The following is a 144,179-nucleotide window of genomic DNA, read 5'->3' on the forward strand; positions in this document are numbered from 1 at the left end:
TCTATTTGGCAAAGATATCAAATTTTAGCATCCACAAAGATCAAATATAATCAAAGATATAAAGTTTTTAAATCCCTTTGATAATAATATCAAGTTAAAGCATCCATTCAAATTAAGTGTAGTCAAAGATATAAAGTTACTTAGTCTATTTGATATTGATATTAAGCTTAAATATTTATATAAATCAATTATAATCAACAATATAAGGTTGCCCAATCTATTTGGCAATAGTGTTAAGCTTGAACACTCATATAAATGAAGTGTAGTCAAAGATGTAAGGTTGCACAATCTATAAGGCAATCATGCCGAGCACGAGCACCAATATAAATAAATTATATTTAAGGATGTAAGATTTCCTAATCCATTTGGTAAAGTTGTCAATCTTAAATATCCATTTAAACTAAGTATAGTCAAAGATGTAAAGTTGCCCAATTCATTTGGCAATAACATCAAGCTTAAGCATTAATGTACATCAAGTGTAGTCAAAGATCTAAGGTTGTCTAATTTATTTAGTAATAATATTAAGTATAAGCATCCATGTAGATTAAATTCTAATAATATAGGATTAAAAAATATAAAACTAAAAGGATTTGTATAAAGAAATAATTTTTTAATTACAATATATTCAAACTTCTACATGTTATCTAAATATCTTTTTAATTAAGGATTTGTAATATTTTATCTAATAATATTTTTTATAATTTTTAAAAAGTAAAAAAATCCAATGAAAGATATTTTAACTTATGACAATGTTTTACCAATGTCATAAAAAGTGTTTAATAATTCATTAACTCCTTCTTTCTTTATCAATAAAAGTTAAGAGTTATTACATTTAAAGTGTAATATACATTGATGTAATATTTTTTGAAAATCTTACATAAAAATACATAAAAATAATTATAATAATCATATTTTATTAAAAATGAGCATTATAATTTTAATTTATATTTTATTTTATTATTAATTCTATATATGAAATTTAAATCAAAAACTTAGAAAATACCTCTTTTAAGAATTTATGACTTAATTGTGTATTTGAATTCCATATTTGTAAAATTTATATTCTCTATAAACTTTGACAATTTTTTGATCCATATCTTGTAGTTGATTATGCATTTATTTGAATTTATTTTTTTCTATTTTTACTGAGTATTTAAGAATCAAAATATCTAATATAAGATATATATTATATTTTAGATTTTTTTTTTATCTTTTGCCTACATATGTAATGTTCTTTCTTGACATACCTTATGAATATACATTATTACAAAAAGAAAAACGACATATATATAAGAACATATTTTTTTCCATCTTCCAAATTATCTAGGCTTATTTATAATGCATTCCAAATCTTATAGTCACTATTATCTTTATTTCCATTCAAATCACTTTTTTTATGTATCACCACTATTTTGAAATTTTTTAACAAAATATGCACCATCATACAAGTATTTTATATCTCCAAATATGGCTTTTGAAATTGTAGTCTTGTCTATTCTACCCATATCAACAAGCCATATTTTTTTTACTTTTTTAAAGCATAATTGACTTGTTCAAAGTAGGTAATTCTTTCTATGAAATATTTTCTCTTTGAAAATATCAACCTACATTAAAAAATCAAATTACAATATTACATAATATCATAAAGTAAAAAGGTTCTATTCTAATTTATTTTTGTGACATAATTTTAAATTCTAATATTTAACCATTATTACAAAACTAAATTGATCAATTTAAATCAAAATATAAGTAGTATGATTATCTATTAAAGCTTTATTAATGATAATTAGTTATATGTCTTTTTTAGATATGTGTCTTTATTAATGTTATTTATTGATGTATCAAAGTTGGTTAAAATTTCATCCACCAAAATCTTCTTTTTTAGTATGATGAGTATTTCACAAATGCTTGCAAAACTTAGGCATTGTGAAGAATTCAAATTTCAATATTCTTGCATAAGTCTTGTCAATTTATCACAATTTGAAGGAAAATTTGGTCTTTAATCTTTTCCTTTTCTTTCTAATATTTCTTTAGAAATTTTATTACTATAAAATGAATCTATCTTTGTAAGAATCTAAGAAAACATCATTGCAAATGAAACAAAATAAATGCTTCAAAAAAACACATTTTTGTTAATTTAGAGCCACATTTTAATTCTTTTGGTGCCATGTATATTAGATTATTATAAATAAAATTATTTTTTCTTGCTCTTGAATTTATTCTAATAATGATTTTAGATGTGCCAAAATCAATTGATTTCACTATAGCATAATGTTTTTTTCCCTATTATATTAATTAAAATATTAACTAGCTTTAGATCTTAATATGAAATTTACATATCATGCAAATAACATATTCTTTTTGCATTTTCATACATGATATTAATTATAAAATTATATGACATTGATTTCTTTTCTTCCAAAATATCATCAAAGATTTTTTTGTATCAATTTCATTTCCAATTATATATATATATATATATATATATATATATATATACTAGCCATAAGTTTTGCTGCAAAATAATATGTGATAAGGTTGGAATAGCTTAGACCTACTAAAATGCTCATTTTTTTGATAAAAAAATTATTGTAGCTAATATCCATATTTTTAGTAGCACATGAAAGTTTCCACCACTTAAATTCATAAATTTCTCCAAGACTTCTTTTGCCTTTAGATTGCATAGTTTTTACATTTTTTATATCAATTGCAAGATCTAAATAATCCAAATATCTACCTTCAATACAATACACATCTTCAAATCTTTGCAATAAATATTTTGTTAATCCTATGTGTTGAAAATTATCATTTTTACTTGCATCAATCAATTTCTTGTGTAAACTCTTATTGCCACATTCTATTTCATTAAATGATACAATATTAAAATTAATTTGTAACATATCTTTATTTTTTTTTTGAATTTTTTTAAAAGCATATTACTTACTACATCACAAAAATATTTTAATTTCTAATGTAAATCTCTAAAGTCCTTTTTATTCTTCAATTAATAAATTGTTGCTACACACCAATTTGATTTTGCACAATTCTTTACGAACACAAAGATTTTACTCACAATAAGAAAAAATTCACTAAATATGAGTCCACACTTTAAACCATCATTATTATAAGTAATTAGTTCTTGAAATACTTTTATGGAATAATCCAATTTCTTGCAAAGATTTATACATTGATTTCTATTGAACATATTCTTGTCCTTCAATAAACTCTTCAATTCTCCAACATGAACTTTACATTGTCTACAAATATTTTTATTAACATCTTATATTTTTATCAAAGTGCCATTTTCTTGAATATAAAAAATATATTATTTTGAATAATTTGGATATAATTACATCCAAAAACCAACTAAATCACTACAAATTATTGATAAATACCTTAAAAATGATCCTAAGTAAATAGCTATGATGTATAATTCAATTAAGTATATGAATTTTCTTCTTTTAAAATATAATTAACATCTATTAGCTTGATTTTTTAATTTTTTAATTTTCATTAAATACATATTGATAAATAAAAAAAATAGATTATCATAATTTCTGATAATATAAATTTTTAACGATTGATTTTTTAAATTATAAATGAAGTCTTCTATTAGATGAAACAAGTATATATAAGATTCAAATACAATCTATCTAAGATAATTACTTAATAAAAATTTTCTTATTAATTCCAACTTTAAATTACTTTATATAAATACATGTTTATATATTTGAGTTAAATTCTTTTATTAATTTTTTTATTTATTACTTTATTTGTTTTTATTTATTTATTTTATTATGATATTATATATCTTGATTTTTATTCAATTTTTCGTATCTATAGCCAAAAATCAAAAATTAAAAATCAAAAATTAAAAATCAAATTAAGATAAAAATATACAAAAAAAAAAAGCTTGAATTGAGTGTGAATAAAACAAATTTGACTTGCTAAAGATTTTAGATATATCATTAAAATTAAAAGAATTACTCAAAAAAAATATCAATTTAAAATTTTAAATATGAAAAATAAAATAAAATACCAATTGGCTCTATATTTAAAATTTTAAAAACTTATACATCATTATAAGTCCACCATTAAATTTGTAGACCTCCAAAATAGAAAGATACTTTAAATGATAATTTGAAAAATTCTATTTATTTCCAAAAAAAAAATATAAATCTCATCTTTCAAATCCTAAATTCTAAATTTAAATCTAATATTTTTAAATTATTATCATTTTTGTGATATTATTTTTTAAACACATTTTTATCTAGACTTAATTTTATATTTTTTATTAATTTATGAATGTACAATTTATTAATTTTAAACTTATTTTACAAATATTTTCTTAAATAATCATATATCATTGCTATTGATGATAATACTCAACTCCTTCTTTTACCAATAACAATAAAAAATGTGAGGCTGCTCGATTCTTTTGGCAATAATCTCAACTTCTAATACCCACTTATATTTAAGAAAGTCAAAGATGAGAGGTTGCCTAATTCAATTGGCAATGATGTCAAACTCAAGCACTTACTTATATTTAATGTACTTAAAGATATAAGGTTGCCTAATTTATTTGACAATGATATCAACCTCTAACTTCTACTTATATTTGAGTTAGTCAAAGATGTGATGCTATTTAATTCTTTTGGCAATGATGTCAAGCTTATGCAATCACTTATACTTAAAGTAGTCAAAGATGTAAGTTCACCTAGTTCATTTGGCAATAATGGTAAGTTTGAACATTCATCTATATTTAATGTGATCAAAGATATGAGGTTGTTGTTATGGACATATATATTTATTTTCATATTTACTTATATGATTAAATAGAAATAGATAAAAATAAATTTATTTCATGATATTTTCTAAAAAAGCTTTTTATAGGCTTCATAGATACTATTCTTGATTTTAAATATATTTATAGTTGATTAATAGGATAGAAACTTGATCAACATGTTAATCACGTTGTCATATTGTGATTCGGCTATCATGTGAAAATAATGTAATTATGTATTTAATGTATAATTTACTTAACAACATGATAAGAGCCATATTATTGGATTTTAGTTGGTTATAGAGTGTGTTAATTTACTACTTTAAAAGGAAGTTGTTTAAAAGGATTATTATTAGAATTTATATAACTTTATTTTCTTTTGATAGTGGCTTTTGAGATTGATTTTTTTTGGTAGTAACTTTAAATATTTAGAGTCACCTTTATTAGACATTAGAGTTTTGGAAGCTAAGACAAGATACATATTAAAGTTTAAGCTAAACTCTCTACAGCTACATACCCAATGTATTCCCAGATAGCAAATCACGTGATATGACAATGTGTTGGTAGTTTGAGGAACAAGCTAATTATGTGGCGCACATATAAAAAACTTACCTTGCAAGTCAAAATTCTTTTCTTGCAAAGTCAACATGGTTTGGAGATCTTGTAGGATAATACTATGTAACGTTTAATTAAGAATAGATATAGAGATAAGAATGAAGCTTTCTTAATTCTTGTCAACATCTTTTGAAACCTTAGTCTTATTTCAAGACTTTCTAGTCTTCTTGTGTTTGGAAGTAGCCATTTTAGTTTAATACTACATCATCTTTCAGTGACTTTTTAGTTCTTTTGAATGATACAAGAGTATATTGAGTTTTTTTTTTTTTTTTTTTTTTTCAAGCTTTATGTCCTTGACAAGTTGACAAAAGTGCTAACTCAATGTTCTTGACTTGTTTTAAGAGTGAGTAGATTATCCCACTTATTTTGTTATATCTTGAAGTTTGTGGATTATTCAACTTTAAATAAATTGTTTAGTTTTCTAATATTGATATCTTCCTTAAACAAAGCAGATTATCCTTCTTTGTGGAAATTTTCATTTGATATTAGAAGTTGTGAATTATCCTCTTTTAATTTGACTTCCAAATTTTTTAAGTTATGTGAAAGGAAAGGAAACATCATCAATGCTATATTTGGTACAAGTGAAAATAGATTTGTAATTATTCTTGATTTTTAAGAACTTTTTAATATTTTTAGGATAGAAATCTCATGCATTACAAGTACTAACTATAGAAATATTAATCCTATACCTATAGAAGAAGTTCACAATCTAGGTCAAAAAACTGCACAATTACAAGAAGAAAGTAAATTAATCTCACAACTAAATCCAATTTTTTTACTTTTAGAAGTATAACAAGGACAAGAATTAATATGTCTTAGAAGTTTAATGGAACGAGATTAAAATTTCATAAATTTTTACAATAAGTCAAGCTCTATCTAAGGTTAGATTTCTTCAAATATCCTAATGGATTTATTCAAGTTGGGTTCATAGATGCACTTCTATCTAGAAGTATTCTCTTTTGGTTTATATCTTTGATAGAAAAGGATTCACAATTTTTTTTATGATTTGAATTTATTCTTAGAAGTATTTATAGCCATATTTAGAAAAAGTGATAAAAAAAAATATAGCAAAGATGAAGTTCTTATCTTTACAAAAAAAATCACAATTAGCCACCATATATGCTCCTAAATTCCAAAACCTTGTTTATAATGTAGATTGGAATGATAAAGTACTTATTAATCAATTTTGATATGTGCTCGAGGATAATGTTTAAGATTTTTTATTTACAATATCAAAAGTAGAATATTTGAAATAATTTATTATTCAAGCCATTATATGTAACAATCAATTATTTGAAAGGAATAAAAAATAAAGGCTTGGTTGGAGAAGAACAAACCAAGTAATGATTGGAGTTTCAAAGTTTTCAAAAACTTATTTATCAAGGCCAAAATCAATGCAAATTGATATGGTATATTTTGAATTTCCCATTGAGGAAGAAAAGACTTGACATTGTTAAAAGAGTTTGTACTTATATTGTGGAGAAGCTAAGCACACTGTTCAACATTGTCCAAAAAAGAAATTCAATCACAAAATGAAAAGTATGATTTCTAAAGAAGAAAATGTGTTAAAAAACAAGTTTCTCCAGTTACAGTAAGAATTGTGTGGCTGAAATCATGTACAACACCTAGTCAAGTTCTTATTCTCTCTTCAAATCCCTCACTTTATTTTATAATAGATGTGTATTTAGGACCCAAAAATCACAAAGTCTTTGCATTATTAGATTCACGAGCCTCACCTTGTTTTATAGACAAAGACTTTGTCAAAAAAACAAAAAATATCTTAAGTCTAGAAAACTAAATCCATATACATAGAAGTCATAGATGGTCGTTTGTTGTCTTTTAAAGATGTTACTCATAAGGTTGTTCTTTTCGATGTAGTAATTAAAAATCATAATAGTCTAATAATATTTAATGTAATAAGATCTTTGGCAAATCCAATTATTTTAAAATTATTGTAATTAGAAAAATATAATCTTTAAATAGGTTAGATTTTTCATAACCTTAATTTTTCTTATAGTTTAATTCAAAATTTTGATAGTAAAGTAAAAAAAGATAAGCCTAGTGCATCCAAATTCTTACTAATAGGTGCAAGAATTTTTATGCATAAGGCAAAAGAAAAGTCATCTTTTGCTATATATGCTTCATCTATTTTTGATGTTGGAAAGATATTAAGTAATATTCCTACCTGGTATCAAGATTTCTTAAAATTTTTTGAAAAGATGAATGCAAATATTCTTTAAAGTATTGATCTTGTGATTATTCAATTGATCTACAAGAATGAGCTCAACTATCACTTGGACCAATTTACAACTTATCATAAAATGAATTGGCTGCACTAAAAGAATAAATTCACAAGAATTTCGCTAAAAACTTCATACCCCACTCAAAATCTCCAGCAGGAGTTGTAATCTTATTTGTAAAGAAAAAAAAATGGATCTCTATAGATGTGCATAGATAATCGAAGACTTAATAAGATCACCATCAAAAATAGATATTTCTTATCTTTAATTTCAAAATTTTTTAACTAATTTAATTAAGCAAAGATCTATATAAAAATAGATCTATAAAGAGCATATAATCTAATTCACATTAAAGAAAGAGATGAATAGAAGAATACTTTTTAAATTAGGTATATACATTTTGAATATAATTTCATGGCTTTTAGACTTACAAATGCATTATCTACTTTTTAACATCTCATGAATAATATCTTCTATATATTTCTTAATAATTTTATTTTTTTATTATTTAGACAACATTCTATTTTTTTCTAAAAATATAAAAAAAATACGAATTTCGTATTTATTATGTGTAACAAAAACTTAGATATATAGGATTATATGCAAAGATAGAAAAGTATGTAGTCCAGATTATTATGGATTAGAAGGTCCCAAAAATAGTCAAAGATATAGAATATTTTTTGAAATTTGCCAATTATTATGAAATCTTTATCAAGAAATTTTTTCAAGTTGTAGCTCTTCTTACACGTTTGACATATAAAGACAAACTTGAGTAGAGCAAAGAAAAAAAAAAAGAAAAAAAAGAAAAAAAAAAATTGAAGCCTTAAAGATAATATTTATTTTTATACCAATTTTGTATTGCATTATCATATTATAATTTTTTATATTATGTGAATATTAATTAAATTATATAATATATTTATAAATATTCATATGCTTTAAAGTGGTTAGTAGGTTTATTTAAAAAGAATTGATATAAGAAAATTTATTTTGAGGTTTATCTATGTTGATTATAGTATTTAAAATATATAAGATATAGATATCTAATATAAAAATTAAGGAGAAGATTGGAGTTCAAAGATGAAGATCTAAACCTCTAGAAATCTTATTTAGATAAATGAAGGTAAGGGATGGATGGATGAAGGCTAAAAAAAAAGATTTTTATCTTTGTTGGTCGAAGGCTATGTCCAATGGACATTCAACAGGCTATCTTCGACTATAACAAGGATTTTGGCAACTTTAGAAGGAAAATTTGAAAATTAAAAGTGAGGATTATAAGATTTAGAGTCTAGGTTATAATTTTTGTGTAAAATTTAAAAGATTTGGAGTTAGGATGATGAAGTTATAGCCATTTGAAGTTAAGATATCTTTTTAAGACATATTATTATTTTTTTGAGGATACAAGGAGTTTTATAATAGATTTTGGAGATTAAAAGGTGTAGTTGCAAAGATGATTTTAAGATCTATATTTTTTAAGAAATATTTTTTTCTTTTGGAATTTATATGAAGAAGTTATAGAGTATTGAAGAAAATACATGTAATTTAGAGGTAGTAAGTGAGTTGTTTTATTGATAGTAATGGTTGGAGCCATATCTTAAGTTTTTCGATGAATTTTTGGCTAAATATTTCTAAAAATATATTTTATTAAGTTAAAAAGCTATATATTAAAATTTTATGATATTTGAGTATTTGATTTATGAGATATGAAGAAATTTGCACACATGTATATGTAACTAAGGATTTGAAGCTATTGTTAGGATCTTAGCAATATCTCAAGATCCATAACAAATTTGTAGTTGAATTTTTTTTTGATAGTTTTTAAAAGTACATCAGTACTTCTTGTAAAATTTGGATTTGTTTGAATAGTCCAATTGTGAGATATGAACTGTTGAAATTCAGAAAAAATTCATCTTAAGAATATACAAGGTTTTATAATATTTTTATCATAATTTTGATGTTCTTTGATACTTAGAACTTATGTATTGATGTAATTGCTCCTATATGGACAAATTTATATACAAACTTGGTGTTTTTTTTAATCTTGAGGCTTGATTGAGGAATTAGTGACAACCAAAAGCCCAATGCTTTCTTAAGGCAAATTCTTTCTAGCCCAATAGCATCGATTTTACAAGGGCATTCTTTATGGAAACAAATATATTAGACTTTGTTGTAAGTGTTGTTTTATCACAAATAGGAGCAAATAATAAGCTCTATCTGGTTGCTTTTTATTCTTAGAAATTTTCAATAGTTGAGATTAATTACAAGATCCACAACAAAGAGCTTTTTGCAATTGTGGATTCATTTTAAAAATTACGTCATTATCTAAAAGGTGCTTCTAGTCCATTTATTATATGTATAGATTACAAAAATCTTAAGTACTTTATGTTGGCATATATTTTGAATTGTTGCTAAGCCCATTAAAATGTGTCTTTATCAAGATTTGATTTCAATTTAACTTATAGATCCAAAAAACAACAAGGTTTATCAGATGCTCTTTGTAGACATTCTTATCTTACACCAAAAGAAGGAAATACAGCTTTTTATTAACAAAAAATGATTCTCTTAAAGCCAAAGTATTTTCATCTTTAAGTAATAAAATCAACATTGATTGTTGATTCAACCTTTGTCAAACAAATTTGTTCAAGTATGTCTTCTAATTCTCTTATTCATGATATTAAGAATAATTCTTCTAAGTCTCATGATCCTTCCAAGTTTAAGTTCAAGAATAATCTACTTTATTTTGAGGAAAAATTATACATTTGAAAAGATAAAGTATAATTATGTATTCTTCTAATTCGTCATGACTTTTCAACAATCAAATATTTTGGATACAACAAGACTTTGGAATTAATATCTAAATATTTTTAGTGGCCTCAAATATGAAAGGTAATTAAAAACTTTGCATAATCATATGATATTTGTTCAAGATTCAAAACTCTTTATCATTGATCTTATAGACTTTTTCAGCCATTACCTATTCTGGAACAATCATGGTCTTTTATTTCTATAGATTTTATCATAGATCTTTTAATGTCAGATTTGTATGATTCTATATTCGTAATAGTAGATAGTTTTATCAAAATGGCATATTTTGTATTATGTATAAAATCTATAACATGTAAAGAAATGGCTAATTTTTTTTTTAATAACATCTATCACTATCAAAGATTATTAAAGTATATTATATCAATTAAGGAGATTCAATTTATATTAAGATTTTAGAGAATTTTTTTTAAGATTTTAAAGATAGATATAAAGTTTTTTTCAACATTTCATCCTCAAACTAATGGACAAACAGAATGAGTGAATTAAGTTCTAAAATAGTATTTGAGGTGTACTATCAATTATCATCAAGATGATTGGATATTTTTTTTGCCATTGGTACAGTTTGTATACAATAATTCAATACATTCTTCTATTCAATAAATACCTTTTTTTTTATCAATTATAATTATCATCTATAACTTGATACTTTTGACTTTTTCAAAGTTCATAATCTTATAGCAAAAGATTTAGTAAATTGTTAATTAGAACTATATGTAACAATGAAGACACAGTTAAAGGGGGCTCAAGAATGACAAAAGATCAATGCACATGCCTATTGCAAGGAACAACCACAATTAAACATGGATGACAAAGTATGGTTACTCCATTGTAATATTAAGACTACTCGTCCTTGAGACAAGTTAGATTGTCATAGGCTTGGACCTTTTCTTATTAGTAAATAACTCAATCTTATTGCTTATCAATTACATCTACTAGAGTCTATGAAGATTCATCATGTATTTTACATGTCTCTTTTTGAGCCATTTAAAATAATGAATATCTCAAGAAGAAGACAAATACCACCTCTTCCTACTGAAGTGGATAACAATCAAAAATTTAAAATGGAAGAAGTCTTAGATTCAAGGTGGCACCAAAATAGATTAAAATATCTTGGTCATTGGTATAGATATAATATTAATAAATACATGTGAAAGCCAACAAAAAATCTTCAAAATGTAGCAAAGAGAGTTGAGGCTTTTTATTCACAACATCCATCAAAACCAACATAAAAAATAACAAATTTTAATATAAAAGAAATAAGATCCAAAGAACTTAGCATTCTATCTTCTATTCTTGTTTATAACTTTTTGTGTATTTGTGACCTTAAAGACGTGAAAACCAACAACCAATAGATTCAACTCAAGAGCTTTTACTTGTTGACTTATCAATTGAGACATTGTGATTGTTACAATCTTAAAGATGATATAATTGAGATGAAGATCTTCAAGAATGATATGTCTTACCTCAAATAAATGGCAAGATAAAATGAGTTTGATATCACAACTTTAGAAGAGATTCTTGATGTTTGGTGATTTTATTAGACATAAGAACAATTTCTAATGGTATTTAAAATATTTTATTTGAAGGAAGTTACAAAAGCCTTAGCAATGATCAAGTAATAAGGTAGTCTTTTTGCTGTGGTATGAGACATTATCAATGGCTAAGAGGACCTATCAACCATCTTTGAAGAGAAGAAAGATTAAAGTATGTGGTAAACATAATTTGTTGCATCTTGGAGTCATAATGCCTTTTTAGTCCTTAGTCTTATTTCAAGACTTTTTAGTCTTCTTATCTTTTATAATAACCATTCTAATTTAATACTATATCATCTATAAGTGGCTTTTTAGTTCTTTTGAGTGACACAAGAATATATTAAAGATTTCTTTTTTTGAGCTTTATATCCTTGATAGTTACCTAATTTATTTGACAATGATTTCAAGCTTATGCAATTACTTATATTTAAGGTGGTCAAAGATATAAGTTTATTTAAATTATTTTAAAATAATATTAAGCTTATGCAATTATTTATATTTAAGGTAGTCAAAGATATAGGTTTGCTTAATTCATTTGATAATGATGTCAAATTTGAGTACACACTTATATTTAAGGTTGTCAAAGATAGAGGTTGTCCAATTCATTTAATAATAATGACAACCTCGAGTATCCTCATATATTTAAAGAAGTCAAAGATGAGAATTTGCTCAATTAATTTGACAATAGTATCAACCTTCAGTACTCAATTATATTACATAGTCAAAGATGAACAATCATCTAATTTATTTGACAATAATATTAAGCTTAAAGACTCATTTACTTTTAAAGAAGTCAAAGATTTGAAGTTGCCTGATTCAATTAGAAATATTATTAAGCTTAAATATGATATCATAAATAAGTACTTTACATACTTCAATACCTTACAAATCTCCAAAAAAGCTGGATAGTCCTTGGGATTAAATTTCTAATAATTTTTTATTAAAATCTTAAATAGTAGTAGATAATAATAAAGTAAAGGTGGGCACTTAATACTTTTTATCTTTTTCTTCATATTTTAAGGATTTAAATTTGAAAAAAAAACTTTTCTAGTTAATATCTTATAATACATCATACCAAAACTATATACATCATTGTTTTGTGGATATTTTTATGTATTTATACTTGTGGATACATGATTTTTACTTTCTAATTTATGGATTTTAATTATTTTTAGAGCTATATATCTAAAATTATCTATATTAAATATTTAAGTAGAATAATTTCTTAATTTTAATTTTAGATATTTTAGAATTTATCAATTTGATATGTTTATTTCTATTTTTATATTTATTATCTTTATCAAAACTTTATTTAATTTTAAATCTCTCTATATAATATTCTTTGAGTGAAGACAAAACATACCTTTTGTAAGTTAAAAATGATGTCAATTGCTATAAAATTAGAGAATGGAAATCAAGATTAAAATTTTGCAACCCATTTTGCATTAAAAATGTAAGATCTTTTTCTATCAACTCCGTAAACATAGAGCACTTTTCCTTGCTTGAAGTATAGTAAAATAAAGACATAATATTTGTATAAAGCATCATTGATATAATTAACACTTCTTGCTCAAAAAAAACCATTGTTTGATCTATGAAATATCTTCTTTGCAACTTCCATCTCCAACTAATTTATTTTAAATATAATTATAGATGTACCTTTTTTTAATTGGCAATATTCTTGTACCTTATCCAACCATCTCTAAAATAGGTTTTTTAAAGATTTATTTGATGTGCTTCTAAATCTTTCAAGCAAAATATAAGTCAATTTTTTTTCTTTCTTTTTAATAATTTCAATTCTAGATCTATTTTCTTTTACATAGTCTCTTTATCTTAAAAGACTTTCTTTTGGATAATATTAGCTTCAATGCTATTGATTTTTTCATTTTTTTCGAGTTCTATCCATATTTTTTTTTGCAGTGCTTTGAACTCATAGTCAAAAAATATAAGTTTATATAATTTCAAATTAAATCTTATTAATGAAATATACTCTAGTACTTTATTCAATATTATGGCAACTTTGACCCATGCATTTTTGCAACAACCTTAAATGAAGCTTTCAATTTTTTTTGTCTTTGCAACAAAAAGCTTGAAATTATACACACACCTTGCCATAACTTCTAGTAGAACATCTATACAAAGGCATGTCGTATGGAGAAACAAACTAGCACTTTCAATAATTAACTTGAATTTAATAGCTAAATATTTGTATTATTTTTTATTAGATTTTAGCAAATTTATTGCCTTTCTTTAAAAAGTCAAAACTTATACTTTTTCTATAGATTTAATTATAATCTTTAAATATGATTGAAACTCTAAATACTTGCTTGATATAACTCCACTAGGAATATAATTTGTACATATTTTGTTACCATAGACCAATATTAAATCATATAATTATCAAGACAATCAAAATAATATTGTAAAGACTAGCATATTATTATTTATGATTATAAAAAACCAAAAAGTTACCTATAGGATAATATGCTATCCATAATATAAAAAAAAGTATTAAAATGCAACCATGGTATTGAAAATAATTTTAAATTTAAGATATTAATTTTAAAGTGGAGAAAGCATTATCCATACCAAAAAAAATTTGGCAATGGTGATTCTAAAGCAAGAATTGTAGGATCCATTCTAGCCATAATTTAAAGAAAAATTGAAAAATAGTCCTTTAAAAAGCTCTGAATTATAAAGAAGAAATGGCATTGTCACCTGTTGTATGTCCCACCAATGCATGTTAATTGGTGGATTGATTTAAAAAATAGTTTTAAATCACTTAATTATATAAATATTAAGATTAGAGAGCCTTTTTGATTATTTAAGTATTTATTAGAATTAAGAAGTATTTAATCATTACATAAATTTTTATTAAAAGAAAAGTTATAAAAATAGAATCTTGATAAATCTTAGAGGTAATTATCTTAATTGATTTAATATTTTTACTTATTATTAAGTATTAATAATTAATTATTAAGATCAATATCTTTATTAGCCTCCTATCTGCATGTATTATTTATAAAAATCCTATCAATGACTAGTTAGTAGTTAGAAGAAGCAGAAAAAAGAACTTTGTATCTTTTTAATTAATTATATAAAAAATAAAAAAATTAGTGGATTTTAATTTATTTTATTATTATAAAAAATTATTAAGATAGGAAAATATAGTCTTAAATAGATATTAGTATTATAAAAATATTATAGGATTTTTTAAGATTTATTTAGAATTTATTTAGAAAATTTTAAAGAAGATTTCAAAACTTTGGTAAAATTAAGTTTTACTATCTTGGAAGCCATTATGAGAAAAAAGAATAAGATTTAAAGGTCATAAAATACTTTTAGGTTATTTGGATATTTTCAAACACTGTAGTAAAGTCAAAAATATAAAATTATGAATTTTACTAGTAGGAAATAGGAAGACCAATAGTTAATCTAATCTTTGTAGAAAGGGAGGTACACAAGTCCAATATGGGTTGTAGTATCTTGAGATAAATTAATTTCACTTAATTTTTTAATTATTCACTTTCTATCTTTAAACTTTCATAATTTACTCATAGTAATTTGAATTTATATATTTCTTATGTCATTAGAAAGATAATAAAATTACCTAAGTAAAAATATACTTTTTAATATTTATATTTATTTTTTATTGGATGAAAACTTAGTAAATAGACTATGGATTACTTTTGTTGTATGCAATTATTTGATTGCACTTATTATACTTGTTTTGTATTTTTTTTTTTTTCTTTTGTTCTTGTTTATTACATCTTTCACTTCCCACCACCAATTACAAGCAACTCTTAATCAAGACTATCTTGTAATTTGGGTTGAAGGAGAAATTTACCCTCACACATGTTGGCGTTGTAGGCATTATATATTAATGCTTGAATTATAAAAAACTAAACTAGATTCTTGTAAGCTCAATGATACTATCTTAATGGTAGCTTATTCAACTTCACAATAATTAACCAAATGTAAATATTCAATGAAATGCAATTATTGTCTAACTTTTTAACTCTCTCAATTTAGCCCAACTTAACTAAAATAGCCTTAATAAAAAAAATTACCTACATCATCACTCAATTTAAAAATTCTCATCCATTGACGAAAATTCATCTTTATATAATACTTCATCCATGAATGAGATATCATCTAAGGATGAGAATTCATCCATAAATAAGTATTCATTCAAGTGTTCATCCTAGTTTATTAAATTCCTAACCTAACTTTATCCAACTCAATTAGTCATCCATCCAATGCAGCAATTCATCCAATCTGGAAGTCTCACCGCAATGTGGAAGATGTGGAAAACGAGCCTGGAGTAGCTGCGATAGCAGTTGTGCTGGAAGAAATGGAATTGCTCGTCTATGCAGTGGCGGCTCAAAGTCGTTCAATCTTCAAATCCCTTCACAGGAATGAAAGTGGGTAGGCGAAGCTGCCTTCGAGAGAAACTCAGGAAATGGAGATGAGGCTGACGGATGATAATGGTATCATAATTGTAGGGAGAATATGAGTATCACAAGAAGCTATCCGAACTCCAGATGCTAGATGCTCACATGAAATTCTTCAGCAAAGCCGATGGTTTTATCGACAGCCAAGCTGCTTACATGAATTTTTCACTACACTATAAACTTCACTACCTGTCTCACGAGGAATTTCCGCTGCCAACCATACACCACAATTATGTGTTTTAATGAACAACCACCTTAGCTCATGAGCACTTACAAATCGGTACTAAATTTCGAACACCTTTACAACACTGAATTCTGAACAACGTTGCCTATCTGCAATTGTCGGTAGGAACTCTAACCATCAAGTTACTTGCTCAGTTTTTCGTCCACGTTGTCCATCCCTACATGATGTTCATGTTCTCAGTCTTCAGCAACATACAATATGAATATATGCACAACGAAGTATCAAAGAAGATGATGAAATTTGACCTCAACACCAAGACTTAGAAAAATAGTTCCTAAATTCAATACAAAGCCACATCAATTCTTTTACCCTTTCTAGACCAAGTACTCAGTTTCAAGCTGGGCTCTTTTCAGTAAGAACTTATTAAGCTTTTATTCATACCATCTTTGGATACATCTTAGGTGTATTTTTTGTTTTGTTGATTATGCCTGGTTAGGATTCTAGCTAGGTGTAAAATCCAATGTATGTTTACAGAATAGTTGGTCTTAAAACTAGCTCTGAATTTGTGTCTCCAAGACGACGAATGTGTACCTGCTTGTGTAACAAATTGATTCCTTGACCACGTCGTGGAGGAGGGACTGGCTAGCTAAAAATCATCACATTGATGATAAATTTTCCGTGTTTCTGGGACTCGTAGGGAGTGTCCATGTTACATGTACCTCAGTTTCGCACTGGAATGTTTATGGCTTTGTCATAACTGGGCAGACAGGATTGGTTAAGATAAACCTGTTCTGACCTTTATTGAACCAATTCTGAAAAAACTAGATTAGGTCCTGTAAACACGTAAGTTAAGAGATTTATGCAACAACTGAAAGGAAAGTAAAAGTTCTCTTGCCTTTGACCAAGCTCCTAACACGAGGACCTCCCTTTATTCAAACAGCCGCTCTCATCTCCTTGGTGCTCCGATTTGGACGATTCTTGGCTTGTTGCAACCAGACATCACGCGGCTTCAGCACCACCAGCAGCAATCCAATGGTTGAGAATCGAAAGTTGCTTCTGCGAAGTTGGGAGATCCAACCTGTCAACGCAGCGGACCACTCTTCACTTGAATTGTTGCCACAACTCCGTCCTGACTTCAATTCTAATAAATTATTGGTTCGTCGGATAGCTAACACTGAGAGGCTCCTACACAAACTTCACCAATCCAAGAGTCTAATTGAAGGATATCCGCGGCCCTCCAACGATAAACCAACTATCGAACAACGGTGTATTCTATCTGGATCCAGCACTAGAAACACCGGGCTAACAAGATCCAGCCAAAATTGACATTAGAATCAAAAAAAAAAAAGTAAAAATAAATAAATAAATAAATAACGATTCGCTTGGCTTCGGCGACCTACTGCAAGTGGCAAAAGGGTGAGAGAGGAAGCGTTAAACAGAGAAAAGAGAGAAACAACTAGCTGCGTTCACATCATGGACTCAGAAGGCAGTAAGCTCACTTACGTAGCATTTCACGATATTCAACTTCTGCAGTGTATGGATTCTAGGTTGAAGGATATCCTTAGTCTCACTACGTTCATAAGTGTCGGGGCTTTCAAACGACACACTAACCACTGCTACTGCTCCCAGCTAGGTCTTAAAAATACTTTCCCCGCTGCTCAGCCGTCACCTACCAACTGCTCCTCTATGTTGAGGCTTCGCTGTGGTTGTGGATGATCGGCTTCTGCTTGGACGTGATTGTGTGAAGACGCGTTCTCGTTCGCTGCGGATCACTCTCCCTCCCCTTTCTCCAAACGTTGTTCTACTTGTTTCCCATCCTTCACAGCTGTGCCCGTTGCTGCTTCACAAGTTCCTTTCCTTCTTTTCTTTTCTCTGTTTTGCTTCGAACGCCTCGTTCTCCGTGTTTTCTTTGACAGTGGGTTGCTACTCCGCAATGTTCTCATCCATTTGCGTTCTAATGATCCCAAGGTTGTGACAATTGTTTACCAGCATCTGCATATTCTTCACCTTCTCAGAAACCTTCACTTGCTTGAAGAGGCCGTGTCGAATTTGCTTCACCATGTTCACATTGCGAATGAGTCCAGCAACTGCAGAAATTATGTCCTACGTGTTAACAATGATATCTGATTACTCTCTCAAGAGTCTTCCTATCATTAGAAAATCCTATTTTTTGTTATCAAATTTTGTTAATAAACAGTTTTGTCTTTATTTCAGGATTCTGTTGACTGATTAGAGAATTGATCTTTTGAAATTTTAATACTTCGAAAAATTAGTTCACCATTTTAATGAATAAATTGAAAGAAAATTTTACAGTACCAAATAATATGCAGCTAATTAGAGATTTTATTATATACATACATATGCATATTTGTCACACATTAAATAAATCATACCAATTCATCAAACTACACAATCATATATCAATCATATACATAATCATATCACAATCATATAATTATTATCATATCACAATCATATACAATCATATATCAATGGCACATTATAACTTGATTAATTGTTCTTTAAAATAGGAAAAAACGATTTCTATCATAGACAAATCAAGATTAAATACCCTATTAATTTAAAAATTACTTTATAAAAATATTAAATACTTTGTAAAGTACTTTTATCTATAATCATCAACAGAAAAGAATTTTTATTTTGTGAACCGATTTGTGTTACACAATCTATTTTACTAATCCATTTTTTGTTTTCAATCAATTTTTATCTCTTACTACTAACTAGTGTGTATGCTTATAGTCTTCAAAGATTGTAGCTATAAACAAAACCATTATAATCATTGTCAAAATAAAGAAAATTGGATCAATTATCTTTTGAATGTTTTTATCAATCAACTAATTACAAAAATATACATAATCATGTGATGTTTTAGTGTAGATACTAATATAATATATATACTTGTTTTATCACTTCTGTCCGTAGGTGCAGGAAATGCAGACAGTATGCATGTGCATGAAAGCACACTGATTCTGCCGCTTTCAAATGGATGTTGCAATTCTCATACAAAGATTTATCCATTCAAAGCAGAAGACATACATCTTGAGGAAATTGACGACGATATTTTCTTTTCAAAAGTAAGTTCATTGTGTACGTGTGTGTGTGTATAATATACCAAATTTTAGTAAAATTTATAGAAATTGTAAAATATTTTATAATATTTTTATTGCATAGATAAAACCATTTTCTTTTATAGTTAAAATTCCAAGTAAAATAATGTTTATAAGTATTTTAAGTTGATCAAAAATTAGATTTAAAAACTGCTTGTAACACTTACGAATAGATGAAAAACAATTTTTTTTCAAAGTGTTTCAAGTTGAGGAAATAAAAAAATCAAATAGAATTTCATTCTATATATTTTATTACACTTTTTTTTTAGTTTTCTTATTGAGTAGACATTATCTTTCTAAATGAAAAAAACCACATCCCACGATTATTTCAATACATCAATTTTTAATATAGAATTTTAAAATTATATATATTTAAAAAAATTACATAGATATAAACATTTTCAATTTGTTTTAGAAAAGAAGGTAATGCTTTGTGTTCTTTTTTGAAAATTTTATTATCTATTCGTTATATGTATTTTTGATTTGACAAACAAACTTAAAGTTTTAATTCTAACAAAAACTTGTATTCATTCGGAATTACTTTCTTTGTTAAATTTTTTGTTTTTCCATTTTGATTATTTTTGCAATGGACAATAATATCAATGAATATCAAGATAATACAAAAAAGAATTTAGCTTACTTTTAAAGGTTTATATTCTACACTATAAAGATATACTTATCATATACAACAAATCTACAGATCATTGTATTTTTCAAAAAACTTCAAAGTTATTTTTATTTTTTTCCTAGTTCCTAATAATTTTATTTTAAAATGTTATTTCCTTTATTTTTCGTCAATTAATTAAAATTTTAATAAAATGATGAAAAAATTATAAAAAAACATCTTTTTGCAATACATTTCTTGTTCTATAAATCCGAATTCCATAATTATATACTTCAATTGAATAATAAAATTATTACCTAATTATTGAGATTCATCCTAGCTAGATTTTTCATATCTTTGTTACTACTTGCACAAAATTCAAAAAAATCTACTAAACTCAAAATGATGACAATGCATGAAAAAACTTAAAATACTCAAAATTATAGAAATAACAAAACAATGAAATAAAAGAAGTGAATAATATGGTTTGTCTAAAACGAAAGAAGAACATGCTTTAGAACACAAAAAAGAGTTTGATTAAGCTAGTGGAAGTAAAACGTTATACATATTCCATGATCGATTGTGATCGGTGACTTGTTCTTCAACCAAGGAAACCCTAACCAATGAAACCCTAAGATCTAAGTGCATGTCGCGGACACAACTTCCACTTCCATATCCCAGAAATGCATGGAAATGTATAGCTAAGCCTCGGACTAGTTAGTTGGATGGATGCATTCATGACCTTGCATTGCAAAGGAGGGTTCCTGATCGAGTGCCGATGATGGTTCGGTGGATGTTTTCCAGATGTGGCTTGTTCAGTTCCGAAGCTCGTGCTCTACACGTGAAGTTCAACCTCCGAGCAGAGAATCCCACGATTTGGATCAACATTAGCTTTGCTCCGTGATCATGATGCTTGGTTTAGGGGGCTGTCACTGTTAGTTCTTCTTTTCTTTTCCTTACTTGGTTGTGTGCAACGATGCCATCGCTTGAAATTCCGAGCCACGAAGCAGCAGATGCCACTCTGCCACCAGCTGCGGGAGTGCGGTGCAAAGACAATTTCTCTTCCCTTGCATGGCCGCATGAACTGAAGAAATATCTACATTTAGGAACCTCTCCATTCGAATATCCACTTGACCAAATGGCAGTCGTAGGCAGAATCATTTTTCTAACTGTTTAAAGACACGATCCTAAATTCCTACATTGATTAGATTCTCACTACATGCGCTAACGGAACTGAATGAGTGGCTAAATCGGTTTTTCCAATTCTGTAGGTGTCGAAACACTACTCGACACTTTTACGGTCATCGATCTGGGGTACGGAAGCATACCAGGCAGTTGGCACATTGTGAGCAAAAAAGAATTGAGCAATGAGGTGGAAATTAATAGTGGAGCCACATTCTCTGAATTCTCAGCCCTGTTGGAGACTTATCAAAAGTATCTGACGAAAGGTTTCTTTTGTCGCATTTGGATACTTTCCGCATCTTTTTCCACCCACGGAGCCCGTTTTCGTCCACCAACCCTCGGGATGTGACACCCGGAAGGCGGGGTATAGGAGATCGGGGGGCCGAAGACCCGGATGCGTATCCCCTGATCCGTGATACCTTCTTGGAGCGATTGTTGACTTGAGTCCTTCCTCCAGGCTTCGCGAACCTTGTTGCTGCTTCGTCTTCTTCTTCTCCGTTTTCTTCAGGAAAGGAGACGAGGTGATTATGAGATGATTTGCGAATTGCATTAGAGGGATTAAGTAGGAGGGTTGAAGATTTGAAGTAACAGCGGTCTCTCTTTACCATCACGAAGTTCGCAGCGTCAAGGCGTTGTCGTAAAGTCTCGTCACTCGCGATCGCGATCACATTAGAATCAGTGTGTTCAGCCCACTTTCGAATCATTGAGTCATGTTGTGCTTTTTCGACGTTGGCTGCGTCTGACGATTTCGTAACGCGCGCGAGATTGTCACTCTGCGGTAGCTGCTAGCATTGTGATCGTTGCATGCTTTTACTTCTCGAGCTTTAGTTTGGGGACAAGGTCGTAGTTCTGGATTCATTCTTTTTTGTACGGACGTAAGACTGTTGCATGTTTTAGCAGAGAGGCAGTGTTGGTGAGTACAGGGAAGAAAGGGTGTGGTAGAAGGCTTTCGTGAGGAGATTGATTGAGTGGTTGACAGGAGAGGTTCGGAGTTTTTGGAGTTATAGAGTTTGAAGCCATGGCTGCCTCGAATGTTGCGATGTCTAAGAGTATTCTGAGCTCGTTTTCAAGTTCAAAGAAATTGGACTCGATTCCGGGGAGCTTGCAGCAAGACATGGCGGTGGAATTGGCAGGGACAATTAAGGTGCATAGGAATCGGACGTCGCGGGGCCAGAGGATTCACGTTGCTGGTGTGCGCAATATAGCGTCTGAATTGGTCGAGATGGAGCCCGCTTCTCAAGACAGCCAGCTTTTAGGTGAGATATTACATCTTATTATTTCAATCGAACTATTTTGATTTTTGTTTTGTTTTGTTTTTTGTTTTGTTTTTTGTTTTTTTTGTCATGTTAGTTCACGAAGCCTTTCCCCTTTTCCTTCAAGTCATGACTGGAATTGGTGACCTAGCTGATAGTAATAGTGGCACGCTTTCGGGTAGGTTGTCTCTCTTCATGCTACCTTTTCGGAGTGCGTACCATCTTGGCAATTGTGCACGATCTTCCGTCACCGTATTCAATTGCATGCTGTAGATAATATTCATCTTCATTGTGTACGTCAAAATGTTCTGAATCTTCGAATAGGGAACTCGTAACGCTTAGCGATTGGAGGCGCAAAATGAGTGTTCTAACTATCAGTGTTGCTATTGTCTTGCTTAAGCAGTCTCACGGAAGAAGTATTGTGAAGCAGTTTATGCGCCCGTAAGGAGGAAGACCAGGACCGTGAACATTGGTGGTGTGACTTTGGGCAGTGAGCACCCCATTCGAGTGCAAACCATGACCACCACAGACACGAAGGACGTCAAGGGCACTGTGGACCAGGTACTCATCCAGCTACTTACCTTCTATCAGTTTAAGAATTTCCAGTGAAGTTTAGCAAGAACTTTTGTGTCGGAAAGAAGTCATAGTTTCACAATTCGTCCTAATGTCACAACCTCTTTGGTCGTGATCCTTCCAGGTCATGAGGATAGCAGACAGAGGATGTGATATTGTGCGGATTACGGTTCAAGGGAGGAGGGAGGCTGATGCATGCTATGAGATCAAGAACACGCTTGTGCAAAAAGGGTACCGCTTTGCCTCCTTCATCGAAGTGCTGATCACCAGTCTTAAACGGAACCTTCGAAGAATAACATACGTGGATGGCTTAATTAATGGGAGTGTTGTTTTACATGTTTTCTCGTTCTCCGAACAGATAAATCTGCTTTCTAACTTGCCATTATCCTTGTTGAGCTTTACAGGTACGACATACCTTTGGTCGCAGATATTCATTTTGCACCACCGATCGCAATGAAAGTTGCCGATTGCTTTGACAAGATTCGTATCAATCCTGGCAACTTTGGTGAGCAGTTCTTTTTAGTCGCTTGCCCTTGAATTGTTTGCTCATCGAGCACATTCTTTTTTTCTTTTTTTTCTTTTTTTCACAATGCCAGCTGTTAATCTTGATAAAAGAAAGGAAAAAAGTTAACGTCTGAAACAGAATGGCTAAATAGCCAAGTTATTACTAATACCTCTTCCACCCAACAATTATGAGCATCTATTTCTGAGACCTAAAAGATTTGATTAAGTTTGCAGACGTTCATTTAGTCTGATGCAGCTACTGCATGATTGTCACAAATTACGTAGCCTTTTTTTGTGCATCTGTTGCTAATCAATACTTTCGCTGCCTTGCAGCTGATCGTCGCGCTCAGTTTGAGAAATTGAGTTACACAGAAGCGGATTATCAAGAGGAATTGCGGCACATCGAAGAGGTATGTAAAAATTGCAGTGTCGTTGATGACTCCGTTTTGATATCTCTTTATTGATAGGAGAGTGTGATTTTTTAATGTATTTGATGGCAGCTAATCAATTCGTATGGAATTTGTGTACATCAGGTGTTCACACCTCTAGTAGAAAAGTGCAAGAAGCTTGGAAGGGCTATTCGCATAGGCACAAACCATGGGAGTCTGTCCGATCGCATCATGAGCTATTACGGTGACTCTCCAAGGGGCATGGTTAGTTTCGCATATATTTCTGAATGCATTCTCCGTTGATTATCGCTGTCAAGAGTCATAAGATTATTCATATGTTTTTGTTATGTCGCGAATTGAGAGAAGGCATACCATGTAATATTAAAAACGGATGAATTTCTTCAGAATACACTAGTATTTGGGGAGCTTCATCCAAGAACTCCCGAGAATTTCTCAGACGAACTTTTTGCATTTTTGAGTCTTGGGTCTTTCATGACGTCATTTACTTTTAGGTGGTACTTGAGCAACTCGCTACACGTCCACTAATTTATAACGCTGCGATCAACGGACATACAATGCCTACCTCACACTCGATGCTGTAATATAAGCTAACTCATCAAATATGGTATCCGCAGGTAGAGTCGGCCTTTGAGTTTGCTCGTATTTGCCGCAAACATGATTTCCATAATTTCTTATTTTCTATGAAAGCAAGCAATCCGGTCGTAATGGTTCAAGCATATCGGCTTCTAGTGTCTGAGATGTATGTGAACGACTGGGACTACCCATTACATCTTGGTGTTACTGAGGCTGGAGAGGGAGAAGATGGTCGCATGAAGTCAGCTATAGGCATTGGTGCTTTACTTCAGGTCGAACCTTCATCCTTTGATGACATGCCTGCATGTCTCTGTGTTTTTTTTCAAAATCAATCATATGTTGTCCTTTTTTTTTAATCTTTCTGCGAGTATACTAAACCTTATAGCTTGATCCACTTTTTCAGTGAATTTGTTGTGAGATGTTACTTTTTGCACTTTTTTTGACACAAGTTTGTTTTTCAGGATGGTCTCGGCGACACTATTCGTGTTTCTTTGACGGAAGCACCTGAAGAAGAGATCGATCCTTGCACAAAACTCGCAAATCTTGGTATGAAGATTTCTGCAGAGCAGAAAGGAGTGGTAAGTTTCCACGATATTTCCTAAACAATGTGTCCAAGCATTTGGATGCTCCTCGGTTCCCCCTGAGGCCATTCTCATATTTTCCTACTACACCCGTTTTCAAGCGTAAGTTAAATTCTTTGATCAGAACTGGATGTTCAATTCCAAGCATTTAACATTATTGTAAAATACTGTTCTGAACCTGGCGATCTTCATTGGAGGTTAGAATGTAACCGTTTTTTCCTTTTATTTGCTCACTCATTCATAGAATGTAATATACTCCACACCGCGACATTGTTCAGAAAATTTCGTTGGTTTTAAATGCTTAAATGTATCCCTTTCAGCCTGAATTTCAAGAAAAGCACCGGCGGTACTTTGACTTCCAACGGCGGACCGGTCAACTTCCACTACAGAAGGAGGTCAGTCAATACCTTGCGCATCTACTGAATGCTTAAGTTGAAAGATACACAGGCAGGAATTACTTCTTGCATGATGTTTCGTGTTATCTCTTTAAATATTTGTTTGATTGTATAACTTCCAAAGGGTGTTCTGTAAAACAAAAGCGGGTTTGTTCTTATCCTTGAAGTATTTCTAGCTAAAGAGGAAGGAAACCTATGAAATTGAAAGGTTTTCTTGCTAAATAGTTACCTTTTTAGGACTTCAACGTTAGTTCGCCAGAAATCTGATAAATTTTTATTCAACAGGAAGAGCTTGTAGATTACAGAAACGTTTTGCACCGCGATGGCTCTGTTTTGTTGTCAGTGACGTTGGACCAGTTGAAGGCAAGTTAACTTCCTTGAAATTATATTTAATGTAACGTTTTAGTATTTACTGATATTTATGGCTGGTTATTATGAAATCTAATTAACAGAGATAAGAATTCGAGAGTGAATTCTGGATGTCTATGTATAGTCTTGTTCATATGAGTGCGTTATAAGAGTTACGAGTTTTCATGTTTCTAAGTCGAGCGGTTGTTGCCTTGTGTACAGAGTCCAGAATTCTTATACAAAAATCTGGCCACAAAGTTGATAATTGGAATGCCATACAAGGTATAGGCGTTAAACAGATGTGCAACCATTGATTATTAGAGTTTTATCGTGTGTATGGTCTGTGAGTGCCATGGCGACAGGATCTCTTGTTCTATTTGAGTACTGTCAGAGCTAGCGAATGCCTGCTTGAGCCAATTTTGGTAATTTAGATCTCGCTCGGAACGTAACTTATTTTAGAGTACTTAAAAATTCACTCAAGATTTCCCCTCAATTTTCTTATCTTTTGAGAGCAGGACTTGGCTACTGTGGATACGATCCTCCTGAATAAGCTGCCAGCTGTTGAAGACATGGACTCGGTCAGTGGAGAAACTTTTCACTTAGGGCCTTTGTGTTGGATATTGAGCCTTCCTAGTGTTGGTGATGTCTTTCACCTGCAATATTCTGTTTTTATGTTTTCTTACTTGCTTGATGGTCTGCTCCGGATGCAGCGACTTGCAGTAAAGAGATTGATAGACATTGGTATAGGAGTGCTGGTTCCTCTGGTTGAGCAGCTCGCCAAACCTCTTCCACATGCGATGGTTCTTGCAACTCTTGATGAAATTTCTTCTGGATTCCATAAGGAGCTGCCCGCAGGTACGCCACCAAGGTTTACTTAGTTTTATACTTCATGGTCAAATTTAAGTTCTAATATTGAAGCCAAATTACATGAGAAATACCAGTTCGAAGCAGGAGTGGTAAGAAGTAATATTAGTGAAACTTTTGCGAATTGCATGAGTCCGAACTAACAAGTTCAAATATGTTATTAGGCACCCGTCTTGCAGTGACGCTTCGTGGAGATGAACCTGAGGAGCAGCTTGCAATTCTGAAGGATTTGGATCTCATCATGTTATTACATTATCTACCAGAAGGTGATGAGAGGTCAAGTCGTGTACATGCCTCGCGAAGGTAAGCCCCAGATTATTTTAGGAACATGTACTCCGTTTATTTTGGAAAGTAGATATATACTAGCTGGGGTTGCATTTGACTCCAAGTAGATTAAATAGAAAATTTATAAGTTTGTGGATTTGTTAATGAATTTACATGTGTACTTAGTACCAACTTTCTGCTGTCTAAATGCAGGTTGTTTGAATATCTGCAAACTAATACGCTTAACTTTCCAGTTATTCATCATATCAAATTCCCTGCAAACATTAACAGGTATTCCGCATTATATTTTTCGCTTTAAATTAATTACTGGAATGCTGATTACTTTTTTTCCCGAACCAGCTTGCTTCGACAGGACGTGCTACTATTTTCGAGGTTTCTATCCCCAAAAAGCTCCTCAAATATTTCTACATTTTGCAGGGACGAATTGGTTATCAAGGCAGGCAGTGAAGTTGGGGCCATGCTTGTGGATGGCCTAGGAGATGGGGTTTTATTGGAGGCTTCTGATTTGGACTTCGATTTCCTGAGGAAATCATCATTTGGTATGCTTCAGGGATGCCGGATGCGGAACACAAAGACAGTAAGTTCCTCAAGCTTCATGTGGTCAAAAAATCAATTGGAATTCAAAATGTTTCAAGCAGTTGTTGAGCTGATTGTATGTCAATGTAATTAGCATTAGGTGCCTGCAACTGCATTGCTCAAAAATATTTGGTCAAGCCAGGCACCCTACTAAATGCTCTTGTAACCAAGGTATAGATGCGGTTGTCTGTTAACTGAATTCAGTTAAAAGAAATGAATTAAGTTGTTCTGGAATTTGGAGGATTGTAAAACATTATTTCACTTCAAGATAGTGGATGCTGCGCTCTCAGCAATCTGAATTTCACTATAACAGTGCTCTCTCTCTCTCTCTCTCTCTCTCTCTCTCTCTCTCTCTCTCTCTCTCTCTCTCTCTCTATATATATATATATATATATATATAAAAGTTTTTTTATTTTATTTTATTTGTCGAATCCAGGAATACGTGTCCTGCCCATCATGCGGAAGGACGCTCTTCGATCTTCAGGATGTTAGCGCAGAAATTAGAGAGAAAACTGACCACCTACCTGGTGTTTCGGTACGTGATATCCGATTGCATCTTGATTTTGTACCTCGCATTCATTTAGTTTCATACAGTTATAATGGGAAGCCAAGCCTTGACCACCGGTATACGCTGTACGATAGGCTTTGTTAACATCCTATTAAAGATGTTCCCCTTTTGCAGATTGCCATCATGGGTTGCATTGTGAATGGTCCTGGAGAAATGGCAGATGCTGACTTTGGATACGTCGGTGGCGCTCCCGGAAAAATTGACCTCTATGTTGGCAAAGTATGATCCTGATTTTGATGTTTCCTTTACAATCGTGTTTCACTTTATCACTTGATTTAGCTCGAACTCATTCATGGACAAAAATTTTAATTTGCAGGAAGTGGTAAGGAGAGGGATCGCCATGGAGAAAGCTACTGATGAACTCATTCGGCTCATCAAGGAGCATGGTCGTTGGGTAGACCCGGAGCCAACAGAGGCTTGAGTTTATTCGAGGTTGATGGTGTAGCGAAGATTTTACCAGTTTTAACCTAAACGTACATTATAGACAAACACTAAGCATGTGGGTTGGTACTAAGATCAAATAGATCAAGGTCTTTGAGTGATTTGTACATTCTATTGTTGCATTATGTATAGCATGATTGGGAAGGATAGGAAACGCTCCTGTGTAGAGATGGTTGAGGGTTGGAACTAAGCTCCTAATGTACACAACAATTCATTTCATTTCCGTGTGCGAAGGTTTTGAAAACAACCCGTAATCATAAATTTGTTGCAATTGTGTTTTCTCTGTTGTACACGGCAGATTCACTTTTTCTCTAGCCTCCTGGTTTGTTGAATTTCTGTATTTTCATTATTTTGTCTGTTTAATCCGTCGTTTAGGGGAGGTAAGCGGATAGAGGGGGCGCGATCTTATTGGAAGTAGCTTCCAAGTTCCTGAGCATGTGACATTCAGTAAATATTCTAATATTAGAAAACATATTAAAATGGCGTTTCGAAATGAGTTGTATGCGAGCATTTTTTTTAATCATATTCGTGGGTAACATATATTCTTTCCTTACACGCTGGAACTGTTGACCTGTCATGTCTAGTTTTCAAAGAGATCGCGGCTTTCGCTATCACAACTGCGACCATGTTTGTTCCGGCACTGCTGATTGAGGTATGTGCGCCGATCTTGCCCCCTTTGGTTGCGGATCGCAGCGGGTCTTTGGTCAGGAGCCTGTGATGAGCCCCGGCCAGATTAGTGGTTTTTCTACTCCCGTTAACTTTCACGCAATTAGAAAGCCCCACATTTCTTGAAACATTACTTGCAGCTCAAGATCAAGTAAATCGAGGCTACTTCTAGATCAAATTTTGCAATGTATATGTAACATTGTCACCGTCGTTTCCGTTTGACATGTAAGTATTTCTTCGTACTAGGAAGCTATCATTGTCGCAATAGCTTGGGTTCTAGTCTGGACCATGGAGTTGGTCATGTTACTTTTTCGCTCAATCTTTAGACTAGCCGACACCTGATAGCTTTCAGATCGTCCTTTGTGACGTTTGATCTGGTTGCCTCAGACCGAGCAGCACAACATTTGCTTCAGACTCGACCTCCTTGCATCGAATTCCCATCACGGTCCAGGTCATACCTTGCATAGATTTTTTTTCTCACATTTTTCTGGGCCTCTTCCGCCTCTCGCATTCCCCCATTTTGAGATACATGAATTATTGTTGGTTGGGATCTGCGCATTCTCTCGTCTTGTTCCATTTTGAGAGTGCAGAGCAGAGAAACGGATTGTAACGGACGACACTGGCAAGATTATCAGCATTTGCGAAGGCACAGTGGTCTACCTTGTGATGATGATGACATTTGGATCAAATTTGCGACGAGGCAACCTGGGCTTTAGAAATATCGTTTATGCCGCTTTCCTTTTGTTCACTTGCATCATCATTTTGTTCCAAATCGAAAGGTACAGTCGCATGATCAGCCAGGTGGCCAGGAAGCAATCTTTAGTGTTTGCAAATCTTCTCTTGCAATCACAGACTGTTCACAACATATCTGAAGAACAGTACTTGTTACACAACCTTCAGAATAATGATCAGCTTCCAATGTCGACAAGCTTGCAGGATGGGACTCATCAATCCAACTCAGGTGCACTTTCCTTCAGTAATTTTATGTCGTTACAAAATTAAAATAAAAGATTAGTTACATGGCTTTTATTACTGCTGCTGGGCTCCCTTTGTTAAACTTGCTTGGGAAACTCATTCATGTACGACTCGATTTTCATGCATGCTATTGGTTCTGGAATCATTCTCTTCACCTTTGTAGTTGGTGTCCCTTTTTTCAATATGTTTCGCACGAGCTGCTTACCCGTCTTCCACTGACATGTTAATGAAGCAATGAAGCTGAGGAGAGATCACACTGCCTTGAACGATATTAAGACTCATGGAGCTCGACACTTCAGCGGCATACCGCATGGCAAAAGATCTAGAGACGCAAGAAGACATCGAAAAGCCAGGACAACGACATTTTGAACCCCTAACTGAGTCGCGTTACTTGTGATAGTTCTAATATGTTTCAGAAAGCGAATTTGAGCACACTGAATTTTAGCAGAACCTTATTGTAGAACAGGTATTTTATTTCCAGAGTGCTAGCATGACCTTGACTCTTCCCTCAGTGCATTTAGTGATCGTTCCATTGTTTATCATCTGGATTGGATTAGGAAATGTACAACCTGATTGGCCTGTTTTTCAGCGGGTTTGCAGAGGGATTGAATATGCACACAGCTCACTACTTGCCTCTGCAAACTCAGACAAACATACATCCTGAGACTCAATTGTCACCAATCAAACTACTTTATATATTGCACAGGTTTACTCTGCAATCCAATACGGCATTGTTGGGCAACGGTTTGCTATCGAATGGAGTTGCTGCGCTCTAGGAAACCTTCACTAGGCCGGTCCACGTGAAGCGAAACACCTGCAAAATAATTTATGGGTTACAGTACAGGAGAGGGGAATCCAAAGCTCAAAAACATGCTATTATTTGCAGCTTCTCAGGTAATCAACCAAAGCACTATACACGTTGCAAACTTACTTTCGTGTCCATGTCCAACACATCACACAACACATTGCAAGTTTCCCACTGAACAAGTCATTTCGAAACCATCTCACAGAGAGATGTCGTACCATTGTCAACAGAATTACTAATTCAACTGTCCTTCTGCACCCGAGTGTTATCTTCACTCACCGCTTCTCAGAACATACAACTCCAGAAAAGTGGAGAAAATTCCTCACAAGCTGCAACCATTTAAAAGGCGTCCAGCATGTCAGGAAACCTAGCCATTGAATTACTACTTACCAACACTCACGGTTAACTACTTTATAATCTCCGAAATAAAGGTCAGTCGTTAGACACCAGTGACTTACGTGATGTGCGCACAGCATGTGGGTTGCGGCAATGAACACCGAAGTTTGCTTCGGGTTTATGTTTCACGCCTCAACACCCACTCTACCTGACATCACTCAAGTCAGATGTTATCGGCAGGCCACTTTAAATTAGGGTTTTCCTTGAACACCTAATTTAACTTATTTTAGGGTCGCGGCTACTTCACTTAAAATGATGAAATTTAGTCAGATGAAGTTCATCTACTGAGCTGTCAAAAAACATCCATCCTCGACAAACTCTGTCAAACTACTTTGAGTGCAAAATACTCTCAATCAAGAAGTTGATAAGATATTGCCAATATTTGTCCTTCTCCCACCCAATCACGGAGAAGTTAGAATCAACAATGCTAGTAACAAAAAAAATGGAGGCCAACTTGCCACAAAACCTCTAAAGTTGTGAAAATTGGCCATTGCAATGAGCCTATTGGACGTGAAATTTTGTTTACAAATATGAACACTTTTCAACAATACCTTTGAAGGTAGTCTCCTTGCGATAGGCGTGCACCATGGCTTGGTGGTTGTTCTCAATATCCTCAATTAATTAAGCATCCCATCTAGTTGATTCTAATAGCATCTTGTATCAATGGATAGGAATGTACAATAGAGACATCTATAGCCCACTTAGATTATAGAATAAGGCTTTCAAAATGTTGTTGTCGTTGGCATGCTTGTTATGATTATGTTGGGTAATGATGGAAGAGATGCCTTTGACGAGACCAACAAATAAGGCTATCACCAAATAAACCACAGCCATGGCCTTGATTGCAAGCAGCGAAGTAAATGTGTTCATCACAAAGTTGCTTTGATCTTGAATGAAGGCATCCACTCTTGTAAGAACTACACATGAAGATCCATAGATGACCAAGTTTGAGGTGCCACAAATCATAGCTAGAGTCTTAATAATGTATGTACCTTGCACTTTGTATAATGAAACCAACAATTGAATCAAGCCTTTGAGTTGGGTTTTCTATTGATTCAAGAGGGTGTTGAGTCCTTGTAAGTGTATCATGACAATAGAAATAACTTCCACAAGATTCTCGAGTACAAGTAGTACTACCTTGTAAGAAAAATAAAGAATACATGTAAGCTTCTTCTACTCAAGATACTTGCAAATCATTAAGTACTTTTGCTATAAAAAAATTGAACAATTTTTTCAATAACAACCACTGCATGTCTATAAATTTTGAGTATATACAACCTATTTTCTTCATAAGATTGAATTCTTGGAAAAAGTAAGACACAAGATATGTCAAGATGTTGAAAAATTAGTTGTCATACAACTTGATATAGTTTGCTTGGACTACAAGGTCAAGTTGATGCAAAGCACACCACACTTCAACAATCCCATCAATAACCACTTTGACAATCTTTATTGTATTGCTATAAAGTTGACATGTCATTGACTGCTTCCTATCCATACTAATTCTAATAAGTTGTGTCTTTCATTTTAGACCAATAACATCTAGAAGTTTTGAATCCATAATAAAGATCACTTTGATTGTCTTGCGATTAAAAAGAGAAATAACAAGAAGGTGGAGGTTGAGCACCTTAACTTAATGCTCAAATCAAACTTGATAGTAAAATGTATGAGGTGCCTTGCTTTGAGCCAATGTCAAGAGTGAGAAAAAATATCAACTAGATGTGAAAGAACTCCATGATCTTTTGTAGGCTTATAATACAAACCACTCTTATGAACAAAGCCACATGATCTTCACTGTATCCATTAAAATAGCCCATATATGATATGATTTTGGTGACATCCAAAAGACATGTTGCCATTTGGAATAAAGTTCCATACAAGATGAAGGTAATCATGAGACAAAACAAACATGAAGATTTCATCTCTACTTTGTACATATTGTGGTTTTGATTTTACTCTCAACTAAGCTCAACTTGTTCTATATTTGCATCTTTGAACAACTTGAAAATTGACAATAACCATTCATGTGTTGGTGCAAATTTCTTATCATTGGTATTGAAGAACATGTCATCAATAATCATTTCCACAATATCCCGAATGATTGTTAATGTGACTATGTTCTTTCCATCAAACAAGTAGTTTTTCGATTACAGCTCAAATGAGCTATAAGGGTGTTGTTGATAATTACCTAATCAAAAAACTACTTGTTTGAGGCATTAAGAAGGGTGTTGTACTTTGTCTATACCTTTGTGTATTGCAACTTTATATACGTCATGATGATGTCAACATAGAATAGAATTATAAAAGTTATTACATTCATCATCTACTTCCACTTATGCCCTATCACATTGACCTTTTCGAGGCCAAACTTCTCACAAAATAAGTAGTGCACTTAAACGACTTGATTTATGTTTTTATCTTGTAAGTTCAATATGAGACTAAACTTTATCTCTATAGAGGATTTTTAGGGAGTCTATAGTTCCTTCATTATTGTGAATTTGATATGTATATCTTTTTGTGTGATTGGTATGATTGCACATTGTATCATGAGGCATTTCTTCAACCATGTGGGAGAAGACCATTGAGGCCTTATTTTAAAACATCTTCCAAACTTTATTCTAGTAAAAGTAGAGTTTTTTGCCAAAAAGCCCTAATTTAATGTGGCTTGATTATCAATGCTTTATTCTCATGCATCTATGCCTATGTTCTAATCTACCATGGTTGCTACATAAACCATGGTAGAACAATTTGCATTATATTTGCCATAAAAACTGTCGCAATATTATTAATGAAGAAGTTTTTGAACATAAATCAAAGAACTTTTTCAACTACAACTAGGGATTAAACTATATGAAAAAAAATACAAAATTCTCTTACGTACCTTGAGAATCCAAATAATTACAAATCAATTGATATTGTGTACTTTTGTCACATAATTATTAAATAAATATATATTTTTAAATTTAAATTTAAATGATAGAAAAAATAAAAGTAAAAATAAAAATTGTATATGGTTAGAAAAGTTTAATTGTTCATAATCTTCAAACTAATGTAATTAAAAATTTTGCAACATAATAATTTTTGTCGTATTTGATCTTTTTAAAACAAGAATTTTGTAAAAAAATATTAAAACTTCAGCTTACCAATTTTTTTTAATAATAAATAATATCCTTTTCTATTTAATACTAAATTAGGATGATTAAAATATGGTTTTTCTTACTACCGTCGTTCATTCTTATCATTCATTCTGATAGATCTCAAATTCATTTATTGATGCTTGAATAATGAATTGTTTAAACTCTATAAACTTCTTTTAGTGCTTTAAGTTAATATCTAATTACAAGTACAACAGTTTCACGTGTTTCTATCAATGCATACTTCTTCATTCTAAGCACAAATCTTTTAGGCATGTGTTTATCAACTGATGATGTTATTTCTTCTCTTGCTTTCTTTCTTCATTGTTTTGATTTTTACTTTGACCTTTGATGATTTTTTTTAGTTTGGGTTCCTTCAGCGATGGCTACGTACAAATTGGCTCTCGGATACTAGTATATCGCCTCGCTGAAAGAACAACACTCAGCACAGTTGAAGCACAAGCAAAGACAAACCAAGTCGACTTCCATCACGCACCACATACTGAGACTGAGGAGTCCAGTCTGAGAAACAACGCATAATCGGTCCATCTCAACTATTGATATTTATTCCAAACAAAGACGTTTTTCACAGCATTAGATGAGACAGTAACTCATGCAAAAGCAGCAAGAACCGTCGTCACCTCATTCAAACCCACTAACTATACAGGATTTCTAATGAAGCCTTTGTGTCAATATCTCCAAAATCAACCTATCTATGGCGAATACGGGGCAGTTGCATACTGTACTTGCCATTCACTGCCTTTGCGCCCTATTTTCAGTGCCCAATATTAAACCCATAAAAAAGTCATCCTGCAGAGTAAATGCTTTAAAAACACCTGAAAATTAATCTCAGAGGTGCAGCAGGGGTAGCATTATTCGTGCCAAGAACGTGTATTCCCCGAACTGCAAGCTCGATAAATTCGATGGTCTCGTATGTTCGCCTCTACCAGTGGCCTAAACCAAGAGGACATAGAGCGCATACAAAATCCCGGGGATGTATCCCAAGATTGTCAATAGTAGACAAATCCAGAACTCAGCCTGCGAAATACCGCACACACACAGTAAGAACAAACTCTCCTCACTTCCAAACCTGTACTGCAAGAACTACAAACCACCAAAACATCACGACGACGATGATGACGACGACGACAAAATCAGAGAATGCATCAAAAACATTAACACCAAGTCAAACGTGTATGGAGTACACCAAGCCGCAAACATCCAAGCCACCAACTTCCATCGAACCACCACATTACAGGCAGGACGTAGTTCAATCCATCTCACTCACTCACCCCAATGGAGTATCTGAGGAACACTCCGAGTGGAGGCAAAAAGATCGCGAGAATGATCTCAACGAAAGTAGCGGCACCCATGGCTCTCTCTGAAGCAGTGCGTTGCCCTGAAACGGAACTCTACTCTCTCTCTCGCTTCACAAAGTTCGCAAAGATATAAAAGATGGTTTCGAAGCTCCGGTAAGTGCGTGTCTTTGTGTGTGCTTGTCTATGTCAATGTCAGCGGAGGACGGCGTGCGCCTAAAACTATATGCGAAGTGAGCTGCGGGTCGGCTACCTACAACCCTGTTCTGTGACTTTGCCAGGGACCTTCGAATAAAATCCACGTGTGACTTACGCAAGCAGCTTCGAAAATCCCGCCACGTGTACCAACTGGACCTCGTTAACCCACTCTCGACGACAGTGCAAGGAACCTTCCGCGTGGGAAATTGGTCGGTAGTGCGCGTTGGTATTTTTCGACCTACCACAGAACCAGCGCATGAGTCCAAAAAAAGGATATCTACACTCGGCCTGATCTTCGGCAGCGCTGAGAGATGGACGACACGTGGTGCGTAGGTTGCGACGAACGGCTGACGTGGCTTTCCCCGAAGGAAACGTGGTGGATGGTGAGAGGTTGGGAAGAACTAGGAATTAATTAGAAATGATACTTGTTATTAAAAATATGAAGGAGTCTTCTCTTGGAGGATGCTACTATATAGTCAATTATGTTGTATCCTTGAAGTTCAAACATTCTCCCAATTATGTTGATCTTTTATTAGAAATTTTGATTTATTTTTGCAAGTAGATGGCTTATGATTGCAATGAGAACCACAATACTATTTTATAAACCCTAAAACACAACAATACACAATAAGAATTTTCTTGAATATAAGAATTTATACACTTAAACAGAAATTGGAGGCTATATTTTTTGAATTATTATGACATGTGAAAAGATCATAGATCCAATTATCTTAACATCTCAAATTATCAGAATAAAAAAGATAAAAGAATTTTAATTTAGTTTTATTTTTAATTATTAAATATAATTATTTATAATAATTCAAAAAAATATTTACACATTTATGTACATATAGTCTAAATAAAATACATATTTAATAGATACATAGAAGAATTGGCTTTTAAAGTAATATTTTCTTTTATATATATATATATATATATATATATATATATCTTTTGATAAGAAAATACAAGCTATTCGAAAATTATGTCAATATTAATTTAAGTTGTCTCATTTGAGCATATACTTGAGTGCTATTTTTTTAATGATTAGATGTAATATCTTTACAATAATTTCAAGGTACTTAACTATTAAAAGAAAATAAACAAAGATTATGAAAAATTAAACCAAAATCTATGTTAAAAATAAATAAATAAATAAATAAATAAACAAACTAAAGATATCAATCAATAAAGATGTATAATGATAAATTGGGATTGTTACTTAAACCAATTGTGTCACAAAATAAGCATCTACCAAATTCAATAGAACATGTTGAACATACTCTTAATTTTTCAATACCCTTGTTTACTTAGTATTGCATTGTACAAAAGTCAAAGTCAAGGAAATGTGGCACTGAAAAAAATGTTGAGAGTGAAGACCACCATTTGTCCAAAATTGGCAAGTTTCATCAAGGTTGTCATAGCCCTAATTTTAGTAATAGAAACCCAAAATCAATAGTTTGAAGTACTATGGTACATTTAGAAGAGCTCTTATACTAATAAAATATTGATGAACAATTGCCATAATATATATTTGATAAAAATATTTGCATTTTCTTTTCCTATGGTTGCAAATTTGAGTGTAACTTTACCTTTGAGAATCCTCTCACAAACAAAGTAGTATTGTGCCTTGATGCATTTAGTCTATGTATGAAATATTAGATTTTAGGCTAGATTTATAGAATCTTTATTATTATAATTTAAATAAAAATCCAATATTATAAAATATTATACCTTAAACTGATAAAAATATATTTCTTTACTTGTTGGTTTAACCAAAAGTCTAAATTGATAGCTTGTATTAAATTTTTAAAGTAGTTTGTATAAACAGACTATCACTTAAGTTGTTTTAGATAGAGCTTTATATTTTATCTATGTGGTGCCATAAAAAATAATTACTTGGTATTTGCTTGATCAAAATATGGATCTAAATGATAATTAAATATATATCCACTAATAAATAAAATAAGTTTTCATAGATCTTAACTTATCAATATCAATAAATTCTTTAAGTATCAATATTGAAGACTGTTGAAAGAAGATACTATAATCCATTATCTATTATGTTACACAATATGTGTTTCACTACATTTAAGTATTTTTGTTGTGGTTTCAACATAATACTTACTACAATCCCAATAACATATAATAAATAAAGTCTTGTATTGATTAGGAAATTAAAATTTTCTATTATTTAACAATATTTTGTTGAATCAACCAATAGTGTGTGTTTATAACAAAGTCCTTTTAGAAGAGAGTATGTTCAATTTTTATAATTAGACATATTAAAATATAATAATATTTTTTATGAGTAGATATGTAGTTAAAAGAATATATTTTTGGATACCAAATAAATTCTATACCTAAGAATTTTGTGATCTCATCCAAATTCTTTGTTTTGTATTTTTTTTCAAGCTATTTCTTGATTTGAGAGATATGTTCATGATTATCATCAATAATAAAATTGAGTATTGGTCAAACATCTTCTTTTGATTCATTATATTGATGCATCTTTTTTCATAATGATTGTCTTTAAAATGTAGAATTAGAAATCCTTCTCCTTATCAAATGTTTTGCTACTTCATCTTCTAGCTTTGGAGTAACTTGTAAGAAGTTGATTATTTGAAGCAAATTATCAAATACATTTATTTGGTTGAACAACAAAGTAATCTTCTTTGATGTGTCTTTGAAAAAAGTCATATTAGCACTAATAATAATCTAATACCAAAGTAAAATGAAACATTTAAATTCTTTAGTAGAGGGATTATAGCCAATAAAAACCATTTTCAATGCTTTGAGCTAAAAATTAGTGTGTATTTCCTTTAAAATGTGCACATACAATAGGCTTTCTATAACTGTAAGATTTGATAGATTATACTTCTTTTTATAAAGTTTCTTATACAATGTGACATTTCCAACAAAGACACAAGTAGAGCATTTATTAAATACATATGTGGTTTCATAAATTATTTTAAATCAAAGAAATGATAGAAATTTATCATAAAAGTAAATGAAGTGTACAACTTTTAATAGTGTTCAATTTTTATATTCAGCTATAATATTTTGATGTGGTGTATATATAGCTATAAGTTTTCGTTTAAACTTATGAATAAAATAATATAGTAAAAATTTAGTACTTAAGAGTTTGCCATTGTGGTTAGTGTGTAAGCAAAAAATATTTTAATTAGAATTTAGTTTCAATTACCTTTTAAATTTAAAAAATAACTTACATATTTGGTCTTTTTTTTTTTAGAAAATAAATCCAAATAAATTAGAATGAATTATCTATAAATGTTGAATTGTACCTATTTCAGGAAGAGAATATAAGAAACCTACATAAATTTTTGTGACTAAAGTTAAGAGGGCCTGAAGATTAGATCAATGATTGTTTAGAAATTCTTTTCTAATGAATATTTTGAAATATAAGTATTGAATTTTTTTTTTTTTTTTTTTTTTTTTGATTAGAAGTAGTTGAAGTATGCTACTAATCATCTTTCAAGTAGCTAAATAATTGGTTGATTATTGAGGTAGTTCATCCATCAATACTAAAGCTTATTAGTATTAGAAAATAAGTGATTCAATTCATGCACTTTAGGCTTTTGTTACAACAATAGATAAGTCAAATATAAAAGGTAAGAACATATAATAAGGCATTGTAGTATTGATTAATGTACCCAATTTATGTGACATTGTGAATATGTTATAACCATTCAAAGATGTAAATAGATAATAGATGCTATTACAAAAATCTCTCGATGCATAATAGTGAATATCTTGTGGATTATCTTTGTCAAGGATTAAAATTTAATGTAGAAGTAAAAAAAAAAAGTCATATAGCTAGCATCCATGAGTTTCTCAATCAATATGAGAAGTCTATGCAAATTAGGCTCATGAAAAAGATTAAAAAAAATTATATTCTTAATGGAAGCAACACATTTGATAGTGGTTAGAATTGTAGCACCACTATCAAAGGTAACATTGTGGCTATGGTCTAAAAAAGATCTCAATTCTTTGTGACGTGGCTTGTAGTAAGTGAATCTATATTCTAATCAAGAATATAAGAGGCATGTTTAATAATATTAATTTCAATGTACTACTTTGGAATTTTATTATTCTATTTATATTCTTTGTAGATCTCAATAATATTAGCATGGTTGAATATTCTAACAAAATAACTACCAAACATATTATAAATTACTTTTTTAGACATAATGTCTTTATTTTTTGTGCAAAAATTCCTCAAATGGTATTCTTTCTATGACATTAATATAAATTAGCTAAGGCAACTTAAATAGATCTAAGTCAAATTGAGAGACAAACAATTCCTATAAATGTTATAACTTAATAAGTACCATGTACATAAGTTTAACTCTATTCACTTTAGCATTGATAAATGCAAGATTTTTATTGACATTATTAAATATGTTTTAAGTCCTCTTCCAAACTTATCCCTTTAGTCATAGTAAAATTTTGAAACTAATATTTGAAAAACAATTCACAATGAAGCAAATCATCTCCAATCTTTACTTAAAGTACTATAAATAGTCCACTATTTCATTTATGTAGTAGGCAATAGTGGATATAATTTCATCTTAATTGTTGTAGAAAGAATGAAAATACTTTTAACCTTCATCTTCTTTATCTTGCAATGAATTAGCAAAGTTGGTAGTAGATCAATAATTACATAATCAAGTGTTGTTTCTACATTAAGATCTTGATTAAGTGTAACAATTAGAACAATGACATTAGGCACAAGTTCAAATTTCTATTCCTCTCATACTTTATTACACATGAGAAGAGACTTAATACAAGTCTTTTAGATGACATAGTTGCTATTTTCATCAAGCTCTTTAAAGTTTAAGAAAAGTTTGGCTACGTTAATTGTGAAAAAAAAAAGAAAAAAGAAAAAAAAAAAACAACATCAAAACAAAACAAAAACCAAAATCAAAATTAAAAAAACAAAAAATTATATATATATATATATATATATATATATATTGATAAAAGTGATGATAAATTAATTAATGACTTAGACAAACATGAAAAGTTAATAATTGAAGATCTTAGAACTTAATCTCTAGAGATATTCTTAAAAAATACTAAGAATAGAAAAAAATTATGTAACATGAATTCTTAGAAAAATTAAATACTTGAGGTAGAAAGGATCTGTAGAACTAAATTGTTTAAATACCTACAAAAGAAAACACTTGCTCTAATACCATATTCAAATAGTTTTTTTTTACTAATTTGAATTAAATAACATACAAAACAAGAAACTGGAATTGCTCCAAAAACCAATTTTGCTACATAATGAGTAAGTACTTTAAATCTAATAAAAGAACTAAATAAATATGCTAGTATTAGCAAAACTAACAATTATACCTAAATTTGATCATAATCAACCAATGTTCATCATCATAATATCTTGCTAATACTAATAGCACATATGGATTAAGCTTAGATAGCCATATTATAATTACTACCTATCATTATTATGTTGTAACATGGCTGTTAGAAGAAAGAGAGAAGTAAGTATTATATTTTAAAAGATCTTCTTTTAAAATATAGTAGGAAATTATTTTAGAATCATAGATAATAATTAAAGAGATAAACATAAAAATAGATGTAAGATTATAATAAGCAATATAAAAGAAGTAAAATCAATTTGATATATTTTATAGATAAATGAATAACATATTAACATAATTAATGATTAATGCTTACATTTTCTTTTTTAAACATAAATTTTATATTAATATTGATATTAGTTTTTATATCTGTAAAATATTTGAATCTATAAATAAAAAATCTTAAACTTATTGATGTATATTATACAATTCTTTTAAGATTTTTCAATAGTAAATAAATAAATAAAAAAAATAATTAATGTTGAATTGGCTAAATGCTAATAGCATAGAATAAAATTTGAATCTACAATGAATAACCAAGTTTTAATGTATTTTTAAAAAACATGTATATAAAGATAGGCCAATGTTAATGCAACCATAGTTTTTGCTACAGCCACCACAATTTGCCACCTATTTGACATATTTCTTTAGTTTTATTTATTACAATCAAAAAAATTGTTAATATTTCCAATATATAAATTGAGCAACAATGAAATGGCTACAGTGAAATATATATATGTATATATTGATATATATAGATATAATAGACTCAAATCTTACTATAAGTTGTGGTTACAGTAGCAAAAACTATGATAGCAATAGCATTACCTAGGAAAAGCACTCGTTGTGCAATTGATTCAAAGAAGATAGCTGCGAGAAGGCTGCAGATTGCTGGATGGTTACTGCGTCTGGCTAAATCTCTACATGTTCCCCTGTTTCTGACAACCCATTTTTGTTGCACTGCTCTAGAGTAGATGCCCAATTCCCACATTTCTACACCGTTGCTATGGTCTTCGAGGCACCGAATTAGGGTTTCAACGTTTATTGCTAGGGTTCCTGTTTCCTTCTAGACAAAGAACTTCGAAGTCTTCATGGTCTTTCAATCCATACCATTTCACTTGTCGAAGATGTTCGTATGGACACACTGGCTTTAAAATCCCAGCTCGAACTCATTTCTTGCTGAGATCTTGCCAGTTCGTAACCGAGACAGGCTAATGCACGATGAGTGTGCAAGTGCACTTGCAGATAATGTGCACGGCGAGTATTAGAAAACTCTTAGCGTGGTTTAGCAACAGGTTTAGATTGGTGTTGGCCATCACAGTACAGATTACGCTGCCTTTTTGGGGGATTCAAAATTTGCTTCTATGAGTTTGGTTGATCTTGCTACATGGAAAGTCACTAGGGCCTTCCTGGTGCTCTGGTCGGGATACAGTTGCTGTCCCCTTCTTGCCCCGAACTGCGATCATTGGGTAAAGAACGAGCTCCTCGGTGACTGCATGGCGAGAAATCTGTCTTTGACTTTGGTTGAATTACTTGCTGGCTTCGCTCTATTTACCTTGCTTGTGAAACTTCTTGCAGTTGGTTTATGCCTCTTCCGATTCTGTGTGGTCTTGCTTCACCTTGTCGATAACATTGGCGCCGGTTATGACATTGCTTGCAGCCACACATTTGAGTAAGCCCTCTTTCGACTGCCTTCAAGTTCAGAAACTGAGGTGCCAATGTCAATTTCAATTCCGTCAGTTGTCGGGAATCTGAATTGATATCTTAAGTTCCTTAGCAGTTCAACCTGAGGAAGTAATTCGTATTTCAATGAAATGACTTGTTGATCCCTTCATTGTGAGCTTGAATTTTTCACTCTAAGTTCGCTCATCAGCAATTCACATGTCCTTGCAGGGAAAACTTTTTGTGTGGTGAATATACAATTCTTCAACACATGCTAACAACACCAAAGGAACTGCCTGTACTCCTTGCAGTTCCAAGGATTGTAAAGCATGGTCGCTTCAACACTCGCTGGAAGACTTATGAATGAGTCAGATGTCGACGGCCACTTGAATGCAACACAATTACAGCTGAGTCTACAGGAAGCATTGCTGGAGCAGGTCTGAATGAGTGTCTGTACCTAAGAAACCTTCACTTCGAAAATTCTGAAGCTGGAACTGCATGCGATGAAAGCTCTTCGACTATCACATGTAATCGGACATCGCAGCCTCTCTCTGGCACGAGTTCAGCACCATGAGGCGAGGTCAGCCATCATATTGTCCACTTTCCCAAAACAAAGTCACTCTTCTACAAGTAAGTGACATGAAGCTTGACAGTTATCTGAATTTCCCTTTCATTTGTCGATGATACAGCAGCAACAATATGGTATTCGAGCGCTTCTAATTAGTCTAGCGATATGTCTCCGTTTCAAGGTCAACGCTTGCCCAGCACTGTGTGTCGGTCGAGGAATTGTCGAACAACGACAAGATTTCAGGTTCCTTCTCCAATCTGAAAGGAAGGTAAAAATCTTGTCAGTTGACAGTTGTAAGTCACTGACCAGAATAATCCTTCGCTGACCGATTGAATCAGGTATAGATCACGTAAGTTCATGTTGGAGTCGTATCAGTGCTCCAAATTACGACAATCAGGACCAAGAATATTGAGCGAAGAATGACGGTTGTAGTACTCAATGTGCGCATAGATGCTTTCGCTGTACTTATACAGCTATGTATGAGGTTTTACTCTTTAGATAATTTTTCTACCTCTCTGCCTGACAGGTCTGCCTTGTTAGCTCAGTTGGTTAGAGCGTCGTGCTAATAACGCGAAGGTCACAGGTTCGAGACCTGTACAGGGCAATGCTTATTGACCTATCTAGGTCAAAACCTTGTGATCGTGTTTTACGCGATGTCGGCTTGTCCCCAGTTCAATCATCTTCATACCTCTATTCTGATCAGACAGCTGCATCTGGTCGATATTTTTGTTCTGGGAGTGTCAGAAGTTATTTCCATGCACTTCGAACCATTTCACAGACCTCCACGTCTTTAGCTTTTCTTCCATCGTTTTTCGATTTTCTTGATGCCTTCCTTGTTTTGTTCTCCGAACTTGTGAGTGTCAGGCCTCGAATTGAGTCCAGAAGCTTCTGCGGACCTCCGGTTTTATTAGAATCTGTCCTCATTTTCAATCCATCTCTTGCCTTTGAATTTCATGTAAACATTAACGTCAGGCAGTTTTCCAGCACTCCCTGCTCTAAATTTTATTTTAACGATCTTACAAGCATGAAGTGCAAAACAAGAATCGGAGTCAACCAACCTCTCCTTTACGTTAGTTGTGGTTTTCACGGGCTTGGTGAAGGGTGGCGAAGCTCTCGCGATCAGTTTCGGTAGATTTACCATACACAGAAGTAACATTAGGATCATATTCTAAACTTGGAGATGTCTTTGTTAGGTTTCTAAATTGGGCTGTGACAAAGCGGGTTGGCCACACTTCCGAATCCCATCTTCAACTGTTCCTTTCTTTTAGCAATCATGTCATTGATTCCAAACTCGGGTGCCGGACAAATTCTAAGTGATTAAAACCGAACTCAATACTTTGAATTTCAGTGTCCGCAGTAGTGGCTATGAGCCAGCTCTTTAATTCCATCTGTGTTCGATTGTGAAGCAGACCTCAAATCAAGAAGACTTTGCAACTTTATTTTGATGCATGTCTAAAGTGAGATGCTCTAACTGGGTGAAAGCATGTATTTTGTCCTGATTCGGTAGGTGAGAAAATAAAACTGAATTCGACATTAGAAACTGCCTTCGTCCTTTGTTATTCAATGGGGTTTTTATTTCACGAGTGCTAGTTTGATTGCAGCTTCGTAATCACAACATGAGTTGGATAGCTTGCATGGCCGCAGCTTCAAAGGTACTGCATGCGGTGGTAGGATTCATAATGCTTGCTAACTTCGCATGCAAGTGCACGATGGTTACACAAACTCTGGAAACGGAAGTCACGACTTGTAACATACAAACTGTAAAGCAAGTCACGTGCTTTATATGCTTGTATCTTCACAACAAAAGCCTATGTTATACATTTAATTCATTGGTTTTAATTAATGAAGCTATATTATACATTTAATTTTTTAAAATATAATTTATGTAATAATAAACATTTTCAATAATAACATATCTAATATTTTTATGTAAAAATTCATAATTCTTTGTCAACATATGATTTTTTTCAATAGGTATAAATGATCATTTATAATAATTAAAATATATTCAAATTTCATAGAAAAAAATTATAGGTGGTAGCATGTTATGTGATTCTAACTTGGAAATATTTTTGGCAATATGGCATTACAATATTAGCATTAAAATTTATTGTGTTAAGGTATGATTTGTTGTAGTGTATGTGTCTTAAAACTTTTATTTCATATTACATATTTTACTAAAATTTATAGATTATAAAACATAATAAAAATAAATATAATAGTACTAATTTTGATTACTTAGAATACTGATGTCTTGTCACATCAAATAATACAAGAAGTGGTTGTAGAATAGTTGCAGTGGACTTAGAAGGGCCATAACTTAATAGTAAATTTATAAAAATAGATTTTATTAATATTAATCATCTATTTTAGAATAAGTAATTTTTAGCTTTATATGTCATAAAAAATAAATGTATTTGATGGGATTTGATTATAAATGTTTGTATTAAAAAGGTTATTTTCATATCTAAATTTTATAGCTAATATCTTAAAGATATAGAAATAATATGTTTATTGTAACAACTAAGTATGATAGTTCTTACCATCACGTCTATATATCAAAAAGCACTAAAAATACTCTTATTCTATTTCAATTTTAAAATTTAATTTATTCTTATATTTTAAAATATAAAAAATATTATATAATTAAATATTTATTTTTTCATTATATATATATATATATATATATATCTATTTTCTATATTTTTGATTATTACTTAATAAAAATATATTGATTAAATGGTGGTATCAAACTAAAAAATCTATCATAAGTATTAATAATTAAAAAATTGAGCTGCCAAATGTTTATACATGCAAAATAATTCCAATGAGAAAAGAAAAATGGTTAGAATAGAAGATTTTAAAAAAATGAGAAATTTTACAAATGATAAATTCTTGAATTAACATTTTATTTTTATACATTGACTTTAAATCAAGTTTGGTAAGACTTGCACTATTTTTGAATATGATATTCAACCAAACTTTAAATTTTTGTATGAATATTTATAAGTATTACTAAAAAAAAATTAAATATAAAAAATCATTAGTTAAAACCACTAAAATTATAATATATAAATAGTTTATAAGTGATTTGGTAGAAGGTTTATTAGATTGTATTACAAAAAATGATGTTTAATCTTATTGCAACTAAGAATCTATAATTAGATTGAATATTAGAAAAGATGAATATTAAATAATTAAAAGAGCTACTATCTAAGTTTAAATAGGATTCCTCTTGATAGATGAAACCACCTTTATTACATAAAAGAACCTAACTTATTGATATCATTGTTGTAAAATGTTGCAATATTTATTAAGCAACAAATTTGATCTCCTACCTTGTACTTCTAAGCTTAAACAAAATAACAAGTAGAAAATAAATATTGTTTGTTTAGGCCAATTTATTTATTGTTGATTATAATCTATTAAAAGTTTATTTTTGCATTAAATTTAGAGATGCTTTTGGAAAACTCGTGTCTAATAATTTTTACAAATCCATTTGTATAAAATTTTATAAACTTCTATTTTTAAAATCTTATATCAAATTTGTACTACCTCTTTTGAACTAACTTTATTTTTTTGTTTAAAAACACTATCTTAACCTTTTATTAAATATATATAGTATAATTCTTAAGATCATTGATAATATAAATATTTTAAAGAAATTTAAAATCTTATATACATAGTTTATTAAAATTGATATAATAATACTTAATTTTAAAATATGAATTAATAAAAAAATTTAAAAATATGATTTAATATCTATTTATATACAAAATATAAATATATGTGAAATAATTATCTTATCACATTTTACATTTTTTTTGTATTTTAATGATTGAATCTATTATAAATTCTTAATTTGTATTTTCTTGTTTAATATAATATTTATAAAATAAATTATAAAAATTTAAAATATCCTTTATATAATTTTTTTCTAATATGTAAGTATAAATATTACTTAACTTTTTATAACTATGATTTTGTATTTTTATGTTTTTAATACTTTAAAATAAATTTAAGACACAAAATATGTATCCTAAATATAAATAATTCTTAATCTTTAAAAAATAGTATTATTTTTTTTTAAAAAAAATACGTATTATTTTTTTTTTTAAAAAAAAAACAATTACATTTTAAATTTATTTACATTTCTCTACATAAATTGGCTGCTTCTAAAATTTCATTGGTTTTATAAGTTTGTTGGATTTTATAATTAGCTGGTTTTATGATTTGGCAGGTTTTTATAAATTGGCTGGTTTTATGAAATATTGGCTTCAAATTTATAAAAATTAGAAAAATATTAATTTTAATTAATACAAAATATAAATAAATTAGCTGTTTATAATTTAAAAATTTAAAAATTATTACTTCTAATTTGGTTGTGAATTTAATTAATAATTTTAATTCTAATACATTTAATTTTTTATAAATATATCATTAAAAACTTATTTACGATTATATTTTTAGTTCTGTTAATATTATTTGACTTTACGTTTCTTATGATTTAACCAATTTAAAGAAAAAAAACCCATATATATATATATATATATATATATATATAAATATATATAAATATATATATATATTATTGTGTATTTTTCCATGTTATTTTAATTTTTTTTTTAATCTATGATTTGATTAGATATAATATTTTTTAAATAATTGTGAATAAATTAAAAATATATGGTTTGTTTAAAATCATTTGTTGTAATTATAAAAATTATAATGACTTTGCATTTCGTAAATTATCAATAAAAAAGAAGATGCACTTTTATTTATTTTATTTTATTTAATTTTTTTAATTCTAATGAAAACTTAATTTTTTTGAAAATAATTCAATGACTTTTTAATAAAATAATTCATAGAAGAGAATGTTTTTAATTTAACAACACTTGAAGTTAAAGCAAAGAAAATCTAACTGAATAAGGCATTTGTGACTAAAACTTTTATAAGTATTATTAAAATAAAATTTAACTAATAAAATTATAAAACAAAATTATATATATATATATATATATATATAGCCATACCTATCAAATCTGACACTGTTATATTTAATATGCTACAATAGCCAATACAATTTTAATTCACTAACTTGGTTCTTTAATTGATAACTAATAATCTCTAATATTTAATATCCAATAAATGTATTAGAAAATATTAGGTTTTTCAGGTGCAAAATTTATTAAGTTTTTTCTTTCTTACAAAAGAAATTGCCTAAAAACCATTGAACAAAGCAACCCTATTTCTTAGCATTTGTCTTCTTGCAGATGTTGTTGTATAAAGTGAATTCTTGCTTGAAAATACATTAGGCACTTAGATATGGAAGGTAAATAAAAAATACAACAATAGGATCCTACCAAGTCTAATAGAATCTTGAATAAATTCTAATTAATCCTTAAAAAACCTAATCAAATTTTAACCAATCCAAAAACATTTAAAGAATTTACTTAAGAAATATAAAGAAGTCATAAATTAATTTCAAAGAAAAATAATAAAGGAATTTTAAAGAAATACTACAATAGAAATCTTAAAGATATAATAAGAACCTTAAAAAAAATTAAAATATAAATCTTAAAAAAATGACAAAAAACCTTAAATAAATCTTAAGTAAATTCCAACCAAACCTTAGTATAGTCCTTAATAAATCCTAATGAAATTCTAAAAACTCCCACATAAATCTTAATAAAATCCTAAAAATATTAGAATAAAATTTTAATTAAATTCTAATCAAAATTCTAATTAAAACCTAATGAAATTCTAACCAATTTCTAATCAAATTCAAAACCAATCCTAACCAAATCCTAATCAATCCTAAACAAATCCTAATCAATCCTAAACAAATCCTAACAAAATTCTAAAAAAATCCTAAATCTTAACCAAATTTTAATCAAATCTTAAATCAAATCCTAATGAAATCCTAACAAAATCCTAAATCCTAAACCAAATCCTAAAAAAATCCTTAGTAAATCTTAATTAATTCTTATATCTATTTTATAATTTTAATAAATATTAATTGAACCATTGATCTCATCTAAAATTTCACTCACACTTCAATCTACAAAAAATTGATACACTCATATAATTTTAAAAAAATTCAAACTTACCAATTGAACAAAAAAGCTCTTAAATTTCTTGGATGTTGGCTATTTTCCTTTTCCAACCTAAATGTTGAACTTTCAGCAACAAATTTTCCTTGCTGAACTGTTCCATTGCTTCAAAAATCAGCTAATGCATAGATTTTAAAGTCCAAATAGTTCTCACAAATTTTTACTTCAATCAAACTAGTAATTTTGCAAGTTCAAAAAAATCCTTACTTTCTCTAAGCTTTAAGTATCCAAGATCATAATATGATAAAACTCTCATAGCCTTCGATTTAACTATTTGATTGATATCAAATTTTTTAAATATATTAAAAAAATATATAATGACAAATTCACAAATTTTCACTTGTAAATGTGCTATGACACTCAAATAATACTCAAAATTATAAACTTCTTTTTATTTCTCAAAATTGGAAACCACTAAATACATCTCTCAATTTAAAAAGTCTTCAAAAACTCAATTTGTCTTAATATCACATGAAACCAACTTTAAAAATCCTTCTACTAGTTTTTTTTCAACTCCTACTCTCCAATCAATAAAAGAACCTTGCAATTGCCATAGGTGCACAATTTTGTGTCTTGGGGTCTGATTTTGACTATCAATTCTTGGTATATTGAGGTAATTTTTGCTAAATTCTATTCTTAAATCCCTCCTAAAGATGTCTTTATCAATTATTTATCTCATTTATGCTCCTAAAAATTAAGTAGAAGTCTCTTCTACAAGAAGGCAATATTAACACTTATTAATTTTTATTATCTCTTTGTCTAATATCTATATTTTTAAGATAATTTGCTAAAATATTTTTAATTAAGCTCTTCTATAATATAATCTTTCTTTTCTTCTTTTACCTAATGGATGTATTAGTATACAACAATGTAATTTTGTATTATTTTTAATACTTTTAGAATAAGCCCTACATCATTTTTCAAAAGTTTTGCTACAATTTTGGTTAGATATTTTAGTACCAAAGACTTAACATCCAAGCTAAGTTAGAGCCCATATGCTTCTTTTTTTTTCTCCCTCTTCAAGAAATTTTTTTTCAATTAAAATGGCTAGTTCAAAAATCTCCTTGTCTATGAATTCATGATGAATCTCTTCTTCATCTTTTAGGTTTAGCAAAGTTTTAATATACATTGGTTTCTTCAATCTAAAAATAAATATTTGAAAAGTAAGCTCTTTTTTTAATGCCAATTCTTCTTTTTGCAAGTTAAGAGCATATGATTTGTTTTTATTACAAGGCTTACCTTATAAGACATCTTCTATCAAAGGCTAGTTATCTTTATGGTAGCAAAGTAACATAATATTTTTGTATTTCCAACAATTGGAGATTGTATCAAAAGAATTATCATTCCATGCTATCTTAATCCATCTCATTGTTTAAAGCTCGTCCTTCTTATAGATGTCAATGCATGATTTATCATCTTCCTCACATTGACGATAGAAGCTCAAGTAGTACATTTCCAAGTAAATAATGATTCTAGCATCTATAGGTTGTATTTTTGACATTGTGTTTAGAGGCAAAAAGAGAGTTCTAAGGTTTGTAGGAGCAACATTCTTAACTACATAATATATATATATATATATATATATATATATATATAAATGCATTGTCTAAAATAAAAAGTATATTACAATTAATTTTTTTTGTTTTGGAATCAATATGCTTAAGCCATTCTTATAACAAAGGTCCAATCATTAGAACTTTTTTATCATTGTAATAGTAAAACCTGAGCTCAATACCAATCTTCTTATTAAAATACTTTAAGAAAGGTTCTAGCTTATCATTGCCATTAGCATTACTAGTGAAGGTTAGAATCAATTAAGTTTTGTTAGATTTACTCACTTAATCTGCCAAGAGGCGATAGCACAATTTGAAGCTATAGAGTAAAATGTTCATGTTTTGTCTATATTGTAAATGTGGTGCAAAGCATATTTATTGGTTTAGTGCTTAATTTTTGGTAAGATGTCAACTATCCCATTTACATCTGCTGAAATGGCATCTCTCTATATACAAAATTATTTGAAGATGTGACTATTTTGAAAAGATTAAAGCTAACTTCTAAAATACTTTGGTTGTTTGTTCTTGGAAATACCAAGTTGGTACACAAAATTTATGGTCTTGGCTTGAAGAAATGAACCAAATAAGCAAATTCCTTTGTGCTTGCATTGCAACACCTAGTTGGCCAAAGTGTTGTCTAGCTATGAATAGTTCATTGTGTGCCATTGCTTCATCTTCAAGTCCATTGGGATCATATTAACATAGTGATTCTATTTCTAAAGAATCTCAAAAATAATGCTTTAAGTGGGTGCTTTTGCTAGACCAAATTCATCCTTGGCCTAAGCTACCAATTGCTTTTGTATCATTGATGGTGCACTATCAAATCTTATGCATATTATCTTCTTCTATTTGTTGCAAAGATTGCCAAGAGCAAGGGCTTTTTGTAAATGAGGCATTTTGTAATGACTTGTAACAAGAAAGAGCTATAAGAATGTTTATTTGAGAATAAGAATATCTATGCAAGAATGCATGAATGTGGATGTTGTAAGATAAGATGACTGTAATAAAAAAAAAATTAAATTAAATAATTTGACATATTACTTAAATTGATCCATTATCAATAGAATATAGATCCTATTCTACTAGATCCACTCTATTCTACATTTAGGTCTATTTTTTAAATTTGATCTCAGATCCACTCTACTTTGCTCTCAAATCTACTAATCTGTTCTAATCAAAGATCAATAAAGATCATTAACACCTATCCTGGTCTAAATAAAGATTATACAAAAACAAATTAACATCTTTTTTAAAAATAAATCTAATTTACCTTCCATAATAAATAATACAAAAAATAAATTAAATCACTATACTCTATTATTAAGTATCTATTCAGTATACAATTTTAAATATTTTATAAAATTTTATGTTTATAAATAAATTATTCAAAAAATTATTAATTTTTTTAACAATAGGAATTCTTTATTAAATAAATTTGTGGTGGATTAAATTTGAAGTAACTTTAATTTGATTTTGCAATTTTTAATGATACATCTTAAAATTATGTTCCAAATATAAATGATAGAATTTAAGCTATGTACAAAAAGAAAATTCTTGTTACTTGCCATAATTAAGAATGAAATTTATTTTTATTTGTATTTTTATCAATACCACATACCTTTACTAGCTTAAATCCATTTCTACTGTATTTTTTATTTTTTATTTTATTTTTTTACTTTTGTTATTATTTCTGAAGTTTGTCTGTAATAAGTGATCTCTTAAAAATCCTGTGAATTTTTCTTGCATCTGTTGATTTTCACTGCAACCCTTCTTTTCTTTTCTACTAAGTTAATATATGTAGAATCACCTTTATTTGTAAAAGATACAAACTTTATCAAAAAGTATTTAACCAGATTTGTGATGTATTTTTAAAAAATTTAGTTTTTGTTTGTATATGTATTAACAGGATTGTTTCTACAACTTTAGGTGTTGATTGTAATAAAATTATTGAGCATATATATATATATATATATGCCCAAAGACAATAATCTGTAATGTTAACATAATTTTTGAAGTACAGATTTAAGTATAAAATCTCATTCCAATCTTGAATTCACAATTTTCATAATATTATTAAGAGATTTACTTGAAAAGTTTAATTTCTCAAAAGAATAAAAAACGAAACAAATCTTGAGACAAGTGTTCAGCTCACCACATCTCATAATTAGTGAATTAGTGGTGCATTCATATATTAGTAACACATTGTGTTTTTAGATGTGGACCATGTGATTGACATTCATTAAACTCTTCGATTCACTTTTAAAATGAGGAAAGGACCTCCAAAACGAGGTAGTCAGATATGGAAATTTGATTATAATTTTGCAAACAAATAGTTTTGAACATCCCAGCTTATCACCAAATAAGACAAGTGACTGGCAAATTGAGGAACTAAGTAAAACAATTTTCTATAGAAGTGTCACTGCATCGTTACCGCACTGATATAAAGATACCTCAATTCAAGATTCAAATCATCGCTAGCTACAAGGTTTATGCAGTGCAAGAAAACATCAAACAATATCACCAGAAGAGGGAGAGGGAAAACAAAAGGAAAAAAATAGAGTGAAAAAAACAGAAGAAACGAAGAAAAAGAAACAGAACAAGACAAAACAAAACAAAACAAAAACATAAAGAAGAGAATGTGAGGGGAAGAAGACGACGAAGGAATGAAGGAAAAAACGATGGAAATGAGAGACCTTCCGCAAGAGGAGATAAATGAAATCCACTGCGGAGAATGTTACATATAAATAGTGTAATGTGGCCATGTTCCTTGTTGACCCATTTCATTTGGCAGTAACCATTGCATATCTGGACTACCAGCGACTCAAATCAATCATGATCTCCAGATTTAGAGGAAGTTTCATTACTCTTGGTTATACTTAAACTGTAACGTAATATGCTAATCAAAAGCAGATATTAGAAGAGAACTAATCTTGAGAATTGCAGTACATATTGCCCGCATGCTGAATTCGACCAATTCATTATTGACAAGAGGCCTTGAACAAGACAGAATTCATAGTCGTTGCAAGAATAAGAGATTTCAAATAAGATTTTGGTATCCCTCTACTCAGGGAAGATATTTCGTTCTCTGCTGTTTTTCTTACGCTGGAAGATGCAGTAGCTACAACCAACGAATGCGCACATAGACATGAAGAGGAACAACAAGGATCGGTCACCTGAACCCAACAAACAAGAGCATTCTTGTTGTACTGGTAACGTAACAGCGTTCGCTTCCATGAGGCGCTTCTTCAGACTGTATACCCGATCCTCACAGCTTTCAATCTCATAGTAATAGGTCGATAAAATGGTGATGCGTTGAAGCGGCTAGTAATGATGATTGGGTTTACAGGCAGCAATCATCCACAAGTCAATCCAATTTGAATCCGAAAAAAACTCAAAATAAAACCTATTTCAATAACAACTAATAGTTGAGGATGGGAGACGTGACATGAAACTCACCATGACAAAAATGCCCTCTCGGCGGGTTGGCAGCTCCTCAAGCTTGGCAAGAACTTCGTCACCTTTCGTAACTTTCCCAAAGATAGCATACTATGCATGTACCACCGTGAACATGTTAGCAACTACACAAGACCCATGCCCTTTCAATCATTAAATCTGCTGCACTTTGGAGGTGATGATAAGCAGCATGATCGTGGAAAATCTCAAACCAACGTGAACTAGGGCGAGTGTGCAAACCTGCCCATCCAGGTGGGGTGCGTTCCCAAGGAGCATTGAGAAGGATGATCCTGCACTGTCAGGGTCGCTATACCTGCATGTCAACCAACACCGCGAAGGAGTCAACCTTATGGGTTCGGTACTCCACAGGGACTCTTCAGTATACTCGCCAGTGCAAGATATAACAGAACAGATGTGAAGATGACTGACAACATACAGAGACAAATTGTGGCTCAGTTGTTGTTTCTAAGTTTTCTGGAAGAGCCGTGAGAGCACAAAACCTTAATAATGCAGGAGCCTGCAGATCAACAAGGCTGTCGATGATTGAAAGGAAAGTGTATCGAATATACGCTCCAAGATATATTAGGGGTTTGGGAATCGTAAAAAGAGAAAGCAAAGCTATGAGATAGTGCTCACCTCCCCATGGACAAGATGCCACGAACATGCTTCACTTGAGAAAATTCACCGGGAATAGTCTTCTTGCCTTCCTGCCGTTGCTCGGCGTTCATTGGCGCTTCACGGCCCCCGATCACGTCAGCGACCTGGGCTACAAAGCCTTTATCAACCTGCCGACCCCGACCCAGTCAGCAACATCACATTGCAGGAAAATTGGTTGTAGATCGAACGTTAACAGTGTCAACATAAGATCACCCCTGTAACGACCTAAGCACCACAGATTACTACTTAAATCGTAAACCTGACAGCGCCAAACGACATAACCGGTTTAATACTGCACAGGAAAGTATGAGGTATTCCTTACTCGGAAGAAGTGATTCGTGTTGTAAGCGCCAAGACGAACAAGTTTCATAATGTGCGCCACCGTCTTGGGAGCAACATCTGGGTAGAACCCAAACTCAATATCTCCATACGTGGTCTGCCCAAGCAAGTTTTCCTTTCAGATTTTACACGACCAACATGAAAGGAAATCTTGTACAATTTGAACATATAATATTAAATGAAAGGATGTTGTAATATTCTAACATCTTACTTTGGCTTACTTCAGACGTCCAAATACTACTCTTTGGCTGTCACCCCCTCTTCTCTAAGCCTGACCTCCAAAAGACGTGTTACAGTGAAAACATCTACGCTCTAGGTTTTCGCATTTTGGAATGTGGAAGAAGAATAATTCCAACATTATAGCTCAGAATGTAGCTTATCACCATTGTCGTCAAACACCCAAGTGCACGTCACTCTAACATTAGGTTGAAAGGAAAATTGGAGGGAGCTTTGACACGAGCCAAATCCCAGGACAACCAACGAGATGTATAACCTGAAAGACGACACGGGTATTTCCTAGCTTGGGCTCCACTTGCGCATGACTACCAGCAGTGAAGAGCAGAAGTAGGAGCAATAACGAGGTGCGCGCCAGCGGAGCTCCGGTGTCCGCCATAGCCACGCCGTTCTCGACTCAAAGCTAGTTGTCTGCGAAAGAGGGGTACAGTTTGATGCGGCCAAATCACAAACCGTTCGATACAAGAATTGATTCCGTGCTTGGTTTGCGAACACAGCTACAGTGGCAGCGACTCTTCAACTATGCACTTCTGAAAAACCTCGTCTTAAGTTCCCACATACTTGGACAGTGTTGACCAAGGTTTTGTGCAATGTTGATTACCGAAATCATTGTCTGCACAATCGCTCCCTTACACGAGGGGCATTGCTTGCATAGAATTCCGAAACTCATGCAACAGATGAGATTTGGAAAAATTACTTCAAAACAGATGTATTCATTTGTTCAAGTTAGACATGGTAAAAATTGCAATTGCTTTAAAGGATATCCCCAAGAGACAGGTAAGCTTGGCCCCCCTAGTTTAGAGAATAAAAGTTACTGGTTCACTTTGTCAACAGACACAACTCCGAATACCCCAAGGATCTGTGCTAGCTCAATCTGTGAGACCGTAGGATTGCAGACGTCAAAATTCATAAAGAGGGCTGGCTAAATGAAGTGATTCTTACAGTTGGATGTTTTCACTTTCACAAACTTGTCGCATCGTGCAACGTTACCCCATGACAAATCCTTGTGATAATCCGGGTAAGAAATCGGTGTGATAATTGTAACGGTCGAAAGCTGGACTGAGAACATCAAAAGCTTAAGGATTTCCGATTGCAAGAGGTGCACTCCATATTTAATGAATGATTCGAACATCGAAAACCAAGCTGATTGTTTATAAAGGCCATTAGTTCACAAACTCAATCTATATATTAATTTCGATGAGAGTGAATCGATTTCGATTGGGTTTATGATACATTTTTTTATGGTTCCAGTTGCATTTGAAGTTGCATTGGGTTTTGATTTTCATTGAGTTCCAATTCATCGCGTAGATTTTGATTGGATTCGGTTGAAGCCGCATTGGATTTTAATTTTCATTGAGTTCCAATAGCTCATCCAGGAACGTTATCTGCGAAGGATTTTGATTAGGTTGTTTCAAGTATGGACACTTGACCTCCTTGGTCGTGTACTTGCATCTGCTATGTGGGGTATTTAGTTATCATTTTAATGATCAATATTATATTGAACTTTTGCTTCGTGATCTTAATTTCTAGATGTGTGTATACTTTCGTTGATCTTCTATTGCATTCAACATTACTTCTCCATTGTTGGTTCGCTTCTTTTGATTCTTTTCATGGATGAAGTTTCTACTACAGAATCAAACCTTATTCTTTCATGATCTTCATAAGTCTATTCAATGGGATTTACTTGCAAGGTGTGGTACTACAATGAAGTTTCAGGTCTTTATGTGATTTGTGAAAAAATCCACCTCAAGAGAGATAAAAGAAAAACAATGCATAATCAAGCAAGGAAATAGCTAATGTATCGATGCAATTGACTGTCGTCCTTGTAGAATTAATTGCAAGTAGGATTAAGTAGAGCATGTTAGAACAATATAAAGAGATTCTATTGTAACTCAATCGAATGAGTGTGATTGGTGGCACAAACTCCTTTTCTTCCTTTCTATCAAAAACTTTTATTTTTTTCATATGTTATGAGCCACAGGTAATAGAGGAGCAACTTGCAACTCTCTTCATTTGAAAACCGGCAATGCAGATGCCTATTTTGAACAATGTAAAATTTCCCGTGAGTGAAATTTTTCATGAATAAAATTAACGATTGAAAATTTACAATTGAGTGAGTGCAATTGCAGATGCAAAATGATTCAGAGAATAATACTGGGAGCTCATGTATTTTTTTCACTAGCATCTTCAAGAAACAAGATTGCAAGTGAATAAAAATCTAGTGATAGCACCTATCAATCTAACTTCTGTGATACTGTTGTGTACCACATTCACTTCAGTAAGTTGTTATGTTTAAGCCAAAAAAAAAAAAAAAAAAAAAAAAAAAAAAATCGCATATAAATTATTCCATAGTTTACTCAAAATTGATAAATATCACAATATCAAGTTTGTAACTATTTTTTTAGCACAATAAGTAAAAAGATATATAAGAATTATTTATTCTGTGAATGTGTTTTAGAACCATGTTGAATTTAAGTTATTTTTTCTTTTTTCATTGTATCTCCAATATAAGATTAGCTTAATTATTATTGTATGCTATAACTTTTATTTTACAGGTGTGTTATAAGAAGAAGAAAAAAAAATGAATTGATGTTGATTTTTTTAAAAAAATTAATCTCAAGATAAATTATTTTAATTACAATAGGTGATTGCCTTAAAATTTAAGGAAATAATTGGGTAATTTTTTTCAATTGTATTCTGTAATAATACCAAAGGATATAATTAAAATTATAATTAAAATCAAAATCAATACACATTTTTATAAAAAACTATATATATATATATAAATATATGATAACTCATTCAATTTTCAACCACATATTGTATATATTTTAAAATTACTTTAACTTGTATTTTAAATTATTATATAATAACCATTATAATTTTATTTATTATAATATTAAAATAATTAGTATTCTGTTGTTTGATTGATTTATTTATTCGTGTTTTGTCCATTTGTGAAGCTTGCATTTGCAACACCATGACCCGATTTTTTATTCACCTAAATATTTTAAATACAATTTTTCTATTTTCACTTATTATCTCTACTTACAACAACAATAACACCCAAGATAACATTATATCAAAAGTTGGATATAAGTTTATTAATTAATATTTTTTTAGTTTATCAATAATAACGTGTTATTTATTGATAATATATATATATATATATATATATATATATTTCATGTGCAATTAATTATACATTAAGTCCATGACTTGATTTGTAAAAGGTAAATTATCCTTTATAATATTTCTTTAGTCCATCATTTTTTTTGTTTCTAGTTTTTGTTGTTATATTAATGTAGAATTAATTTTGAAGAATTTGAATGCAAAATTTCCTGCTAATGTATGAAGCAAAATAACTTTAGAAGCTAAGATCTTGATATCAACAAATTAAACTTTTTAGAAATTTGTAATAGAAATCCATGACAATAGCACAAATTCAATTAGTTTATATATATTAAGAATGATCAATGATACAAGTGGTGGCTCTCATTCACAACATGTATGGATCTTTGTTTTCATCAAAAAAAATTATCTTCTCTAGAGTTTATATGTTGTTTTATAGGGCGTTCCAAAAGTCATTTTATAGTTTATATGTTGTGAACAGTTTATAGGAAAAACTGTAATTCTATTGTAGATATTAGCTACCTCAATTTTTATTTATTTATTTATTTATTTTTTTGTAAGCTCTATTCAATGCTAAAACTAACTTCATCTATGTTTTCAAAGTATTATAGAGTGGGTATCTTCACTCTGTTTGATTCCTTAAAACTACCAACTACAAAGTTTTATCAATCAACAACTTCCTTCTATTAATGACATTTATTCATATGTATTGATTTGGACTTCTATAGTATTTTACTAATGTAAAAAATTGTAATTCCATCATGATATCAATCTACTAGGTAAGATATCAACAACAATCTTCAAAATACAAAGCTTGTTGTTATTCTTCTTTATAACAGTAGTTTTAAAATTTGAACATTTTTACAATGTTAATGAATTATGTGGTTTTGAATCCGTCTTAATTTAGCCTCTTTAAACTTTCCAACTATGAAGTAATATCTTTGGAAGTTTGAAGAACATGAACCTCAAAGAACTAAAAAATCAATATATTCTTGTATCACTCAAAGATGATATAGTATTAAACTAGAATGGCTATTATCAAAAACAAGTCGATTAGAAAGTCTTGAAACAAGACTAATGATTAGAAAAGCATTGATAAGAGTGAAGAGGGCTTCACTATTGCTTCTATATATACTCTTTAATTAAGAGCTATATGGTAATATTCTATAGGACCTCAAATACATATTGACTTTGTTAGAGACATATCTTAACTTACAAGGTAATTTATTTATATGTAGGTCGTATAATAAGCTTATTCTACAAGCTACTAATACATATGACATGTGGCTAATTTTTTGGCTAGATTTTTAGCCTATTAATTAATTACAAATATGTATAAAGTCAAAGCAACATCTATGAAGCTTTTAAGAAGTTTTTTTAAAAGATATTATAAAATTAATCTAATTTTATCTACTTCAACTTAATCATATAGATAATTATTGGAATAAATACATATGTCCATGACATTACCTCCCCTTCTAGGAACAAATTTCATAAGAAGCAATTATTATCTTTTATAAATCTTGTAATTCTTCATCTTGATTTTGATGGATGTTATTGATGAAAAACCTTAATCTTCTTCATTGCATTTGAAAGATTTTTTATTGGCTCCCATGTAAATTTATTAATATCATATTTTTATTAGTAATCAAGATATTTGAACCTATTTTGATGCCACTCTAAATCTAAGACTTCTTCTACCTCAAATTTTTGATTATTATCTACTTGTATAACAAGAGATGGTATTTTTCTTCTTCTCAACATATTCATTGCTTTATATGGCTCAAAAAGAGGTATGTAGAATTTAGGATGGGTTTTCATAGACTCCAATAGATGTAATTGATAAGCAATAAAAATAACTTATTCACAAATAGAAAAAGGTCCAAGCCTATGATAGTCTAATTTGTCACAACAACAAGTAGTCTTGATATTGTGACAAAGTAGCTATAGATTATCACCTATGGTGAATTGTGGTTGTTCTTTGCAATAAGCATCCACATTGATCTTTTGTCATTCTTAAGCTTCTTTTAAATGCATATTTGTTGTTGCATGTAGTTTTAATAAATATTTTTTTAAATCTTCTACTATATGATTATTAACATTTAAAAAAGTCAAAAGTATTAAATCATAGATAATAATGATAATTGAAAAAAATATATATTTGTTGTATAGAAGAATGTATCAAATTGTTATATGCAAACTTTGTCAATGGCAAAAGAGTTGTTTAATCATCTTGATGATAATTGATAGTACATTTCAAATATTACTCTAAAACTTGATTCATCCATTCTATTTGATCATTAATTTAAGAATAAAAAACCAAAGAGAGTTATATATCTACCTTTAAAATCTTGATACAAATTGTATCCTCCTATCCAATATAACTTTCTTAGATAATCTATGATAACAATAGATGTTGTCAAAAAAAACTTAACTAATTCTTCACTTGTGATAGATTTTGTACATGGTACAATATGTGCCATTTTGATAAAACAATCTATTATCACAAATATAGAATCATATAAATATGAAACTGAAAGATTTATGATATAATCCATAGAAATAGAAGATCATGGTTACTTTGAAATATGTAGTGGCTGAAGAAGTCCATAAGGTTACTAATGAGGAATTTTTTATCTTAAACAAATGTCACATGAATCTACATTTATAGCCACTAAAAATTTCTTGATATTAGTTATAAAGTCTTATTATATTTATAATGTCTTGCTACTAGAAAGTTGTAATATGCTTGAAGAACTTGTAAATGTGTTTTTTCTTCTAAAATATGTAAGTGACTTTCAAAATAGAATAGATTATTTTTGAACTTAAACTTGGAAATATCATAAGATTTAGAAGAATGATTTTTGATATTGTAAATAATAAGATCAGAGGACATATTTGATTGAATTTGCATAACAAAGATTGAATCAACAATCAATGTTGATTTTATTGTTCAAAGATGAAAATGCTCCACCTTCAAAAGAATTGTTCTTTAATGATCAAAAGATGTATTTCCTTCTTTTGGTATAAGATAAAAATATTTAGAAAGGGTATCTTATAAACCCTATTTTTTGGATCAATAAGTAAACTTGAAATAAAATCTTGATAAAGACATCTTCCAATGGACTTTGTAACAATTCAAAACACGTGTGAGCATGAAGTACTCAAGATTTATTTAATATGTATATATGATGATTAGACTCAAGGCATCTTTTAAATAATAATTTCATTCTTAAAATAAATCTATAATTATAAAAAATTCTTTATTATGCATCTTATAGTTAATCTTAGCTATTAAAATTTTCTTGAAATAAAAAACTACTGGATAGAGCTTCTCATCTACTTTTATTTGTAAAAAAATAGTACTAATAGCAAAGTTTGTTGAGTTTGTTTCTTTGAAGAATGAATTAAAAAAATTAACAAGATATAAAATTTTTGTAAAAATAAAGTTATTTTTAAGGCTTTAAAAAATATTTTAGTTTTTTTTTTTAGTTTAGTTTTTTTTTTTTTTTTTTCACTCAAGTTTATTTTTATATATTAGACGTATTAAAAAAAAATTTGATGAAGATTCCATAATAATTGATAAATCTCAAAAAATATTATACATCTTTGACTATTTTTGGAATCTTCTAATCCATAAAAGCTTAGACCTTCTTTAGAACCATTATTAGTCTTTTGTTGGAAATGATGTATTCTAAGAAGTCAACTTGAGTAGTATAAAATATCCACTTTTCTATCTTAGTATATAATCCTACATCTCTAAGTTTTTATAACATACAACAAATATGAAATTTATAATCTTTTATGTTTTTTAAATAGATTAGAATGTCATTTTAATAAGAAACAATAAAATTATTAAGAAATTTATAAAAAATATTATTTATGAAATGTTAAAAAGTAGCTTGTATATTTAAAAATTCAAAAAGCATGATATTATATTTGAAATATCTATACCTAGTTTAAAAATTAATCTTCTATTCATCTTCTTCTTTGATGCGGACTAGGTTATTTGCACCTTGTAGATCTATTTTTGTGTAGATCTTTATTTCATTGAGTTGGTCAAAAAGTCATAAAATAAGAGGTAGGAGATACCTATTTTTTATAATAATCTTATAAAATTTTTGATAGTTTATACATATCTACAAAGATCTATCTTTTTTTCTTCACAAATAAGATAGGAGCTCTTATTGGAGATTTTGAATGGTGCATGAAGTTTTAGCCAAATTCTTATCAAAGTATTCTTTTAGTGGAGACAATTCATTTTGTGATAAGCTATAGACTGGTCTAAATGGTGGTTGAGTTTTTTCTTGCAAATCAATTAAACAATCATAGGATTGATGCTTTGAAAGAATTTTTATATTTTTCTTTTCAAAAACATCTTAGAAATCTTGATATACACTAGAAATATCACTTGATATCTTTCGACTATTAGAAATAGATATGGCATATATAATAAAAGATGATTCTTTCTTTACTATATGCATGAAAGCTTTTACATCTATCAATAAGGATTTGAATATACTATATTTATATATTTTTACTTGACTAATAGAATTTTAGATCAAATTATAAGAAAAATTGAGATTACAAGAAATTTAATCTATTTGAGGATTATATTTTTTTAATCACAATAATCCTAAAATAACTAAATTGAAGAAAGATCTTATCACATTAAATATTATTATGCTTTTATAATCTTTAATTGCTACATCTAATGGATTAATTGCATATATAATATCTCTAGAAGATAAAAAATGACCATCTATGATTTTTGCATGTACGGATTTAGTTTTCTTGACTAACAATATATCTTATATTTTGATAATATCTTCATTTATAAAAATAGGCTAAACTTCTTGATTTTAATAAGACTAAGACTTTATAATTTTTTAGTCCTAAATAAACTTCTATTGTAAAATAAGGTGAGGGATTTGAGGAGAAAATAGGACCTTTATTAGGAATAACATAATATTTAATCTGCATGGTCCCTATTGTAACTGAAAAAACTTTGATTCTCCGCAATATAGGCACAAATCATTATGACAACAATGAGTCTTTTTTCACTTAATAAGAGATTTAAAATGTACTATATCAATTTGAATAGGCTCTAGCCTAGACAAGTAAGCTTCCAAAAGCATAGAAGTTGTTACAATGGCTTGAATTGTACTTCTTCAATCAAATCTTTTTTCTTGGCATCTTTTAAAAAATTAATTATTGCATAGAATGGCTTGAGTAATAAATTACTCTATTGAATGTATACTCAACATTGTCAATAATAAATCTTTGATATTATTTTTTAATCCATATTTAAATTGATTGATAAAGACTTTGTCATTTCAATCCACATCTCAAGCAAGATTTTGAAATTTAGTAGCATATGTAGTGGCTGAATGTGATCCTTATTATAGTGATATGAGCTTGGTCTCTACTACCCTTTTTTAATCATTTTTTCTAAATATATCCATAAAAACTTATAAAAATGAATTCAAATCATGGAGTAGTTATAAATCTTTTTCTATCAAAGATCTAAATCAAAAGAGAGAACTTCCCAATAGAAGTGCGCCAATGAATCTAACTTGATTAAATCCATTTGATTATTAGAAAGGATGTAATCTCAAATAGAACTTAAGTTATTGTAAAAATCCTTAAAACTTTGATCTTATTTCATCAAACTTCTCAAGCTTACTAATCTTTACCTCTTTTGTGCTTATAGAAGCAAGACCTCCTGAATTTGGTTATAAGATTGATCTACTTGCTTCTTTCAACTACACAACTTCTTGGCATAGATTGCGGATTTTTTCCATATGTCTAAGAATATTACCTCTATGATTCATATTAAAAATAAATGAGATTTCTATTCTTAGAGTATTAACAAATTCATAAAGATTTGCAATAGTTACAATTTTATTCTCTTTTTTACTAAAATTAGCATCTACAACCTTTTTTTTATAGATAATTCAAATAAATTTTAAATTTTAAATTAGAAGATTGTAATCTACAACCTCTAATATCAAATAAAATTTTCCACAAAAAAGATAATTTACTTTTCTGAAGAAAAAAATCAGAGTTAAAAAACTAAATTATTTGTTTAAAGATGGATAGATTACAACCTTCAAAACATAATAATAGAAGTAGAATAATTATGCTCACTTTTAAAATAAGGTAAAGATAATAAATTAGCATTTTTATCAAATCATCAAAGACATGAACCTCAAAGAATTAAAAGGTCAAAATACTCTTGTGTCATTCAAAAATGACTAAATAATCATTCAAAGATAATATAATACTAAACTAGAGTAGCTATTGCCAAAGATAAGAAGACTAGAAAGTCTTGAAATAACACTAAAGATTAAAAAAATATTGTCAAGAATAAAGAAAGCTTCACTCTTGCTTCTATATATACTCTCTAATTAGGAGCTACATAGAAATATTCTATATGACCTCCAATATGTGTTGAATTTGCTAAATATATGTCTTAACTTGTATATAAGCCACATAATTAACTTGTTCTACAAGCTACTTATACATATGATACATAGTTAATTTTTTGACCAAGTTTTTAGACTAATAATTAATTGTAAATATGTATAAAATCAAAGAAATATTTATTAAGCTTCTAAAAAGTTTTTCTAAAAGATATTATGAAATTAACCTACTTTTATTTACTTCTACCTAATCAAATAGGTAATTATTGAAATAAATATGTATGTCCATGATAGTAGGTGCATTGATGGCTAATTCATTTATAATATTAATGTTTTATTATTATTATTATTATTATTATTATTATTATTCTTATATTTTTTTATTGCTATTTTTTTTATCCACTACACATTGTAGCGTTGGAGTACTAGGTGCATTGAAATGCATCTATCAAAAGTTTTTATTTTTTCTACCACTTACATTTGTACATTATATTTGAGCACTATATATTTGAAAATTCGAAGAGATAAGAAATTTTTGCAATAAAATTATTAGGAAGGATTGAGCACACAACCAACAAACACCACCATTTTTGTGAATTTTTTATGCATTCTTTTTTTGTCATATAAAAAAGTACTGAATTGGAATTTGGATTTAAAGCCAATAATCTCCCTCTTCACTTTGTAGTTAATCTAATAAAAATCTTCCTTAACTTTCTAAAGGATTCAAGGCATATGCTAAGCCTATAAATTAAAGTTTTCTCATACTTAGATTCTAGTGGTTTTTTATGCATTGTAGTTTGGACTTTTGAGAGCATCTATTGAGGTATATATTTCATAAACATAGGCAATTCAAGTAGATCAAAAACTAAACTATAGCTATTTTCATAAAAGATGTCAAACTAAAGATTATGAGTGATTCACTATAGTAAGAAATTTGAAAGAATGGCACTTTTTGTTGATCCTTCAATATTTTTTCTTAATATGCATAGGCACCTGTTCAATCATATTGTCAAATACCTTAATTTTTTTGCTTAATGATGATTTTTTTTTTTTTTTTTTTTTTTTTGATAATTATTTTATAAGTCCAAAAACTTATTAATAAGTTTACAATAAGAGATTTTTGCAACAAATTTATCTTGAATAGCTCACAAGGTAGAGTTTTACAGACCTCTCTTTACTTAGATTAGTGACCAATTAATTTTGTAATTCGTTTCAATTCCAAATAAAAACAAAATCCATGCTATTTCTATCTATACTCTTGAATTTGTCCATATAAATGAAGATGTGATGAAATATTCATACAAATCATCTTATTTGGACAAAATCAATTCCTTTCAAGCAATTATAGTTGAATTAAGAGCTCTTGGCATTATTTCTTGGATTATTGTGGATATTCAACTAACTTATACAAAACTATCAAATTCATCCTTTGTAATAACACAGTTTTGTCTAAACAAGGTATTTATAATGACAAAAGAGGATTTTATGCTAATAACTAAGTTACATCAATTAATTTTTTTGTCAATCTAGACTCTTTAAGATATTCTCAGATTAACACAATTATCTTCTAAAACAATTGATCAATACAAATAATATTTGTAGTATTTGTAGTATTTTAAAATTTTATAAAAGATAGAATTTTATATATCATTTTATTCTTTTATAATTAAAAAAATTATAATTAAAAAATTATAATTATAAAAACTAATTAATTTTTTTAATTATAAATATATAAACTTATTTATAATTAAAAAAATTATAATTTTAATATTTTTTATAGTTATCATATTACATTTTTTATATTACATTTCATTATAAACAAAAAATTTAAGAATTTTTTTTTATTGCAATTTTAAAAGCATTGTCAATTATAACAAGAACTACTGTGTAAAATTTAATTATAATTTTTTCCTACTTTTATATGAAATTTCATATTAATATTTATATGTATAAATATATATATATATATATATATATATATATGCCTATTTTTATATATTTTTATATTTTTATGATTTTATTTATTCAACTTGATTTACAAAATGTAATTTTTTGGAAAAATTGAAGTTTTTGTTGTAGCAAATCATTATAAAAATATATATTATCATGATTAGTAGGGATGCATGGATATAAAATATTTTTATTAAAGTAGTGTGGTATTATAATTTGATTAATTAAGATGTACTCACTTATTTTTATTTTATAGGTATTATGTGATTTTGCTAAAATATTTGAGTAACAAGGTTTTATTGGAGGTACAATTTTGACACTTACAAGCTTATTCCAATTGTCTAGTAGAATCCATGCTGTTATGAACGGTCTAGCTTTAATAATGAATCAAAGAGCAATTCTTCAATGACAACTTAGAAAACATGATAGAACACAAAGAGAAGCTGAAATAGTTATAAGTGATGAAGCCATACACAATCTAGGGAGGATGAATGTTTTATGTCCTCATTATAAGGTACTATATTGGTTTGATGAATATTTAGCTCAATTACCAAAGAATTTTTTATTATTTTAACAATATTATTGTCAAGGAAAAAGTTCTCTATCATCTTTATCTTTGCTACCTATGCTTTTAAAAAGCTTATTTAAAAATCAAGATGCAAGAACAAGAGAATTCCAAAAAAATATGTGTCAGTACAATGCTGCACATATGTTTACATCCTTAAGTGCAAATATTGATTGATCTAAACTCTAAGAAAATATTCCATATAGTTTTAGAATAAATAGAAAGTTGTACTATTTAAAGGAATTATTATTACGACAAGAAGGTATCAACCCAACTTATGCACAACTCTATATGCACAATGCATTATTTGCACAAGATAGAAGAATGAGACATACTCATGGTTTATGAAGCCAAATTATGTAGAAAATTAGAGAAGTTTTGAGAAAAAATAATTTATTTATTAGATCATATAGACAAGTATATGAAATTCTATCTTAGATATAAAATGAAAGAGCAATTGAAGTAGGTCTTCTTATTTCTTTATAGTTCATGAATAAAAGCAATAGACGCAAATATAATTTTTTTTCTACTTTTAAAAAAATGCTATCATATTGCTTGGAGACTGATCAAAGCTTAATGCACTTTGTGATATTATTATTTCTTATATAATAATAGACTATTAAAAAAAGATTTATGAAATTCAACTTGCTTATTTGTCTCTTCACCATATTTTTTTTTTCAACATAGAATCTTTAGATGGCATCTTGGCCTAAAGGCACAAAATGTAGTAATGGATATTACTCAAGAAGAAAAAGGTGATCAATGAGAAGATTAGAGAAGCAATAATGTTATACAAATGGATTATTTTGCTTATCAACTTTTTTTAAGGCCTACCAAGTATTCTACAATTTTGCATAGAAGAAAGCTATTACAAGAATTTATAACTGACAAATGGGTAGTAACTAAGTAAACACATTTGCAATATCTATGTTACAATCAAAAAAATCTATATGCTAATTTTTACTAAAGATTGGTAGATGCTATTATAACCTAAAAAAATATTGGGCTTGAAGAAAGAAAATATAAATTAAATAATTTAGGATGCAAGATCTTACTTTTATCATTATTTATTAAAAATATAAGATATATGATGGAAATATTTTAAGATTCTATGGAAATTATAAGATTTATTAGTATCTTGATATTTTTATGATAATGACAATAAATTCAAGATGGTCCAAAATCTAAAATGAATTATTTCAAGAACAATAAATAAGTCACCAGTGAGATTTGATTCCTAGTGTATTTGAGCTTAAGAGACATGTAATTAAAGAGAATATAAAGAAGAGTATTGTCTTTGGTCATATTATTGCACATGTTTATACCATAGAATTTTATAAGAGAAATCTATCTTATATATATATATATACATATATATATATATATATATATATATATCTTAATTTTTTTGGATAGAAAAAATATGATTAGATGTGTTGGAGATATGAATTGTATGGTTTTTACAAAATTATTTTAGTTGTCTAGACAATTGAATTTATTTAATTTTCTAAGCAATTAAATTTGTATAGTTGAAACTAATTGAATTAACTAGTTGAAACTAGTTGAATTAAGTAGTTGAAATAAACTAGATAATTAATTAATTAGAAAACTAGTTAAACTAATTTATCTATTAGTTTAAATTTAGTTAAATTTAATTAGTTAAACCTAATTAAACTTAATTAATTTTTAATTAATTTTTATTTAGATTAAATTTTAATTATTCTAATTTAACTAAATTTAATTTAATTTAGTTAAATTTAATTATATTTCATTAATTGAAACTAATTAAACTTAATTAAAAAATTAATTAAACTAATTTAATTTAATTAATTAAATTAGATAGTCTAGTATCTTTAGAATTTATCTAAAGATAACAACCAAGAGCTATTTGAAGTTATTCTATAATGCATAGTACATGATCCATGTTGAATGCAAAATCTTTAAGTGCCTTGTATTGTAGATGGTTTTTATACAAAGAGATACTCAAAGATATTTGTAGAAGAAATAAAAATGGATGTCAATGGATATCCTCAATATTAACAAAGAAATGATAGAAGAGCATTTGAAGTTTGAGGAATAGTTGTTGACAACAAAGATGTTATTTCATTTTATCCAAAATATCTCAGAAGTATAATTATCATATAAAAGTTAAGATATGTCCATCTATTTGTGCCATCAAATATATCCATAAATACATCTATAAAGGCCATGTTTGCAATATAATGTAATTTAAAAACCAATAAGATAAGATCAAATTGATCTAATAATTAGATGTAAGATACATTGGAGCTCCAAAAGCTACTTAGAGAATTTTTGGCATGCAAATCCATGAAGAAATGCCAAATATTGTTCATTTTTCCATTCATCTTTCAAAAATGCATGAAAAGAATATATGATCCAAATGACAAGATAGTTGTAATTTTAAAATATGCTGAAAGTCAAAAGATATTATTAACTTTATTTTTTAAGATGTGTCCAATAATGGCACTAGCAAGAATATATATATATATATATATATATATATCAGAAATTTCCACAATATTTTTTTTGGCATAAGACAAAGAAGACGTAGACATTAAAAAAATATTGATTTGGTTTTGAAAGATTATATTTTATAAATCTAACAATAGAAGAAAGATATTATTTGAAGCTTCTTTTAATATATATTAAAGATCTATAATCATTTTACTACTTAAAGGCTATTCATGGAAGTTTTTATCCAATATTTAAAAATGCATGTATAGCTTTAAGATTATTTGAAGACAAAAAATATTGTTAACAATGTTTAGAAGAGGCATCAAGAATAAAAATTGGATTTCAATTGAGGGCATTGTTTGTTGTTTTGCTATTATATGGAAATCTACTAAATCCATTAAATCTATGGAAAAGGTTTTGAAAAAGTATCTTGGATGATCTCAATGCCTATTTTTAAAGAGAACATAGAATTAGCAATCCAATAGATGAACATATTAAAGATTTTGGATTTTTCTTGTTAGATAAGATTCCAATAGAATACTTGCACAATTTCTTCTAATACCATTACTAAAAAATAATTGAATCCAATAATTAATAGAAATCAATTTATTTAACATATGTGCTTTTTTTATAAGATCTAAGCACTGATGAAGTTGTTATCAAAAATGGTCTTAATAACAATAATGTTTAAGCTCTCAAATTCATGAAGTTGCTTAATCTATTTGAAATGACCAAATTAAGGTTGTCTTAAGATTGAGATTCTAGTGATATTACTAGGAAATATTGCTCCTTGCCAAAGACTTTGTAATAGAACCCAATTTTTAATTACATGATTGATGGATCAAGTTTTTGAAGCAAGAATTCTTCGAGGGTAATTTTTTAGAAATTGGATGTTCATTTTGGAAATTACATTAACTTCTAAAATAAAGGAACTTTTATTCATTCTAAAGAGAAAGTAATTTTTAATCTATCTTACATTTGTAATAACAATAAACAAATCTCAAGGACAATTGGTGAAGCATGTTGGTTTGGATCTACGTCAACCTCTTTTTTTTTCTATGGTTAACTTTATATAGCACTCTCTCCATGTACTTTATGTAGCACTCTTTCTATATACTTTTTATTCTATCAACATTCTTCTTTTTAAAAATAAAAATTTAATTCTTTATTAAAATATTTTTTAGAAGTTTTAATTAGATAATTATTAGTAATATATTTTTTATATTTTGATTTTGATTTTATTTATCTATACTTTCAAAATTTGACTTTAATACATCTTTTAATGTCTTAACATAATTTTATGCTTTTTTAATGTAATTTTATATTTTTTTATATATTTTAATAAGTCATTCCTTGAACAAAATTAATTAGTATTTTTCACATTATTTGTAATAAAGGCATGGATTTAACTATCTTACTTTGTAGTTGAAACTCTAATTGAATATTTTATTTCTTTCTTTTTTAAAAAATTATGAAAAAATATTTTTTGGCTTATAAATGTATCTTTCAAAAAATTCTTCATTTGAATCATATTTTTTTGTAACAATGACATAGGTTCATCTAGATGAATTTAATGGAGGTACAATTTAAAGGCTTATAAGTTGATTCCAATTATTTGGTAGAACCCATGTCATTGTGAACAATTTAGCTTTAATAATGAATAGAATGATTTAGAGAGCAATTGCTCAATGACAATGTAAGAAACAAGAAAGAATATAAAGAGAAGCTTAAAATAATTACAAATGATTGCAGGGAGAGAGATCAAAGAGAGCTTGCAATAACAAGCACTAAAGCCATATATCATTTAGAGAGGATGAATGTTTTGTGTCCTCATTGTAATGCATTGTATTCTTTTGACAAACATTTAGCCTGGTCTCCAAAAGAGTCACCATTATTTGTACATTATTGTTCTCAAGGAGGTTTCTCTACCATCTCTATTTTCTTCGCCTTTGCTTTTGAGATGCTTATTTGAAGACTAGATGCAAGAATAAGGGAGTTTTGAAAAAATATCTGTTAGTACAATGTTAGACATACATTTACATTCTTAGGTGCAAATATTAATCAATATAAGAAATTAAATTCCATGTTGAATATTTTTTTTCAGAAGTTTTAATTAGATAGTTATTAGTAATTTATTTTTTATATTTTATATTTTATTTTATTTATCCATAGTTCCAAAATTTGACTTTAATACATCCTTGAATGTCTTAATACAGTTTTATGTCTTTTTGATTTTTTTTGATTTTTTTTTTTTGATATTTGAACAAAATTAATTAATTTTTTGCATATTATTCATAACAACAACATGGATTTAGCTATCCCTCTTTGTAGCTGAAACTTCTATTGTATATTTTATTTCTTTCTTTTTTAAAAACAAATTGTGAAAAAAACCATCTTTGATTGGCTACATATCACATTGTTTTCATGAAAAATGAAGAAAAAGTGAAGCAATAACTCAACTTTTGATTAATCAAAGATCAAAATTTGTATGTTATTGCTGAAGATTGCCAAAAGTAGCATTGCAAGATAATAGGGTATGGAGCTTGGAAGGTTCCAACAAATAAATAAACTAACAAATATTTGGCCACCTTTTTTGTGGCTAACTGCATGGATTTCTACTAGTTAATAGGTTAACACACAATAGCATGTTTATTTTTTCAAGCCCAAAATAAAGATCACAATCCATGATCTCACCCTTAAGATCTTGCATGACACAGTTTTATAATCTATATTGGCAGTCGTAGAGCTTAATCTCTTGGAGAAACCTCACGAGTTGAGCTGGCAGCTGCGTGGCAAAACCATGTGGCCATTCCCCTCACATACTCAAATTGTATCCTTTTCCCAATTCTGCTTCAAAAATGAGGGCAAGCTACTCCCTGTGCTGCACAATCTGCATTACATGCAGATGAAATGGCACTGCTAGTACATGCTACTGAGACTCATCCAGCGAATGAATCACTTGAAACACTTTGCCTCACGGAGCACCTCGCCTTGGATTGTATCAGGCTCCTCGAAGTAGGCATTTACTAGAGTCTTCTGTTCTTCATTAGTGATATCTACCTTGGTCCAGTCGTAGAGCTCTGCGTCATAAACCTCATCCAACACCATTTGTGGCACATCCTGTCCCCTGAACAGCCAGACTCCCTTGATCTTGTAGGGTGGGTTCACCGAGAATACACATCTTCCCGAAAGAGTACTTGCGTGCCAAGTCCATTCTTTGAAGGAATCCTCCGACCTTGTTCATAGTCACAAATGTTACTTGGTTCTCATCGTTGTATTTGTAATCACAGAACCACAATGACCAACCCTCAGCATCGAACATTTCCCAAAAACCTGTTGCACTCAACAGAACCACCACATGAACATAAGATGAGACACCAATCATTTGCGAAAAGAATGAGTGCAAATCATTAAATTGTGCCACAACCATAACTCAAATCATGAGTTCATTAATAGAAACTTACCACTAATAGCCAAATGGAAGTCCTTGGCCTTGGTGTTTCAATACAACCGCTTCCAGTTGTCCAAAACCATTGGAGAAGGGGGGAGTAAGTCCAGGGCCTTCTTAGTCTTCTTCACTGGAGCAACCTCATCATCATCAAAGGCTGTTTCAGGTTCCGGAGCAGGTTTTGGTGCGGGCGCCGGTTTCTCTTTCTTCACCTTCTCTTTCTTAGGGGTATTCTTCCCTTTGATACGCCAGAAGTAAGTCCATGAGTCCATTAAGAGGTAATTTTCTGTTCCTCAGGAGGCGGGGGTCCCAGAGGCTTGGCTGTCTGAGTGAACTCACCGAAGACCTTCTTGAAGTTAGGCTGGTTGATAAGAGTCCAGAAATACCTCTCTACGTGGGGGTAATCAGCAGTAAATTCTTTGGTCATTGCCACGTAGAATGGGAGAGACAAGTTGCAGGAGAGCACAATATCAGCAAGAGTTACCGACTCTCCAACCAGGTACGTCCGAGATGCAAGATGGGCGTTCAGAGCGGTAAGAGCTCTTTTTAGATTGTTGATGGATGAGGCTTCAATCTGTCAAAAGATAAAACTCGTGATAACATCGTCAAGCTGTAGAAACTAAAACATGCATAAATCACACTGAATTACTTAATTGTAAACATGCAGGAAACAAATCATCTGTTCCCATTTTTGTTATGTCACCTCTAAATATTGATCATGCTATCAGGGTCTACCTTTATCGTTAACAGATGGTATTCCTTAGTAGTGAGCTTTTCACCTGGTGTTCCAGTTCCTCGAATGGATTACAGTTAAATCACTGTATAAAAATAAGTTTGGCTTGCATATAGCACGAACAAAAAGCAAGAGAAATAAGATTGGTAATTACAAAATTAGAAATATCACCTATTCGCTGAAGAATGCCAATCCCATACGAGGATAAGCCCATCTGAGCGCATTGGTGTCGATCTCAAGACTACCGAAGTCGATCCACTGATCAACTAAGGCCTTCTCATAGGCGGTTGAACCGAACAACCCGACATTCTTGAGGCCAGCAATTGTATTCGACACCAAAAGTAATTCTCAGCATTCTACTCAATGGAACCGATACAGTCTGGAAAGAATATGCAACCCCAGCATCAAGACGTCAAAAATAGAACACTAACCGTAGTGGGCAATGGCGTTGCTTTCAGAGATGGACCCCTCCGGAGTCTCCAAGACTGGAGCCTGCAAGCACAAAAACATCATATCAGTTTAAAGTTCCTTACATGGCAGAAGTACACCGACACATGAAAATATCACTAAGCTTGTTGCGAAGGTTCAAAAGGATCGTCACAGTCGATGATATTTTCGAAACAGTTTCCAGCACGTTCTGTGCACTACGTTTGCTGGTAACATAAATAGTACCAGATTGACACTGAAATAAAGATAATCTCTCACCGAAATGTATCATCGCTGAAGAATTGCGTAGGGTTGAATTAGTAGTGCTAGATACGAATTTTCTTTCAATGAAGTCTCCGCCCTCTAGACGAATAAAGCAGAATCTCCATGAAAAGAAAATTTTGAATAACTGATACACAAACTTTCAATGCCTTTCATCGCAGGATCTTATAATAAACCGATCATTGGTACAGAAAAATTTAAGCAGCTCTCGCGCACACTCTCCATATTCATCTTCGAAAACAGACCTTAAATTCCGGCGCAGCATAATATCTAGCACAAAACTACGCTTATTCAATATAGACTAATCCATCCTCCAAGAAGTATTCTGTGGCAAATCACAGCTACGCCCTTACCCTAACCAGCGATCAGATTCAAAAGAATATATATTTAACAAAAAGAAAAAAATAAAATAAAATAAAAAACATAAAACATAAAAACATAAAAACATAAAACATAATTTTTTTTTTTTTTTTTTTGTGCCGGAATTTAAGGCCTTTCCCATAGGGTTCATCTTCAGGTACTCGGGAGATATGGTGTCGGTCAATTCGAAGCCAGGCGTGGTCTCCAATTTAAAGCCGACATACTCAGCAGCAATCAAAGACTTGCAGGCATTTTTGTTCAACTTATTGGCGTGAAGCTTCTGCTCACACATCACTCCCACATAGTAAACACACAAAAATCCTCATATCTCCTTAAATCCCTTCAAATTGCAAACCTAGATCGGATCCGAACAAAGTGCCACAGCGAGAAGCTCGAAATTATTTTCCCAATGATTCGACGCGAAGAACGTACCAAGCCGACCATGGCTGCTGCAGCGGGTGGTGCGAGCGGCAATCAGGGAGGAGGGATCGAAAGAGAGAAGGATCAATCAGCGATCATGGCTGGGTGCTTTGTACAAAGCACCCGACGTCCCGAGCCCTAATATGGTATGTGAAGTATGCTTAGTTCAGCATGGCGCTCTGATATTTTGATCATGCTTAAGCTTGCTTCATTCATTTACATCGCTGCGCTTTTCAGAGACAGTGTAGTGGAGAGGATTGGCTTCCAACGAATCAGCAACTATGTAATGTCATTATACTAGTGGTTAAGGAATCGTTTACCGACCTGATAGGTTCTCCGAATTTGTTTAAGTTTTTGTGCTGCGAATCGCTACATCTATTGTTATTGGTGTGTTTCCCAAGCTGAAGGAATTGGGACGCAATTTGATTGGGAGGAAACCTGTGTGGGGTTAGTTGTACCTTCCGCTGACCCTTTCAAAGGGAGGGATCTAGACTACAGCAAGCATGTGCAGAGAGGCATAATTTGCATTCCTGAAGGTGCTAACATCCAAACCTTGACGGCACTGAGATGTCAGCCTCGAACTACTACACTCATATTACCCATACTCTGACATCATACAAGTTTTTCAAGGGACTACTGAAACCAGCATCTAAATCCTTTAGTCCTGGTTTTTTCGAAGCTGTTACTGTTACTTTATATTTATTAAGGACGAAAGAAAACCCAAACAAACTCTGAAACAGATCATCATTAACTTGCACAACATCAGTGCATGCATCAAGACACTCTCGAAAGCAGAGCATACATAGGAAACACGGAAAGAGAATCCAAAACAGTTCCTTGAAAAAACGTGTTTGTCATTATAATTATACGCTACATCTGAGGTCATATCTCTAACTGCTCCCCTAAATGTTCAAGAGAAGCTTAATGTCAATGTCCACGCATTTGACACAGTCACTGCCAAGAGAGAAGCTTGCCAGAAATATCCGTAAGAAGCCCATCAATGAACACACTGTATGCTCAATCCTGATCGTAGCAGAAGATCTGCGTAGCAAATAATCAGGGTCTATCCTCTCAAAACTAGACCAGTTCAGCTGAACAAACAAGCGAACTGGAATTTTTAGGTAAATTGAAGGTGAAGGATAAAAAAATACCGAGATCAAATGTGTGAAGTCCTCTGGTTGAGGTCTCCACATACCCTCCCTTCATTACTATTGCTCCTCGTATCTGAAGATTGCGCACAAAGGACCCAAACGCAAGAAGAGCGATTTAGAATCGTTCTCTCTGAGTCTGAGTATTATCATAAATCCTGAGTATCCCCAAATTGTGTCACAGACACTGTTCTTCCCAAGACAAAGGCTTGCTCAGGTACTACCCCGCCTTCATTGAAGGACATGAAACTGTATGTAAGTTAACCTTGCTAGGGGACACAACAGCGCACTTCGCCTATATAATGATTGTTGAATGAGCAACAATTCTAGAACCTACTTCAGCAACGTGACTTACCGCACTGTAATGCAAGAGCTCTATTGAATAGAAGTGCAATCTAGTAGATTAATGTAAACCTGAAATTTCGTGTCACAGAACATAAGAGGAAAAGGTTATCCAGAAAACAGATGCTTGATTGAATTCTCCTTCGAAACACGGGAAGGTCACTCAGACCAGCCATTAACGCTCTACCCAACTCCAAGAGATAGAACTAAGGTGTATTGCTATGATTGGGATCCGGGGTGATGTATGATAACTAAACCTGCATTTGATTTAGGACATAAAATGCCCCACTTCAGAGAAACCATATGACTGTAAGCAATAGCGTAGCATTTAGTTTTACGCGAATATTCCCACTATCAAACTTAAGTGACACCAGAGATGTGTGAGGGTGGCTGCGGCGTGTCGCGTTCCCCTTCTATATCTGCCTGCTCCGAGTCAAAATAGGAATCCAAAATTGAAAGCCGTTCTAATGCACCAAAATCAGCTCGCAGCCCAATAAAGGAACTGCCTATTCTAGCACAGCTAGTTTGAGGCCAACGACAAGTTTCTCCTGGTCGCAGCCTACAGCTACTGTGGTATTCAGCCCCACAGGGTCTTCGAATTACATCTGTAGTTGAATCTGTATCTGGGCGCATAGACACAGACACTGAAAGCTGCTGTTCGTCGCTGTCATTCTCTCTTGAATTGCCACCTTGATTACTTGGATTCTGGCCTATATTGCCTCCACGCCCCGTATCCGGACTATCTTCATCTGAAGCATCTATAAGTTGTGGTGCAACACTATTTATACGAATCTTGCAACCAACAGCCTCAATAACCTGCTTCAAAGCTGCTGTCTCCCGTCGTCCACGCATTGCAGCAGCCATAGCTGACAACCGTGCTTGCTGTTCCTCCCGCAACTGTTCCATTAGCGCCCTCTTTTCTGCCAACAATTCTTGCACTTTTTCTTCTGCTTTTTCTTTTGCCTTCACAGGAGCCAACAAAAACTAATTTTCAGGAAAAAAATATAAACGATCAAAACTAAAATGAAATGCAGACCTTCAGCATACAAAAGTCCTCAACCTCCTATGGCTTCTATATGGTAATTGAGATGGCTTACGTTTCGGACAGACGAGAATCTCTCTGCAAGAACATGAGCAGCAGTTTCAAGATCACCACCATGAGTCCAGCCTACGGGAGGGCTGCCCCCGCTGTTTGCAAGGCTGGGGCAAGACCAGCGTAAAAAATACTGGCGCCACAAACTAGGAGCAGTGGCTGCAGCAGGTGGTAGAAGAACTCCAGCATTTTGAGCGCTATTGTAAAACAAGTTGTAGTGTTCATGTTCTCTCCCCTTTTGATCACGCAACTGCTTCAAATACGCCCACACACAAGCAGTGGACTCTGTGATTCCTCCTTGAACCCTTTCCTTTTCGCTGCACATCAGTCAACACAAACTATTATTTTCTCAAGGAAACTCTGTAGAGCTCGATAACTTCAGTAGCAATCTTCACATATAGTAAAATCTAACGTATTTGACAAATTAATCTCATCACAGAAAGTAGACTTAAAATATCTTCATTCAAATTTCCTACCAAAATACATGCTGACCCGCGGCACTGACTACATCAACCTACTAAAAACCGCACAAATCATAACCACATTTTAGTAGTGACAAAATGAGGCCGGTTTGCAGTTCCAACATGCATGAGGGATGACATGTCTATTTGGTCGAATTGACTTTTGCAATAACGATGAAAGCATAATTTCATGATCTTGCATGAGCATCGCCAAGATTGCAGGATAGATCACCTGTTGCAGAGGAAGTTCCCGAACCGACATGAAAGCACGCAATCCAAGAGCTCCACAAGGAAGGCCTAAAAGAATAAGAGAGTAATTATTACGAGACAGGCAATGCATTTGAGCTCCATTCAATAAATACTGTATACGGTGAAAACATTGTGCTCAAGAGACAAATTATAAGAACCATCACTAGCAAATTCGACTAAATACAGCATAGTAATTAACATTATAGACCGAAAAATAACTTTCAGTGGAGTGTGTTACAAGAACATCTCAATCCCAAAGATCCACAACATTAAGTGTAATATTCCAACTTACTTGGGTAAACTCAAAGGCACTTGGGTAAATTCGCAAAAGCTGTGCCACAGCATCCATCCACTGTACCAGTAGATAGTTCAGTCACAGAACAATCCCCCCATCGCTTTCCGAATCACAATATGCTAATAAGCAGGTCTTTGAATTCACAAATAGAATGGCGTAAACAAGTTACCTGCAAGAAAATTGGCGAGTACTGACTGGACTGTGCACCAGGAGAATTATTGCCCGCAGGTGAAGACGAATTCTCGACAGCCGCTCGCACTGGAGAGGTGGAAGGCTGCCCCGCTTGCCGCATTACTGAGCTAGTTGCATTATTCAAGTTCCGTGTCCCAGTGAATGTAGGTATTCCAAGTCGCTCAGAAAACATATGCCCAAAAGCCAGCCAATCTTTCTCTATCAGTGCCTGCTCACAAACCAGCCATTTCTTTCATCAGGTGGAGGCAATCATAAGGCACGATGTTCTTCACAATCAAGAAATGAAGGATTTATTGCAAATACAGCACTCTTAATTGGCTACCATGACGCAAGACCTTCACATTTTCAATAAAAGATACCTAACAGTTACATATTTGAGACTCAAAATAATTTAAATTCTTCTACGCGTTACACATACAGGATCCGCATTTCAGGTGAACTCACGTTGACATAGAGCACAAGGAAGTGGCGACCTACCATATTATGCATAATATCATACTATTACAGTATCATACTAGCGGTGAATCATACAGATACAGATAGATCGACAACTCAAGATAAAACATACAAACTTACCTGAAAGCCCTGAAATGTACGATAGTATGGATCAAGGAGAAGGCTTGCCAAACAAACCAATTGTGCTGTTCTGTCCCATCCATCACTGTAAAAGCACAAGACAGCTTCTAAATTTTCGAATATGTCATACTCAAAATGGAGCTAGTTGATGGAAAAATTTAGCCCGTAATGATCTGTATGTGTGATTGTATAAACATGAACACATATATATATATATACAAATGAACAAATGAACAAATGAACAAATGAACGAATTAGTTGAGTGCTTTCATCCGGAAACACAGATGCTTGTTCAGATACGTTCTAAAAGTTTGAGTTTCACACTATGTCTTACCTGCAATGAACCAAGACAGAGGCACCCTCAAGGTGGATACGGGCTGCAATCCAAACTGCACTAGTCAGAATCTTATGACAGTGAAGTAGCCAGCCACTATCCCCCAACGCGGAAGCTGCTCCGGCTACACTAGCCACGTTCCCTCCAACCCATGCGCGTCCTCCACTTCGCTGCACCCAAACTAAGATAAGTCCAAGAAAAGAGCCAGATAGAAGTCTAAAAGATTAACAAAGGTGAACAGCAGCTTCCAAGCAGAGGAATTATATTTCCAAAAATCAACGAGTATTCCTTGCTTTAAGTTGAAACCATTGAAATAGGAACCATGCATACCAATAAGGAAGACGATCCATCAGAGGAGGCCGCACCATGAATGTCCAAGAAGTCACGCATTTTAGTCAAGCTATCACGCATCCCATGAATGTTATCGATGCCCAAGAAAATTACCTATTGCAACATTTCCAAAATACTCGTCAGCAGAGCTTTATACAATGCACATGGCATTCCATGACACAAAATCTATCGTACAGATCTTGCCTCAGATTGTAGATAATTAGCTGATGATTCCGATCCGCCACCCGTCACACCATTGGCTAGTGCATTCTTCCTAGGTCGAGCATCAGCAATATACAGTTTCCTGCATTCATGTGATTGAGGTATTTAATTCACCGTTCAATACCTAGCACTCAGCAGACCCGACACTCGCAACTTCGTATTTCCAATCAAAACCTGAAATGCAAACGAAAAAAATTGCCAAGATATGTAGGCTAGGGCATCTAAGAAACAATATCTATCTAACGTGCTTCCTTAGATTCATGTGTGGAACGATTTTAGTATGGAATGACTGATGAGTAATACTTCTTCGGCACAAACCATGCCTAATTTCGATATTTACACAATAACGTGAAAACTGAAAATGTTAAATGGAAAAGACTTAACAATAATGGTTCAATGATCATCTATCACGATTCTTGTGGAACTAAAGCAAGAAGAGCAGGACAAGAATCGTTACCTGCGTTGATTTGCAGTATTACAAACAGCAGCCACAAGTTGTTCATCTTCCTTACTGCATAACATGAAGACCTATGAATGTCAAATGATTTCGCTCTTCGCGCACAACTTATTAATCAAATTGAAACGCCAAATAATACTGAAACTTCAATCAATGGTCCCACCGCCTATTTCTTATGTCTAACCTACATTCATTTCCACCACTATGTCACTCGATTACACTGGACACACGCCATTCCTACCTGCGCGAACTCACAAACCCTGTGAACGGTTGAGAAGATCGAGCAAGCACAGCTCCATTATCTGCATATTCGGCGAATGTCAACCTTGTGAAACTAAACGAAGCAAGAAGTTTGGTAGCATCCGTTAGTCATATTCAACATGACAAGAATATGGATAGAAAGCAAAAATAAAGTGAAGAAGATAAGAACTTACCAGGGTGCTGCCAGCAAAGATGCGCGAGCCTACCCCTTGAACGGAAAAGAGCAGCCTGCTGAACATCGTGATCACTGCAACAGAAATCCAAATGTTAGATATACAATGACCAACAGCAAAAACATTGATTGTAATCAGGATGCATGCATACCTTCCAGTGGCTCGAATAACAGCAAAAAGAATATAACAAAGCATTGACACTTTTCTTCTTCGAACATGTTACTGCGTGCTAAAATGAAAAGAATCAAACAGCACAAGCTAAGTGAAGCACCTAATACATGCTGGCATCACCAAAAGCGATGGATATGTTGGACAAATACTGTAATTTGAATTCACTTCAGAAAGTCGCCAGGCACTGCCACGTTTGGATTGTTCCATCATATTCTGAAAACCATGGGTATTCCCTGACATTAAGCGGATATACTCCGCGCGCAATCGTTGGCGTGGGTCCCCGCTAGAGGGGTAAGCGTCTGAAAAAGTATACAAATCCCATAATCTTGTAGGTCTAGTCCGATATGCCAAAGCTTCGCGCACCTTCCTCCTCTGTTAAGAAAAGAAAATATTAAGTCTCATGATTACTTCACTTCAATTACGTATATATATATATATATATATATATATATATATAGTGTGTGTGTGTGTGTGTGCATGTTTATATACACACATACACATAACACGCAACAAAAACAACAACAACAACACGCGGTTCGTCATCAATGGTTAACAAACATTTTTATTCTTGCAAAAATTATGGTCAATTCCGAAAGGCGATAGCCAACATAATATAATCATGTTAAATATTGTCTAACAAACAATCTTAATCAATAGAGCTTCCAAGAAAGAATCATGGAAAACTGACAAATAACAGTTCTACTTGTAAGAAATAACATGTGAACCAAGCACTTGTTGTAGATATTTACCTGCTTAGTGTGAGGCAAAAAACCAAAAGTAATAGTTCGTAAATCCTTCCCTTCACCCACCAAACAGCAAAAGTTCATCAATGAGTCTGAAGCATTTGCCCACTTATAGTATCCATCAAAAAGAAAATGCATAACCCGCAGGGACTTAGTTCGTACAATTAGGTTTTCCATGTAGTCAATGGATTACAGATAATAATAAGAAATCTCTTCAATCTCGACATCGTCTTGATTGAACAATTAAGATGGTGTAAATTCACGGTACGATTAAACATCACGCACCAACTATTGTGAGCAAACGCCTTGAAGCTGCACTTGAAGAACTTAAAGGTATTTTTGCAACCTGCAATTCAGGTATTCAACACTTCAAGGATTGAACATTGAAAGGATCAACTTGACCACAGTTTGCGAAACACCCCAAAACTAGAATACTGTTACTGCACACTCAAATTATAAATTACTGCACTGAAAAGGAAACAAGTGTGGCCATGTTCTGGAATAGTAAACGCACAAAGATGGGGTGAGGTGATACAAGCCCAGTATTGTGAGATACAGCTGTAAAATGATCAAGTGATTTGGCTATTGGACACTAAGCCACAAACTTTCGCATAAATAACCAAATGATTAGCACGTAAATCAAAACAATAACTTCACCTGTTTAGCGAAGGTTTCGATGGTAAGTAAGGGAATAGTTCCAAGAGGTAATGGCTGCTTTGCACCCCCACCCTGACTCATCCACAAAGGTTATCAAAAGTAAGACGATATTATGTTTCCTAGATCAACACTACCAGTAGAAGCAACAATACTGCTTTACAAGATTGTAACACAGAAGTGATCGCGAGCTTCGCGAGCTTTTAGGACCAGACAAACACTGAAGATGTCCACATTAATATTCCCAACCCCAACGACTATCTACATTCACAAGAAAAGCCTTGTACACATGTCACTTGCAAATAAATACATGGGAAGATAGCCACAACGTCATAAGACATACCAAAAAAACTAGTCGGAAATTTGTAACAAATAAGGTGCCGGCTATCTCCAAATTCACAAGAACTGCCCCACGTGCCTGCACAGAAGCAAATTTTACTGCATGCGCTTTCATAATTCAATACACACTTTCCGCAGAATCGCTTAAACATGTCATAACTGAGCATACCAACCAAACTCGCGCTGCAATCTTAGATAAATCTCTTAACACCAAGCCAAATAGTTGAGCTGGTTCCCTCCTATCGCTGTGTTCCCCACACCGCAATCTATCAATCTCAAACCTCGAAATTTCTTCAAGCTTGTCTAGGTTGCTACTTCCCAAATTAATTCCTAAGCCTAAAAGCTACCAATCCGCACAAACCACTGCTTGCTGGGGTATAAAAGAAATGGCCAACAGAAAAAGAGCATGAAATTAGCAGCGAATGTGAACCTCTTCGACAACTGCCTCGGCCGGCAACAGAAACCCGTCCCCAGCGAGAATCAAGGATCTCCCAGAGCTCTGCAATCCAAACCCCGATTCAACCTCAATCCCAACACCTCCAATGTAACACTTCATCATTTCTTCTCCCCGTAACAGCTAAAAATCACATTCGCCCGCCAGACCCCCAACCTCAACCCCAACACCTAAAATCACCCAGAACTTCTAAAAACTCCGCCCCGCATCTCCTCACCTTCTGCGCCACGCGGTTGCCAACCTCGACAGGCGTCCAGTCCAAGCCATCGATCCAGCTCTCCCCCGTCGACACTATGTCCACACCGTGCCATCCCACCATCGCTGCAACCCTCTCCAATACTTCTACCAACCCTCCATCCTCTCTCTCGCTCACTATCTTAATCTCTCCGTCCCAAAAATTAAACCCTAATTCCTCCTACACGAAATCTGCGTGCTCAGGAAAGGGGGGGGCAAGGGAACACCAGGACAGCCATGGCTCATCGTCATCGTCAAAGCTTGGAATCGACATCGCCACAAAATTCTTCTTCGACAAGGATAGTGGAAGGAGAAGGGGCTCTTATTCCATTCTATTTTATTGGCAAAGCTTTTTGAGGCTTGTACGCTGCATGCCTACAGCGTCGTCGAGTGAGCCCACAATACTACGTTAACAAAGCCCTCCTCCTTCTCTACCTGTTGAATAAATGTTACGCCAGCTTGGCACTGCCCGTGGATCCCATTGGAAGCGACCCCTTGCCCCCCGATGCTGACGTCCCCTGTCCCCGGGTCCACGTCAGCACCCCCATCTTATCTCGTCTCCTTAATGGAGCTCTTCCCCACTCCAGTCGTTTTTTTGTGTGCTCTCTTTTGCAATTCCTTATGCTTTGTTTGTGATGGTAATTTGGTTGTGTGGAACAATTTATTCTATGGGTTTGGGGTTGTGTCGGATTTATTAAAATTTATAAAACATTAGTGATGATGATGACGACGATGACAATGGAAATGATTTCATGATGGTATGATAAATTAATTTGAATGATTTGGCCCAAGGATTTCACATCTAACATGAATGTTCGTTATTATTAACAAGCCTGTGATAATCAATTGTTGAGTTTCAGTCACAAATCCAGAACATAAAGCAGGACAGTTCATAAAATATTGAAAAAATAAGGTTAAATTACAACTTGCATTTGCTTAATTTGTAATAGGTATCAAAATATGTTGATCCTCAATCATTATATTATTTTAACCTTTATCTGTGCTAATACCATGTATTCATAAGAATCGCAAATTATCATAGTGCACTGATAAAAAAGATGAAAGTGGGGTTACATTTTCATAAAATTGTATGTGAATAAATAACTATATAACTCTATATATACATGATTTTTCCATGTAATGATTTAGAGTGAAATCATCTGCATTTTAGCTTCAACTGTCATAGAATCCATTTATTTCAAAAACATACATGTACCTCAAACAAACTATTTAAATTGCAAATAAAATAAATTAAGTACTCTTATTTTTATCATTATTAAAAAGTACAATGAAGTTATTTTTAAAACATATTAAGACGTGCATACATGAACAAATGATAGATAAAATGAAATTTTTCTCAAACAACTGATCAGAAAATGCATTTCATTTAGGATAACATTATATTTTGGTCATACTCATTAACCTTATTTTAAAGTATGTCCATATAATAGGTGTTTTTACCAATTGGAATTTCAAGAACTTTTATTTACCTGGTGTGTTTTCTATCTGTTCAACATGGCATTGTTACATCTTTTATGTTGTTTTATCAAAGAATTGCAACAATTCGAGTAAATTTCAGATGTTATTTTATTTTATTCTAAAGAATAGGCAATAAATGTAAGAAGATCTTAAAGTGATCCAATCATTTATTAAATCAATCCACCCTAATTTAACTATATTAGAAAAATGGATCATCTCTAAAAATTGTCATTAAAATCATGGTCCTCATCTCAACCCCCTTTATTCTTAGTTCCCCCCCCCCCTCTTTCTATTCCCTACCTTCATCTTAACATGCCTTTTTTCCTATTCTAATTCCTTGGTATCCTCTTCTTCTCTCACCTTAGTTAGCTTTGATTCCTCTTGGTCCTACTCCTCTTCTTCAATGAGCAATACCAGCTCCATATTCTCTAGATTCCAAGGCACATATAGCACAATATCTCTCGTAAATGGTCATCTTAATTTGAGATCCTATAATCTAAGATGGGACCATCCTCCTTCCACATTCAAACACACATTTTTTTTCTTTATTTATTATTTTGTTGGAAGTTGAAAGGTTAATTGAGATCTAGACAAACAAATAAATATGTATTTCTTCAAATTTTATAGGATATATAAGGTAGAAAGCAAGAAAAATATGATAATAATATACACTTGCACGTAGTGCCCTATGTACATGATGCTAAACAAGAATGATTCTTAGTGTCGGTACTAGAAGTATGAAGTGCTATTGGACGTTACTTTGCTTCTATTACCAAAAAGATAATACCTAAATATAGCAATAGTCCATACTTAAGATAGTCTTATAAATAAAGATAGTCAATTATGAGCTAATATTAAAAGAAATAAAATATATATATATATATATATATATATATATATAATAAAAAAATCATAAAATTACTCTAATTCATTATAAAAAAAGCTCAAATGTTATTGACAAGATGATGAGGACTAATGAACAATAATTTGTTGCTTTAGATGAAAAGATGTATTGTATAAATTTTTTTATTTTTAATCTTTTTTATATATATTTTATATTATAAAAATAGATCAAGATTCTAAAAAGAGGTTGTGATCCTTAAAGATCATATTTACAACTTAATAACATACATGGAGAAGCTCAAAGAAACAAAAGCAATCTTAGAGCAAAAAAATAGATTGTGTTGTTTGTTAAGAAGGACTAGAGGGGCTTTTCATAATGCAAGGAGAGGAGACTATCTTTCAAAAGTGCCTAAGAGTATACTTTGTACTTTATATACATGCCAATATATATATATATATATATATATGTATATATAGATATTTATTATACTAAAGAATTTTAAAACAATAACAAACATCAAAAGAAATATCCCATTTGTAATAAGATGATACATTGAAAGCTCAAGCAATTATATCTTTCATGGTACTATATTCTACATCTATATATGTGATAAAATTTAATACAAATTAGTCTGTTTGAATTCTAAGTCTCACATATCTTGGTTTTAGGAGTTTGACATTAAATTGATGTTTCTTTTTATTCAAATAAATGGAATTTGGCTGATAAAATTACAAATTTTGATTTTTCTCACTACATGGAGAAATTTAAGGCTTGAATGAATGTTATGGACATAAATATTTATTTCAATATTTACTTATATAGTTAGATAGAAGTAAGAAAATATAGATTAATTTCATAATATCTTCTAGAAATTTTTTTTAAAAACTTCATAGATGTAGATTTCATTGTATATATGTTTATAATTGAACAATAGGTTAGAAACTTGGTCAACAAGTTAGCCACATATAACACATATTGATAGCTTGTAGAATAAGCCAACTACGTGGCACACATATAAAAAACTTGTTTTACAAGTTCAGACATGTATTTAGCAAAATCAACACATATTGGAGGTCCTATAGAAGATTGCCACATAAATCCTACTTAGAAAGTATATATAAAGGCAAGAGTGAGGCCTTCTTTACTTATATCAATGTCTTTTTAGTCCTTAGTCTTATTTTAGGACTTTTTAGTCTTCTTGTCTTTGGCAATAGCTATTCTTATTCAATATATTATCATCTTTGAGTAATTTTTTAGTCTTTTTGATTAACACAAGAGGGCATTAAGATTTTTTTTCTTTAAAATTTATATCTTTGATAATTTATCAAAAGTATTAATTTATTATTTTTTTATTTTTAAAGTGAGTGGATTATTCTGCTTCTATTGTTGTATTTTGAAGGTTGCAAACTATTCATTTTTAAACAAATATTTTAATTTTCTAACATTAATTTTTTTTTCAAAGAAAGTGGATTATTCTTCTTTGCAAAAAATTTCATTTGATATTGGAGGTTACAGATTATCTTCTTCTAATTTAATTTTTTGAATTTGTTTGAATTTTTTATAGAAAGAAAGATTATAGATGCTACTTTCAATAGAAGTAAGAATAGATTTGCAACTATTGCAGATCTTCATGAAATTGTCCATACTTTGAGAATAAAAATCTTACATATTTCCAACATGAATCATAAAGGTACTATTCCTACACCCATAGAAGAAATCAAGAATAAACTTCAAAATTTGTATGAAATAAGTATGTAATTAAGAGAAGCAAGCAAATCAAGTTGGCAATTGAATTCGAGGAATCTTGCTATTAAAAATACGAGGTAAAGATAAGTATGCCAAAGAAGTTTGATGGAACAAGCTAAATTTTTTGAAGATTTCTATAATAAGTAAAGCTCTATCTAAGATTATATCCATTTCAATATCTTGATGAATTTACTCAAGTTGGAATTATCAAAGGTTTTATCTCTGAAAATATTTTCTTTTTTTATTTGCACGTTTGATGGAAAAAGATTCATGACTATTTTATGATTTGAATTCATTCTTAGAAGTACTTATGGCTACATTTGGAGAAAGTAATTGAGAAAGGATAGCAAAGACTAAGCTTATATTGCTATAGCAAGGATAACATTTAGCTACTATATATGCTGTTATATTCCAAAATCTTGCTTACAATGTAGATTGGAATGACAAAGCCTTTATCAATCAATTTTGATATGGATTGAAAGTTAATATCAAAGATTTATTATTCACAATGCCAAGAAGAGACTCATTAGAGCAATTTATTGCTCAAGCCATTGCATACAATAATTGACCCTTCAAAAGATGCCAAGAATAAAGATTTGATTATAGAAATATAAATCAAGCCATATAGACACCTTTTAAGTTTTTGAAAGCTTATTCATTTATGCAAGAGCCTATAAAAATTAACACAATATGTTTTAAATTTCTTATTGAGTAAGAAAAGATTTGTCATTGTCAAAAAGATTTGTATTTATAATATAGAGAATCCAAGCACACTACTTAACATTGCATAAAAAAATAATGCAATTATAAAATAAGAAGTATCATTGCTAAAGAAGATGAGGTGTTGGAAAACAAAATTTCACTAGTTATAATAGTGACCATGCGTAAAACAAGACTAGACTCTCTAAGATATAAAATCTTTTGAATCCATAGCAACATAAATTTTTTCACAATACATGACAGAGGAAACCAGAATAAAACTGAATACAACCAAATAGAATGGAATATTAAAGGTAGAATAAAACAAAAGAGAATAAAATTAAATAGAATAGAAGAATACAAATCAAACTTCATTGAAAGAAAGGTACTAAAGCTATACTTGATCAAATATCCAAATAAGGTTGATTAATTCTATTTATACTTTATTCAACTAACTTGAAATTTTTTGAATGTTCGTAATAGAGGGCTCTATCAAAATAACTATTTCTTTTAGAATATTTTAGAGGTGGATCCTGTCAAGGATATAAACTAAAAGATGATGCATAAATCAATGAAATTTTTATAAAAAAAAGTGACAAAATAGAAATAAAGAATTACATATATTAAAAAGAAATTGAAATGGCTTATTGCAAAAAGACAAGAAAACTTGAGATTCTTGAAATTGGACTAGAAGCAAGAAAGGAGTTGACAAGAGTGAAGATACAAGTAATTATTGGCTTATATGTGTATGTCAATGATATTACCTTCCTTCTAGAGATGAGTTTGATGAAGAAGAATTATCATATGTTGAAAAAATTTGTGATGCAACAAATTGTATTTGCCACATATTCAGATCTTTGTTATCTTCGAAAATGGTTGATAGGGCCTCTCAACCATCGATAGTGTCCTATACTAGGGTGAGAAGACCACCATGTTATTTGGTCATTATTGAGGCCTTCATAACTTCCTTCAAATAAAATATTTGAAACACCATGAAGAGTTGTTCCTACCTCTAATAAAATTATCAAACATTGGGAGTTTCTTCCAAAGTCATGATATCAAACGTATTATATCTTACCATCTATTTTCAGAAAAAACATGTCGTTCTTGAAGATCTTCATGTCAATTGGATCGTCTTAAAGGTTGTGACAATTACAATGTCTCATCCAACGCGTCAACAAATAGAGGTTCTTCAATCAAATCCACTGGTTGTTGATTTTTCATCTCCTCAACATCACATATACAAAGAAGCTACAAACAACGATTGAAAGTAGAATGTTATCTTGCCTACATCTTGTTTCTTTTATAGAAAAGATCTTTATCTTGATTTTGATGGATAGCATTGATAGAAAGTCTCTACTTTCTTTATTGCATTTCCAAGATTCTTTGTTGGCTTCCATGTGTGTTTACTAATATTTTATCTGTGCCAATGAATAAGATATTCTAACTTATTTTGGTGCCACCTTGAGTCTAAGATTTCTTCCACTTAAAATTCTTTATTATTGTCCACTTCTATAGGAGGAGGTGGCACTTATCTTCTTATTGGTATGTCTACTATCTTAAGCTTCTTTTGACTATGCCTTCATTATTGTATGTAGCTCTGATAAATAATTTGCCAAATCTTCTACTATAGGATTACTAATTTTTGAAAAGTCAAAAGTATCAAGTTGTGGATGATAACTATAATTGACAAAGAACGGTATTTGTTTTGTAGAAGAATGTATTCTGTTATTATGAACAAACTCTACCAATAGCAAAAGAGTTGTCTAATCATCTTATTGGTAGTTGATGGTACATTTTAAAAACTACTCCAAAACTTGATTAACATGCTCTGTTTGTCCATCTATTCGAGAATAGAATATTGAAAATAATTTTATATCTACTTTTAAAATCTTGAAAAGAGTCCACTAAAATCTTGATATAAACTGAGTTCTCCTATCTGATATGATATCCTTGGATAATCCATGATAGTGATAGATGTTGTCAAGAAAGAATTTAACTGTTTCTTCACCTGTTATATATTTTGTACATAGTACAAAATGTGCCATCTTGATAAAACGATCTACTATCACAAATATAGAGTCATAAAAACATGAGATTAGAAGATCTATGATGAAATCTATAGAAACAAAAGACTATGGTTATTTTGAAATGGCAATGGTTGAAGAAGTCTGTAAGATCAATGACAGGGAGTTTTTGATCTTGAACAAATTTTGCATGACTGAACAAAGTCTTTCACATCCTTCCATATCTGTGGCCACTAAAAATCTTTAGATATAAGCTCCAAAGTCTTGTTGTATCTAAAATATCCTACTATTGGAAAGTCATGATGTACTTGAAGAATATAAAATTATACTTTTTCTTTTGGAACATGTAATTGACCTTCAAAATAGAGTAGGTTGTTTTTGAATTCAAACTTAGAAGTATATTGGGACTTAGAAGAAGGATTCTTGATATTGTGAACAAGAGGATTAGAAGACATAGTTGATTGGATTTGTTTTATAAGGATGGAATCAACAATCAATGTTGATTTTATTACTCAAAGATGGAAATACTTTGGTTTCAATAGAATCATTCTTTGATGATCAAAAGATGCATCTCATTCTTTTGATATAAGATAAGAATATCTAAAAAGGGTGTTTGATAAACATTGTTGTTTTCCGGATCAATATGTGATCTTAAAATCAAATCTTGATAAAGACATGATTCAAAGAGCTTGGCGATGATTCAAAATACATGTTGATATAAAGTACTCAAGATTCTTGTAGTCCATATATATAGTATCATATTGTAAATGCTTATAGTATATAAAATATAGTTAAAGCATATTATATGTTGACAAATCTAGATGTATGTTAGAGTAGTTAGTAGATTAAATTAAAAAGAGTTGATGTAAGAAACCTTACTTTTTTTTTATTTACTTCTTTTCATTTTGGCATAAAATATATATATATATATAAATATAGGACCTAAATATTTAGTATGAAGTTTTGGAAGAAGGTGGAAGCCTAAGAAAGAAAATCTAAAGTAATGGGAGGCTAATTGGGAGGCATGAAAACAAGGCATGGTCAGATGAAGGCAAGAAATAGGGAACTTCATCCCTATTGGTCGAATACCATGCCCAATGGATTTTGAGGAGGGTGCCCGCAACCTTAAGAAGGATTTTGGCGACTTCAAAAAAGGTATTTGAACTTTGAAAGCTAGGATCAAGAAGTTTAGGATTTTGGGTACAAATTGGATGCAAATTTTGTATAATTTGGAATTTTTATGAAGGAGTTATTGGTGCTCAAAGTTAAGGTATCAATTTCGTACCTACTATCACTCTTTGGAACATAACATATGTTTACAAAGATAAATAAAAGATTGGCAACTAAGATTGGAGAGAGTACTTTTTTTACTACACCTTTTATATACTATTTGATGAATTTGGAGTTTGAATGAAGATGTAATAGAGGGTTGAAGTTAGCACATCCAAATCAGAGGCAATAAGTAAGTAATGGTTGGAGCCATATCTTACGATTCTGGAAGAATTTTTGGCTCAAACCTTTCAAAGAAGGTAGATAATTGTGTTAAAAAACTATACATATAAACTTTGTGGCATTTAGATTTTTAGTTTGTGAGATATGAAGAAAATTCCATGTAGGTGTATAAAAACTAAGGTTTGAAGCTATTATTAGGGTTTTGGTGATATCTTAAGATCCGTAATGAATTTGTAGTTGAAATTTGTTGTGGAAGTTGATAAAAATACATCAATACTTCATGTAAAATAAGAGTAAGTTTGGATAGTCGGATCAAGAGATATGAGGTATTGAAGTTTAGAAAAATTTCCACAGAAGGATATAGAAGGTTTTATAGGATTTTATCATATATTTGGATGTTGTTGGTTACTTGAGGGTTATGTATTTGATGTAATTGCTCGAAAAAAGAAATTTTTTTATATAAATTTAGGGCTTCTCTTATTTTGAAGCTTGATTGAGTAATTAGTGGTAGCCAAGAGTCCAATGCTTTCTTAAAGCAAACTCTTTCTATCCTAACAACAAAGACTAGATTGGAAGTGCCTTCTAAATCATAATGCCATTCTTAAAATGAATCCATGATTGCAAGAAGTTCTTTGATGGAGATTTCATAGTTAATCTTGGCTGTTGTAAATTTTCTGGAATGAAAAGCTATTGGGTGAAGTTTATCATTTGTTGCCATTTGTAATAATACGACATCTAAAGTAAAGCGTGATGCATCTGTTCCCATAAAAAAATACCTTAAAAAAGTTGTTGCAATACAAGATTGCTACAAAAATAAAAGTTGACTTCAAAGCTTCAAAAAATGCTTTAGCTTCTCTACTCCACTCAAGTTTATCTTTGCAAGTCAAACATGTAAGTGGAGCTGCAATTGGAGAAAATTCTTTGATGAAGATTTGATAATAGTTGGCAAAGCCTAAAAAAGATTGGACATCTTTTACCATTTTTGAAATCTTCCAATCTATAATAGTTTGAACTTTCTTAAGATCTATTACAAGTCCATTATTTGAAATGATGTATCCTAAAAAATCAACTTGAGTAGTGTAGAATATACACTTTTCTATCTTGGTATAAAGTCTTACATTTCTTAATTTTTGTAACACATGATGAATATAAAGTTTATTTTCATCTATGTTCTTAGAATAAATTAAGATATTGTCTAGATAAAAAATGACAAAATCATCTAAAAAAATCTTAAAAAACATCATTTATTAGATGTTGAAAAGCTGTCGATGCATTTATAAGTCCAAAAGGCATGACATTGTATTCAAAATGTCCATACTTAGTTTGAAATGCAATCTTCTATTCATCTCCTTCTTTAATACGTACTAGATTGTATGTTCTTTGTAGATCTATTTTTGTATAGATTTTAGCTTGATTTAATTAATTGAGAAGTCTGAATATTAAATGTAGAGGGTACTTATTCTTGATGGTGATCTTGTTGAGTCCTTAATAATCAACAGACATCCGCAATGATCCATCTTTCTTCTTTACAAATTAGATTGGAGCTCTCATTGGCAATTTGGAATGGTGTATAAAATTCTTGGCTAATTTTTTTTTAATATATTTCTTGAATTTAGCCAATTCATTTTGTGATAAACTATAGATTGGTCCAATTGGAAATTGTGCTCTTTCTTGAAGGTCAATTGAATAATCATAGGGATGATGTTCTGAAAGAGTATCTATATTTTTCTTCTTGAATACATCTTAAAATTCTTAATATTGGCTTGGAATACCACTTGAAGTCTTTGCATCATCAGAAATAGGTGTGACATAAATGACACAAGGTGATCCTTCTTTTGCAGCAAGTAAGAAAGCTCTTGCACCTACAAATACAAGTTTTATTTTGCTAGACTTATGAATTTTTATTAGATTAATTTCACTCTTAGTTATACTTTTAGAGAAGTCAAGAGTATGAGAAATCTAATCTATGCAAGGTTTATACTTTTTTAACCATGATAAACCTAAAATGATTGGATTAGAGAGGGATCTAATTATATTAAAGATTATGCAACTACTATAATCCTTTATTGCTACATCTATAAGAAATGTTTCATGAGTGATAGCTCCAGAAGATAATAGATGACCATCTATGACTTCTATATGAACAGGTTTAGTTTTTTGTACTAATAGTATTTTATGACTTTTAACAAATTCTATGTCTATGAAACAAGCTAAGGCTTCTGAATCTATCAAGGTAAATGCTTTATAATTATTAGGTCCTAAATATACATCTATTATAAAATAAGGAGAAGATTCTAAAGAGATGATAGAACCTTCATTAAAAATTGCATAAGATTTTAGCCGCACGGTCCCTATTATAGTTGGAAAAATTTGTTTTTCAACACATTCTCTTCTTTGACAGATGTACTCTTCATTTTATGATTTTTTCGCTTCTTTGGATAATTTTGAGTAGTGTATTTAGATTCTCCACAATATAAGTACAATCTTTTTTGATAGAAATGAGTCTTTTTTTTGCTCGGTAAGAGATTTAAAATGCACTGCATCAATTTACATATCCTCTACTTCTAAATATATGTGTTGAAGAGATGTTGGTGTTGCCATCAAATTATAGTAATGTTGAGGCCCACTTGTAGGATTCTGAGATTGAAATTCAAAAAGTTGATTGTTGCACTTTACAACAAAGTCAATTGTTTGATTCAATGTTTGAGGATTAGATATGTTGAGCATCAATTTCTTTACTTCATATTATAATCCATAGAAAAATTGGTTAATAAAAGCAGCATCATCTCACTTGATATCAATTACAAGTTATCAAAATTATGAAGCATATAATATTATTGATTGATTGGCTTTTTGTAAAATAGGGATCCTATTGGTTGCAACATAAGTTGAATCATATTTTCCATACTTGGACCAAAATTATGCCAAAAATGCCTCTAGATTATTGCAATATTGGATCTTGTCATTCAAAAAAAGATAAAAACTACAATAGTACTGAACCTGAAAGAAGTGCATTAATGAATCTAACTTATGATCCTAGAGTTGGATAGCTTTGAGATTGAAGTTCAATCAAAAATTATACTTAATTGATAAATCCTCAAAATTTAGATCTTCTACTATCAAACTTCTCAAATAAGACAACTTTTGGTTCTCTAATACTTGAAGGATGTTCCATCATGGGTAGAGGGACATGATTTGGTGCAGATGTTAAACTAGCTCTAGTCATCTCTATATTCCTACTTCATATCATTCTTGTTGATCCTTCTAGTAGTAAGTTAAGTTGATGCTTCACAAGAATCAACTCCCTCAATTGATCTTGCATTTGTGCCATTGCATTCTTCATTTCAATAAGCTCTTCCATAATAACAGTTAGAAAAATATCTAATACTACTCAAGACAAGTAAAAAAAAGACTTGAAGATAAAGAAAATACTAAGAATAATATTAGTTTAGAAGAGGATAATCTACAACTTATAATAGGCTTATGTCTTATCATGAAAAAGAGGTAATCTATTCTTAATCAAGATAAGACAAAGCTATGATATTGTAAGAGTAGTCTTATCAATCTGTCAAGGATATGAACTAAAAGATGATGCATAAACCAATGAAATCCATGTCAAAGAAAAAGTGACAAAATAAAAATAAAGAATTATATATATTAAAAAAAAACTAGAATAGTTTATTGCCAAAAGACAAGAAAATTTAAGACTCTTGAAATTGGACTAGAAACAAAAAAAGAGTTGATAAGAATAAAGAGGGCTTCACTCTTATTTCTATATATACTATCTAACTAGGAGCTACGTGGTGATGTTCTATAAGACTTCAAATATGTGTTGACTTTGTAGGACACATGCTTTAACTTACAAGATAAGTTTTTCTATATGTTCGCCACATAATTAGTTTCTTCTTCAAGCTACTAATATGTATGGCACATGGTTAATTTTTTGACTAAGTTTTTAACCTAAAAGTCAACAATGGATACCTATAAAGTCAAAGTAGCATCTGTAAAGCTTTTAAGAAGCTTCTTTAGAAGATATTATAGAATTAACTTATTTTTACTTATTTCTATGTACTTCTACCTATTTATATAGGTAATTACTGATTTACATTTGTATATCCATAAAAGATCTTACCTATAAAATTTTCCTTTTAAAAGATTCTAAAAGTAGATTCTATCTAAATAATTATCTTAAGCCTTTCTACAACATTTCACGATAGATCCTATATGGACCACCAATTTAGCCCCAATTTTAAAAACTTTTCAAAAATAGCTCCAACTACCTATCTTTATGTGTGAATAATATGAATATCTTATCAATACTACGTTGAAGTTAATTTTTCTCCACTAATGGAAAATGTCCTCATTTTACTTTCAATAGTAATTGTAATTTATTTTTGGATGATAAGTGAGAGTTTGTGTAAGTTTCTATGTTGGTTCTTGGATGGAATAATCTTTCCTAAGGACTTTGTATTGAAGTTATAGACGTCCATTGCCACAGAAAATGTAGCAATGGTCCAAAATACTATCCACTTTATATTCTTATTGATAATCAATTACAATCAATGGTAGTGGTGGTAATTGGTGTTGGTCCAAAAAGCACTTGATTTAGTATAAAATTCCTTGAGTTGTAAAACATGAAAGATTAGATAGACTCAAATATGTGACAAAAGCTTAAGGCGGTATAAAACATCAAAAATTACTACAAAAATATAAAAAAACCAAGCCACAAAGGTACTAGCTTGTAAACTTACATTGATGTAATAAATAGAAAGTTGGAATTAGAAAATAACATTTAGTAACCTTCCCAAAAGATCTTGAGTTGGCAATGGTTATCTGTATACTACTTCTGTCAATTCTATGCAATAAGGAGGTGATATTGTGCCTCCTATAAGGTCGTTATAAGCCATTGTATAAACTCTTCTATTGTCAAGTTTTTAATGTCAATGAGACAATAGAAAGTTTCTAGCATAAGTAGATTGTGACTATTATTAAAGAATAATGGTGAATGAGTAGTAATTACATAAATACTATTATTATAAGTAAATTCTAAAAGCATCAAATATTCATCCCAATTATTATGGTGAACAGCCACAAATATCGATAGCATATATTCTAAGGTTTGATTTGCATGTTCCATTTATCCTTCTATTTGACAATGGAAGACGGTAGACATGATAAGTTATATATTTAATAAATTGAATAATACATACCAGAAACTCTTCATGAAGCATGGATCTTGATATAAAACAATGACATGAAGTAATCCATGGTGTCAAAAGAGAGTATTAAAGAAGATTAGTGCAAGTACTAAGACATCAATATTAGAGCATACTATAGCCAAGTGAAGTTACTTCAAGAGTTACTCTATGAAGACAAAAATCACAATGTGATTGTAAGGCATTTACAATAAATACATAATGAGAGCTATAGTCACTTGCTCTCAACATGCCATAGATAATGGAATTGGTTGCAATAGCCCATGAGATGCTACATTGTGTGCTTTATTATATTGGCATGACTTGCAAGTATATACAAAAGTTCAAACATCACAATTCAAACATGCACAAAATTATAGCCTTGAAATTTTTTCTAGAGTCTTTTCACGCCTTAGATGTCTAGATATTAAAATGTCATATATTTCTTGAAGTATGCACGTTCCAAATATAACATTTTCAAGTTTATAAATTTACTTTTTGAAATAAAGCAAGCCATTACAGAGATGGTAATATTTATAAAGCACATCAATTACCTTCAATCAATTGATAACTATCTTAAAATAAATATCTAAATGTATAACTTTCATTTTTTTCCTTTGATTAGGTTTGAAATGACAATACTAATAGTAGCAATTTTTGCTTTATCCTTTGATTTGAACTTTAAGTTTAATCTCTGTGATAAGGTATCTAACATAATGTATTGTCGCACTTACTTATATTCAAGTTGAATGACAAAGAGTTGTAAATTTTTCTCCCAATGATGATGTCATAATTTCATATTTTTTTAAATATAAATTGTGTAATAAGGGCCAATTGTTAGTCTAAATAATCACTAGTTTTTCCAATAGATAGTGTCGCTACACCTTTATGACATGTATAATTGCTAGTTGCTTTCAATCATGCACATCATAATTGCGATCTATCCTTCTGAGCTTGTGTGATTCATATGCCACAAATTAAAAGTCCCTATTAAAGTCTTATTAAAAGACCGTGCTAAAAGCAAAGTAAAAAAGCATCAATGTTAAGTATACAAGAAAGGTTGGATTTATATGATTGTAATATTGGAGTAGTAATAAGTGCCTCAACTTATTGAAGGCCCTTAAGTACTTTAATTTTTATTTAAATGAGGTACCTTTCTCCAATAAGCTTGTCAATGAAGCAACAATGTTACAAATTGTTGAATGAAATAATAATAATATCTAACAAGATTTAAGAATGAGTAAACTTCAAAAGCATCTTTAAAGATTGGCCAATCTTCCACCACTTTTACCTTATTCTATTCAATGTGCATACCTTTAATAGATATTTTATGCCCCAAAAAAGAGACCTCTGATTTTCAAAGTTCACAATTTGATTGCTTGTAATAAAAGTGACTATCTCGTAACCACTGCAGTACTTCTTATAGATGTTGTTCATACTCCTCAGAGGTTTTACTATAGATTAGAATATCATTGATGAAAATAATTACATATATATCCAATAGATCCTAAAACAATTTGTTTATATGATTTATGAAGGAGGTTAGAATATTGGTAAGGCCAAAAAGTAAAACAAGCCATTTAAAATGTCCATAGTACATATATAATATTGTCTTTTTTATATCTTTTTTTGTAATATGTATTTGCTAATAGCCACTTCAAAAATCTAATTTATTAAAGATATTTATATCTTGAAGTTGGTCAAGAAAATCATCCATATAAAAAAAATGAATATGCATTCTTAATAGTCTACTTATTGAAGCCTTGATTATTGATGCAAAGCCAAAGTTCATCATCTTTTTTAGGTGCAATCAAGATGTATTTTTTTGTAGAGCCACAATCCATAAGTACTCAATATGGCTATCATCTTAGTTGACCCGTTAGACACACTAGTCAACCCTTTTGATAGTTATCCTAGACCATGTTGTTTGTCTTTGAAAGACATCAAGTATTCCTAATACTAATCCTCGGTGCCTATACTGAGAAGCCCTATTTTCCTACTCTACGTCTTTATCAACTTAATCAACTTTAAGATTATAAATCCATCTTGATTTGTTGGTGCCTAAATTTTAAAATTTTGAATAATCTTTAATCTAATGGCCTAGTTCTTAACAGTAGAAATATAATCTTTTTTATGCCAATATTTGTTATTTCTTTGGTGTTAGTGGTTCTTATAGGGGATCAATCTCTATTGGCATTAATTATTGTACCATAATATTGAATAGCAATATAAAACTCCATGCTATAGGTAGTGCTTTATGTTTCCAAAATCTATAGCATTGACCTTCTCTACAATCCTATTTGCATCCTTAAATGTTTGTGGATCCCTTAATTTCACTTCTTGCTGAATCACAAGTTTCAACCCTCACATAGATTGGTCCATCATCTTTACCTATGAGACATTGTAAACTTAAAAATATAGAAACTTGAATTAAGAGACATAATCTTGCATTGACTTGGATTGTGTAAGATTAGTAAACTAATTACATGCTAATTTCTTTGCATTGATGGGCCAAAATTGACTACTAAGCTTAGTTTCAAACTCCTCTTAATTATAAAATCTACCTTGAGTTTCATAGCTTTGAGTTTAATGTTGTTACCAAATAACTACTGCACCTCTCAAATAATTGGTCGCATACATAATTTCTTCTATGATATTTGCCCTAGATAATTTGAGGTATTGTTGCATACTCAAGAACTATTGGCATACATCTTTTTGTCTTAAAGTCTTAGAGTATGTATTGGGCTTGCTTAATTTCAACCTAGCAGATATCAACTTCTTTGCTTTAGAGTCTTCTATTTACCTTTGTAGAGTAGCTATTTGGCTTAAGAGGTGTTGAATTTGAATTTCTATTTGAGATTATTCATCTATATCTTGTGTGCTAGATTTTGTGACTATAATGCCTTCTCTTATTTTAGCTAACTTCTTAAAAATAGCTCATGGTAGCCTCAAAATAGTATCTGGTGCAACCACAACAATTGACCTCTAACTAGGTAATGGCTATCAATACACTACTAAAGAATAGACTAAAACTTGCTCTCATATCAACAAAATGGGATTGTATTTTCTAAGATCTAAAACTCTTCTAATACATAGCAATACAAATTTTATCAGAACATAAGATAGAACAAACCAAAATAAAATTAAACAAAATCAAATAAAATGAAACAAAAGAAAAAAATTGAATTAAATAAAAAAAAAGAATGCAAATCAAACTTTATTGAAAAAAAGAAACCAAAGCCATATCTGACCAAATATCCAAATAGCCTCAGCTAATCCTATTTCTACTTTGTTCAACCATCCTAGAATTTTTTTAGAATGTTCTTAATAGTAGGCTCTATTAAGATAATTGACTCTTTTTAAAAGATTCTAAAAGTAGATCCTACCTAAATAATTATCTTAAGCCTTTTTAAAATGTTCTATGGTAGATTCTATATGAATTATAAAATTAGTCCTAATTCTAAAAACTTTCCAAATATGGCTCCAACTATCTATTTTTATACATTAATAATATAAATATCTTATCTATTTCTTATTATAATATAATTAAAATCTTGTGTAATACCTAACAAAGATCATATTACCTCTATAAATCCAAAAATAATGTAAATTTTTATTATATAAGCCATATTTATTATTGAAAGAGAAAAAATTTTAAGTGGAATTTCAAACCAGTGCGAAGATTATCAAGAAGTTTTCAAAAAAAAAAAAAAATGTGCATATTCTTCCATAGCATTGTCTTTATGATTATTCCATCGATCTTTAAGAAGGAGCCTAGCTTCCATTTTGATCATTCTATAGCCTATCACAAAATGAATTGGTTGTACTTAAAGAATACATTGAGGAGAATTTTTTTAAGAATTTCATATGTTATTTTAAATCTCCAACGAAGGCTCCTATCTTATTTGTAAAGAAAAAAGACATCTCTTTGCGGATGTGTATAGACTACTGAGGATTTAATAAAAGCACTATCAAGAATGAGTATTCTCTATCTTTAACTTCAAGACTTCTTGATCAACTCAATTAAGTAAAGATTTATATAAAAATAGATCTATAAAAAATAAATAATTTAGTCTATATTAAAGAAAAAAAGATAAATAAAAAACTACGTTTCAAATTAGGTATGGATATTTTGAATATAATGTCATATCTTTGGAATTACAAATGCACCAATTATATTTTAATATCTAATAAATGATGTTTTTAATCAGTTTCTTAATAATCTCATTTTTTGTTATTTAGACAACATCTTAATCTATTTGAAGAGCATAGGAGAACATGAAGTTCATATTTTTTGTAAGATACAAAAATTAAGAGATATATGAATATATATCAAGATAAAAAAGTATGTATTTCATACTACTTAAGTTGATTTCTCAGAATACATCATTTCAAACAATAGTCTTATTATGGATCCTAAGAAGATTCAAACTATCATCAATTAGAAGATCCTAAAAATAATTAAAAATGTGTAATATTTTTTGGAATTTGTCAATTATTATAAGATCTTTATGAAGAATTTTTTTCAATTTGTAGCTTCTCTCACACGTTTGATATGTAAGGATAAACTTAAGTGTAGTAAAGAAGTTGAAGTATCTTTTGAATCTTTAAAGTTAGTATTTTTGCACTAATTTAGTATTGTGTCAATTTTTTTAAGGAATTCTTCATAGAAATAAATGCATCAAATTTTGCTATAGAGAACTTTTTGTAACAAATTAGAGCATATAGCAAGCTCTATGTGATAGCTTTTTATTTTAGAAAATTTTTAGGACCTAAGATTATTTATGAGATCCACAATAAAGAGCTTCTTACAATCATGGATTCATTTCGAGAATAATGTCATTATCAAGAAGGTGCTTTTAATCTAGTCATTATGTATATAAATCACAAGAATCATAAATATTTCATGTTGGCACATATTTTGAATTTTTGCTAAGTCTATTAGAGCATATCTTTATTAAGATTTGATTTTAAGATCACTTCTTGATTTGAAAAAAAACAAGGTTTATAAGATGTCATTTCTAGATATTCTTATCTTACACAAAAAGAAAAAAAACAAAGCCTTTGATCAACAAAGAATAATTTTCTTGAAGATAGAGTATTTTTATCTTCAAGTAATAAAATCAAAATAGACTATAGATTCAATATTTGTCAAGCAAATTCAATCAAGTATATCCTTTGATTCTTTTATTCATAAAATCAAAAATAATTCTTCTAAGTCTCATTACACCTCCAAGTTTGAGATAAAAAATAATCTATTTCATTTTGAGAAACAATTATATATTCCAAAAAGTAAAGCACAATTATGTTTTCTTCAAGTTTGTCATAACGTTCTACAAATTGAATATTTTAAATATAACAAGACTTTGGAACTAATATTGAGAGATTTTTGATGACTTCAAATATAAAAAGAAGTTAAAAACTTTGTACAATCATGTGATATTTTTTCAAGATCAAAAACCCCTTGTCATTGATCTTATGAATTTTTTCAACCATTACCTATTTCAAAACAACCATGGTCTTTTGTTTCTATAGTTTTATCATGGACCTTATAATCTTAGATTTATATGATTCTATATTTGTAATTGTAGATTATTTTATCAAGATAACACATGTTATATTATGTATAAAATCTATAACAAGTGAAGAAACAACTAAGTTTTTTTTTAACAATATCCATGACTATTATGAATTATCCAAAGATATTATATTAAAAAGAGAGACTCAATTTGTATCCAAATTTTAGAGAATATTTTTTAAGATTCTAAAGATGGATATAAAGCTCTCTTTAGCTTTTTATTCTCAAAAAATAATCAAACAAAATAAGTGAATCAAGTTTTGGAGTAATATTTGAGGTATACCATCAACTAATATCAAGATTGTTAAACAACTCTTTTACCATTGGCAAAGTTTGAGTACAATAATTTTCTATATTCTTCTACTCAATAAACATCTTTCTTTGTCAATTATGGTCATCATTCATAATTTAATATTTTTAATTTTTTAATAGTTGATAATCCTATAACAAAAAATTTAGTAATTTTTTTTTCAAAGCTATATATAATAATGAAGTCATAGTTAAAAGAAGCTCAAAAATAATAAAAGATCAATGTAGATGCCTATCACAAGAAAAAACCTCAATTCTATATTGATAACAAAGTGTGGTTTCTTTGTCATAATATCAGGACTACTTGTACTTGTAATAAGGTGGATTATTGTAGGCTTGGATATTTTCCTATTAATAAACAAGTAAATTATGTTGCTTATCAATTATACCTTAGAAATAGATAATAATCAAGAATTCAATATGAAAGAAGTCTTAGATTCAAGGCAATACCAAAATAGATTAGAATATCTTATTCATTGGCAAAGATATGATATTAATAAATGCACATGGGAGTGAAAAAAGAATTTTACAAATAAAGCAAAGATGTTTAAAGCTTTTTATTGATAACATCCATCAAAACCAAGATAAAAAAATAATAAGATCGCTGAAAGTTGATGATTAATCTTTAAAGAAATTATTTCTATAAGGCAAAATAATATCACCATGTTGTAATGTAATTATATTTATGTATAAAAACCTTACTTGACTTACTTTTCTTTGAACTTTTATTAAGTTCTTTTTTCTTCTTATCAATCTAGTTTTTCTATAGTTTTGAAAAAAATTTACCATTTTTTTCTTTTTTCTTTTCTAAAATTTTGGCTAAATTTTATTTTATCTTTAACCTTTACTTTATATTTGGTTTAGCCTTAAAAACTTCTTTTATTCTTTTTACTTTCTTTCCAATCTTTGGTTTTAGTAGATTTAGAGTTATATTTATAGATATAAGAAGAACTTTAACTTTGAGGTTGTATTTAGGTTTTTATTAAAGATAAATAGAAGTTAGGATAGCATACGTTGGTTGCCATTAATAGTATTAATTTGGAGGATTAGATTTGATATTTGTTTAAATTTAAACTATTAGTTTTTGACTTGGACTTTAAAGTCTTTGGCTATGAATTCTTTAGCGAGCTTGAAAGCAAAGAAGAGCTTTTTGTGGCAAGTAAGGAAGAAATACTTAAAAAGAAGAGCTTCTTGGCATGAGTTTAGGTAGAAAAAATACATGAATTGGAGCTCGGATGAGAGAATTATGCTTGTTCAAACTTAGGCTACTAATTTGATACCTACTATCACTTTTCTATACATATTAGGAGTTTTAAGATACTAGCAAGAAATTAGGGAATTGGATTAAAAACTATACTTCAATTTAAATATTTCACATCCAAGGATTAATAGAATTGAGTCTATAATGAGTGAGATATGGCTAGTTAAAACTAGCAAACTAAAACTAGGATTTTGAAGAAATATGAAAAATAGAGGGTTTTGGTTTTAAGCTAGAATTTGAGCTTCAAGATGGATTTGAAGCTTATTTTTTATGTACATGTTACTTATGATATAAAGAGCCTATATCTAAAATTTCATATCAAATAAAACTCTAACTTAGAAGAAATGGTGAAATTTGTTCTTAGGTATCTAGGGTTTTGACTTTCAAAGGTACATGCTACGATTTTGGTGATATCAGATGATTAGTAATAAATTTGCAACTAAAAATTTATGTAATAATATTTAAAGGTGTAAATTTTGTACTCCCAAATTTTGAGCTTATTTGAATAGCTGGATCTTGGAATATGAATTTTCAAGTTTTTGATTTGGTTTTGACTTACAAAAGTATCTTCTAAGATTTTAATGAAATCAGACGATTGATAACAAATCTGTGGCTAAAAATTTGTATAATAATGATTAAAGATGTAAATTCCATATTTCTAAATTTTAAGCTTATTTGAATGGTTAGATCTTGAGTTATGAATTTTCAAGCTTTAAATTTGTTAGTTTATTACAAACATAGTTTTGTAAATATTCAAAGGTGAATTCAAGAAGGTTTTGTGCATATTGGATCCAACTTAAATGCAATGAGGGATCCTACGTCTATCCAAAGCAAACTCTTGCTATGACAATGGTGCTATATAGAATGATTTTTTATCTTGAAATATATCAAATACTTAGCTTTAAAAAATTGAACTATAATTTATTGGATAAGTTCCAATAAGTGATATATTCTTTTTATAGAGTGTGAGGCCAAATTTTACTACTTGATGAAAACTATGCCACACAACAAGTCGAAGAGGTAGAACAAGAGAGCTTCCATTTATGTAATTGTTAGACTAATTTAAATCTTCATATTAAAAATTCAATTAGTTTTAGGCCTTGCAAGCAATGGTTACCAACATTAAATTAACGTGTTAAATGAATTTTACTTTTCAAACAAAATAAAAATAGTTAACTAAGTTATTACTATTAATTGATCATAAGAATAAAAACTTAAGTTTGAATTAAAAGTTAAGTCAAAAGTTAAGTTAAAAAAAGTTAAAGTTAAAAATTAAGATTAAAAGATAAATTTAAAATTTAAAATTAAAAGGTTAAGTAAAAAAAAATTAACTTAAAAGTTAAGATTAAAGGTTAAGTGAAAAGTTAAAATTAAAAGTTCACTTTAAAAGTTAAAAGTTAAAAGTTAAAGTTAAAAGTTAAAGTGAGAATATTAAAGGTTAAAATTTAAACTTAAAATTTATTAGCCAAAAAGTGAAATGTCGAGCTTACAAGTCATTGTGAAGACGATAGTAAAAATAAAGTGAGAGAGGTGAAAGTGAAGGTACCTTGACAACACTTAAGGATTGAAGTCAGCGACCTCCTTCTACTCCAAAATTTGCCAAAATTTGTAATCGGCTTCAATTTGAATGATTATTGCAAGGCTGACTTGAAGGCACTTTTGTTCCAACAATCTTCGTTGCAATCTAATGATCCAATCGTGAGAATTCCTCCTTTGAAGTTGAGTGATTCAAACTACTGTGGTGACCAACCCTCTTCACTTAGAAATTCACTAAAAATTTAGATTGTCTTCAAATTCACCAAAACTTGTGCCTTTCAGAGCTTAGCTTATAAAGATTGATTCTCCAAAAAATTCAAATAAATCCAATCACCAAGCACTGAGAAATGCCTTTCCAACTCGATTGATTCAAACTGCAAAGGCAGTCGACTCCCTCAAACTCAAAAATTCACCAAAAATTCCTTCTTACTCCAAATTAAGCAAGTCTTATCTTGTTGGAAAGCTAACAACAAAAGCTACAAATATTCAGAATCTCACATTGATAAAACAGCAATTGAATGACTGATTGAAGAAAATCCGAGGCCCTTAAAACCCTTGGGGTATTTGGAAGGCCGAGGAGATATCTACCTCAATGAAACATATTTTAAAACTTAATGACCATCCTTCACAATGCAAATCCATACATAAAAAATCACAAAGTTTACAATGAGAATTAAAATCTAAATAAAATTAAGATTAGGGTTTCGGCCAAATTTTGGCATGGCTCCGCCCTTCACCCAAAAGAAGAGAGAGAGAGGGCTTGGAAAACCAAGCCTCTCTTATACAATTGAGTGGAGGCTCATAGAAGGGTGGCTACATCTCCACCCTTGATTTTTAAGATCCCTAATCTAGATCTACGGCCTTCATTCATCCAAGAGCCAATCTCGTTACCAAGGCTGATGGCTCTTGTAAGTGGTCAAGAAAGCATTTTTTTTTTGTAAATCTAACTTCACTGTCGTGTTCAAAATACCTTTTTAAGCTAAGATCGGCTATTCACAAGCCTCAATCCGTGCTCAATTATAATTTTCATAGAAGTTTTTACTTACAAGGATCTTGGCAATTTTTGTGAAATTCTTCAAAATGAGAATTTCATTGCTTCTCTTGTATTTTGAAGGAGAGGTTTTTGGTCTTGTTTTCTTCACTCCACGAGGTAAATCCGGTGCCACCATTGCATTACAAAGACTCCCATTAAGTAGAAGAACCACCATGCTGCTTGAATTTGTCAAATTTGGAAGAAAATCCAAAATTATCATTGCTAACTTCCCTAAATCTTTTAGAGAATTATAATTCTAACTCCTAAATCATGTGAATGATTATAGATGCACTCATAGGCTTTTAGTCAACCCTTATAGTAATGACTAATAACTTCTAAATTATTAAACTAACTAAGTTGCTATTCTAATTTTATAACTCTTATCACTTTAGTCCTAATTAACCTAATTCAAGGAATTAGGCTATGATTTATACCATCAAAGATTGTAATCCTAAAAATTCTATAAAACTAAATTCCACTTATATAAATCCTAATCTAACATGTTTAATTATCATAAAATAGGAAAATAATAAAAATTTAAATTTTAGAGTATAATTGAGAGCTCATATAGAAGCCAAATAAATATAATAGTATCAAAATTTATTTTATTTATAAAATCCTTTTATATTTAAAAATCTTTATACGTAAGGTTTTTAAAAGAATCTAAAAATATCTTGATATCCTTTGCTATACCAAGTCATAACTAAATCATTTGCCAATATACTTTATTTCTAATAAGCTAAAAAAAACCTATAAATTTATCAAAAAAATCTATCTTTATATCATAATTTTGCTATAGCTCCATATCTCTATTTTTGACTTATATATAAAATCTTGGCTCCTAAAAATTCCTTTATTTTATATAAAATTCCCAAATTGTAGCAAAATCCTTTCAAAATATTTTTCTCCCATAAAAGATTTTTTTTCCTAAATTTTAGAAATTAATATCTCTTGATCCAATTATTCAATTTTTTTCAAATTTTTAGATAATGTACTTTTTATTTTTAAGCTTTACCACAAAAAAATGAACCATAAAACTATTATAAATCATCTGACATCTTAGAAATCCTAGCAAGTATTCTTAATCTTAATTTACAAGCATGCAAACTTTATTTTCTCAATATCTCAAAAATCCAAACTTCAAATGCCACAAATTTTGTATATGAAATTTTGTAATATAATAAAACATATTTTTGGAAATTTTTAGCCAAAATCTTGTTAAAGTACTCAAAATAAAGTTCAAAATATAACCACTAGTAAATTGGGTTACTTATTGCCTTCAAATCGCAAGCACTAACTTCAACTTCTTATATCTCGTTTATGCTAGCTTAGAAATCATCAAGCAATACATAAAAAGTGTAGTCAAAAAAGTTTTTTTTCTAATCCAAGTTGCTAATCCTTCATTGTTTTCTATACGCATGCATTATGTCTAAAAGAAAAAATAGTAGATACAAAATCAATACCTTAACTTTAAGCAACTACATCTCTTTCATAAAAACTCCAAATTATTCAAAATCTGCACCAAAACCATACTCAAAAACCTAAATTCTTTGATCTAGCTTCCTAAGTTCAAATGGCATCAAAAGAGTGATCCTAATTCCTAATAAGGCCTTAGGCAACGTACTTGAAATCCATTGGATATGAATGTCGACCAATAAGAATGGAGATTTTTATCATCCATATCCATTCATCCTTATGGATGCCCTGATTACTCTTTTAGCTATCAAAACTCCACTCCAATTTTTTTTCTTATAAGATCTATATAATATATATTCAAAATACCAAATAAAAGAAATAAAACAAGATTTCAAGAGTCACTAATGCTTAATAAAAGTGGCTCTAAATATATAAAAACTATTATCAATATAAAATCAATGTTGATAATAGCTTTTTAAAACTAATCACTTCAAAGTAGTAATCTAATTAAATTTTATAACCAATAAAAATCTAATAATATAAATTTTATTATATTATATAATAAATTATATACATATATATATATATATATATATATTATTTTTACATGGTAGCCAAATCACAACTTAACAAAGAAAATACATATTTTTCTAATAATTATCTACATGTTTTAAGTAGAAGTAGATAAAAGTATATTAATTTTATAATATCTTCTAAAAAAGCTTTCTAAAAACTTCATAGACGCTAGTTTGATTTTACACGTATTTGTACTTAATTGATAGGCTAGAAACTTAGTCAACAAGTTAGCCACATATCACACATATTGTTAGCTTATAGAATAAGTTAACTATGTGGCTCATATATAAATAATTTGCCTTGCAAATTAAAACATGTCTCTAGCAAAGTCAATGCATGTTGGAGGTCCTCATTATACTACTATATAGCTCTTAGTTAGAGAGTATATATGGAAGTAAGAGTGAAACCTTCTTCACTCTTGTCAATGTCTTTTTAGTCTTTAGTCTTGTTTCAAGACTTTTTAATCTTCTTGTCTTTGGCAATAGCCATTTTAATTCAATACTATATCATCTTTGAGTGATTTTTTAGTGCTTTTGAAGGACACAAGATTGTATTAAGAATTTCTTTATTTGAGATTCATATCTTTGATAATGAAGTACTAAAGCTCTACTTGTGGATCCAAATCCACTAGTACCATTCAATAATTTTCTCCAAAAAATGCTCACAAATAACAAGGCATATATATCCTTTTATACAAATCCAAAGACCAATTTTTCAAGATATAGTATGTTCCAATACAATCTTACAAATAATAAATTCTTTATTGAATGTCACAATATCTGAATAATCACTTTTAAAATCACTATCAATTAATTCTATAATATATATAATATATTCTAAATGCTTTTCATTTTGAAAAGGTAAAAAATGCAATCCTTGTAACTATCTATCTATTTTAAAATGAATTCTTTTATTAAAAAAATGTTTGCTAAGAAGAGTATAAGAATCACTAAGATACTTAAGTTTTTATGTTTATAATTTTTATGGAGACAAAAACTAGGAGTAAAGGCTAAGAGCATAAGTTAGTAATAAAGATAATTAGAATGAGCATTAAAAACATGATGAATAAGGAATTGAGATGAAGATTAAGAATAAGAAGAACATAGGATCATATCACATATATGTATATTTATTTCAATAATTACCTATATAATTAGATAGAAATAAATGAAAATAGATTAATTTCAGAATATCTTCTAGAAAAGCTTATAGACACGACTTTGATTTTTCATATGTTGATAGTTGATTGATAGATTAAAAACGTAGTCAAAAAATTAGCCATGTATCATTTATATTAGTAGCTTGTAGAATAAACTAACTTTGTGGCACACATATAAAAAAACTTATCTTATAAGTTAAGATATATATCTTGTAAAGTCAACACATATTAGAGGTCCTATAAAACATGGCCACATAATTCTTAATTGAATAATATATAAAAATAAGAATGAAATCTTTTTCACTCTTATCAATGTCTTTCTTGTTTTTAGTATGGTTTTAAGAATCTATACTATTCTTGTCTTTAATAATAGCTATTCTAGTTCAATATATTGTCATCTTTAAGTGACTCTTTAGTCTTTTAAGGTAATATAAGGATGTATTGATCTTTTAGTCCTTTGAAATTTATACTCTTCATAATTTGATAAGATTGATAATTTATTATTCTTGTCTTATTTCAAAATTAAGTTAATTATTTCACTTCTATTATTTTATTTTAAAAGTTCAAAACTATCTACTTTTAAACAATTACTTTAGTTTTTTAACATTGATTTTTTTTTCGAAAAAGCACAGATCATCCTTCTTTGTGAAAATTTTTATTTGATATTAAAGGTTGCATATTATCTTCCTTTAATTTAACTTTTGAATTTTTTTGAATTGTCTATGGAAGAAAAAATTATAGATGCTATACTTGGTGGAAGTGAAAATAGATTTGAAACTATTGAAAATCTTCACGAGTTTGTCAACACTCTTAAGGTAGAAATTTCATGCATCACCAATACTAACTATGGAATAGCTATTCTTACATCTATGGAATATGTTTAGAGTCTATGCCAAAAAGTTATGTAGTTGAAAGAAATAAGTAGATTAGCATCATAATCGAATTTAAGAAGTCTTGTTTTTACATATACAAGAAAGAAAAGGACTAGTATGCTCAAGAATTTTAATAGAATGCAATCAAAATTTCAAGGATTTCTATAATAAGTTAAATTCTATTTAAGATTTCATCCTTTCCAATATTCTAATGAACTTATTCAAGTTGAATTTATATATGCATTTCTATTTGAAAATACTCTCTCTTTGTTTGCACAATTCAAAAAAAAAGATTTATAACTATTTTATAATTTAAATTCATTTTTGGAAGTACTTACTATTATATTTGGAAAAAATAAATAAATAAATAAAATAGAGACTAGGCATATATTACTACAATAAAGATCATGTTCAACTCCTACATATATTGCTACATTCCAAAATCTTACTTATGATATGGATTGGAATAACAAAGCCTTTATTAATCAATTTTGATATGGATTGAAAGATAATGTCAAAGATTTATTGTTGACAATGTTAAGAATAAATTCATTAGAGAAATTTATTGCTCAAGCCATTGCATGCAATAATTGACTCTTTGAAAGATGTTAAGAATAAAAGTTTGATTGAAGAAGTATAAATTAAGCTAAATAGAGACCTTTTAAATTTTTAGAAGCTTACTTGTGTAGGCCAAAAGCCTATTTAAATTAACATGATACGTTTTAAACTTTTTATTGAGTAAAAAAATATTTTTTATTATTAAGAAGATTTATACCTATATTATGGAAAATCTAAAGACACTGCTTAATATTACCTAAAGAAACAATGCAATCACAAAATGAACAACATAGTTTCCAAAGAAGATAATGTGTCAAAAAATAAATTTATCTAACTATAATAGAAATTAAGTGGCTAGCATCCTGTAGAACATCTAATAAAGGTCATATTCTTTCTTTACATCCTTTACCTTGTTTCACAATAGAAGTTTATTTAAGACCAAAAAATTACAAAGTCTTAGTCTTGTTAGATTCAAAAGCCTTAGCCTCTTTTATAAATGGACTTAATCAAAAAATAAGATATATCTTTACTTAATAAAATCAAATCTATACATATAGAAGTAATAGATGGTTATTTGTTGTCTTTTGGAGATATTACACATGAAACTATTTCTTTAGATATAGTAATTAGTAGTCATAATAGTTTAGTAATATTTATTGTAATTAAATTTCAATCTAATCCTATTATTTTATGATTATTATAGCTAAAAAATTATAACATTCAAATAGATTTGATTTCTCATAATCTTGATTTTTTCAATAATTTAATAAAAGATTCTATTAGAAAAATAAAAATCCAAAAGACTAATATATCTAAATTATTAATAGTAAGTGCAAGAACTTTCATGCATGCTACAAAAGAAGGATCAATTTTTGCTACATATGCCACACCTATTATTGATAGAAAAAAGATTTCAAGTGACATTTCAAGATAATACTAAGATTATCAAGATGTCTTTGAAAAAAAGAATGTAGATATTCTTTCAAAGCATTGTCTTTATGATTGTTCTATTGATCTATAAGAAAGAGCTCAACTACCATTTCGACCAATCTATAGGCTATAACAAAAAGATTTGATTACAATCAAAAAATGCATTGATAAAAATTTGGCTAAAAACTTCATATGCTATTCTAAATCTCTTGTCGAGGCTCGTATCTTATTTCTAAAGAAAAAAGATGGATCTCTATGGATGTATATGGACTATCAATGATTCAACAAGATCACCATAAAAAATAGGTGTTTTCTATCTTTGATTTCAACTCTTTTTGAATAACTAAATTAAACATAGATCTATATAAAAAAAAATCTACCAAGAATATACAACCTAATATGCATAAAAAAAAATTAAATAGAAAATGGTGTTTCAAATCAAGTATGAGCATTTCAAATATAATGTCATGCCTTTTGGATTCACAAATATATCAATTTCCTTTCAACATCTAATATATGTTATCTTTTATAAATTTTTTAATGATCTATTATCTATTATTTAGATGACATCTTAATCTATTCAAAAAACATAGAAAGATATCAATTTTATATTTGTCTTATGTTATAAAAATTAAGAGACACAAGATTATATGCTATCATGTTATAACACAACTATATGGTGAAACATAATTAAAAAAAATCTAATTAATACCTAATCATCTTGGTTTAATAATAATTTAAGACATTAAATATAGCTTTTATAAAAGCTTCTTAATTTATTTTTTTGTCTTAATAGCTAATAGATTAAATATTGGTTAGTAATTTTATCTTATAGGCTATAAAAATTCTTTTATTAGTTTAAAAATGTCATAAATTAATACTACAATAAATTATAGATTAATTACCAATAATTAAAATTAGTACTGGTAATTAATTTAAATTATTTTGAAACATGTAAAAAACTTATTATGGCATTTGTGTATAAAATTTTACACCAAGTGGATGGTCAAATTAGGAATTACAACTTATTAAAGCTGACTGATTAGAATTAGGACTTGCAAAGAAAAATTAAAATTTCCTAATTATAAAAGTAATAAGACAATTGGAGTTTGTATATGGTTGAGCTTACAAAGAAGAGTGTTTTTGAGCACTTTGTATTGGCTTTAAGCTCTTTGAATTAAAATTCAAATTGCATTCTTTTTATACAAATAAAACCTACTAAGATTTTTTAGATACTTGTAAAATACAACTTCGCTTTTTACAATCAAGTACCCAATGCATTTCCAAACAAGAAAATATATAATAAAACAATACTAAGATAAAAAATAAAAATAAATAAATAAATAAATAAATCATACTACTCAAGTTGTCTTTCTAAGATACATTATTTCAAATCATGGTCTTATAATAGATCCTAAAAAATTCCAAACTATCATGGATTAAAAGATTTTAAAAATAATCAAATATGTACAATATCTTTTAAGATTTGTCAATTATTACCAAGTCTTCATCAAGAACTTTTTTTCAAATTATATCTAATATATAAAGACAAACTTGAGTGGAACAAAAAAGCTAAATATTTTTTGAAGCCTTAAAGATAATATTTATTCCTTACATTGACTTCTCTAAGACATTCTTTAAGGAAACAAAGGCATCAAACTTTGCTATGGATGTTGTTTTATCACAAATAGAAGTAGATGACAAGCTCTACATGATAGCTTTTTATTCCAAAAAATTTTTAGTAGTCAAAATTAGCTATGAGATCCATAACAAAGAGCTTCTTGTAATGGTAGATTTGTTTTAAGAATGGCATTATTATCTAAAAGATGCCTCAAGTCCAATCACCATGTATATAAATCACAAAAAGATTTATATAATCAGCACATGCTTTGAATCATTGCCAAATTTGTTGAATCATGACTTTATTAAAATTTAATTTTAAGATCACTTATCAACTTGAAAAATAAAAAGATTTATTAAAAATTATATTTAAATATTCTTATCTTGTACCAAAAAAAAGATACAACTTTTGATCAATAAAGAATAATTTTCTTTAAGTTATAGCATTTTTATCTTTGAGCAATGAAATCAACATTGATTATTAATTCAATATTTTTCAAGTAAGTTCAATTGAGTATATCCTTTGATCTTCTTATTCATGATATTAAAAATAGATTTTTTAAATATAAAGATTCTTTTTAATTTGAATTTAAGAATAATCTATTTTTTTTAATGAATAATTATATATTCTAAAAGATGAAGTATGATTACATATTCTTTAAGCTTATTATAATTTTTTAGTAGCTGGATATTTTAGATATAATAAGATTTTAGAGCTCATATCAAAAGATTTTTAATGGACTCAAATGTAGAAGGTAATTAAAGACTTTGTACAATTATGTAATATTTTTTCAAGATTAAAAACTCCTCATCATCAATGACATCAATTTTTTTAGCCATTATTTATTTTGAAATAATCAAGGTCTTTTGTTTCTATAGATTATATCATAGATCTTTTAATTTCAAATTTGTATGATTTTTTATTTGTGATAATAGATCATTTTATTAAGATACCATATTTTGCACCATATACAAAATCTATCACAAGTGAAGAAACAATTAAGTATTTTATAGACAATATTTATTGCTATCATGGATTACTTAAGGATATTATATTAAACAAGAGGACTCAATTTGTATTAAAATTTTAAAAAATACTTTTTAGGATTCTAAAGATGGACATAAAATTATCTTTGGCTTTTTATTTCCAAATTGATGGACAAACATAGCACGTGAATCAAGTCTTGGAGTAATATTTAAAATATATTAGCAACTACCAATAAGATGATTGAACAATACTTTTGCCATTAGTAGATTTTACATGTAATAATATAATATATTTTTTTATGCAAAAAATACTTTTCTTAGCTAATTATGATTTTTATTCATGACTTGATACTTTTGACTTTTCAAAAGTTGATAATCATGTGACAAAAGATTTAGAAAATTGTTTATGTGAGCTACATATAACAATAAAGATACAACTAAAAGAAGCTCAAAAATAACAAAAAAGATCAATTTGGATGCCTATTACAAAGAGCAACCTCAATTCTATATGGGCAATAAGGTGTGGTTACTTTGTCATAATATCAAAACTAGTCACCCTTGTGACAAATTGGATTACTATAGGCTTGGACCATTTCCTATTTGTGAACAAGTCAATTATATTGCTTATTAATTGTATCTACTTAAGTCAATGAATATCTATCTTGTATTCCATATGTCTCTTTTTTAGCCATAAAAGACAATAAATATCTCAAAAAAAAGACAAATGCCACCTCTTCCTATAGAAGTGGATAATAATTAAGAATTTGAGGTAAAAGTATTCTTAGATTGAAGGTGGCATTGAGATAGATTGGAATATCTTGCTCATTGGTGCTAATATGATATTAATGAATGCACAAGGGAGCCTCCTAAGAATCTTGTAAATACAACAAAAAAAAGTTAATACTCTTTATAGATGACACTCATCAAAACAGAAATGATGAATATCAAGATTCATGAAAGATGATGATTGCTTCTCATAAGAGTTGTCTCTAGAAGGTATGGTAATATCATGGACATATATATTTATTTCAATAATTATCTATATGATTAGGTAGATGTAAAAGTATAATAATTTCATAATATCTTTTAAACAAGCTTCCTAAAAGATTCATAGATACGACTTTGACTTAACAGATGTTTGTAGTTGATTGATAGATTAGAAACTTGGTCAATAAATTAGCCATATATTACATATAGCTTATGGAACAAGTTAATTATACAGTGCACATATAAAAAAGTTATCTTATAAGTTAAAACATGTATCTTACAAAATCAACACGTATTGGAAGTCTTATAGAACATAGTCACATAGCTCTTTGTTAGATAGTATATATGAAGGCAAGAGTAAAAAAATCATTTTCACTCTTGTCAATGTCTTTTTTATTCTTTGTCTACTTTCAAAAATTTGTATTCTTCTTGTCTTTGGCAATAGCCATTCTAATTTAATATTATACCATCTTTGAGTGATTTTGTAATCTTTTTGAGTTACACGGGTGTATTGATCTTTTAATTCTTTGAGATTCATGTCTTTTGTAAGTCAAGATGAAAGTTAGGAGGAAAGGTTGGGATTAAGAGGCATTAGGATGAAGGTTGAGAACAAGGGAAATTGAGATGAAGGGTAGAATAGAAAAAGCAAGGATTGAGAATAAAGGAGATTGAAATAAGGGCCATGACTTTAATGATGGTTTTTGGAGATGATCCATTTTTCTAATGATGATTTCAATAAAGTGGATTGATTTAATAAATAAGTAGATTATTTTAATATTTTTTAAATTTATTTATAATCTATTTATTTAAAATTCATAATTGAGTATTTTTTATTATTTTTAATGTTTTTTTGAAGCTATCTTAGACTCCAAATTGACTAATAGATGAATTGACACTCAACTATTGTAAAGAATTTTTTTAATGAATACATCCAATACAATTTTGTCAATCATATTGCTAAGCTAATAACTAAGAATAATAAGTATGAAAATGTATTTTCTTGATATATACTATCATATATTATCAATTTAAAATGTAGATATTTTTCAAATAACTATATAAAAAATTATAAAATAAAATAATATTGTAAAAAGTAAGAACCATGATGAATAATTTTGACATACAAACAAATATAAGTAGTACCTCTTATGCACACAAGTTTCTTAAACAAGTAGACAAACAAACATGCCTACAACTAGAACAATAAGAATAGGATGGATATACATCACTAATAAACCAAAGTCAAGCATGAAGAGACTTGAAAGATATAATAAAAGAGAGTTTCTTAAACAAGTAGACAAATAAACATGCATACAACTAGAACAACAAGAACAAGATGGATATACATCACTAATAAACCAAAGTCAAGCATGAAGAGACTTAAAAGATATAATAAAAGAGAGTGTTGTCTCCTTTTACTTCTCAAATGTTAAAAAACAAGAAATAATGCTTTTGCCTTTAGGGCGAGGGTAGTCCAAGATTTAACAAATAATACATTCTTTTTTGAAAAAAAGGTAAGATAAGATACAAATAAAAATGGTAGTGTGTGATTCCAAAACAAGTGGACAATACAAGAATTAAAAATTAGAGACAAATAAATGAATGAAAACATGGTTGCTGAACATAAGGGGCGATATTGAGGGGACTCATTGGCCGAGTGATCAACGTCTGGCAGATGGGATGCTACCCTGTGGAGTTGCTGGCATTGTGGCGCTAAGGCTACAGTTACTGATGCTAGAAATAGACGTGGTGCCGCAGCTGTAAGTGCCACTGGTATAATCAGATGAGCGGAAATGGTTCGGGGATCCCGAGATGTGAGTTGTGAGATGTGAGTTTCAGCTCCGTAATTCATGAGCTCTTGGTGCAGCAGCACTTGATGTGATACAATGCGACCTGTACCTGTACTTTCTCTGGGATTTATGACTGTATGATCAACTTATGGTCGGTCACTCAAAAGATGAAGATTGTGATGCAATTTTTGAGGCATGCATTAACTGAAGATCCCGAACAATAAAGGCCTCTTTGGATGTCTTTCAAGTCTCGTTCCAAGAGTTTCAACTTCTTATCAAATTTCGCATAGACGAGGGCTGTTTCGACTAAAATTTGCTCTCGGTACGGTCTGTGCAGTGGAAGTTCTTGAGGTGTGTCACTTTCTGACTGGGGTTTCCATATTTGAGGGGTGCAGAAAAGGCGCTAAGAACCCAGTGGGGTGGGTAACTGCTCAAAGTGGAAGTGAAATTGCACAACTTGAGAGCAAGGATGGTGAGGTAGAGGTTGGTATCAAGGCCATTTCAGTCGATTCTCTGGAATTCCAGCTGTTTTTTATTTTTATTTTTATTTTTAAAAGCGGTGTATTACTCATTTGTATTTTTATAAATTGAATCTCTTTTGGCACAGTATTTGTGGTGAAGCATGGTTCTACAGTAAACCCCTTTTACGTCTTGAGTCCTTACTCGTACAATCATGATGCATAACATACAGGCGATCCAGGCTAATCCTCGAATTGATTATTAGGAGAATCCACTCTTACTCTGAATAGTAGCATTCATGCCCTTGATAAATTAAACATTAAGGAATGTTTACATGATGTTGAGAATCCTTCATTATACTTCGAAGGGGCTTGTCTGCGTTAACGTCGATGTGAGATCCGGTGCCACATTCTCCGGAAGCTGGACTTTGTCAAAGGGGGTTACTCAAAATCGTAAACTGCGGACTTAAACGAAATGCTGATGATGAGGTGAAATGTACGGCCACAACTCTCCAAGGCTCTGAACATCAGCAAGAGGAGCGTGGATCAGGATGTGGATGTATCCAGAAATGTGCTGTCTTGGTTGGCTCAAGGCAACGAGCTGATCAAGGAGTAATTTGATAGATGGGTAATCTAATGCTGTGTTTTTCTGCTGTGAATTGCTTGGGGAAAATGAATCAACGAGGCTTTACAAGAATTAGACGGAGAGTGCATGTATTGATTGCGATGCTGGAAGATCAAGTGGTTCCCAAGATGCATAGTCAAACTTTGCGCGGTTTGAACTGAATATTGCAAATGTAAAACATGGCATCATCGGATGATCTGATTCTTCGTACGTCTGGGAGAAGAAAAAGAACGCAGAGCGAGAGGCGGCTGCTGCAAACGAGTCAGCCAAGACAGTTGCAAAAACAAAGGGATCCGAGGCAGAGTAAGAGGAGTTTGTCTTGTCTAAGTTTCTTCCCTGCTCACCGCCATCATTTCGACTCTATTATTCACCCTGAATATGGGTATTCTTGACGAGTATCTGTTCTCAACTTGCTGTTGAGGCGATATTAAAATGAGAGAAAAAGGTCATATTCAGGGTGAGTACACCATGTTTGACATGATTCTGCTGGAGGCAAGCTAAACACGGACAGTCTCGCAATGACTTTGTGAGCCAACTTGCAAACTGGTGAAAGCTCTCCATGCTGTCCATATAGATGTAAGAGCAGAGTGTTTCAAAGTTCTCACAATGTTAGAACGCAAGTGGTTTTAAGGTCTAGGCTTGTGTACCTTTACACTTTGATATGGTTCTTGGCTTACGTCTGTTACCACCTGAAACAAACAAAATTGTGTTAGTTTTTTCACTCAATCTCTTCTTCCGGTAGCTACCTCTTAATTCATATATGCAGGAATCCATACTAGACCTTATGGCTTTAGAAGTGGGTTTTCTATTTATATGTTAATCCATTCCTTCATTAGAGTGGATTATTAGAGACATGGCTTACAATACAATAAATTTCCTTGAAAACAAGCACATAAGAGTATGTGTATCTTTAGAGGGTATTTTCTTGATAATTTTTTGAATATTATTTATAAAAATTTTGTTTCTTTTAGGTGTTATTAAGAATTGAACTCATTAGTAGTAATATTTAATATAGAATACAATTGTAATTAACAATAGTAGTAATATTTAATATAGAATATAATTATAATTAACATTGAATAATATATTGCAATTTCAAAAAATGGCTTGAAATAACTTGGACCAAAACAATATGATATGGTAGTTCTCAAGATAAAATATTACTTATTTTATCTAATGAAATTTATTACTAATTTTTTAATATATATATATATATATATATATATAGAAGATAATAAATTCTTTTTTCTTTTTTGGTCAAATAAAAATGATATATATATATATACATATACATATACATATTTATGAAGAATAATTTTGCAATTATTATATTAACCTTATCTTTTTTAAGTAGAAAAAATCCAAAGTTTATTTCTTTTTTAATCTATTATAAAATTCTTGGATCTATAATTCTTTTATATTTATATCCAAGAATTATAGATTCAAGAATTTTTTATAGATATTTATCTAATTTATTATGTTAGGAGAAAATTGCTTTGGAATCATTTAATCAGTTTATTAAAAGTTTTATTATTATTATTATTATTATTATTATTATTATATATATATATATATATATATATATATATATAACCAATTTTGATGTTTTGATGAAATGAAACATAAGTACTGAAGCAAATTAAAGAACAATTTACTATCCTAAATTTTTTATTGGCTATATTTTAATTAATACAAAACAAGTTAGTTGAGAAAGAGTAAGTTATTTTTATTTATTATCAATAGAAATTCTTACAATGAACACTATATGTTTGCAAATGGCATTAATTTTTAATAAAATTATTATTTGTAATCTATGCACATGCCATTAGATGTGATTAATAACAAAATTCTCTTAAATACATGAAGATTTACAAAAAAGAAAAAAAAAAAAAAAAGAATATGCATTTTGATTATTTTAGACAGAATTTTCTATCATTGCTCATACATATTAATAGTCGTTGATAAGTATAATTTGAAGTATTATTTACAAGTTTGTGATTTTACATAATATAATTATTGATGATAGAAACAACATAAATAAATAAATACATAATTAAATTTTTAAAAGTTCAGATGTACTAAAATTTAAGAAGTTGGCAGAAGATACAAATTATTTGGAAAATAAAATGATACGTTGTGGTTTAATAATTATTTTGATTGAAATTTTTTAGTCATTTAGTATTTAAAATTTTCATGAATAAAAAATAAAAAATTATACTAAAATTATTAAAATATTATACTATTCTATTAAAATAGGATATTATTTTTTTAGAAATTATATAAATTATAGCACAATTATAATGGTTTGGTAGATAAGAATACTATATATTGAAGCTTGATTATTTTTTATATTTTTTGAATTTAATTTTTATTTTAAAATTACATGTTTTAAAGATTTAATAATTTTAATATTATTGATTTTTTAAGTCATTCAAGATATTTAATAAATTAGAGCTTCTAGAAATTTTAATGCTTTTTAACATTAGGGTTGTTATTTTATCATGATATTATAATTTAATTGTAATTAGAAATTTTAGATATTTAAAATTTTATATATTATATATATTTTAATTAATTTTTTTAAAGATAATATTTAGATAATTTAGATGATATGTTATTATTAAATTAAATATTAAATGTTAGATTATTATATCTAATAAATTATTTTTATTTGAATAATTAAATCTAATTATCTTTAGCATGAGATATAATAAGAAATAAAAAATACATGCACACACATGTATTTATGCATATATATATATATATATATATATATGTAAAGCTTAAATGTATTTTAATATAATATTTTAATATAATATATTATATTAAAATACATTTAAGCTTTTACATTTCTTTAGATAGTGAACCAAAAAAATTTAATTCTTATTTATATGAATTTGAACATTTATGTATCGTTTACACATATTTGGATATTTTTTTAATTTTATATAGCTCAATCATTTAGAATTATCTAATTCCATAGTAAAATTAGTATTTTTGGGGAGCGGAAAAGGTGGGTGGAGCAATCCACTTATGTATCAATGGATATTTGACATGCAATAGGAAGTCATTTATAACCTCCAATGAAAGGTCATTGCCTATTTATTAGAAGTGTCTTTTTTCTGATTTTTTATTAGAGGTCATAGAGTGTTCTACTACCCTGCACATGGAAGTGCAAATCTTGAAAGTGGATGGAGTTTGCCACGTGGGAATCAGCAGGTGCAAACTAAGTCCAAGAATAAGATTGCCCACCCATTGCACATGGAAGGAAGCCCTAATAACTTGTTTCCAAGTTGCTTGGTTGAACTCCCACCCTCTTGATTGAAAAGAGCCTTAGAGAATACCATTATATCCACAGGGGGATCCTAAAATATCCGTACAGTAAAGTATTCTCATCGATGACTCTGCAAAGGGGGATTCCCAAAACCCGTGACGTTTCCAACACTGTGTGAATCCTAGTACCGTTATCGCCCTATCGCCGTCCGTGTATTGGTTTTTGGCAGCAGAACGACAATTAGACAGTGGCGAGCAGGTTTTTGGATCGATCGTCGCAGCAGGGTATCGTTAAGGCCCTGTCGCGAATCCCCCCCCTCCCCCTTTCAGCTCGAAGGTGCACTGGCTGGCGCAGATTCGCACCGAACAGTGCCCAACGCATGCATGCGTGGTGTTGGCTTTTGAGGTTCGGAAGAGCCGCATCCCGGTCTCCAGTCAGCACTCGCTCTTCATCCTCACTTTGCTGCTGAACTTCATCTGTCAATTGACAGTGTCTAATTCTGCTGTAGTGAGTTCCTGCATTGCAACCAGATCGAGGTGGGCCCCGTTTGGATAATTAAAATCATTGTTCCTTTTATTGTTATATTCGGTGAACATGGACGACCATAGGTTGCGGTTCGGTCAATGTTCTGATGGACTCAGTGGATGGATCCTGCGAAACTGACCGAGGTGCTCTTTCTTTCTTTCTTTCCATGGTATAAGTTCTGTGAGATGGCCACGTAGAATCATGTTCAGTTTGCGATTGCGGATGTGTTGTTTTACACTGGAGAAAGGTCACATTGGATTTCCAAACTCGTGATTGTGAGTGTGATTGTGCTGTGCGTGACGACATTGAGGTTTAGAGTTTGGGCTGTTGTGATAGATTTCGATTGTGACTTTTAGGCCTTTCTTTGCGATGGCATCAGCAGTGGTAAATCAGTCTGAAGCTGCAGCAGTCAGGGCTCCATCCAAGCCTGTCAAGACGTACTCCAAGGAGAACGAGCAGCTTGTCAAGCAATCTTGGGAGATTTTAAAGAAGGATGCTCAGCGCAACGGCATCAACTTTTTCCGGAAGTAAGTGAGATTACTCTGGATATATACCTTGTGATGATCGCCGAGCTGGGTGGGTGGTGTCCTCCACGAAATTTGGACCTAGTGCTGATGACGGATTGTGGGCTGTATCAGGGTGTTCGAAATTGCACCAGGAGCTAAAGCCATGTACTCGTTTCTGCGCGACTCAACAATCCCGTTTGAGGAGAATCCCAAAGTGAAGAACCACGCTCGCTACGTCTTCATGATGGTGAGCCATCAATTGCACAAGCTTTGCTGTTTCGACTAAAGCAATAAGATCTCTTTGTAGAAATGTTGAACTGATGCATCATGACACTGGCAGTTGCTGCATGAATTGTGAATTGGTGCAACTTAGTCTGATCAGAAAGTTTCATGCGCAGACTGGGGATGCAGCTGTTCAGCTGGGAGAAAAAGGTGCTTATCAGGTGTTGGAGTCGAAGTTGCAGAAGTTGGCTGCCACGCACGTCAACGCTGGAGTCACAGATGATCAATTCGAGGTTTTTGACAACATTTTGATCAATCTCTGGCATATTATTTCGTTTCGTATTCATCTTTCATGCTTGCTGCTCGATGCGATATTTGGCGTGTGTTTCGAGATGTATTACTGTGCTAACTCACACAGGTTGTGTACATAAATTGATGATGCAAACAAGAAATTCTCACAGATTAGTTTTTTGACGCACTCGCAGATAGTGAAAGAGGCCATCCTATATGCAATTGAGATGGGAGTGCCAGATCTTTGGTCCCCTGAGCTGAAATCTGCATGGGGCGATGCCTACGATATGTTGGCGGAACAAGTGAAGGCTGAAATGCATGCTCAGCGATCTGCCGCAACTTCTTAAACCACTTCAAAACAATGTGTTACTTGTAGACTCTTTGCATGTGTTACGTGACAGTCTGTGCTCACGAGGAGAGTGTTCACATCTCCTCTTATTAAAAACACCCTCACATGGTTTTTCCCAATTTGTAACTGTTAAATTCAGTACTTAATTTTCCTCAGACTGTCACTGTTGGTTACAACGAAATCAGACGAGGCTTGTGAAGTGGGGTCAGAAAGTGAGTGGGAAATGTTTCCTCGTTTTCAAGTGGCAGAAGGAGAATTGCTCAAGTTCATAGCCCAGAATGCATGGATCCACCACAGTTTAGAAGCATGTTTTTTGAAGTACATAGAAAGGTTGTAAAAATACTAAAAACAATCATTGAAAGTGCTGGACAAGGTCGGTTTGAGAATCGTAAGATGATTCGAATTTCAGGTAAGCATCTTATTCTGAAATTCGAAGCATCCTATATGAAATTTATCATTTGAATAGTGATTCTTTTTTGTTATTTAATTATTTATTTTATTGGCGCGACTTTGTATGAAAGCTTGATTTACTGGTCGTCGAGGGTGGTTTTTACATCCTTTGTGATAACTGGTAAAGTGATGATCTTTGAACAAACAGCCGCACGATCTTCTAAGTCGAAGTCGCAAAAACTAACAAAATTTACTAAACAGGTAAAAATTGGCAACTTAAACAAAAGATATCTTTAATCTCGATGAATATGTATATGTGTATGTGTGTGTGAAACACTATTCAAATGATAACTTTTAGATGATTTAGGGCATCATGTTACAATCCTTGACTTATTTTATTTTATTAGAAATAATCGAAAATCAAAGTATGAATTGTTTTATTTTCTTTTACATGACTAAAAAGTCGGATCTATTCACAAATCAAGATTTTGCAAATAATGTTTTTGACAGGATCATTGCAATTGAGTCAGTACATGAAGATTTCAAAAGGTTAAAAATGTGGACATTGATAAACTACTATTCGTCATTGCATGTGCGCACAGTGCCAAGGATATTTTCCTACAGATATTTTGTCTCCTAGGAAAAACAGAAACTGAAACTGTAAGACCTTGTATCAGATTCATGAATACAATCTTCATTTGAAAGCATATATTTTGGAAGTGTTTCTGTTATGAGACTTGGTCAAACTGAATAAAATATAAAATGATTCATGTTTGGTTTTTATATTTAATGGTAATACATTCTAAAAATTATTTTTCCCTATTGTACCGGAGTAGGGTATCAGCATCCAAACAAGCAGATCCATTCAAGTTGTTTTTTTCCATATTGAATAATATAGCTTTTTATTTTCTTTCTCTTTTTCCTTCGTCCGTATCTGATATTGGTCTCCTTTCAGGAATAGACACTAACACTGATCCCACAGTAATTCATGTTAAAAATCTGGCACCAAGAGTGATAAAGAAATTACAGAAACAGCGGTCGACAGGATATTTATTCATGAGCACTAACATTTTACATTTTACTGTTTCAAAACAGTTTGTTCTAAAATATGAAGTCTTACACAAGCTTCGAAGTTGTTATACCTGGGTAAACGTTAGAAGTAAACGCATTCTTTGAGTCTATGAAGTATAATCCTCATTTACATCCACCTTTCAATTTACATTCACATCCACATGCAACTTCAATAGCAAACATGGAGAAGAAACTGACACTGAAAAATGACCCAAGTAAATACCCGATAAAGCGCAGTTGAATTACAAGAGCAAATGTTTTCCATATATTTCCATACAGCATTCATACTGGAGCCATCACATTTTGTACGCTTTTTATTGCTTGCTTGTGTCGACGTAGAACACGAATTCATCTGCACTTGTGAAGACCAGGTGACACCAGCTTTGCAAACTGCAAACCTCATGTTCTGGTAGTGAGGTGCCGATCAGGTACTTGCAGTGAGAAGTTGGGTAACATCAACGACACCCAGACGTTGCAGCAATTCAAATTCGTAATATTGTTGGAAACAACAATGACACGGCTTGAAGATAGTAGCACAGCGAAGCGGCCACTGAGTACTCTTTTAGGGGGTCCGCCACTAGGCAACGTCATTCATAGAGCTTGGCGATTACAAATCCCCAAATTCTTTCTCGAAGTGATCCCACACGTAGTCGCCAACCTGCAAAGCACCCAGAGGGTTTAGAGCGGTTGCAGTGATGGAGTGAACCATGGTTAAGAGTTGACATTAAGCACACGATGATCGACATAAAGATTAGGAGATGAGAGTACACATAGAGCCCAGAGAATGCTTACATCGACTCCCAGCTTTGTGCCGCCTTCGATAGCTTTTCGAAAATGGACTCCTCCATAGATTCTGCAAGTACTCGGGAACACGCATAAAGTTTCAATGCTCCAAAAGTTTTTAATTCACGATGCTGATTTCAGTCAATTCAAACAAGTTAACCAAAAGAGTTCAAGTAAATATGTTTTGATCAAACGCATGCAACAGACCTGCTCACTCCAACTTCCACCGCAGCTGCTTCAAGCGTATTGTAAGTGCGTAATGGCAGCGGATACCCCTCAGTAGCGACAGAATAGGAGGAAATGTGTTGAGAGATGTCGATGCTCAAGTATCTGGCGAGCACTTTTGCCCAGGATCCTGCAGCAGTCGAGTGTGTACTCGGATACTCCGGGTGTGGGGGAGTTCGAAGGAAAGGAGTGAAAACAATCGGCTGGTGGCTGGAGTCTCCTTGACTGCAAGCTCAGTGGATGCAAAGATGTCATCAACAGAACATTCATGCGCGTACAGTAGCAATGCTTTCACTGGTTTCAGTTCCGATATCCTTGTTCCACAAACCTTTTGAGGATGAATCTCTGACCCACTGTTTGATTATTGAAGTGATTGACCACTCAAGACAACAACAAAAAGTGGAGTAGTATCGAGGAGGTATCTGAATGTCACACCGTAGGGCTGTGATAGGCCTCCAGTGCAGATACTTGAACTTTTGTTGCCAGCCAGCAATTGAAGAGTCGTACTGCGCCACAGAAATCTTTGCAAATAGCTTGGCGAGATCCTTGACGGAGATGTCCTTGACAACGGCCAATGTCGCGTTGAACAACTGGCCGTTTACGGTCGATGTATCTGTGCATATTATGGCGGAAATAGTGAGCAGAAGCACACCCAACTTTGGAAGTATTCAAAAGAACTCATCGCAATTAAGATTGGTCTCTGTCAGACAGCGAAAATTGAAGTGGGAGGGGGTTGTAACTCTTACTTGCGCCGGCCTCCCAAAACTTTGCCGTCTCCTTGAAAAAATCTGTGAATGACGACGAGTTCACGTTGCCAACGGTTGCGATCTCCTCGTAGTCAGTATTGTACTTGGAGCTGGGGATTGCATATGGGCCACCATTTGTGTTGAACTTGGCAACGGATTTGATGACGAAGGGGCGAGTCTTGCCCAGTTGAGGGTACAGCACGAACGTTTGATTTGAGGTGAATTGGTACTTTCCAGTGGGACCTCCGGCAGGTGACGGAACGAACTTAATCCACTGCTGACTACCGTCATGTGTCCTGAACAATCATTCTCAAATGCGGCGGTGGAAATGTTAGCACACGAGTGTTTCCATTGGAACACGTTGAAGCTCTCAATCTTCAGGATAATGAAATCAATGTAAGCCTCAGGAGATAGGGATCACTACCTTTTTTTCAGGAGAGATTTGGCAAATTGGAGGCCAATCTTGCGAATAGCCGCATCCTCTTCTTCTGTCAATTCCAGTGGAGTGATCTGCTTGTCAATGAGGCCATCGAAGCTTGTGGACTGTTGCGTCGGAAAAATTCTGCGCGAAACCAATCACCAATCCAGACAAAACCACAACCTCAGAACGCAACGAGGCGTTGTCCGAGATCGACTAAAACACAAGCGACCAATCTCCGAGTGCTCCATGGCGCATTTTGAATTCAATAAGGAGAAGCGATGAGTTGGCTCACTCCGACAGCACATAATGGCCTGCATACGCAGCAGCAGCCTCTGGGTGCGAGGCACCTATCTTGTACGCGAGCTGAAGGGCTTTGTATTGCGACACGTGAAGCAGGGTGTAAGTCCGGGACGCAATTTGGCTAGGTACGCCGAGTGTCCTCACAACCTGAACATCAACAACGTCGCAAATTAAGTAATCAATTCAGCATTGAATGCGCTGCCTCAGTATGGATCGAACTGATTGAAGGTTCCACTTGATATGAGGGTCTGGATCTAGGACATGCAGTTACTATTTCAATTTACAATTCTCGCTTTAGACGACGTCGACCAAGATTTAGCTACGATGACCAACTGCGCAGACTGAATTGTGAGAAGAGCAGGATCAGATGAGTTGCCAATAGCGAACTCCATTCCTACCAAAGTGGCAATGGAGTAACTATGCACTCTTCTTCTCGAACAAACGCTACTTTGTAACAGACGAATTGCGTGCAACGTGTTACAATACCCATTTCACAGACTATGTCCCAACCCATCTGACAGAGGTTTAAAATGCCATCGCCGAAACCGAAGATGTTTCAAAAACCACACAAATTGCTGGGAGTGTGACTGATGATTACTCTCTGTGCGGCAAAGTGCCACTGAGTGATGACGTTGTCCGCCTCCGCCCTGGCCCAGAAACTGCCGCAGCTCAGCAGCAACGCAGCGATGAGCACCAGGATGATGGGACTGTGTTTCCCTGAGGACCCCATTGTCGATAGCTGCAAGTTGACGAATGGCACGGAAGCAGTGCAAGAGTAAATGTATTGTACTATTTCGAAAATCTACTGCCGCAAAGTACAATAGCTGGCACCGAGCAGAAGCACAGACTTCACATGTAATTCCCCCAGATGCCAGATTTTGGATACTTTATATAACTCTAATCGTGGGTCGTCGTCACTGTCTGTCACCATCACCTGGTCGTCGTCACTGTCTGTGTAGTTTTGAACGATGTCCAATAGATCGTATTATTCTTGCTGTCATATTGGCCAGGTGCAGTGCACGAGTCCTGTGTGGCACTATATTCTAATGAGCAAATCTCACGCCTTTATCTAAAAACTGGCTATAGTCCTATACTTGTTGTTTTCTTTCCCTGGAAATACGGTTACGTTCCGAGCACAACCTTTTTGATCCAGTTACTGTGGTCGCTTTGAATTTAAGTCTGATGTACAAAGCATTGACCCTGAAAACCCTTTGAACAGAGGTCGCCCGTGGACGACATTCTGAATTTACGAAAACCGATGTCAGTTTTGGTGTGCTGATTAGTTTAAAAAACACTTCCAGGAGAAAAACAACAGTTGTGAATACAAGCACATCCACAATCTCCTGTATTATCTTCACCTCTACCTTCTTGAGCGAATGGTAAAAACTGTACTTGTAGTATGTATGAACCCACTTGTAAAAATTTGTAGGAGTATGGTGAACCCACTTGTAGAAATTTTTAAGATACAAGACCGCCAGGTTTTCTGAGTTTAGCGAAATAAGGTTGTTACCCAGTTTCACTTCAAGGGTCATTCTTTCGCATCGTGGGTTCAACTACAGTGTATTCGTAGTTCAATTGACTTGCAATTCTATACCCTCGATATTCACCTGTAATTGAGGGTAAATTTTACGTAAAAATTCCTGCTCCAATCTTAGTTATGAAAATGTGATCCTCTAATATACCGAAGCGGCACCGATCTGAAATACAGTAACTACTTTCTTTGTTTCATCAAAAGTCAGTTTTTGTCTTACCTTCCAAGGGAACTGCAAATCTGCTTTGTTGGTCATGTGACTATCATCCCTATCTTCTTGATCTCTTCATCCCTCTCTGACACCATCAAGCATTCCTTTGCAAGTATTGGAATCGATGATCAAGCGGGAAACATGTGGTTTAGTTGTAATCAACTGCAGGCTGATGTCGTTTTATTTGGGTTTCCATTCCCAGATAAATGCTTTCCTTGACAAAAGCCAACTTCCAAGGGGTTGATGAACGTATAAGAAAGTATCCAGTATCCAACGGGGACGATCACTATGGATAGCACCCAAATTCACTTTGAATTTTGTGGCTGTCGGTCTTCTAGGTCTATACATTGACGCAGTAAGGATATTTCCAGTTGACTTAGTTTTGGAATTAGAATCCACGGAGGTCTGAAGGGAGAGTAACGACGTTGGAGGCGAATGGTGAACGTGAATATTGCACTAGGATGAAACACTCCAGAGATTCTGCGGCCTTCATTGTTGTTTTATTCGAGGCGCGATGACATGCTCAAAATGTGGACTGAAGACAAATGAGATGGAGAAGTCCACCAAATTTTAACTGAGGGCACAATTTCACCTGTAAAACCGATTGCTTCAGAAGATTCAAGTCGAAGATGATGAACTTCAGCGACATAAAAGCTCTAGAAGCTCTGTTTAGTTCCTCGAGTGGCGATGAAATCCGTGATTATTCAGAACCACAACCAGAGGCTCTGAATCCAGGCCATATTGGTCCACAATACAGTAAAAACGTCAAAGGGGGAGAAGAAGACGAAAGTAAGCTCCTCACAAACAGCGTGTTTCTCCAAGATCAGAAAGCCTCGTTGACTTCTGCTCATTGTCATATACTGAACAGGAATTGTTTCTTCCAAAATGAAATACTCTCGACATTCAAATTGAGTTACAATTGAGAAATTCATAAATTCTTGAAGGAAATTAACAAGTAAACACAGGAATAGTTCAAGGTTCACATTCATATTCTCAGGCGAGACTATGATTGTGTTGGGTTTCCAGAGAAAGAACAAGACAAAGAGGAGGAACCTGAAATCGACATTGACAAGGATGCCGAATTACATGGCCGGGCTCGTTTCACGCCAGAGTAAGCTCCTCGCCTCTACACACACACACACACACACACACACACACCGTGAGGTCTAACTTGACGCTGTTAACTCGCTGCTGGATGTCATCACCTGGCAATCGTGAACTAAACAAGTGACTTCAACCAATGCTTTGTGTTGTTCAATTTGTGAAGCAGGTATGCATTCGTGTATAAGCAAGCTGTGTCTTGCAACGATGTTTATATGCAAATGGTATTCTCGCTTCCTCCAACCTCTGAGATAAAAAGATCTCGGAAGCTAATGAACCCACCGTTACTTTAGTCTTCCATCATGCCTTCCTGTTTACATTCTCCTTTGTTCCCAAGAAGTTTCAATGCCATGTTTTTACAATGAATCGTAGAGCGAAAAGGACTGCGGAAGTCTGAGCTGTGAAGAATTGGTGATGAAAGTTAAGCTGCCTGGCACAGATGGCTTGGAAGAACTGGATCTGGATGTGCACAAAACCTACTTGAAACTTGTGTCTCCACAATAGTAAGCGGATCCGAAAACTTCAAACACCTCTCAGGCTGTTCGATCCATCACTAATGAGCATAGATCTTATCTGATATATCTGAAGCATTTGCTTTAAGCAGATTTTTTAACAATTGAATCATACAAATTGATGCAAAATGATACACACGAACTGGTCTGTTTGCTTTTGGGAGGAAGTGCAGTTACCTGTGTTTGCATCTGCCTCACAAAGTCAACATGGAGCGGAGCTTTGCCAAGTGGGATCCCGTATTAGCAACCCTAATCGTCACCATGCCCATCATTGAGCGTGACTGGATGCGTCGACCTTGAAGTTGGGTTAGCAGAAGCAGAAAAACTTCAACCGAATAACGGAGTGTGCCAACAAAACACAGGCTTTAGGGTAACTCTAACCAATTTCTTTTAGAACCGTATCACAATCTGATTTAAGATGCTCTTCAACTAAAATGTGCTCAGTTACCACCTCACACCTCTTCGGGCCAGAAATTTTACACATTCACCCACGGAATACAAGTGACAGAAACTCCACCCATTAACTTCTGACGTAGATCAGAAATTTCCCAAAACCCATTTCCTTCCGCATATGTGTAAAATCCAGCTGAAATCGCTCTGAAACCGAGTCGCTCAAGAAACCTCTTTCAGTGATGTCGCTTGCACGAGCTCTAGAGGAGTTTTTGAGATGTCTGTGCAACTTCCCATGCAGCAAGTATGATCTGTAAATTCCTGTTACACCGCGTACAATAAACCGGTTGACTAGAGAAACATTGTATGGAAGATGATGACTCTTGCTGGAATGACTGTGAATCACAAGAGTACCAGAGAGATTTTGCAGATTACCCAACTATTGTGCCATCACAAACGCAACGAAGGATCCATATCAAGTGATGTCCAGAGAAAACCATGCAGGTTCGACATGTCGAACAGTCATCGTTTTAGAAGTGATTGACGAATAGAGCGCTGAATTTCACACGTTCGAGTGACAATCTTCTGCTGCCAAGAGGCCAGCACTCAGAATCTGATCTTCAGAATTTTCCACTTGAACTCCCTCAGTAAAAAATTTCAAAATGATGCATAAAAGGAGAGTTGGATGGCAGTTATAAAACTTAACAGGAAATGAGAAGTCACGGTTGTGGTCATGTTTGGTCTTGGGTGTTTGCATTTTCAATTTTCTGGTTTTTGTGTTTTTCCAGCTCTCGGAGTTTAAAAGGGTAAACTATGGCGTATTACATTTAAGTAATATAGATTGAAATTTTATAGTAGTGAAACACTTAAAATTATATTAGAATAGCTCTAAATGATAAAATGTGTAATTCTACATATCCATGTTGTAATTAAAGTTCATACCAAAACTTTGGCAAAAATGAGTATTATAAAAAAATTACAAAAATAAAATAAATTGAAATACAAAAAAACTTAAGAAGTTCCTAAAAAAATGTCATACGATATAGAAATCCTAAACAATCATCAAATATGTTGTAACTACACACATAAATTTAATCTTCCTCATATATGTGGATGATAAAACATGCAAATAAATATTGAATGGTCATCTCATATTCATTCACATATCCTCTCAGAAGCATCCTATACAATATTTCCTCACTAAATTGCCATAAAAAATTTCATTCAATATAAAAAAAACATATATAGAAACTACATAGAAAAGGTGCTTACTAAGATAATAATAAAAATTTCATATGCAAACTAAAAACATGAATAAAGGCAGCATAGAGGTATAAATGAGGTGTGGCGCATTAAGTGAGTGGGAGGTTAGAAGGGGCCACAAAGTATAGATTGGTTGTGAGTGTTTATAAGAGAACATGCTTTTCCACATAGAATTCTAAGTAGATGGTTCTTTAAGGTGTTGTTGAAGAAAACACAATGGTGATTAGTAGGGGTAGTTAGTTTTGAAATCCTTCTATATTAGAACAAGGAGTAACTGACTTATGGCGTTCGAACTTTAAGCAGGTTATAGAGGCAAAAGAGGATAGAACCTCCTTCCTTTTGTTGTGTTTGGCTACGGTGGTTTCGTAGCCACTATGAAAAAGAATTGTACGAGATGATGTAAGGAAGAAGGAAAGCACATTGGTGCAACAAAGTAAATGGGAGTGGAATGCAGTGAGTATAAATCAAACATGCAATTTTTAGATCTTTACTCTAATGCTCTTCCAACTAAGCTACCTTCACACATGTTTTTACTTGAGTTTAAATTGAAGACCTTCAATATATTATACTAATGTAATAACTAAGAAGTTTCTACTAAGATTAAAAAAAAGTGAAAAAATACAAGTATATATTTTGTATCATTGGTTTACAAGGCCCTTGGTCATATTATTTAGAAAAAATAATTTACTCTTATCAATCATTTATTTAGGATGTTTTGATCCTAAGTTATAATAGCTTAGCATGTCTTCCATTTATCTTTGATAGTTTTCATCTTATAAATTATGCTCTATTACTGTGTCAACTTCAAAAGCCATCATACTACCTTGTACGTTTTGTCTACTATGTAATAGTCTTTTTAGGTCATCCTATGTGTATGTGGTAGGGTTAGTTGTCTCCTTTGTATTTTTTTCATCTATTATTGTGTTCTTATTCTCTATTTTTGTTTCTTTGTAGCAATTGGCTTCTACTGCAAAAAATAAATCATCATTTTTATTTATTTATTTATTTATTTTTATATTACTATGTTAAAAAATTTAGTATTATTTGGATTAGATTTTTAGATCAACTAAGACATTGGATGTCTTTAGTTGTCTTGTGCAAGTAGTCGCTTATGGCACTCTGGTTTTTAATTTTCTTTTGTCTATATAGCATTGTGGTTGATCAAGGATTGACCTTCAATATTCCTCTTTTTTGCTTTTTTTGTAAGTAACTTCAATTAGTAGTGTTGCTATTGTTGTGACAAAGTATATTATTCTTATTCTATATATGGAGTTATTTCATGTATTTATTATTCTATGTCCATAAGGAATTGTATTAATCCCATTCTACTATCAAAGATTGGCCTTTGATAGTTTGCTCCTTTATTGTCTTTGTGAACAATTTTAATTCTTGGAGCCATTAATTGTTATGGTGTAGTTTCCTCTTCTTATCCTATTTCATTTTGTAGTAAAGTACTTTTGGATTGAATTACTAAGATATATTTTCAAGTGGTTGTCAACTTCTTAATTCTAGCTAGACTTCTTAAAATAATGTGGCAATGTCTTTGTCCAGGATGAAATTTTGCACAATTATCATATACGTTATGTTTCTAGACACATTTTCTTATAAGTGAACTTTGTCTTTTTATCTGATAATGTATCGAAGTGAATAAATCTTTGGCATTGGTGGATTGTAAATTGCTAGATGTAGTGGGAGAAATGTATTCAATAGAGTGAAGTATTACTTAGATTCTAATCCATTTATTGCAAAAATATCTTATATTATCCAAATCTTCATGAATTTGGCAATCATGTTTGATCTGCATTTGGCACTTCAAGCATGCCTAAATATTTCATTCCAAATTTCTATACACATATGTATAGTGGTTTTCTATGCATTATATAAATTTTTTTTGAGGTTAAAATGCTCTTGATTAAATTCTTGTGAGTATTTGGTAATTTAGATGTTCTATAATAAGTAACATCTCAATATCTCCCATATTGTATTAATTGAGATCATGGTGTTCTATGATTCCAATTCGGATTGTTCTTTAATTTTTTAGCTCTTGCTACATTAAAATTTCTTAGTAACACAATTTACCATGAGTCGTATATTTCAGGGAGATGCACAAATTGACAAAGAGCTTGTAGACAAGTCCAAGCTTCTTTTACCTATGTGCATGCACCTAATGAATATATGGTAGTTTTCAACCCATCAATGGAAAAAAACTTGCAAGTATTGCTCCATTTAGTCTTCTTTCTCTAATCTCCTATTAATAGCCTTCTTGCCATCATTAGCTATATCATTGCAGATATTTTTCTTGATAGCCATGGATGTCACATTCTTTGGATTAATTATTTGATCTATTGATTTTGATATCTATAAAATAGAGTTGTGTGAATCCTAACATCATGTTAAATTTTTTTCTCAAGCCTATTTAATATTCATATTAGGTAGTACATCTAGAAAAGTATATTTTCTTAATGGTACATATCTTTTTTTATTCTCAATCTTTTAGGTCCCATGCAAGGTGTACTATTGTAATTGTGTCAAATAGCCAAATCTTAGATTCTTCTTGTAGTGAGTCTATTGAATTGTAGCCTTCCACTATGCCCTCTAATCTACTTGTTTGAATGATTATGACTTATTTAGTGAACTAATTAGAAGTTGAATTAATTTGTGATAGTTAATATTAAGTTTTCATGATTTTTCTTTCCTATAGTTAACTACTTGCCAAAATCAACCACTTTATTTTTTGAGATGGTAAATTTAGATAATTGGATCAAATACGTGTATAGTTACTTAGTCTTTGGATTATAGTTGTTGATTATTGATAAGGTCAAATTTAGTTAAGCTAGCTCAAATAATTGGATATTGTGCTTATATTGATTTTGACTTAGTTTAGCTATAAGCTCTTCTATGGACCTCTGGTCTTGTATGTCTTTTTGTTGTACATCCTTGATTGCAAATACTCTATTTAATGCCCATGTTACAAAAGTTGAATTAAACTAAGATTCTAACTATTCTCCATCTCATTTGTAGATTAAGAAATTGCTAAATAAAAGTTGACAAAGTTTCTTAGCTTGAGTTGTTTAATGGATCTATTTGGATCTTATCTAAGTTTTTTTCAAGATTGAATCACTACTTTTCAAATTGGGATTGATGTTGGAAGAGCCTTTTCTGTATGTATAATCCAATATAGGCTCATAGGCCATTATTTTGACTTAGTTATCTTTGAGTAGTCTACTTTATATCATATAAATATTTTTTAAGGTTTAAAACCTAGTTTCAAGCTTTTCACCAATTGCATTGTCATGAGTGCTTTGGTTTGGAGTTAGAAATCAAATATCTTAAGTCTCCAAATTGCAATCAATTGAATCATCATGTGCCATACAAACTTGGCACATGTGGTTTCATCCATTGCCTTATCTCAAACATAACTTCTTATAAATACACAAATTTGTTTGAATATTGACATGGTGATATTTGAGTAAGAGCATAGGTACTAAATTATAGCTAGTGAGATTTAATTTAGTGTGAGTATACAACTAGCAAATGAGAGGTTGTTAGGACTTTAATTTATTAAGCTTTTGTCATAAATTGGAGTACCTTGGCTCTTACTTTCTTTGGTAGTATTCTAAATTCTAAAAAAAATCTAAGGTATATTGTTATTGTCCCTTCTTCTAGTCATTTTAGTCTCGGGGCATTTTTCCACTGCCATTCTTTGTTTGACCTTGCTATCCATATGTTGACTAATTTTTCTCAATTTAATTTGGTTTCTAATCTTGTACTAAAATTTTTTAATATCTATATTACTGCATCTAGTTTTTTTTTCTTCTTTTATTAAATATAATATAAAATAATTTACAAAAAGTATATTAATTAATATATACCTACCAAATAGTCTAAAGCCTCTAATTTCCTTTGTTGAATCTTCTAGCAAGGAATATAAGACTTTTCTTATTAGGAAGTATAGATAAGGTGCCAAGAAATAGCTTTGCCTTATCAACCTTTGAAGCTTGAATGATTTTCCTTCTAAGCTATTTAGTGTGACCATTGAATAAACTTCATGGCATAATATTATAATCATTTGGATCTTTTTCTTTTTTTTAAAATTTTTTTATTACTTGCATTGTATCAATGAGCATAAACTAAAATATTCTATTTTATGCCTTTTCAAAGTTGAAGATAAGGCAGATGAGTTCTAGTTGTTTGATGCTGCCTACTCTATTGTTTCAAAGGCTGTGTATATATTATCAAATATACATCAGCTTTTTACAAAGTCAGTTTGTGAAGGAATAATCTACAATGGTAAGAATTCTAACATCCAATTTGTAAGGATTTTTGCAATAATCTTATATATTAATCCTATGAATAATATCAATTTGAAGTTAGTGATTTGGATAAGATCACCAACCTTAGATAATAAGTTGATTTTACTAATATTGAAGAATTGGCTTAATATTATATCTTTGAAGATTTCTACAACAAGAACTAAGATTTCACTCTTGATGTCATCAAATAATTCCTTAAAAAGTCTATTAGAATGCCATTGATCTTGGATGCTTTCTTTACAAGTAAATCTTAAATTTTATTTTGAACTTTGGTGAGAGTGGGAGTTCTTGTGAGTGTATTATTCTATATTATTGTTACTCTTATATTATGATTTTAGAGATATTTTCTATATGATGTTGGGTTTTTTTCAACTTATGAATCACTTGAGTAAAATATTGTATAAAATCCAATAATATATGCTTGAATATCCTAGTAATCAATGAGTATGTATTTTTCATTAGTTAGTTCTTAAATATTTATTGATTTATAATTATCCATATGATAGTTATAGAAGTCTATATTGCAACAATTACCAATATGTATCCACATGGCCTTGACTTTATTGTATTTTTGTTCAAGGCTTTAATATCAAATTCTTTGGAGTATGGCTTCTATTGTAACAAATTTCTCTTTTGCTTCTTAATTGAACCAATTTTTTACAATTCTTATTCTGCAGTATATATGTCTTTTAATTGTATTTCAAAGTTTGCTTTCTATTTGTATTTCTTTTTCTTAGTTGCTTTATTACTATATTTCTTTACTACTGTTAGTACTCTTATGATCTTCTCATTCTAAAAGTGACTCTCCATTTTTCTTATCGTTGTTTTCTATTCATTGAATAGTATCATATTTGTATTCTTAAATTTAAAAAGTTGTCTATTGAATTAAATGGTTTAATTAAGTAAACTTAATGTACCCTTAATTTTTAAGAATATTGATATATGATTGAATACATAGAAGAGAGTAGGCCAAATCCCAACTTGACCTCTTAATTATAAGAGATTATTTGTAACATATGTTTGATAAATATGTATGCATACTATTACTGATCTTTTTCTACAATTATCCCAAAAAAATATTTTGGTTGTAGATTTTTTATATGTATCAACTTTAAAGGTCTTCTACAATTCCAAATGGACCATGAAATCATTCTACACTTTAATTTTTCATTGTCTTCTACTCATTATTCTACTTCCATCAAGTTTTTGTTGTCCATGTCTTCAATCATATTAAAATTTCCTAATAATATCCATTTTGCTTTAGGTTAGTAAAAATTTTGAATTTTTTTGAAAACCTTATCCTTGAGCCTATATATTTGTATGCATATAAGTAAATTATACTTAGTTTTTACTCTCTAGTTAGTTGTATTGTAATATATTGTATTCAGCCTTGTTCAATAATTCCATGGTCTTTGATTGTGTATCAAGGATATAAATCTCAAAGATCTAAAATGTCAATATATTCTTATGTTATTTCAAAAAATTAAAAAATAATTCAAAAATGATATAGTATTAAACTAAAATGACTATTTTCAAAGAAAAAAAACTAAAAAATCTTAAAATAAGACTAAAGTCTAGAAAGGTTTTGACAAGACTAAAGAAGGCTTCACTCTAGCTTCTATACATATTCTTAACTAGAAGCTACATGATAATGTTCTATAGGACCTTTAAAATATATTAACTTGGCAAGACATGTATTTTAACTTATAAGATAAGTTTTTTATATATATCTACGACATAGTTAGCTTACTTCATAAGCTATCAACATAAAGTTAATTTTTTGATCAAGTTTTTAATCTATCAATCAACTACAAACACATGTAAAGTCAAAGAAACATCTATGAAGCTTTTAAAAAGCTTCTTTAAAAAATAATTTATAATAAATTTATTTTAAATTATTTCTATTTATTCATATAGGTAAATACTAAAATAAATATGTATGTCAATGACATTATCTCTCCCTTCTAGAAAAGAATTCTATTAAGAACAATCATTATATGTTAAAAAAATTCAAGATGCAGCAAATTATATTTGCCACATACTTTGGTCTTTATTTTCTTTGAAGATAGTTGATAGGTCCTCTCAGTCATTAATGTTGTCTTATATCATAGCAAGAAGAATACTTTATTATTTAATTGTTGTTGATGCCTTCATAATTCCTTTTAAATATAAAATTTGAAACACCTTTAGAAGTGGTTTCTATGTTTAATAAAATCACCAAATATAAAGAATTTCTTCTAAGATTTTAATACAAAACATGTTGCATCTTATCATTTATTTAAAAAAAGACATATTTTTTTTGATAATTTTTATTTCAATTACATTGTTGTGATGTAACATGGCTAATGAATGAAAGAGAGAAGAAAGCATTATAATATAGAAGATATTATTTTAAAATATTATAGAAAATATCTTAAAAAATAGATAATAGTTAAAAAGATAGTAAAACTAAAAGATATTATTGCTACTTTTTTACAAAATAGGCTTCTATTTAGTTTGTAGGACCATAAATAAGATAAAACAAAGTAGATTGGAGGATAAAATGATATAAATATGTGTAGAAGGAATTAAGAGTAGATTTTAGTAAAAATTACTTCAAGAAGCAAGAATTGATACTCGAAGAGGACCAATTGTCAATCTGGGTCGAAATCAAATCCCAAGGCATAAAACTGTAAACCTACAATGAATCCAAGGTTTTTTTTTATAGATTAGAAAATGAAATTTGGAAGTAGAATACATAAAGTTTCTTTGAGCTTTGATTTTGAGTGATTTGAGTGTATAATGACTTTGTAAGAGATTTGCAAAGTCTTAATTGTTTTAGATGACTCTGAAATTTATAAAATAAAAAAGATATTATGTTTTGGAAAATTTTGTGAGTTTGGAAGTAGATCTATTATTCAAATTTTTAAGACTTATGAGAATAGTTTTTTGAAGTATATGCTATAAGTTTGAACTTGATTGAATAGTTAAATTGAAGGTTATTGAATTTCAAGTAAGTTGAGGTCTCAAAAATTGGACTTTGAGAAGCAATTAGGATTTCTAAAATCTTCAAGAATCTATTAGTTAGATTGGAATGAAATTTATATATAAAAGTAATAGAGTTAGTTTACTACACATATATGAATTTTGAAAACAATTAAACAATGTAAAAATGAGATATTGGTGCTAGAAGACCAGCATTAAGGTTGAAAAAAGAGGTCAACCAACACTAATGTGAATTTTAATCTTTTTTTCTATTTATTAAGTTTGATTTTCTTTAAATTTTGTGTGCTTTTTACCAACTTAGTTGTTGAGAAGTATGAAAAATTTTATTTAAGATCAAAAATTTAATCAATAGATATTGAAGTTTTAAATTGTATAAAGATTAAATTGAGTTGATTAGATTGTGGTTTGGGTTTGGTTTAGGATTAGAATTGAGTTAGGATTTAGGATTTGATTAGGATTTGGTTTAGAATTAAGATTAGATTAGAATTAAATTAAGATTTAAAATTTGATTAAGATTTGGTTAGGATTTAAGATCAAATTAGGATTTAGAATTTGGTTTAAAATTTGATTTATGATATAGGATTTAAAATTTTCTTGAAATTTAAGATTTGGCTTAGGATTCAATTGAAGTCTATTATCATTTTAACTAAGATTAAATTAAGAATTTTTTGAGATTTATTTAAGATATATTTGTGATTATTTTTATATTTTCTTAGGATTTCTTAAGGATTCTATTAAGGTTTATCATGGATTTTTTTGAATTCTTTTAAGATTTCTTATTGTTAATTTTATAATTTCTTTAAGATTTCTTTTGAATTTGATTAAAGCTTGTTTAGTATTGTTAAAGTTTAATTAGAATTATTTAATATTCCATTAGAGTTAAAATTTTGTTGTCGCAATTTCTATTCTACTTTCTACAGACAAGTACTTGGTGCATTTTCAAGCAAGACTTCAAGTAATACATCAAGATCTTCTTGAAGATTGTAACAATCATAATATTTCATCTAATAAATTAATAAGTAATAATTCTTGAGATGAATCTATTGGTTGTTTTTTATCCATCTCTTTAGTGTCACAAATATACAAAAGTTACAAACTAAAATAGAATGTAGAATATCATCTTTTCTATTTTTTTTTTTTTAATAACAAAGATTTATTATTCTTCATCCAAGTTTTGATAGATGTTATCAATGAAAAGCCTCAACCTTCTTTCTTACATTTACAAGATTCCTTGTTGGCTCCCATGTACATTCACTAATATCATATTAGTCCCAATAAATAAGATATTCTAATCTATTTTGGCTCCACCTTGAATCTAAGACTTCTTCCACCTTGAATTCTTGATTATTATCCATTTTTATAAAAAGAGGTGGAATTTGTCTTCTTTCTAAGATATTTAGTTTCTTATATGGCTTAAAAAGAGACACAAGGAAGTAAAAATGGATCTTCATAGATCCAAGTAGACAAATGATTTGCCAAATCTTCTGCCACAAGATTATCTATTTTTAAAAAATCAAAAAAATTTAGTCATGAATGATAATCATTATTAACTAAAAAAAGTCCATGTTGAATAGAAGAATATACCAAATTATTATACGCAATCTTTATTTATGGCAAAAAATTTGTCCAATCATTTTGATGATAGTTGATAGTACATCTTAAATATTCTTCAAGAACTTGATTCATTCATTCCAATTGTCCATTGATTTAAGGATGAAAAGCCTAAGAAAGCTTTATATCCATCTTTAGAAACTTAAAAAATATTTTTTCAAATCTTGATACAAATTGATTCTTCTTATCTAATATAATATCTTTGGATAATTTATAATAGCAATAGATATTTTTTTAAAAAAGCTTAGCCATTTCTTCACTTATAATAGATTTTGTACATGATATAAAATATTTCATTTTGATAAAATGATCTACTATTACAAATATAGAAACATGCAAATTTGAAACTACAAGATCTATGATAAAAACTATAGAAATAAAAAAAAACATGGTTGTTTTAAAATAGGTAATGGTTGAAGAAGTCCATAAGATTAATGGCAAGGATTTTTGGATCTTGAACAAATATTAGATGATTGTATAAAGTCTTTGACTAATTTCTTTATTTGAAGCCACTAAAAATCTCTTAATATTAGCTCCAAATTCTTATTGCATCCAAAATATCTGGCTTTTGGAAAGTCATGATAAGTTTGAAAGATATATAATTATGCTTTGTCGTCTAGAATATATAATAATTCTTCAAAATAGAATAGATTATTTTTAAACTCAAACTTGAAAATATCAT

The 144,179-nt window shown here is 30.7% G+C and overlaps 8 protein-coding genes, 3 long non-coding RNA genes, 1 other non-coding gene and 1 pseudogene across 21 annotated transcripts; 6 read left to right on the forward strand and 7 right to left on the reverse strand.

Annotated features, from left to right (window-relative positions):
* Positions 1 to 16,082: 16,082 nt before the first annotated feature.
* Positions 16,083 to 18,587, reverse strand: LOC112274934 (uncharacterized). Of its 2 annotated transcripts, XR_002967590.3 has the most exons (3): positions 17,226 to 18,583; positions 16,810 to 16,851; positions 16,083 to 16,660 (listed from the first exon to the last, which is right to left on the reverse strand). It is a non-coding gene; the product is annotated as an uncharacterized LOC112274934 (long non-coding RNA). The 2 variants fall into 2 exon arrangements; XR_016500106.1 differs by having other exon boundaries at positions 16,083 to 16,851; positions 17,226 to 18,587.
* Positions 18,588 to 22,061: 3,474 nt separating this feature from the next.
* Positions 22,062 to 29,209, forward strand: LOC112275376 (4-hydroxy-3-methylbut-2-en-1-yl diphosphate synthase (ferredoxin), chloroplastic). The gene is made up of 19 exons (XM_024505706.3): positions 22,062 to 22,804; positions 23,205 to 23,362; positions 23,499 to 23,605; positions 23,779 to 23,879; positions 24,212 to 24,288; positions 24,412 to 24,531; positions 24,903 to 25,133; positions 25,323 to 25,439; positions 25,763 to 25,837; positions 26,123 to 26,200; positions 26,408 to 26,467; positions 26,701 to 26,763; positions 26,896 to 27,040; positions 27,214 to 27,352; positions 27,527 to 27,604; positions 27,752 to 27,911; positions 28,347 to 28,445; positions 28,593 to 28,697; positions 28,795 to 29,209. Exons 1-19 carry the CDS (start codon positions 22,567 to 22,569, stop codon positions 28,897 to 28,899), a joined length of 2,256 nt encoding a protein of 751 aa, XP_024361474.1. The 5' UTR covers positions 22,062 to 22,566; the 3' UTR covers positions 28,900 to 29,209.
* Positions 29,210 to 29,411: 202 nt separating this feature from the next.
* On the forward strand, positions 29,412 to 31,180 carry LOC141044775 (uncharacterized). Its single transcript, XR_016500028.1, has 4 exons — positions 29,412 to 29,418; positions 29,504 to 29,571; positions 30,486 to 30,546; positions 30,793 to 31,180. It is a non-coding gene; the product is annotated as an uncharacterized LOC141044775 (long non-coding RNA).
* Positions 31,181 to 31,243: 63 nt separating this feature from the next.
* LOC112275377 (uncharacterized) lies at positions 31,244 to 31,896 on the reverse strand. The gene is made up of 3 exons (XR_002967713.3): positions 31,824 to 31,896; positions 31,584 to 31,694; positions 31,244 to 31,374 (listed from the first exon to the last, which is right to left on the reverse strand). It is a non-coding gene; the product is annotated as an uncharacterized LOC112275377 (long non-coding RNA).
* Positions 31,897 to 35,434: 3,538 nt separating this feature from the next.
* LOC112274882 (salt stress-induced hydrophobic peptide ESI3) lies at positions 35,435 to 36,407 on the reverse strand. Its single transcript, XM_024504715.3, has 2 exons — positions 36,188 to 36,407; positions 35,435 to 35,933 (listed from the first exon to the last, which is right to left on the reverse strand). The coding sequence occupies exons 1-2, from the start codon at positions 36,266 to 36,268 to the stop codon at positions 35,850 to 35,852; spliced, it is 165 nt and encodes a 54-aa protein (XP_024360483.1). The 5' UTR covers positions 36,269 to 36,407; the 3' UTR covers positions 35,435 to 35,849.
* Positions 36,408 to 41,756: 5,349 nt separating this feature from the next.
* On the forward strand, positions 41,757 to 45,486 carry LOC112274889 (uncharacterized). 6 transcript variants are annotated; one of them, XR_012216409.2, is made up of 4 exons: positions 41,771 to 43,286; positions 43,396 to 43,489; positions 43,711 to 44,109; positions 44,386 to 45,486. XR_012216409.2 is itself a non-coding variant. In XM_073530085.2 (3 exons), the coding sequence occupies exons 1-3, from the start codon at positions 43,182 to 43,184 to the stop codon at positions 43,844 to 43,846; spliced, it is 255 nt and encodes an 84-aa protein (XP_073386186.1). In that variant the 5' UTR covers positions 41,760 to 43,181; the 3' UTR covers positions 43,847 to 45,486. The 6 variants fall into 6 exon arrangements, 4 of the variants coding, with proteins under 4 accessions (XP_073386185.1, XP_073386186.1, XP_073386184.1 ...); XR_002967543.3 differs by having other exon boundaries at positions 41,772 to 43,286; positions 44,229 to 45,486; XM_073530085.2 differs by having other exon boundaries at positions 41,760 to 43,286; positions 43,791 to 45,486.
* Positions 44,578 to 44,651, forward strand: TRNAI-AAU (transfer RNA isoleucine (anticodon AAU)). The gene has a single exon. It is a non-coding gene; the product is annotated as a tRNA-Ile (tRNA).
* An 8,891-nt stretch (positions 45,487 to 54,377) lies between the features above and the next one.
* LOC112274779 (peptidyl-prolyl cis-trans isomerase CYP23) lies at positions 54,378 to 56,798 on the reverse strand. The gene is made up of 6 exons (XM_024504539.3): positions 56,656 to 56,798; positions 56,146 to 56,259; positions 55,803 to 55,951; positions 55,407 to 55,479; positions 55,170 to 55,259; positions 54,378 to 55,034 (listed from the first exon to the last, which is right to left on the reverse strand). The coding sequence occupies exons 1-6, from the start codon at positions 56,773 to 56,775 to the stop codon at positions 54,774 to 54,776; spliced, it is 807 nt and encodes a 268-aa protein (XP_024360307.1). The 5' UTR covers positions 56,776 to 56,798; the 3' UTR covers positions 54,378 to 54,773.
* Positions 56,799 to 73,753: 16,955 nt separating this feature from the next.
* Positions 73,754 to 76,929, reverse strand: LOC112275019 (elongation factor 1-gamma 3; annotated as a pseudogene).
* A 1,281-nt stretch (positions 76,930 to 78,210) lies between these two features.
* Positions 78,211 to 85,743, reverse strand: LOC112275018 (phosphatidylinositol-3-phosphatase myotubularin-1). Of its 2 annotated transcripts, XM_024504936.3 has the most exons (19): positions 85,324 to 85,743; positions 85,083 to 85,151; positions 84,657 to 84,731; positions 84,317 to 84,388; positions 83,945 to 84,005; positions 83,666 to 83,715; positions 83,017 to 83,288; positions 82,746 to 82,819; positions 82,553 to 82,613; positions 82,312 to 82,365; positions 81,837 to 81,936; positions 81,633 to 81,746; positions 81,303 to 81,472; positions 80,969 to 81,053; positions 80,370 to 80,600; positions 80,198 to 80,257; positions 79,889 to 79,953; positions 79,200 to 79,512; positions 78,211 to 79,065 (listed from the first exon to the last, which is right to left on the reverse strand). In XM_024504936.3, the coding sequence occupies exons 1-19, from the start codon at positions 85,423 to 85,425 to the stop codon at positions 78,463 to 78,465; spliced, it is 2,631 nt and encodes an 876-aa protein (XP_024360704.1). In that variant the 5' UTR covers positions 85,426 to 85,743; the 3' UTR covers positions 78,211 to 78,462. The 2 variants fall into 2 exon arrangements, with proteins under 2 accessions (XP_024360704.1, XP_024360705.1); XM_024504937.3 differs by lacking the exon at positions 85,083 to 85,151 and having other exon boundaries at positions 85,324 to 85,654.
* A 38,750-nt stretch (positions 85,744 to 124,493) lies between these two features.
* LOC112274724 (non-symbiotic hemoglobin 0) lies at positions 124,494 to 126,130 on the forward strand. Its single transcript, NM_001426560.1, has 4 exons — positions 124,494 to 124,803; positions 124,915 to 125,029; positions 125,181 to 125,297; positions 125,490 to 126,130. Exons 1-4 carry the CDS (start codon positions 124,646 to 124,648, stop codon positions 125,640 to 125,642), a joined length of 543 nt encoding a protein of 180 aa, NP_001413489.1. The 5' UTR covers positions 124,494 to 124,645; the 3' UTR covers positions 125,643 to 126,130.
* Positions 126,131 to 127,325: 1,195 nt separating this feature from the next.
* On the reverse strand, positions 127,326 to 130,327 carry LOC112274722 (uncharacterized). Its single transcript, XM_024504430.3, has 8 exons — positions 130,179 to 130,327; positions 129,573 to 129,727; positions 129,284 to 129,421; positions 128,860 to 129,155; positions 128,549 to 128,726; positions 128,096 to 128,338; positions 127,898 to 127,958; positions 127,326 to 127,763 (listed from the first exon to the last, which is right to left on the reverse strand). Exons 1-8 carry the CDS (start codon positions 130,308 to 130,310, stop codon positions 127,713 to 127,715), a joined length of 1,254 nt encoding a protein of 417 aa, XP_024360198.1. The 5' UTR covers positions 130,311 to 130,327; the 3' UTR covers positions 127,326 to 127,712.
* A 792-nt stretch (positions 130,328 to 131,119) lies between these two features.
* Positions 131,120 to 134,272, forward strand: LOC112274723 (uncharacterized). Of its 3 annotated transcripts, XR_012216491.2 has the most exons (6): positions 131,120 to 132,111; positions 132,349 to 132,433; positions 132,590 to 132,647; positions 132,796 to 132,926; positions 133,109 to 133,305; positions 133,756 to 134,272. XR_012216491.2 is itself a non-coding variant. In XM_073530368.2 (5 exons), exons 1-5 carry the CDS (start codon positions 131,952 to 131,954, stop codon positions 133,233 to 133,235), a joined length of 561 nt encoding a protein of 186 aa, XP_073386469.1. In that variant the 5' UTR covers positions 131,120 to 131,951; the 3' UTR covers positions 133,236 to 134,272. The 3 variants fall into 3 exon arrangements, 2 of the variants coding, with proteins under 2 accessions (XP_073386469.1, XP_073386470.1); XM_073530368.2 differs by having other exon boundaries at positions 133,109 to 134,272; XM_073530369.2 differs by having other exon boundaries at positions 131,121 to 132,111; positions 132,593 to 132,647; positions 133,109 to 134,272.
* Positions 134,273 to 144,179: the final 9,907 nt, after the last annotated feature.

The sequence above is a fragment of the Physcomitrium patens genome, chromosome 22 (assembly GCF_059467195.1).
Source record: "Physcomitrium patens ecotype Gransden chromosome 22, ASM5946719v1, whole genome shotgun sequence".
NCBI lineage: Eukaryota > Viridiplantae > Streptophyta > Bryopsida > Funariales > Funariaceae > Physcomitrium > Physcomitrium patens.

What these genes read in the sequence shown, in the direction of transcription:
- LOC112275376 (XM_024505706.3), top strand. Translation starts at nt 22,567, where the DNA reads ATGGCTGCCTCGAATGTTGCGATGTCTAAGAGTATTCTGAGCTCGTTT. An exon ending in CTGTTGAAGACATGGACTCG is followed by an intron (nt 26,764 to 26,895) that starts GTCAGTGGAGAA and finishes CTCCGGATGCAG; the next exon opens with CGACTTGCAGTAAAGAGATT. An exon ending in GGATGCGGAACACAAAGACA is followed by an intron (nt 27,912 to 28,346) that starts GTAAGTTCCTCA and finishes TGTCGAATCCAG; the next exon opens with GAATACGTGTCCTGCCCATC.
- LOC112274882 (XM_024504715.3), bottom strand. Translation starts at nt 36,268, where the DNA reads ATGGGTGCCGCTACTTTCGTTGAGATCATTCTCGCGATCTTTTTGCCT. An exon ending in TCCTCAGATACTCCATTGGG is followed by an intron (nt 35,934 to 36,187) that starts GTGAGTGAGTGA and finishes GGTATTTCGCAG; the next exon opens with GCTGAGTTCTGGATTTGTCT.
- LOC112274889 (XM_073530083.2), top strand. Translation starts at nt 43,182, where the DNA reads ATGAGTTTGGTTGATCTTGCTACATGGAAAGTCACTAGGGCCTTCCTG. An exon ending in GCTTGCAGCCACACATTTGA is followed by an intron (nt 43,490 to 43,710) that starts GTAAGCCCTCTT and finishes ATGTCCTTGCAG; the next exon opens with GGAAAACTTTTTGTGTGGTG.
- LOC112274779 (XM_024504539.3), bottom strand. Translation starts at nt 56,775, where the DNA reads ATGGCGGACACCGGAGCTCCGCTGGCGCGCACCTCGTTATTGCTCCTA. An exon ending in ATACCCGTGTCGTCTTTCAG is followed by an intron (nt 56,260 to 56,655) that starts GTTATACATCTC and finishes TTGCTTGGGCAG; the next exon opens with ACCACGTATGGAGATATTGA. An exon ending in GGCATCTTGTCCATGGGGAG is followed by an intron (nt 55,480 to 55,802) that starts GTGAGCACTATC and finishes GTTGACATGCAG; the next exon opens with GTATAGCGACCCTGACAGTG.
- LOC112275018 (XM_024504936.3), bottom strand. Translation starts at nt 85,425, where the DNA reads ATGGTGGGATGGCACGGTGTGGACATAGTGTCGACGGGGGAGAGCTGG. An exon ending in ATTTCCGACTAGTTTTTTTG is followed by an intron (nt 84,389 to 84,656) that starts GTATGTCTTATG and finishes TGGATGAGTCAG; the next exon opens with GGTGGGGGTGCAAAGCAGCC. An exon ending in AATACTGCAAATCAACGCAG is followed by an intron (nt 81,937 to 82,311) that starts GTAACGATTCTT and finishes ACATGAATGCAG; the next exon opens with GAAACTGTATATTGCTGATG.
- LOC112274724 (NM_001426560.1), top strand. Translation starts at nt 124,646, where the DNA reads ATGGCATCAGCAGTGGTAAATCAGTCTGAAGCTGCAGCAGTCAGGGCT. An exon ending in GGCATCAACTTTTTCCGGAA is followed by an intron (nt 124,804 to 124,914) that starts GTAAGTGAGATT and finishes GGGCTGTATCAG; the next exon opens with GGTGTTCGAAATTGCACCAG. An exon ending in CTCGCTACGTCTTCATGATG is followed by an intron (nt 125,030 to 125,180) that starts GTGAGCCATCAA and finishes TTTCATGCGCAG; the next exon opens with ACTGGGGATGCAGCTGTTCA.
- LOC112274722 (XM_024504430.3), bottom strand. Translation starts at nt 130,310, where the DNA reads ATGGGGTCCTCAGGGAAACACAGTCCCATCATCCTGGTGCTCATCGCT. An exon ending in GGCCATTATGTGCTGTCGGA is followed by an intron (nt 129,422 to 129,572) that starts GTGAGCCAACTC and finishes GGTTTCGCGCAG; the next exon opens with AATTTTTCCGACGCAACAGT. An exon ending in AAATCTCTCCTGAAAAAAAG is followed by an intron (nt 129,156 to 129,283) that starts GTAGTGATCCCT and finishes ATGATTGTTCAG; the next exon opens with GACACATGACGGTAGTCAGC.
- LOC112274723 (XM_073530368.2), top strand. Translation starts at nt 131,952, where the DNA reads ATGATGAACTTCAGCGACATAAAAGCTCTAGAAGCTCTGTTTAGTTCC. An exon ending in CGGGCTCGTTTCACGCCAGA is followed by an intron (nt 132,434 to 132,589) that starts GTAAGCTCCTCG and finishes CAATTTGTGAAG; the next exon opens with CAGGTATGCATTCGTGTATA. An exon ending in ACGATGTTTATATGCAAATG is followed by an intron (nt 132,648 to 132,795) that starts GTATTCTCGCTT and finishes AATGAATCGTAG; the next exon opens with AGCGAAAAGGACTGCGGAAG.